A 121,896-nucleotide genomic window follows, 5' to 3' on the forward strand; every position below is an offset into this window, starting at 1 on the left:
CATGGGTTTGAGTGACATGTTTGAGACATCAGAGGCTTTTAGACCCCGTGGGTTTAAATTGGCATTTTTGTGACGATTTTAGGTCACGTGGGTGAGTTGCATGTGTGACTCACCTTTGACCCTGAACAAGATATATAAAACCAGGGGTTGGCTTTCTTTTTTTCGGAGCTCTGAGCTGCAGCAGTAGTTATGCGTGACTCTGAGTCAGCCATTGTCAAGTTCTCAGCTGAACTCAGATGTTGGTAACTATGAATTGTATTTGGTCTGTTTATAAATGTATGTTTGTAATTTGTTTGTATTTGCTCTGAAATTCAGGGTGTTGGCTTTTTCCCCTGAACTAAGTGAATGATATTTGTATGCTGGATTAAAGTAAGATTGTTAACCCCTTAATGTTGCTTTCCTTAGTAAAGCAGATCAAAAGAACCTGGACTTGCAACCACATGATGCCCAAATATCTGTATGATTCCAAATATTAGGTGAAAAATCATTCCATTTGTTGGTTTGGCATCATAAAGGCCAAACCACTGGCACTCTGCCTAAATTTTTACTTCCTTTGATATATGGCTGCTGTATAGATCCATTGCTTTCACCACTCTTAAAGCAACCCCTCTCCAATGTTACAGAAAACAGAAAAGATGAACAACTATAACTATATTAATAGCATTCCATAAATCTTAAGAAAGCTCTCCAACTGAGCCCTAATCTCCAACATAACCTGCTGTCATTAAAAGGCTTATATCTAGTCATTATGATAGTCCCCAAAATTTTAGGAACTTGGAGCAATGAGAATTTTTCCATCAATGAGTGAAGCCAAGCTCAAAGAGTTTCCCATGGCTTTCACTTTTCTCTCCTGGTAAAGAGCTATGCTAAGTTACAAGTTGATAATGGGTTCCTATTAATTATTGATTTTTCTAGATAATACTTGTTAAAGTAGAATTAACACTATTGTTTCTGAACAAATACTGTCCAAATACTGTCTTTAGTAGGCTTGTAATCAGCTTTACCCACTTCTCTTCTAATCTGATTGGAACAGATTTCCTATGAAATCTTTTTTATTATTTTGGCAATATTAAAAGGTCATATTTGTGTCTGCCTCAAACTTTAATCTAAGTTGCTGGAATCAATTTATTGTTATGTGTTCATAGATGACCAATCCAGGGGCTGAATTGCTATACTTTTAATTAAAATAGAAAAAGAAAAGGGAAAACCTCCCTTCATATATAATGGAATTCATGGAGTGATATTAGGTACTGTATTATGGAATACATTTTAGCCTATTTTCCTGAGCCATATATTATGAGTCTCTTCATCATAATGCGTTTTGACCCTCTGCATTTACTCCATCATAATTATCCTTTAATACTCTTATAAATGAACTTTTAGCTTATCTTCCATTAATTCTCAGAACAAGCAAAGCACTAATGTAACAAACAAAGCCATCTAAATAAAGTGTTTAACCCTTTTGTGGGTCCTTCCCTCCTTCTGAATAAGAGAAAGATACTGAGAATAAAGAAAGAAAGAAATTCAAACACAGGTAATTTTGGGAGGGAATGTATGTGACCCATAGAAATGTTCCTGACCACTTAAATCCAAACACCCAAAGTGGAGGTGTATAAGAATTTGTAAACATAAAGGAAGTGATCTTAGAATCCCATTGAATGGGGAATCTCTCCACTTTATTTGGATGACAATCTTGTGAAGCTAGAAAACATGGATGGGGTAACTGGCCAATGAAGGCCCAGTCCTGAGAGAATGCTTGCATTTATCCTTCCTGGTGGGTTAGACAGAGCATAGACAGATATTACCTGCCTGTTTCCAGTATAACTTGTGGAACTTTCATGATATGATTTTCAGCCCTTGGTAATTGAGGGGCTTTCATGGTGTGCAGACAGAAGTCCTCTTGATTATGGAGACAGAACATGATGGCTCAGGAAATACAGAAAAAGAAATGAATTCACATACCAAAGGAATGACCTGTGAATTTCTCAGTCTCTTTTACTTCTTAAGGAGAGTAAGACAAGAATTGCTATGTGCTTTCAGAAGGGGAAAGAACAGCTGCCCTGTCTCTCCAACTCCTCTAGAGTCCATGTAGCCATGAGCACATAGCACTCCTGTTTCTTTTTTGTTTATACTTTCCTGATTTTAGATAAATAAGTATTCTGAGAGGAGAGTTTTTAGGAAATCATGTGAGTTCAGGGGACCAGTCAGAACCCTCAGAAGTCCCACCAACAATGAGAATCAGTAGCATAATCCATTAGAGATAATAACTGTGGCCACCAGAGTGATATTGACCAACACCAAAGAAATCACCTGCATGCAGATGTAAAAAAGATAATCATCACCCAAGGACAGTGGCAGCTTTCTGGATCATGACCCCCTGAGATGAAGATAAGGGGATTCTAGAACAGTACTGATCCTCAGAGCTCAAGAGAATATTATGCCTAAGGGTGTAAGTCACAAGAACTCCACAAAGGGAAAAAGGATTTCTAGGACCAGAAGTTAAGAGGTACCATGTCAGTATGTGTATTCTCTATGTCTACTCCTCAATACCATTATACTTTAAGCTTGAGTTCTCTCTCCCTAAGCACTTAGTATGTGAAAAAAGGAGCATATACTTCTAGTTTTGCAAGAGAGATTGGTTTTTAACCATTGTTCTTGTTATATATACCTTCCCAGCTGTCTCCTTTTCAAAAGCTAATAGAATTCAAATGATTCTGATTAACAAAAGGAAATACACCAGTGGGGGCTCAGGCACCAAAGAAATCCCAGAAATGATCAGAGCTGCTGTCCAAACTCCAATGGAAAGTTATAGTCATCTGCATTTTAGGGACCAGGCCCATCTAAGTGAATGGGAATTGGGGAAGTAGCCATATAGTTCCAAATTGTTTTCCAAAACAGATGGGTTAATTCACAGCTCCACCAATAATGCCTTATTGTGCCTTTACTTCTAACCCCACTAACATTTATCATTTTTGTATTTTGTCATCTTTGCCCAATCCATTGAGTGTGAGTTAAAACCTCAAAGTTGTTTTAATTTTCATTTATCATATTAGTAGATCTGGTACATTCTTTCATATGGTTGCTGATAGTGTATGTTTCCTCTTTTGAAGACTGTACATTCATATTCTTTGATCACTTAGATATTGGCAAATGAATCTCTTTTTTTGTCTAAAACATCATTCTGGTTAATCGATCTTGTTCACATTCCCTCCTCTGTTCCTGAAGTTTCTGGGTCCTTCCAAGGAGAGCTGCCACCACCAGAAAGATGGTGATGACCACCAGGGAAAGGGACACCACAGCAAAGGTTTCACTGTTATTTTAAGGGTCATTTTGGTATGTCACCAAAGATATGTTTCAAAAATACAGATTTGGCTTTCATTCTTCTACTCAAAACACTTCTTTCTCCTCAAAAATCTTCATAGGCTTCCTGCCGTGCAACTCCATGATAAAATGCAAATTCCTCAGCATAGCTTTTAAAACCCTCGATGATCTATTTATCATCTACTTTTCAAGTCTTCTCCCTTCACATACTTTTCATGACGTCAGAATGGCCTGTTTCCTGTTTCCAATAGGCTGTCTTTCATCCCCCACTTCTATGGCTCTGCACTAGCTATGTTTTCCCCATGCCTGGAATGTAAGACCTACTCACTTTTGCCTCTTCCCATCCCCAGCTTCCTTCAAAGCCTAGCTCAGGTATCATCACTTTATCGAAGAGGCACTACCTGATTCCTCCTGTTGTTACTGCTCTCTTCCTCTTGAAATAATTTTGTGTTAATTTGTATTTACTTTGTGAATTCTTCTTTATATATGTCTGTCGCAACAGTAGAATGCAAGCTTTTTGAGTAAATCCTTGTATCTGAGCACCTAACTCAGTACATTGCACACAATAAGTGCTTAATAAATGTTTATTGCATTGAACTTAATTTTCCTTCCTAGTTCTTAGTAGGTATTTAATAAATGTTTCTTGATTGATTACTTGATTAATCATTCTCAGTTTACAGAAGAAGAAACTGAGGCACAGAGAAGTAAAACAACAGCATTAAACAGAGACAAAATTTGTACTCATCACCCTTGACTCCAAGGCAGCTAGGTGGCATAGAGCATGAGGCCAGGAAGACATGAGTTCAAATCTAGCCCCAGATGCTTACTAGTTGAAAGATCTTGGGCAAGTCATTTAACTTGCTTCTACCCCACTTTCCTCAACTATAAAATGAAGATAATAATGGCACCTAACTTCCCAGAGTTGTTGTGAGGATCTACTGAGATAATATTCATCAAGTGCGTAATGCAGTGCCTCACACATAGTAAGCACTTAATAAATGTGTTTTCCCTTCCTTCTTCTTTCCACTATACCACAATGACTCTTAATATAATGATTTGCAGATAGTAGGTGTTCAATAAATAATTTTTTAAGTTGAATTGGAATCAGAGTAGCTAAAAGCATTTTCCCAAACATATTTATAATGGTGAATTTTCCTTAAACAAATCACCTTCTAGTGTCTAAGTTGACATATCACATAGGTTCTGGAGCCCATAGAATCAATCCTAAACATTTATAGGGCACTGATTGTGTGCCTAGCACTTCACTAGGTACTGTAAGGAATATAGAGAAATACAAGACTTGATCTCGGCCTTTAGGACACTTACAATCTAAGTAATGGAACAAAACTAATACACAACACTCTTAAAGCACAATTAACTCCTAAACTCAAAGTGTAAATTTCAAATGCAATAAGAAACTTATGTAATAGAAACAAGAACTAAACAAGAAACATCTCACTCCAAGTAAGATTACTTAATCCAAATATTTAAATAAATGAAGTATTTCATAAGCACTTAGTACATATAGAGCACTCCGCCAAGCCCCGGGGAATACAAACAGAAAAGTAAAACAGTCCCAGCTCTCAAGGAGCTCACGTTCTAATAGGTAGACAACACATATAGGAAATTTACCTACGAGTCAAATGCCCCATGGTCCTTAGGGTGCAGCAGCAAAGCAGATAGTGATGCCTCTAATGTTACTTGTCATTCTTTAATGTCATATGATAAAATCATATCCGTTTCTGATATTGAATCATTTGCCAATGCCAAAGACTTCAGTGACAGGAACTTTCTTTTCTACGTCTTCAATAGATGTGTCTGTAACACTTACAGGAGAAGTTGCCAAACTGCATCTCCCAGGGTGATGGCTGAGGGCACCTTGCTGGAAATAATGCCTTTTCCAAGGCTTTTTCCAAGGCTAATATGAGTACAAGGCCAGAGTCCTGGGCTGTCTCCATTAGGGCCTGAGAGGGGAAGATGATCAAGGTAGTGGCTTGAGCTGCCAGCACATGCTGCCTCCTGTCTCTCTCTCTGAGTGCTTTGCCCACCCCATGAGTAACCATTGGTTGGTAGTTGGTTGGGGATGGCTGACCTCTTCTCCACAGGTGTTGCTTCTCCAAATAAGAGCTTTGAGAGCTGGTCTGGAAGCAGGACTAGTGGACTTGGGAGGGAAAAAATAGTTATAAAGGAAGGCAGGAAAACAGGATAGCAGTGTCATGGAAACCAAAGAAAGGGGGAGTACCAAAAATTGGAGGGTTAACAATGTCAACAACATGGAGACTGAGGAAAGAAAAATTGGATTTGGTAATTAGGATAGCATCTATGATTTTGGAAAGAGCAGTTTCATTAGTGTTGTGGGCCTGGAAGCCAGTTTATAGGAAATGGAAAAATGAATGAGGAGTGAGAAGGTAGATGAGGAAGTATAAAATACTCTTTCCAGAAGTTTGGCAGTGAAGGAGAGGAGAGAGAGGGCTAATGACCCTATTAACAAAAATAATCTATAAAATCTTAAGATAATGTTTTTAATGGTGTAAATGGTGCTCTATGAAATACTCATAATATTCAAGGTACATATAATGAAAAGTTTTCAAAACAGAGACCTAGCAACAGAAATCAAAATCATGCGGGAACAGGATAACATATATCATCTCTCTTTTTCTGAATCCTACTGGAGTTGTATCAGAGATACTTTCAGTAAGCTTACAGGGAATATGTTTACATCTTAATACTTTTGTTCAATAACAAAAATCAATACCTTTATTCACCTATGCAATAGTTCATAGAACACTGAATAAAAAAATTATAATCAGGAGAATGACTTGTCCCTAGACTGTTTCTGTCTGAAACCCATTGAGAAAAATGAGAATGAGATATTTCATTCACCTGCTAAAAGTCTGTAGAACATAGAATAAAAAGGAATAGTAGAATGATAGTAACTTGTCACAGGACCATTTCTATTCAAGCTCACTGAAAAAAAAGATGAGAAACAAGAGATAATAATAATAACTCATCAACATGCATTTATTAAGCACTTCCTACATGACAGGCACTATGTTAGCACTTTATTTATTATTGCTCAGTCATTTCAGGCATGTCCAACTCTTTGTGCCCCCATTTGGGGTTATCTTGGCAATGATGCTGAAGTGGTTTGCCATTTCCTTCTCCAGCTCATTTTACAGATAAGAAAACTGAGGCAAACAGGGTTAAGTGACTTGCCCAAGATCACACAGCTAGGAAGTGTCTGAGGCTGGATTTGATCTCAGGTCTTCCTGACTCCAGGCCTGGCACTCTATCTACTATGCTACCTAGCTGAATAGAAAAAGGAAGTTGGAAGGGGGCATGGGTTTTATGAAAGATGAAGAGTTTGATTTTAGCTATATTGGACTCAAGGAACTGCCAGGAAATCCAGGTAGAGATATCTATCGTTATTCTGAGGTGTCCATAAGTTTTACCAGAATGTCAGTGATTTCCATGACACATGCTTCTATCACAATCTGTCACACCTATGTCATGCATTTATCATGCTATGCCATGACTCTGTTGTGCCTGTGTCACATATCTGTCACACTTATGTCACAGCTATCACATGCATCTGTCATGCCTATGTCATGGACATATCTTGTCTCTGACATGATCTATCATGCTTATGCCGTGGCTAGATCATGTCTTGTCACATATCTGCCATACATCTGTCATGGCTATGTCATAGATCTGTCCCAACCACCAAGAACTCCTCTTTTCCTGTATATCAATAAACAGGGTTTTTCCTGTCTTATCAGGGTCACTGGCCTGACTGAGGGGGCCAATCTGACCCATTTTATTAACAGCTATATGCATTACTGTTAATAAACTGATTTTGCCCAGAGAAATGTGCCTCAGTTTCCCTGTTGTTGCATTTTATTCACCACGAGGTGACCGTACTCTGTTCTGGACAGAACATATCTGGAATTTGCATCCATTTCAGGAGCCATAGGCAATCTGGAAAACCTCCAAAGGGGAAGTGAGGTTGGTGAGGGACTTCAAGAACATGCCACATATAGATTAGCTAAAGGACCTGGGGTTGTTTAGCCCAGAGAAGAGAATATTCATGGTGGGCCATGATAACTCTTTAAATATTTGAAGGGCTGCCATGTAAATGAAGAATTAGGCTTGTGTTTAGCCTCTGAAGGCAAAACCCAAAAGCAGTGGGTAGCAGTTGCAGAAAAGCTGGTTAGACTCCATATGTGTTGCAAGGCTCTGCACTCAGTCTTCTGGACTCACTGGCTAGCTCTGCCTCTCATAGTTCTAGGCTACCCCTGAGGAGTTAGGGATATTTTTCTTCAATGCTATGGGCTTAAGATCCCCCTTCAGGGTGTTATTTGAAATGTTAACTGCCAATGATTAAGGCACAATTTCACTTAACCTATTCACATCATTTAGCTTTGACAAAGGGATATTTACTTCAAAGACAAAGATTTTAGAACAGAAATTATAAATTATTTCTCCCCCAACACCTGAGGATACACTCTCTACTATACTACTTTACTCCCTAAGGAGAATGGGCTGGAACTCAGAGCAGATTCTGCAAAGCATTCACCCCACCAAGTTTACCTTAGAATTCAACAGAGCCGATAGATGAATCTCTGTAACTATCCTTTGGATGCCTCTGATCTATTCTGAATCAAACAGATCACTTAGGACTTTGCTCCTTATCATCTCAGCAGGCCACAGAATCTAGCAAAGATTGGCTCCAGAACCTTTGAAGGTTCGCCATTCTGACCTTTCCAAACTCACAAGGTCATAGCTATCTCCAATACTCTTTCACTCCAAACAGAAAAGAACACTCTAAGAAAAAAAAGAACAGAGACTCATGTTCACAAGCCACATGTCATCCCCAGGAGAAGAGTGCATTAGCCTCTCCCCATCCAAAGGCTTGTAATATATCCTTCTCACCTGAATGGCAGCCAAGGGGGAACTGTAAGAGCAAGATGCTCTCTTTGGCTGGTTAGTGCCTTTTGAATGCAGCCCAGGTTTGGCTCAACAGCCAATCAACACTTTGTCTCTTGGCTCCACGGTTAGTAAACCAAACAAATTACAGAATGTCTGCTCATGCTCCTAATTTGGGAGCAACATCATATCTTTACATGTCATCATGCCTTTCTGGAAGCAGGCTTCCCCCAGCCTCCTCCATGGGAGCTGGCAGTGGGCAGAGCTCACTACCCATGTTCCAAGGATGGTGCACTATAAGCCAGGTCCCTATTACACTCAAATATTTGAAGGTCTGCCAAGTGCAAATGGATCTAGACTTGTGGCAGCACTAGGAACAATGGTAGTTGCCCCTATGTTAACACATTGGGGATACAAAGACAAAAGTGAAACAATCCCTGTCCTCAAGAAGCTCACATTGAAATGAGGGAGATTGCATGTACATATACAGGTATGGATAAAACATAGTAAATCAAATACAAATAACCTTGGAGGGTAAGGCAGTACCAGCTTGGGGGAGTGGAGAGGAGCAAAAGGGGGATGTGTATATCAGGATAGCAACTTGTCCGAGGATCATTTCTTTCTGAAGACTCTAGTAAAAGAGATGAGAAGACCTGATGATAATAATGTGCTTTCAGTATGCATGCAGAAAATGAGCTAGCATCTCAATATTTATATTCAATTACAAAAAACCCCAGTCATTTTGTCCACCTGTGTAATGGTCTGTAGAACATTAAAAGAATAATAGCAGGATAGCAACTTGTCCTAGAACTACTTCTTTTTTCTTATCCATCCCACACCCTTTCCACCTCACTTTCTCTTGTGATTACTCTGATCTTCCCCAGTATAATTAATGTAAGCCCCTTGAGGGCAGAGACTGGCTTCACTCTTGTATTTGTCTGAGCAGATGGGCTAAACCAGGGCAAGGTTAAAACAGGCCTCAAACTCGTCAGTGACTTAGGGGGATGTCTACTCAAGCATGTGAAGGCTCCCTCCCCACCCCCACCCCAACTGAGTGGGCAGATAAGAATAATTTGTTTCAGTGGCCATGAAGGCAGCTGAAGCAGGTTCTGTGAAGTACTTAGAGCTTGGTCAGGCATTGGAGATGCCAAGGTCATCTACTGCATCTTGGGCCACCATCGATCATCTTGACTTTTGTCTCACCACTGGATTTTGATGGTTAAGGGATGCCAAAGTTCACACAAGTAGTAAATAGGAAAGCCAAAATTAAATCCTAAGTCCTCAGATGGCAAATAGAGCTCTTTCCGTGGCACCACATGTACATGAGTAGGTCTTTTTTCTATAATGTGTAGATCATGTCTGTATTATCAACACCAAATAAGTAATCCAAGCAAAGAAAACCTCTGCTACCCAAACATAGAAGAAACACTGGAAGACTAAAAAATGGTAATAATATCCGCTGTTCTATGATTCCTCTTACCCAGCTTGACCCCAAGCCCTTGATACAGCACTGATGCAGAAAATAGATGTAAAATCCCTGTAAAATCCAACCCTCTAAAAATAATTTTAGCTAAATATGGTGAATAGAGGAGCTCATTTCTTCTAACACTGAGAGAAATCAGGCCAGAAACTCCCATCCCAGCTGCATTGACTGGAAAAGGAACAAAGCTTCTATGAAAAGAGCTAAGTAGCCCTTTTCTATCATGTGTTAGGGCTGATGTACGTAAGCAGGGAAGGAGAGAGGTCAGAATAAACTTGAAAAGGATGTGGTATCTGGAGCATGGTTGTAATGAAGAATGGGAACTGGGGGCAGCAGATAGAGACCAAAGTTGCCACCTGGGAGATAGGGGAGTAGTAATGATAAGGTATCATTATTAAGCTACAGGAAAGAGAATTGAGAGAGAGGATATAAGTCCATGGATGCCAGAGTGAGGGAGTCAGCCAGGACCCTAAAGGGAAGCAGGCAAGCATAGAAATATAAACACTACTCTTCAGTGAGGTCCAACTCCACTAAGACCATCTATTTAAGTCCTTGGCTGGGGAAAGGGGAAAGGAAGGGAGGAAAAGAAGGAACTGGAAATCTACCAAAACAGGAGTATATGACTACTGTTTTACTACAGGAGCCAGGCAACTACTGGTCCCTTCTCAATTCTTCACATATATTGCAGGAAAGCAAAGGGCCCCTAGATGTGAGTTAGAAAGGAGTCAAATTCAGATATTCCCAGAGTCCTAGCTTTGGGTGAGGCCTGAAACTTTATTGGGTTATTGCTAATGTTGTCAATTAATCAATAAGCATATATTAAGCACGCACTATATGGCAAGCAATTGTACCAGGGCCAGGGGTGGGGAACTAGCCACCTTGAGGCTACATGTGGTATTCTAGGCCCTCAAGTACAGCTCTTTGAATCCAGTTCTGTGAAGTTTGGATCCAAAGGGCTGCACTTGAGGACCTAGAGGGCCACATGTAGCCTCAAGGCCACAGGATCCCAACTCTTGTGGCACTAGGGATACAAATTCAAAAGAGAAATTGTCCTTTACCTCAAGGAGAACACGTTCTACTTGGAGCATACAACACATCCACATTTGAGTAACTATAAGACCTAGAAAACAACACACAATGTTGGGGAACAGGAACTAACAATGAGGTGAAAGAGAGCTTCTTGGGAGAGGTGGCATTTGAGTTGCCTCTTAAAGGGAGCTAAGGGTTCCAAAAGGCTGGGGTGAGGTAGTGGAACATTCAACAAATGAAGTACAGCCTATACAAATGCCCAGAAGTGAGAGTTGAAGCAGCATATACATTAGCACATACCTGTAATAAGAAGCAAGCCAATTTAGCTAAATCATAGTACGCTTGGGGAACAGGGGAAGGGGGAGAGATATCTAATTATCCCATAATGGTAAAGTGAATCCAAAAGGGTGTTAAGTGTCATATAGAGGAGTCTATATTTTACCCTAAAGTCTGTGGAAACCAGTAATGCATCTTGAGGAAACAAGAGAAAGACTTGCACTAAAATTTAGAAATATTCCCTTGGAAACTGTGTGAAGAATGAGGAGAAGTTATCAACTAGATGTAGGGAGGTCAATTAGAAAGCTACTGTGAGTGAGCTATTAGAAGCCCAGGTGAACGATGATGAGGGCTTAAAGCACTTTTCCATTCTCATTGAACCCTTATCTTCCAGTAATTTGCCATCAATCGACCAATCATTCAATAAACAATTAATGTTTAATCAATAAACATGACCAAATAATGATGCAAGGCAGAATTGATTCAATGATTTCACTTTTCTTTTACTGGTCTTGTTCAATGATACTATTGCTGGGCAAAATTGGCCTATATGTGCTCACATATTTCAGGGCATGAAAGAAATATTAATAATTTCCTAGTTGTATCTTTTTGTGTATTAACTTATAAATGTTTGTTGTGTTACATTGTAATTTGACCTTTTTCATTCTCTTGCATTTTTATGCCTCTTCTTTGTGATTATTGTGGGAAAATGTGGGTAATTCTGGGGGATGAGGACAAATCTTAACTAACAAGGGATGACAGAATCAGGATCCAAAAAGATCCAGCCAGATCCTGAGTTGAATCTAAAAAGATGAAATTGAGCAGAGATAAATGTAATACTTTATCTGTAAGTAGAAAAGTCAACTTCACAAGTAAAAGAAGGTAGAGACTGTAGGGAGTTAGTGCCGACCCCGGGGCTGCTCGGACCCTAGCGCTTGGCCTGTTTCCTGGGTAAAACCAGACAGGCTTAGTAGGAGTTGGAACAGTAGGTGCCCGAAGGAAAGACTTCTGTCCCTAGCAGCCCCCCCAACAGCACCCCACTTGCTCTGATAGCCATCCTTTCTCATGCAGGCAGAGTCCATCCACCAAGGACTCACAAGCCCAGTAGGAGGAACACAGCTGACCACTACCTAATGCTCTTGAACCAGTGCCTAACACAAACATGCTTTAATTAATGGGAACTTCTTTGATACTTTACAAGGGCATCCTGCCCCATGCCTCACATACCTCATACAGTTCTGATAATCAGTTTGTATCCTGCCCGAGCCTTCCCAGGCCTCTTTAGATACTGTAGAACAGCACTCCCCTCCTGTTCCCAGCCTTCCCTGTCACTGTAGAACAGCACCCCATTCTGTTCCCGTACTCCTATGGAAACCACCTTACCACAGCCCTAGTTTTCCCATACGCTTGTAGGCAACATAGTTTACAATAATCCAGATTCTTCCCACCAGATATCAATCTTCCCATGCTCTCATCCCCTTACCCCTTGAACACCTGCTTCTGCTTATGCAGTGCAAAACCCTATAAAACTGGATAATGTCTGCCAATAAATCGGAGTTATAACTATCGTTGCTCCCGCCTCATCATTGCGTACTGAGATAGGGCAACTTGCTGGTCAAGACCCTAGCAAGAGACAGCAATTCTGAAAAATACCTAGGAGTTTTAGTGGACAGCAAGTTCTATGTGCATCAGAAGTGTGATGTGGCAGCCAAATAAGCTAAGATGATTTGGGGCTGCATTAAGAAATATAGTCCGGGGGCAGCTAGGTGGTACAGTGAGTAGAGCACCAGCCCTGGAGTCAGGAGGACCTGAGTTCAAATCTGGCCTCAGACACTTGACACATGTACTAGCTGTGTGACCTTGGGCAAGTCACTTAACCCCAATTGCCCTGCCCAAAATAAAATCAAGAAAAAAAAGAAACATAGTCTGTAGGAATAGAGAAGTGATAGTCCCATGTTCCTCTTCTCGGGTCAAACCATATCCAGAGTATTTTGTTCAGTTCTAGGCACCACAGTTGCAGAAAGACATTGATAAGATAGAAAGGATCCAGAAAGCAACCAGGAAGTTGTAAAAGAAGACTCAGGGAGAGCATGATAGCAAGTACATGAAAAAATATAGAGCAGATGAAAAAAACCTGTAAGTGGGATTAGATTTGTTCTGTTTAAACTGAGTGTAGTGGTACACACCAACATTCTTTGCTACTAAATAGGGTGAGGCTGATAGTTTCATCCCTTGAGCTCGGGAGTTCTAAGTTGCAGTAGGGCTAAGGCTAAAGTAGTGTGAGCATTGTTTCATACCAGTATAGTGGGCCTCCAAGAGCAGTGGACCACAAGGCTGCCTACGGAGGGATAAACCAGCACAGTCAGAAAGAGGGGAAGTCAAAGCTTCCGTGCCAATTAGTAGTGGGATCAGACCCATGAGTGGCCACTGCACATCCAGCTTGGGTGAAATAGAGAGATCCCGTGTCAAGAAAAAAAAAGTCTTGTTCTCTTTGGCCCCAGAGGGAAAACCAGGAGCAATGAGTAGAAATTAACCATAAGCTAATTTAGACTCGATGGCAGCAAAAATTTTCTAACAATTAGAGCCATCCAAAAGTGGAATGGACTACCTGGAAAGGGGGTGAGTTCCTCCTCAGAGGTCTTCAAGCAGAGGCTGGATAACCACTTAGTGGGTGTGTTATGATGGAGAATTCTTTGTATGTCTGAGTTGGACTAGATAGCTCTCTCAAAGTTTTTGATTCTATGATTGTTGAACATCTCATTGAAGAATAGTGTCAGTGTCTCTCTACTTGCCTGCTTTTCCTTTGGATCCTGGCTGTCTCCCTTACCCTTTTAATCCATGGATCTACATCCTATTTGTTGAGTCTCTTTCTTGTAGTTCAACGTAATCATCACTATCCTCCCAGCTGCCAGCTTGGCTCAGGAACTCCCAGCCACTGGCACCGGCTGCCTCTATCTGCTACTACCAGTTCACATTCCTCATTACAACCGTGTCCCAGAAGTCTTATCTTTCCTCATGTTTATTCTTATGCAGAAGCCCCTCTTTCCTTTTCTCAGCATATCAAGTCTAACACACTTTGGGAAAGACCCACAGAGCTCTTTTCATAGAGAGTCTTCCTTGTTCGGTCAGAACAGCTGGGATGGGGTTGATGAGCTCCTTATTCACTACATTTAGCTCAAATTACTTTAAGTGATTTCTGATTTAACCTTTTAAAATAAAGGATTTACCTTTCAATAAGCTCCATTCTCCCCTGTTTCCAGAGCTTAGAGACTAGCCTCCTCCATTCTGCAAAGATTATTCCTAGCACAGTCCTACTTTTAGATGAGAAAATAAGATGGGATTGACATCAGTCAGATCCCTGCTTCTAACTGCATAGTGCCATAGTATCCAGACATAAAAGGTCATCTAGTCCAATCCCACCCCCATTTTACAGTTGAAAATACTGAGGTTTTAAAAAGTTAAATGACTAGTACAAGGTCAGACATGCAGTAAATGGAAAAGCCAGGATTCAAACTCAGGTCCTCGGGCTCCAAATCCAAGGTCCCTTCCATTACACCACATTGTTCATAGTGGCCACTTCCTTGCATATTTTACACAAACAGAAACAGCCCTCCTGAAAAGGTACAAGTTAAAGTGTTCCCCTACAACAAAGCAAACCAGCTAATCATCCACATCTACTTCTCAGAGTGCCCACAGTGATGTGGATATTGGCACTACATTTATGCTTTTGGCTTCAGTTTCAATGTGAGAACTCTTTCCTTCCTGCCTATACATGTGCTGGGGTTGATCACCCTGAAAAGAAATGTGGGTAGCAATTCAATGAAGATGAATTGTACTATTCTTGACTTAACCATTCTCTTCAACAACAAATGCTGATAAATTTTGGTGGGACCAGTACAAACTTTGGGTCCAGAGAGGATCATGGCAGCCTAATGATTCAAAAAGGGCCTAGAAGGCTGCACTAGCCCATGGGCTCTGTTTCATTTTTTACCAAAAGTGGGGCACCCAGGCTGCTGTCTCCACGAAGGATTCATGTAATTTCAAGAAAATGCCTGACCTGGAGGGGCTGCACCATCCATCTCCCCAGAGCTGTGTTGACCTGCTTACTCTAGGGCACCATGCCCAATAGGCAAATTTATCCCCCAGAAAAGAAAAAAGGAATTAGGTCCTTGAGACAAAAGGGCTTGTGGCTACATTGGAAACCCTTTTCCATCTACAAAATAACCCTGGGATTGACCTACAAAAACTCCACTGCCCACCGCCCTGTAGAGATGGGAGGTGGGGGCAGAACCTTGATTGTGCCAGATTAAATCTTCTTTTCCTTACCCAGAAACTCTCATTTTATAGGAAAAGACAGATGATAGACAGATAAGTGAACAGATAGATAGAGGTAATAAATAGGGGTAGAAAAGCAGATAAAGATAAAAAGTAAAGGCAAATTGACCATTGGGCAGATAGAGATCCATGAAGGAGGGTATGGAAATGTACATTAAGTAACTAGAGAAAGAAAGTGATTGACTGACAGAGACTGAAGGATACAAAGACAGATAAGATGTGCTTCCTGTGGCTTGAGAACAGTGGGTAGATATCTTGTTGTTATCATTCTCTTTTATAAGTATTAGTTATATCAGTGATTTGGTCTTTGACCCACTCATTGTTCAGGATGTCATACCTATTTGGGTCGCAGCTAAAGTAGTCCTCAGAGGAATCATTATATATTTAATATGTATTACCAAAAAAAGTAAATAAAAGTATAATATGTATTACCAAATAAAAGTAAATAAAAAATAATTAAATGGAAAGGATAGTCTATAATCTCAGGGTGTAGGGTATAGAATGAATAGCAGTAGGGAAGAGTGAAATTAGTTAGCAAAGGATCTATAATCATATAATTATTACGAGATTCATAATGATGGTGGTGGTGGTATGGGACAGATAGAAAAGATGCATTCCTTTCTAAAATATCTATATTCTTTGACTCAGGATCCCCTCTGCTAGGTATAGCAAGTACTATCCCAAAATGGTCAAAGACAAAATGAAAGGTCATACATACAACAAAATATTCAGAACAACAAAGAACTAGATATAAAATTGTGGCTAAAACAAATTGTGATACATAAACATAATGGCATATCAGTCTTGTGTAAGAAATGATCACTATGAAGAATTCAGAGAAGCATGAGAAGACATAAGGATTAATGCAAAGTGAAATAAGCAGTCCCAAGAAAACAATATACACAATGACTACAACAATGTAAATGGGAAAACTAACACAATGAAACTGAATGTTTTATAATTACAACGACCAAGAATTGGCCCAGAATTAAAAATGAAAAAATGTACTGCCCTCCCTTCTTGGCAGAGGTGAGGGACTACAGACTTTTTGAAAAATCTTTAATCTTTATTCTTTGTCACGAGGGATATCTGTCTAAATGGGAGGGATATGGTGATCTAATATATATTTTATACACACACATATGTATGTATGTATGTATTTTGTAAAGAAAGGTGGGAAGAAATGATCAGAAAATAAACCCCATTTGGTTAATGAAGTCCTTGGATGATATGGTCTGACAATGTTTCGGAGTTAAATCATCAGAGGGTACTACTAACTTTTGTCCTTGATCCTATTCAATAATAAAGACCAAGTACTATCAGGCACACATTCAATCTAGTATTTGCATACTCCATCTAACATCAGAGGAAACTCTAGGTTAACATCAAACTATGGCTATCATAGAGCTGGCTATCTCTGTCCATTAGATCTTTCCCTCTTGTGGTGTAGAGCACATCTCTTTAGTCTAAGGGTTTAATGTATGAGTGAATTTATCTGATTAGATTCTTGGCTCAGCCCCCACCCACCAGAAAAATTTTACCATCTTATCTTTTCTTCTGTTTTTCAATAAAGTCAATTGTATAAGCACTGCATAGCTATATGCAGTTACTCAGAACCATGGGGTGGGGGGGAAGGAATAAAACCAAATTCATAAAAACAACCACCATACAGGCTCCTCCCAAACCAAGTAGCCCAATTTTTTTTAACGTAGGCAAGCAAAAATACAAGAGCTCAAGGAACATAGTGCAAGTGTTCTGACTTTAACGTCTTGGTTTTCTGTAGGTAAACTACCCCTCAAAAAAAAAATCTCAGGAGATCAAAAAGCACAGTTTACATGATCAGATTCTGACCTCCCAACTGCCCCAGGTACAGAAAGGAAAGGGGTGGGAGGAAATATAGACAGTAAAGCAACAGAATTTTCAACTAGTCCCTAGTCTAGGGTGTTCCAATGCTCTTTATTGATCATTATTCCAACACTGGAAAGCTCAAAAGGTGAAAGTCTTCTCTGCTTCTCTTTTCATCAGTAAGAAGTAAAAGGATATTCATGGGTTGTGATAAGTTTTGGTCTCCCAGTCCTATCCAAGTGACCAGGGGGTCACACCAATGCTCTAATGCCACTGCTCTCATTTTCTCTTCTCTATCTTTTGTCCATCTTGAAAATTCCAGTTCCTCCTGTCTTCAAAGAACTTACATTTAGGGGATTTTTATATAAATATAGATATACAATACATGCATAAATATGCATATTTCATATATAATGTATTTCCATATGCATATATGGATGTATATATGTACATATGTATAGATATTTCTATCTAAACACTCACATGTGTGTGATATAACATATATACATGTGAATGTATATATACATGTGTATATATACACATATGTGTGTGTATGTATGTGTTTACATAGATGGAGTGACATGGAGTGACCTGAGCTTTAGGAAAATCATTTTGGTAGCTGTGTGGGGACTAATCAAGAGGTTGTTGCAATAACCCATTAGAGGGAAGAAAAGGACCTGAATTAGTTTGGTATCTGTGTGAGTGAGTGGTGATTAAGAGGAAAGATGCAAGAGATGTCATGATGATAGAAATTGTAAGATCTGACAACTTGTGGGATATGGGGGGGTGAGTGAGAATGAGGCATCAAGGTTGATAGTAATGTTGCAAACCTGGTTGAATGGAAGGATGGTGGTGCCTTTGATGCCTTTGACACTGTCTGTTTTGTCTCCTGACGTGATGACTGAAAGAGCTGAAGAACAGGTAGAATTGGTGTCGGCCCAAGTATAGGAAAGAAGTGACATAGAATGTGAACCAGACTGTAGCATGGACTTTTCAAGGACAAAGAACAGAAGTAGGGAAATTTGGACAAGAAGCAAATTTAGGAGGAAAGATGATGAGATGTCGTTTTAGGCATTCTTTGGGTCACCTTATTAATTGATTACTAATGACTGGGTCTGCCCCCAAGATGATTGGTGACTGAAAATCAGTAACATAGACTCTTCCTAGAAAAGTCTTCTTTTTCACCATAATATACAAAGGCTAACTGAAATGTCAGTGGTCTCCTGCGGGCTTCCAAATTTTGGTGCAGTGTAGAGTTGGGGAGTGATTTCTCATTCCTCCCTCCCCAGAAATAGAAAACAGTGACCTGAAAAGGAAGAACATGACAAACCATCTATGCCTACCCATGCTGTCTGAGAGAGGAATGCATAAGACCTCAAGTTCCTGGCTACTTTTTCCCTTCCTGTTTCCTTTTCTGAAGAGGTACGATGGAGTGGAAAGAACATTAACTTTGAAGTCAGAGGACTTGGGTTCAAATCCTACCTCTGATACTTGTGAGCTGGGGCAAGTCACAACCTCACAGAGCCTTGGTTTCCTCATCTGTAAAATGAGGGGGTTGGAATAAATGGCCTCTCAGGTCCTTTTTAGCTCTAGATAGATCCATAAACCTGTCATCCTGAGCACAGATCAAAGACTCGAGTTCCTAATAATGGATGATAATCCATTCCTTGGGGACTATTTCAAGGGTAATCCTGAGATCCTAAGAGATCAAGCATCCCTAATGTTAAGAACTGGCCTCTAAGAGAGAAAGTATTTCCTCAGCAGCATGCTCCCTGGAGAAGGAAGAAGAATAGTAACAGGATCACTCTGCAGCTGAAGCCATGCGATATCAGGGTAAAATATCTGTGCTTTGCCAACCCTAATATTGCCAAAATTGCTTAGGCAGTGAAGGTCCAAGGTGAATAGGGAGTGTTTGTCAGGTAGTTACCCAAAGTATCTTTACCTTCTGTGGGAAGTTTATTGGACTTTGTGGTTTGTTCATGGGGTCTTTTATTTGTTTATAAGCAACTTATTCATTTTTTGTGGTAGCAGAAATAATGGCTGTCCCATACCTAATGTCACTGTCATAAATTGAATGGCTGTGTACCAGTGAGGGACCCAGTAATCCACATTTTGGAAAACCTAGACATGAGCTACACCTTAGCTTTATTCAGATTTTCCCTAGAGTAAAACTCTGGAGTGGGAGCAAAGAACCAAAGAGAAGGAACTGACCCTTTGGGATCATCCTCCAGGACTAAACCCAGTCCATGGGAGACCAGAGCCCCTGAGAGAGAATATTCTGGGCTGTGGGTTATAGAATAGACTTTTCATCAGGGTCATCTGACCTCTATTACAGGTATGCCCTAAGACAGAGATAAAAACCTTCTCCAGTGATATCAAAATGTCATTTGGACTCAGTAAATGTAAAATTTTAATGTATACCAAGGAAAAAAAAGAATCTCAAGTCTTTGAGCCTAAAACTAGAGATCAAATAGAACTATGTCCACAGCTACGGTCTTCTTCAGGCAAGACACACTGAGCATAAATTTATCAAGGAAAAAAACTGTGGCGATATATTCAGAAGACTCATTGGTCTCCTGAAGTCAAAGCTTAATGGGAAAAATACATTTAAAACAATTAACACAGTTCATTAACACAGTTCTTTTCTTAATGCACACTTGAGGAACATTAAAATGGATGGCAATAAATTTAGAAGGTTTCCAAACAAAAACTGATATAATATTAATGAAAACATGGAGCCCATTCTCCTAAGTAATCCATAGAAATATTAACAAATGAGAAAGATGACTAATAGATGTGTACTTTTGGAGTAGATAACACTTCACAGAATAGTAAAAGCTGACAATAAATGCATACCATTGGACTTACCGAATATAAACAATAATGGAGCCTCTAATGGAACCCATGAAATGGCTAAGATCCAAAAGTGTAACTAAAAGGCCCTTCACGGGTAACATCTACATGAATCCAACCAGTAATATGTCAACAAAGAAGTGTTGAACAAATGGCATGGTCAGGTGAATTTGCTTACAGAAACAGAAGAGTTTACGATAGGAATAGAGGCAGCTTTGTGGTGCAACGGATAAAGTCTTGGAATCAGGAAGACCTGAGTTGAAATCAGGCATTTATTGTTATAAGATCAGGTTACTGCTACAAGAAATTACAGAAATGTCACCCTTCAGGACCCTGGACTTAGTGATCAATGCAGATTGTGCAAGAAAATAGCAGAAACTGGGTAACATATCACAGCAGGATGCAAAATTTTAGTACTTAGCAATCTCATAGAAAGACAATGAAATGCCCGGAATTAGACACCATAATCTTGTTATGCTTCATAAATGAACAGACAATAAATCCACAAACTATAAATAAATGCCTCCCCCCCCAAAAAAATACCCTGGAGAATTCAAAAAAAAAGCAATACTAGAACTAGAGCATGATCACAAAGTTACCCTCAATCAATCAATCAAGAAGTATTTATTAATTGATCACTAAGTGCCTGGCACTTGCTAAGCACTTAAGAGAAAAGCAAAAATGTCCTTGCCCTCAAGGCTCTCAAAATAAGGGAGATTTTGCAGAAGAAATCAAAGCCAGGTTGGAACAGAAAGAGTTACATATCATTCCTGCAGTCCTGTCTGCTCTTGGAGTTGTCTCAAACTGCTTTCAGATGAGCTTATGTCCCAACACTTTTATTCAATAACAGAAAGCAATCATTTTATCCTCCTCCATGACAGCCCACCCTCGCAAGCATTAAAGAACAGTAGCAGGATTGGGATTTGTCCCAGGACCACTTTTACCTGATTTCATCGAATATATAATGAAAAATAAGAATAAGAATAGTAATAATAGTTGACGGTTGTATAGCACTTTAAGGTTTTTCAAAACACTTTATATACATTATCTCTTCTGATCCTCACAATAATCCTATGAGCTAAGTAAGTACAGGAATTATTGGTCACATTTTACAGATGGGGAAAGCAAGAATCAGAGAAATGAAGGGATTTGCTCATGTTCACACAAGTGTTGGGAAACAGTGCACTGTCTATGTCAATCCTTTCATGTGGTAGGCAAGTAGAAAGGAACTATAAGACATATGACTTGCCTTGCACTTTGTCCTGAGAGACAAGCTTAACATGCAGGAAGTATTTGGAGAACAATGCCATCCAAGTATAATTAAATGCCAAATTCTATAATAAAGTCTATGAGTATTGTAGGAGCTTAATAGCTGCTTTAATACTATAATAATTTATAAAATTCCTCTTTGTAGACTTTTCATGTTTCCATAATGCTTAAGGGCCAAGGGAGCACCCTATCCATTGGAAGAGAAGACTTGGGCCAACATCTTAAAGGCTACATATAAGTTCTACAATGTGCAGGAAAAAAAGAATGTGGAAAGTCTGAGAAGCGACTGGTAAAAAGACAAGATTTTTCTCAGATAGTGGTATGATAGGGAAGGAGAGAGAATGGGAAAATGGCAGCTTCATGAAGACTTGCAAAGGCTGATGAGTGAGGATGGCAATATGTAGGGTAACTGAAAGACTGGAGCTGTATTGAGATGGGAGCAGTGCAGAGAGAGAGTATGCAAAAACGATAGAGCATTTTTGAACTCTAGCATCTCATTTGGATTCTATTAATAGATGGAACCCATGGACAGAGGTAACAGTTCCAAAAGTATGTGGAATTCTCTACTGCAGGGATTCTTATCCTAGGGTACAAAGACTCCTATGGGGTCCGTAGGTAGATTTCAGGGGTTCCATGAATTTAGAAGAGAAAAAATACATCTTCACTGTGATATAATTAATTTCCTTATTCTATTTATTTGAAATCATTATTTTGATAGGAGACCCATAGGCTTAACCAGACTGCCTAAGTGGTTTATGTTTCATAAGAATGAGAAATGATTATACAGCACAGCTTGCAGCATCAATCTTGTGACTATAAACTGACTATGTCTTTTCCCCTGATGTGATGCAGCTGAGGAGGGGTTGGAATGGGGACTTACCTGAGAGTCTTTCTTGGAGTCTGGGCATGTAGTCACCCAAATATGGTTGTTGGAAATACTTGCTGCTTAATTTCATTCCTTGTTACAACCTTGCTATCCAAGTTCATTTTTTTCTTCAAATTAGTGTGATATGATTTAGTCTTATAAAGGGGAAACAACAGATTAGGGCTTGTGACCTACAAATTTAAATAGATGGTGACCCAAAGAGTATTGGAATTTACACATAGGTTTCAGGGGCCTTGTTGGGGGTGTAAGAAGGGTCCCAGCTTACTAATTAATTTTTCAAATGGTCTGGATCTGTGATTTAATTGGTGCCAGGAATTCCCAATGTGGGAATTATTTTCTACAGATTCAAAATAGCTACTTATTTGTAACTTAGGGCCTTAGAGAGCTGCCAGTGGCACAGAGAAGTTGTGACTTGCCTATGGTCACATAGGAGTGTGTGTCAGAAACAGGACTTAAACCCAGGTTTTCATAATTCCAAGGCTGGCTTTTTATCCACTGTACCCTGCTTCTTCTCACAAATTAATTAAACATTTATTAGTTCAAGACACAATGTTGTCCTAATATTTTAAGTGTATATATTGCTTTGGGGGTATATATTGGGGGTATATATTGCTTTAAGTGTATATATTGCCCTGTATATGAGAAAATGCATATCATGCCACGTGTATTTACTTGGAAATTCTTTAACATTCATTGAAAAGATATTCTTCTCACAATGAGAAAATACTTAATTCTCATAAAGAAGGCTTTAACATCTATAAGTTCATCCCCAGTAACCTGGGCAGGATAGATTATACTTCTTAATGCCCAGCAAAGTATTAAAGAAGATTATGATAGGAGGTTTGCTATTAAAGGTGTACTACTCCTGTCTTAATTTCTCTAACACTTAAAATAGAAAAGAAACTGAAGCTTAAACAGTTTTATTTGTGTGGTTAACCAAGATATGCCCAAACTGGAGTTCTGTCCCAAGTCAAATTTTTAATTACTCATCAGTTACCTATTGGCTGCTCTGGTGGTCACTTGTTTTCCTTTTAATGTCATTTTTTCGCTTTGAAGCCCATCATATTCTTCCTTGTTAACTTGAAAGTGAAGGAAACAGCCCTTGTAAGCTCCCTGCAGGTTTACCTGGGAAAAACAGGTAGAGATAATAATTATCATAGCTTTAAGAATATTGCATTTTTATGATTTAAAAAATCTCCTTAAAAGCATTTCCACCTCATTTTTAAAGACTTCAATCTCCTCTTTCAGCTTACAGATAAGTAATTGTCTGATTACTGGAGCGATCAAAGCCACCTTGAGAACTTCACATTAGTTTCCCTGATAACATAATCTTTATTCCAGTGAATTGATGCCTTCAAGCATAGTCTTCCCTAATGCCAAAGTGTTAATGGTAGGGAATAAAATCCCAATCTGATATGACATACAGAGATTTTAGAGGAGGAAACACACAAAATGGCATAATGCAGGGATAGAATCATCTGACAGGAAGTGAGCTGCTGATCTGCTTATTACATATGCATTTATTATTGCATTTTCCTGCTGAAATAGCTGGAATTCCTTTCTCAGCATGTGTTCCACAACTGCGGCTAAACAGAATCCTTCATTATGCACAAAATTTAGTTACTAAGGATACTTCTGCATTTTCCAGTGATTACAGTGATGCCTTGGCCCCTAAAGAGGAAAATCAAACCACTTATATTTAAAATTATATCTATAAAGGAATCCCTCTCAGATAAACAACCTAGCTATTCAGACCAAAGGCCAAAATCTAAGCACCCAATTCTTAGCAATAGCTTCACATGAATATAGAAGCCAGCAAAAACAAAATTCAAGAAGGAGGCAACAATCAAAGGTGATGGCCTCAGATGTCTGTGCAGAAATGTGCTGTCTGGATGCAAGCAAGACAAATTTTAGGTCCTAATGCAAGGAGGCAAATTTGGTCACATAGGCACCACTGAGACTTGGTGGGAAGACTAGAACATGCCTCGCTTGGAAAGAACAGTTAAGATAAAAGGAAGGAAGGAGGGGAAACCCTTTATATTAGGAAGATACTTTCAAGTGAGAGGCAACCTACACATAGCAAATAGAGTCAGCCTCTCTGTGAGTTCAAGTCCCATGTCTGACACATACTGGCCACGTGGGCGGGTTACCTGACCTCATGTCTCTGACAATCCTCTTAAACTATAATTTGCAAAATGGCTGTTAATCTACAAGACTGCAATGGTAGAGTGAGTTCCTTCACTGGTGGGTATTCCTCACACAGATGAAAGACAACACAAAAAAAAATACTCAAACAAGGAAATTCAGGAACCAGAGAATGTGTAGAAAGAAGTAGGATGAAAATCAAGAAAGGCAGAAAGAGAAACAAGATGGTCTTCAGTGCATACCATAGACCTACCTTAGACAGAAAGAGGAAATCAACAAGAGATTCAGGAAACAGGTAATAACCCTGGAATAGAAGCATGATATTAGTAGCAATGAGACACTTCAATTATTCTGACTTCTACAGGAACTCTCATTCTACCCAAATCAAGCAGTTAATAATTTCTTAGTTTACGTTAATGATAATTTTGTTCTAATATAGGAGACTGGTGGGGTTTATGCTGACCATAATGCAGCACCAAAAAAGAAAAATCAATTTGGTGCTGGTAGACATGCATAAAAAAGCACAAAGGTGAGGTTAATAGTAATACCAGCTTCATATAATGCTTTTTTTGTTCTTGCCCCAGTTCCATTTCTATGCCAATCAAGGAGCTAAAGGAAACCTCATTGTACCATCTCACGGGTCTCTTGAGCTTTTGTTGAGTAGCCAAAATAGTGTTTGAGGTTACAAATTGACACAAATTGATTTTCTATGAGTTTAAATGAATTTTCTAACCTCAGAAGAATTAACTTAACTTTAAGGAACTTCTGCTGGCTTTTGATTCGTGTCTAGCTACACGTGGTAGTTCATAGGTCTCGGCCATGCATCAAAAGAATTTTAACCTTCCCTTGCAAGGGAGAGACTTACAAACCACTGTAAAAAGCACCAGATGGCCCAAGGAGATTGAATAGCTGAAGACCAGAAGATGGTAGCAGAGAACAGCTCAGAAACTTCAAAACTAGCAGAAATGCCCAAGGGAAAGCAGAAATGCAACCTTGGCCCAGAAGAGACAATATGGTGGAGATGGGAGATGTGGCACCTAGCAGAGAGAAGCACAATGACTTGGACAGAATGAGAGTTTCAATAAACGTCAAAGGAAATTAGCAACTCTGCACATTTGGAGGTTCTGGTTGCCACAGTCTGGAATGTGCCTTGGATAAACACATTGCTATGCATATACCCTCCATGTGTGCATCCTGACCTCAGTGTTCTTAACCTGTATAATATAAATTCACACTCCTTTGTGGTGAACTAACCTGTGAGAGAGTACCTCAATGTGTGCATGAGTTGAATCTTATCACTTAATGTTATGATTTTTTTAATAAATGTCTTTTGCTTTGAACTAATGTATGCTTTGTAAAAAAAAACAAAAAGCACTGCTGGGGGATCATGAGTTACAGCTTTGAGTAGATGGTAAGCCACAGAATTCTTTAAGCTTGGTATAGCTTTTCTGGGGCCACATGTATGAGGGAAGCCCCAGATGCTACATTTGGAGGAGGAGAATAATCTGAGATTTCTACTTTTGAATGCCCTAGAATGATGAGGACCTGTTGAAGATTTTTTTTATTCCTTGACTACAATTGGACAGCAAGGTTTTCAAATGTCACTTTTACAAGCCAAAGAAATTCTCAGAATCACAAAATTTTATAGTTAGAAGGGTCTTCAGTCCAACTATTATCCAGAAAGGAATCCTCACTATAACATGTTTGACAAGTGATCATCTGGCCTCTGCTTGAAGATCTCCAGTGAAAAACACCCACTACTTCCTCAGACAGCACATTCCACTTGTAGATAGCTCTTATTGTTAGCAAGTTTTTTAGTTTCTGTCATCAAGACTAAATTTGTCCTTTCGGAACTTCCACCCATTGGTTTTCTTGGTTCTGTGATCTGGGGCAAAGGAAAACAAATCTAATACCTCTTCTACAACAAATACTTGAAGGCAGTTGTCAGTCTGGTTTCTCCCTGAATCTTTTCTCCTGCAGGCTAAATATTCCCAGTCCCTTCAACAATCCCCATATGACACAGACATAAATCAAGGTTCCTCACCATTCTGGGGCCCTTCCTCTGGATTCTCTCCACTTTATCAATGTCCTTCCAAAACTATAACACCAAGAACTGAAAACAATAATCCAGATGTTATCCAGAGTATAATGGGACTACCATTTTCTTATTAAAGAAAGCTATACCTCAGAAGCTCAAGATATCATTGGTTTTTTTGGCTACCACATCATGATGTTAATAATAATAATATAGTGCTAAGTGCTTTACAATTATTTTCTCATTTGATCTTCACAACAATCCTGAGAGGTAGGTGCTATCCACATTTTACAGGTGATACTGAAACAAACAGAGGTTAGGTGACTTACCCAGGGTCACACATTTAGAAAGTGTCTGAGAACTCCCTAACTCCAGGCCTGACATTCCATCCATTGCATCACCTAGTTGCCTCAACATTTTAACTTATATTAAATTTGCAATCAAAACTCCCAGATCTTTTTCAGACAAATTGCTATCTGAAAAAATAAGCCCATCCCACCTTGTACTAGTCAAGATGATTTTTTGAACCCAAGTGTATACAGGTAGCCTATATTTATAGCATTCCTTTGATTTACCAGTTTAATAACCCCATAAAAATGCTCATCTGTTATGAGCTATTCTCCAGGATGCCACCTACTTTCGGCTTACTCTTCTCAACCCTCAATTTCACTGTCTGCTCAGGTATCCCAAATGGCAACTGACTACTTCTACCCTCAGAATTCTAGTGGTAACCCTAAGAGATTGTGTCTTCTAATACATGTGAATCCCTATCCTGCGTGCTCTTTTCAATATCAATTAACCAGTTATCTCGATTAGCTTTTACAAAAAAGATATTTATTGGAAAGGCATAACAAGGAAAGAAGAACAAAAATATGCCTCCCCCCAAATACATTCTCCCATGAGGAAAGTGGGCTCAAGCTTACAGTTGTTGGTACAAAACATTATCCCCAATTTGTGGCATACTCTCCCCCCTTCACACACATACACAAGGTCCCTGAAGAGAATAGGATCAATCTTGAAGCACAAACAAAAGGAAAATGAAGTAGAAATGGAATAAGCATCTGTAAAGTGCCTACCATGTGCCAGGCACCATGCTAAGCACTTTACAATTATTATCCCATTTGATCCTCACAATAACCCTATGAGGTAGGTACTATTATAACGCCCATTTTGAGTTAAGAAAACTGAGGCATACAGAGGTTTAAGTTACTTGCCCAAGCTAAGAAGTATTTGAGAATGGACTTTAACTCAGGTCTTCTGATTCCAGGCTGAGGACTCTATCCACTGTACCACCTAGCTGCCTCTAAAGAACTAGAGAACTCACATAGGGAACACATGGATACCTCAAGACTTCTGAATAGCACTGAGAATCCTTTTCTTCCCTTTAAAGTCCCAACCAAGTTCACTTCTGGTTGTGTCATTGCCAATGAATGAGTTTGCTCATCCATCAGCTGGGACATTTCCTTATGTCTTAACTGACAGGTCATTTGACTGCTTAGCTAAGTCCTCAGCAACTTCAGATACTGCTGCTATGGACTCCAATGCCTCTGCTTCTGACTCCATTTCCTGAGAGGACCCTGGTGGCTCTTCCAACTTTTTGAAGCTCACAAGGTCTTGATGTAGGCCATTGTTTCTTCATATGTTCACTCATCTAAGATCAGGAAAGAATAAATATGAAAGAAACAGACATCATGCATGCAGGGACACATGGTGACTGTGTAGAGACAAAAAGCAACTGAAGCCAGTGTCCCTTCCTTCACCCACTAGAAAGGTTCCAAGAAAGAGAGAGGAAAAAAAGGGCCAAGGAAAGATATATCACTCTTTTGTATATAAACTCAATGCTGGCTCCAGGATTAGTTTTTCCAGCTCCAAAGCCAACTGGAAAGCTTTTAGTCATCACATTAATGGCCATGTTTTCATCAGTTGTTCGTGGCCAGAAGTAGGCTCACCAAGCCTCCACATTTTGAATTGAAAACAGGAAAAAATACTGTTCATGTTCTAAGACTTGGATCTAATTGGCCACTACCCCATTATACCACACTGACTCTTAGTGAGCACCACTTCCTTTTCTAAACATTTCTTAATTCTTTTTTTAATAATCTATTCTAGAATTGTATAATGCACTATTGGAGCAATACATAGAATCCACCTCAGTGACTTCCAGTCTTTTAGAGAGTGATCACCAGTGATTGCCTTCTTTGAGATGGAAGACCTCAGAAACCATCTGAAAGAAGTGTTAGTCAACAGCATCATTTCAGAGTCCTGCAATCCACATGCCTTGCCTGTAGTGGTGGTCAGAAAGAAAACTGGAAAGATCCAGGTTGTTTAGATTACAGGACTTTGAACAAGAGAACTAAAATTGATCGTTACAGCATGTCAAAAGTTCAAGGAGCCGTGTATTGTCTGCTAGGCAGTCAGCGGTATTCAGCACTGTACCCATGAAGTTTGTATAATCAGATCTTCATATAAGATGAAAACAAGAGAAAGACAGTCTTCAGATTCCCAATAGGATAATAATTCGAGCATCTGACCCTTGGAATCTTGGAATGAATCTTGTAAACGCCTGGCACTTTGCAAAGGTTTATGGAGAAGGTGGTTGGAGACATGAACTCCCTGGAAGTGTTACCATACCTAGCTAAGGCATTCTCAGCCTTGGGTTCATAACCCTCAATGAAGTCCACAGATAGATTTCAATGGCTCTGTGAATTTGGTTTTTTTAAATATATTTTGAAAGCTATTTCAGAGTAATTGACTTCTTTTGTATTTCTTTGTATTCTTTTGTATTTTATTTTAAACATTTAAAAACATTATTCTAAGAAGAAATCCATAGGCTTCACCAGACTTCCAAAGGAGTCCACGATACACACAAAATGATTAAGAACTTTTTATCCAAACAATCTTTTAGGTTTTGGGGGAAAAAAACATTAAAAGAAGTTAAGAAAAAGTTAATGCAAGTGTTGAATGCCCTGGTGGTCTGAAGTTATCACTTAACAAGCACCATTTCTCTAGAGTTGCTGTCAAGTACAAGGGTCACAAAGTAGCAAGTATTGAGCCAAAGAAGACAGAAGCATTCATCAGCTGGCCATATCCAAAGAATCTTTAAGAGCTAGAGACTTTCCCCACGATTTAGTAATAATGATGGAAAATTTGTAACAAACTCTACTATTTTTGACTATATGTGTTTGTTACAAGGGTTTTTCTTTTCAATTAGGGGAGAAAGGAGGGAGGCAGAGGGAAGTTGGGGATAGGGATTGAAAAAAAAATAAGAAAAGAACAGAAAGAAGACCAGAAGGAATCACAGACAAGCAGGATAGTTTTGAAAGTTATATGATGAATTTATTGTATGATTTAAAAGTAAAATACAATCCACATAATAGAGCTTCACAGTTTCTTGTATAATCAGCTCCTGTTCTACAATGTATATGAATGAAGGAAAGAAAAGAAGTATTTATTAAGCATTTGCTATGTGCAAAGCTCTGTGCTTAGCACTGGGGATACAAATAGAAAAGTAAGACAATCTTTACTCTCAAAGAACTTTCGTTCTAATAGAGGAAACCACAAGTACAGAAAGTTTCAAGTTACATATAAAAGTCCTGAGGTTCTGAGAATGCCACAGCAAATCAGATGGTTCTTTAATTGTCATTATCTAATGTCATTATCCTCAAGGCTCTTGGGTTCAGAGTCCTGGGCTAGTCCCATCAAGGTCTGAGGGGAGATGGTGGTAAAGGTGGTCATAGTGGTTTGACTTGCCTAGCACGTGCCACCTTTTCTCTCCCTCAGTGTGCATTTGCTATTTTTGATCTTCTTGTTGGTGGTGGTTGGTCAAGCAGCTGGTGGTGGTGAGGAGAAAAGTGGGGCCCCTCTCCACAACGATTTCTGCCCCTAATGATGGGTGATAGATTCAGGGTCCTGGACTATCTCCGTTAGAGTCTAAAGGGAGATAATGAGGTCATGGTGGTGATGGTTTGACTTGCCTGGCACATGCTACCTCTTGTCATAAAGTCCTGAAAGGACAAGTGTTCTGCATACATATACCACATTACTCTGGTCATTTTAGTTTGTGCCTACTCTCCCGCATGAACACAATGTGTATAGAGAAATGCTCGTTTTATTTGGTATTTATTAGTTTCCAAATTGCACAGTGGTGAACTTTGGGCAACTATGGACAATATAAGATATTGTCTGTTTTGGGAGCAGGGGGAGTTTGAGGAGTGCCAAAAACCAAGCAGCATCCTCAAGTTTTTCTGAGAGTTCTGCTAACCAGGGCTGACACATCTGTCAATGAGAGGGTAATACAAATGGAATTCTCTGATGAGACCTCAAGAGTCAATCTGGCCAGGTGGCAAGGAGGGAAAAGGAGTTCTATCACCAAGGTGGAATTTGTTGAACTGTGAAAGTGCTAAAAAGTGTTCTTTCTACAGAAAATATATTTAATTGAAAAACTTAGAATTCCCAGACTTTTTGAAGTTGTGGTATCTTTTATTATTTATGGATTTTATAACCTCCTCCTTTTAAAAGCAAAACATAATTGCTTGCCTTCTCAATGGGTGAGGGAAGGCCTAGAGGGAGGAAGAGAATTTGGAGCTCAAAATGAATGCAATTAATTAATTAATTGAATAATGCATGAATAGATAGCTAGATAAATAAGTAACAGTGCTGCATAGCATAATAAAAAGAGTACTGGATTTAGAGTCAGAGATCATGAGTTGGAATTCCAGCTCTACTACAATATGATAACCTTAGATAAGTCATTTAACTTTGCTGCGTTCCTTTTTCTTCCTCAGTAAAACTGTTCAGGCATTTTACAGTCATGTCTGACTCTTCTTGACCCCATTTGGAGTTTTCTTGGCAAAGATACTGGAGTGATTTACCATTTCCTTCTCCAGCTCATTTTAAAGATGAGAAAACTGAGGCAAACAGGGTTAAATGACTTGCCCAGGATCATACAGCTAGTGTCTGAGGCTATTTGAACTCAAGAACAGGAGTCTTCCTGACTCCAAGCCTGATCCACTGCTACAACTAGCTGCTCCTCAATAAAATTAGAGGGTTAAATAAAGTAGATGAACTTTTAAATCCCTTCGAGCTTTGGTTCTATGGTTCTATGACCTCTAAGGTCCCTTCCAGATCTGATATTCTGTGATTCGTTAAATTCTTCAGTCGTCAAACACTCCTATGAGCACTGTTCACAGGCTCAGAATATCATAGAATCAGAACCAAAAGGGACCTTAGAGGTCATCAAGTCCAACCTCTACATTTTGGGAGATTCAAACCCAGGTCTTCCTGAGCTCTGAGTAATACACTTGAGTTCATTTTTATATTCTCCTTAGAGATGTCTATAGCAGAGCTTGGGAGGGGCAGGGTAGAGTGGGGAAAAGGGGAGGGATGTTGCTATCTCATGAGAAAAGGGGAACAGGACAAAGATGGAAGGAAAAATAAGACAGCAGTCAGTTAACCAGGTAATAACATTTTCTGATTGCCTCTAGTGGACAGAGACCAGGTACCGTGATGCCTACTTTAGGGTGGAGGAGGTAGTGGTCTACTCTACCCCAATTAAACAGGAAAGCCTGGCACATAATAAGAACTTAATAAAATGTTCATTGGCTGACAAAAGAAATGCTAAATACATAAAAGACTCACCGTGTACGTTGATAGGACAATTTAAAACAGGATTCAGTAACAACTTAAAAATACTATTACAGACATACATTTGGTATTTGAACAATGTGGCCAGCCCATTGGAATTGCACTCTCTACAGGGGAGTTGGAATGCCTGGCAGTTTAGTTCAAGAAAAAACCTGTGTCTGGTATCTTATCCTGCCAGGTGATCTTCAGAATCTTCCTAAGACAATTCCAGTGGAAGCAATTCAGCTTCCTGGCATGGCATTGGTATACTGTCCAGGTTTCACAGGCATACAAGAGTCAGGTCAGACAACAGACTGGAGACCTTCAGTTTTGTGAGGAGCCTAATTAACCTTTTCTCTCCCACATTTTCCTTTAGAGTCTCCCAAACACTAAACTAGCTCTGGCAATGTGTACTTCAACCGCATCATCTATGTGTCCATCCCTGGAAAGTATATTGCCAAGGTAAGTGAACTTATCCACAGCATTCAAAATTTCTCCATTTGCTGTAACTACTTGGTCGTTCCACATATGGGTAGTGTGGTAGACTATTTTACAGAGAATTCACATAAAGCAAGCACTCACATGGAAGTCAGAAGAAGCAATACAAGGATACTCTCAAGATCTCTTTGAAGAACTTTGGAACCAATTTTGTGACGTGGGAGACAATGGCAAAAGACCACCCAGCATACCATGCCCATACCAAAGAAGGTGCTGTGCTCTGTGAACAAAGCAGGATTGCAGTAGCCCAAAAGAAAAGTGAGATGTGCAAATTTAGAGACATCACCACTCCAAATGTTCATGTGGACTATTTGTGCCTGACCCGTAGTAGAGCATTCAAGCTTGAATTGGTCTATCAGCTGTAGTCAGACACACTGTAGGTTGACTCCTACACAGTGATGTCATTTTGGAACTCTTCAAGAATGAAGGACAACAACCAACCAACCATTACAAGCTATTAGGAGGATGATACTTAAATCTCATCAGAAGATAAAGCAGTTTGAATGAGTACTGAGTAGGCATCTTACATTTCACCTGGAATCCATACTATCTCCTTCAGAGTTCATGCCTTCTGAGAAGGCAGGCATTAGGCTTGGATTCTCTTCTTTTTGATAGTTATCTTCTCCAATGAAGAAGCTTCCCTTTATGTCAATCAAACCCATTCATGGAACTCAAGATCTCCAAACTTCTTAAATTCACAAGCTTACTTCCAAGCCTTGACATAACCATCTCAAGAATGATATTCAACCTCTTAAGTCAGGAAAGGAAAAATAAAATGGAAAAGGCATGGGGCAGAGCCAAGATGGCCGCATGAAGGCAGCGTCTTACCGGAGCTCTCTCACAAGGTCTGTCAGATTCCTATAAAAAAGTGAATTTGAGCAGATTTGAGAGAGTCAGAAACCGCAAGCAGTCTGCGTGGGGCAAATTTCCGAGCTGGGAGAGTCTGAAAAGCCGGAGGCACAAACCTGTAGGCTCGGAGAGGGCTTGGTGCGGAGCGGCTCCAGACCAAGGTGGAAGCAGCTGGCCGGGAAATCCACGTGGGAGACGGGCTGGGAGAAAGCTGGGCGCCCGAAACCAGCAGAGATCCCCAGACCTCCCAACACAGGACGGCAGTCTGTGGAAGCGAGGAGAGGCAGCGCAACACCATTGGCCGCGGAATACCGAATCCTGAGGCTTGCAGCCCAAACGTATTAAACGCAGCTTCTTGAACTTCCAGGACACACAATGTCCAGGTAAAGGGCTCTAATCCCTCCCCTCCCCACCCAGAGAATCCCTCGGGGGAAAAAAAATAGAGAAAGTTGGAACTGAGCAGAAAGTAGTGGGGCTTCAGTGGTCAAATAGTAGAAGTTCATCAGTCCCAGAGGGGCAGAGTCGGCAGGAGTCAACGCCAGGAGCCCAGACGTAACCTTGCTCCCCCAGGGGAAGTGCCAGACATCAGCTCAAACAACAAACAGCTGAGACCATTGCTGATAAGCAAGTGCTGGAGAGCACCCATAGGGAGTGAGAAGCCAGAGAGCCAGACCCCTCCCCCACACCTCAGGAAACTGAAGGCTAAAATTCTAGACTCACAACCCCCAGAATAAGAAAGCTGGGACAGAAAGCCCTGAGGCTCAAAGGTAGAAATTCGTTGTAAAGCCAGGAAAAGGCAATCCAACATGAAGAAGAACACAAAAAAACCAAGGACAATAGATTCCTTTTATGGAGACAGGCAGGATCAAAATACCAACATAGAAGAGGACAGCATTGACACTGTAGATACATCGGATACCTCAAAAGGTAATATGAACTGGTCTCCAGCCCAAAAAGCACTGCTGGAAGAACTAAAAGAGGATTTTAAAAACCAAATTAGGGAGCTAAAAGAAAATATGGAAAAATATTGGCGAAATGGCTACGGAGATTCAGAATCTAGAGAGAGAAAATGACACCCTGAGAGGGAAAATCAACCAATTGGAAAAGGCTCAAAAGCAAAATGAAAACACTAACTCATTAAAAATTAGACTTGAGCAAGTGGAAGCTAATGAATCTATGAGGCACCAAGAAGTAGTAAAACAAAAAGTAAAGAATGAAAAAATAGAAAAAAATGTGAAATATCTGATTGGCAAAACAACTGACCTGGAAAATAGATCCAGGAGAGACAATTTAAGAGTTATTGGTCTACCGGAAATCCACGATGAAAAAAGGAGCCTTGACAGTATCTTCGAAGAAATTATCAAAGACAACTGCCCAGAGGTCCTAGAACCAGAGGGCAAAATAGTCATTGAAAGAATTCACCGATTACCCCCTGAAAGAGATCCCAAACTGAAAACACCAAGAAATATTATAGCCAAATTTCAGAGCTATAAACTCAAGGAGAAAATACTGCAAGCAGCCAAAAAGAAGCAATTCAAATATTGTGGAACTACAGTCAGGATCACGCAGGATCTCTCAGCTTCCACATTAAAAGACAGGAGAAATTGGAATATGATATTCCAAAGGGCAAAGGAGCTTGGACTACAACTAAGGATCAATTACCCAGCAAAACTAAGCATAATTTTCCAGGCAAGGCGATGGTCATTCAATGAAATAAGGGAATTCCAGACCTTCCTGATGAAAAGGCCAGAACTCAATGGAAAATTTGATCTCCAAATGCAAAACTCAAGAGAGACATAAAAAGGTAACCAGGGGGAAAAACCCCACAAACCTTATTAACCAATAAGGGCAGGTTGTTTACATCTTTATGTGGGATTATATCATCTTATGTGTGTTTTATATATATATATATATATATATATATATATATATATATATATATATATATATATATATATACATATATAAGTCAGTCTTGAGAATGGTACAGCTATTATGTCAATTGAAAGGGATATACATAGGTTGTGAATGCCTGTATAAATTAACTGATGTAAAGTTATAAAATAAAAGTAAGAGATATAAAGGGAGGGCTATGAGAGAAGCAGTAAGGAGGTAGTAGAAAAAGGTAAATTTACACCAAATGAAGTGGCACAAAAACATATTATAGTAGAGGGAAAGAAGGGAGGGAGAAGAGCAGTATTTGAGCTTTATTGTCATCTGATTCTAGTTCAAGAAGGGAATAACATACCCTGATAAGTTTAGAAATCTAACTTGTCCTACGGGAAGTAGGAGGGGAAGGGGGGGAAAAGGGAGGGGGTGGTCAGAAGGGTGAGGAGAAGTAGCAAGTGGGAAACGGTAAGATAAGGGAGGGGAATAAAGAGGGAGGGTTAACTGAGGAAAGCAGCGGTCAAAAGCAAAACTTTGTTGAAGAGGAGAAGGGGAAAGGGAGAAATAAAAGCATAAACAGGGAGAATTAGGATGGAGAAAAAGACACAGATAGAAATCATAACCCTGAATGTGCAGGGGATGAACATTCTCACAAAACAGAAGCAGATAGCAGAATGGATTAAAAACCATAATCCTACAATATGCTGTTTACAAGAAACGCATTTGAAACAGGGGGATACACATAGGGTAAAGGTAAAAGGCTGGAGTAAAATATATTGTGCCTCAGCTAAAGTAAAAAAAGCAGGTGTAGCAATCCTAATCTCAGACAAAGCAAAAGTAAAGATAGATTTAATTAAAAGAGATAAGGAAGGACATTATATCCTGCTAAAAGGCACCTTAAACAATGAAGAAATATCATTGTTTAACATATATGCACCAAGTGGTAAGGCATACAAATTCTTAGAGGAGAGGTTAAGGGAGTTACAGGAAGAAATAGACAGCAAAACTATAATATTGGGAGACCTCAACCTCCCCCTTTCTGAACTTGACAAATCTAACCTCAAAATAAATAAGAAAAAAGTTAAGGAGGTAAACAGAATTTTAGAAAAGGCACATATGATAGACCTCTGGAGAAAACTGAATGGGGATAAAAAGGAATATACTTTCTTCTCAAAAGTACATGGCACATACTCAAAAGTTGACCATGTACTAGGGCATAAAAACCTCACAATCCAGTGCAGAAAAGCAGAAGTAGTCGAAGCATCCTTTTCAGATCATGATGCAATAAGAATCATTTTTAATAAAGAGCCATGGAAAAATAATCTAAAAACTAATTGGAAACTAAATAATTTAATTCTAAAGAATGAGTGGGCCAAAGAACAAATCAGAGAAACAATTAATAACTTCATTCAAGAGAATGACAATAATGAAACAACATACTAAAACTTATGGGATGCAGCTAAAGCAGTTCTTAGGGGAAGTCTTATATCCCTAAATGCCTACATGAATAAAATAGGGAAAAATGAGATCAATGATCTGGGCATACAGCTGAAAAAGCAAGAAAAAGAGCAAATTGAAAACCCCCAATTAAATACCAAATTAGAAATACTGAAAATCAAAGGAGAGATTAATAAAATTCAAACCAAGAAAACTATTGAATTAATAAATAAAACAAAGAGCTGGTTTTATGAAAAAAACCAATAAAATTGATAAACCTTTGGCCAATTTGATTAAAAAAAAAGAAAGAAGAAAATCAAATTGCCAATATCAAAAATGAAAAGGGTGAGGTCACCTCTAATGAAGAGGAAATCAAAACAATAATTAGGAATTATTTTGCCCAATTGTATGCCCATAAATTTGATAACCTTAGAGATATGGATGAATATCTACAAAAACATAAACTGCCCAGGCTAAAAGAAAAGGAAGTGAAATTTCTTAATAACCCCATATCAGAAAAAGAAATTGAGCATGCCATCAATGAACTCCCTAGGAAAAAATCTCCAGGGCCAGATGGTTTTACATGTGAATTCTATCAAACATTTAAAGAACAACTAATTCCAATACTTTGTAGACTATTTGGGAAAATAGGTGAAGAAGGAGTCCTACCAAATTCTTTTTATGACACAAATATGGTACTAATACCCAAACCAGGTAGAGTCAAAACAGAGAAAGAAAATTATACACCAATTTCTCTAATGAATATTGATGCAAAAATTTTAAATAAAATATTAGCAAAAAGATTGCAGCAACTCATCACGAGAATAATACACAAGACCAGGTAGGATTTATTCCAGGAATGCAAAGCTGGTTCAATATTAGGAAAACTATTAGCATAATTGACCATATCAACAAAAAAACTAGCAGAAACCATATGATCATCTCAATAGATGCAGAAAAAGCCTTTGACAAAGTACAACACCCATTCCTATTAAAAACACTAGAAAGCATAGGAATAAGTGGAACCTTCCTTAAAATTATAAATAGCATCTACCTAAAACCATCGACAAGCATTATTTGTAATGGGGATAAACTAGATGCATTCCCAATAAGATCAGGGGTGAAACAAGGGTGTCCATTGTCGCCCCTATTATTCAATTTGGTTCTAGAAACATTAGCTGTAGCAATAAGAGAGGAAAAAGAAATTGAAGGAATTAGAATAGGAAAAGAAGAAACTAAATTATCACTTTTTGCAGATGATATGATGATTTATTTAGAGAATCCTAGAGAATCAAGTAAAAAACTACTTGAAATAATAAACAACTTTAGCAAAGTTGCAGGACATAAAATAAATCCACATAAATCCTCAGCATTCCTACACATTACTGACAAAGCCCAACAGCAAGAGATAGAAAGAGAAATTCCATTCAGAGTTACTGTAGGCACTATAAAATATTTGGGAGTCTATTTGCCAAGACAAACCCAGGGCCTATATGAACATAACTATGACACACTTTTCACGCGAATAAAATCAGATCTAAATAAATGGAAAAATATCAGTTGCTCATGGGTAGGCCGAGCTAATATAATAAAAATGACATTTTACCTAAATTAATCTATCTATTCAGTGCCATACCAATCAAACTACCAAAAAATTATTTTACTGAGCTGGACAAAATAATAACAAAATTCATCTGGAAAAGCAAGAGGTCTAGAATATCTAGGGTATTAATGAAAAGACATACTAGAGAAGGTGGCTTAGCCATACCAGATATTAAACTGTACTACAGAGCAGCAGTCATCAAAACTGCCTGGTACTGGTTAAGAAACAGGGGTGTGGATCAGTGGAATAGGATAGCTACACAAGAAGGAGAAATCAACGAGTTTAGCAATCTACTCTTTGATAAACCCAAAGAGGCCAGCTTCTGGGCTAATAATTCACTATTTCACAAAAACTGTTGGGAAAATTGGAAAATGGTAGGGAAAAAACTGGGCATAGACCAATATCTTACACCATATACCAAAATAAAGTCAAAATGGGTTCATGATTTAGGAGTAAAAGCTGATACTATAAGTAATTTGGGAAAGCAAGGAATAGTTTACTTATCAGATTTGTGGAAAAGTAAAGAATTCATGACCCAACAAGAGATAGAGAGCATTACAAAATGCAAAATGGATAATTTTGATTATGTCAAATTGAAATGTTTTTGTACAAAAAAGCCAATACAACAAAGATTAGGAGGGAAGCAGAAAACTGGGAGAAAATCTTTGCAACTAGTATCTCTGATAAAGGCCTCATATCTAAAATATACAGGGAACTGAGCCAAATATATAGGAATACAAGCCATTCCCCAGTTGAGAAATGGTCAAAGGATATGAACAGGCAGTTTTCAGAGGAAGAAATTAAAGCTATCTATAGGCATATGAAAAAATGTTCTGGATCACTACTGATTAGAGAAATGCAAATCAAAACAACTCTTAGATACCACATCTCTCCTGTCAGATTGGCTAAAATAACAAAACAAGAAAATGATAAATGCTGGAAAGGATGTGGGGAAATTGGAACATTGTTGCATTGCTGGTGGAGTTGTGAGCTGATCCAGCCATTTTGGAGGGCAGTGTGGAACTATGCCCGAAGGGCTATAGAAATGTTCATACCCTTTGACTCAGCAATACCACTTCTAGGGTTGTATCCCAAACAAATCACACAAGAGGGAAAGGGACCCATATGTACAAAAATATTTATAGTGGCTCTCTTTGTGGTAGCCAAGAATTGGAAATCAAAGGGATGCCCATCAATTGGGGAATGGTTGAACAAGCTGTGGTATATGAAGGTGATGGAATACTATTGTACCATAAGAAATGGGGATGATGCAGACTTCGTAACAACCTGGAAAAACCTACACGACATAATGCTGAGTGAGCGGAGCAGAGCCAGGAGAATCTTGTACACAACCACAGATATATGGATTCCGTGAGGACCAACCCTGACATACTTCGCTCTTCGCAGCAACCTAAGGTGCAAGGACAACTCCAGGGGACTCACAATGGAGAATGCTATCTTCATCCAGAGAAAGAACTATGAAGTTTGAATACAGATTGAGGTGCACTACATGCTCGCTTTTTTTTTTTGCTTCTCTTTTGTTTTGGGGGGTTTTTTTGTTTTTTTCTTTTTTTTTTTTGGTTCTGTTTCTTCTTTCTCATGAGTCATTCCATTGGTCATAATTCTTCTCCACAACTTGACTAGTGTATAAATTAATTCAATGCGAAGTTATACATAGTAGCTATATGAGATTCCAGGCCATCTTGGGGAGGGAGGGGGGAGGGAGGGGAGAAAATCTGGAACTCAAAACTATGTAGAACCGTGTGTGGTAAACTAAAAATAAATAAATAAATTATTTTTTTAAAAAATGGAAAAGGCAGCAGAAGTCCAGGAACAACCTTACCTAGTACAGTCCACACTTCATGTAGAAGCAGCCTTGGGTAAGGGTGAAAGAATATCACCCATCCGCTCACCATCTCATAGGCCACCTAAAGACAGAGAACAATCCTCTGCACAGTGGAGATTTGAAGGAAGAGAGGATATCTCTCCTTCTAACCAAGATTGCACCCTTATCCTACTGTCACTTATGGGAGGCAGGAGAGAATAAGGAGACCGTTCAAGGTCTTCTACTTCATACCGAAACAAGTCCTTTCAGTGCAGAGCTACCACATGACTAGAAGCATCAAGGGAATTGTCATCTCCAAGGGGTCTAAGTGCTGAGTTACTCAATTAGCCAGCAAAAAACAGGCAGGAAATATCTGCATATGTTCTAACCAACTCACATTATGATGCCATAAGCGTTTTCATTGTTCTTGCAAAGAGTAGGAATGGGTTCAGTGAGCCAGTCACATTTCCTCACCCCTTTCATTCTTATTACCAGCAAAATGAATGAACAGACAAAATGCATTTATTAAGTGTTTACTTTGTGCCAAATACTGTGCCACATTGGGAATATGAATTTGTGAGTAAAATAACCGTTGTCCTCATGGAGCTTATATTCTAATGCAGCAATAACACATTAAGAGGAGTAGCGACCAAAGAAGGAAGTTATAGTCTGGGAAGTCACAGAGATGGTGAATCGTGCAATAAAACAGTCAACTGGCATGCTCTTTCCAGAAGCACCTAGGTTAGCTAGGTGGTGCAACAGATAGAATACCAGGCCTAAAATCAGGAAGAGTTTTCATGAGTTCAAATCTGGCATCAGACACTTAGTAGGCTGGGCAAGTCACCTAACCCTGTTTGCCTCCATTTCTTCATCTGTAAAATGAGCTAGAGAGGGAAATGGAAACCACTCCAGTATCTTTGCCAAGAAAACCCCAAATAGGGTCACAAAGAGTAGGACACAATTGAACAACAAAATTCCAGAAGCAATGATAGTTTTGATACGATTATAGGAGTGCAGAGAAGTCAATAACTAGGGTCAAGAGTTCAATTCTGGGCAGATGACAAAAAAGGTCACAGGAAAACTAACAAATTTACTCACCTCTCTACTTTATCCAATAGATTATAAGCTCCTTGAGGATAGGAACTGGTTTTTTGGGGCTTTTTTTGCCATTCTTTATATTCCCAGAGCTTAGCACAGCATTTGACATACAGTAGGTGCTTAATAAATGCTTGGTCTGCTCTTTGCAGCTCGCGCCGACCATGGGAATCTCCCGTGACAACTGGCACAAGCGCCGCAAGACCCGGGGCAAGCGCAAACCGTACCACAAGAAGCGCAAGTATGAGCTGGGACGGCCTCATCCACACTGTGAGAGTCCGAGGAGGCAACAAAAAGTACCGGCGCTGAGGCTGGACGTGGGCAACTTCTCCTGGGGCTCCGAGTGCTGTACCCGAAAAACAAGGATCATTGATGTGGTCTACAACACATCCAACAATGGTCAGGACCAAGACGCTGTTGAAGAATTGCATCGTGCTCATCGATAGTACCCCATACCGCCAGTGGTATGAGTCCCACTATGCGCTGCCGTTGGGTCAGAAGAAGGGAGCGAAACTGACTCCTAAGGAGGAAGAAATTTTAAATAAAAAGCGATAGAAGAAGATCCATAATAAGCACAAGGAGCGGAAGAAGAATGCCAAGATCAGCTCACTTCTGGAGGGACAGTTCCAGCAGGACAAGCTCCTTGCCTGCATCGCATGCAGTCCAGGCCAGGCTGTGTGGCGGGGCAGACAGCTACGTGCTCGAAGGCAAAGAACTTGAGTTCTACCTGAGAAAAATCAAAGTCCGAAAGGGCAAATAAACCCTAACCTGGACATTCTCTAATGGAATAAATCCCCAGATCATTAAAAAAAAATGCTTGGTCTATTGACTTTATTTTATTTCATTAGGATCATAAATTTAGAAGTTGAAAAGACCTTAGAAATCACTTATTTCAACCTCCTAATTTATAGTTGAGGAAAACTGTGGCCACAGAGAAGTGAAATAATTTACACAGCTAGTGAGCAGCAGGGCTAGTATTTCACATACCGATTCTTTGGATATAAATCCATTACTTTTTCCATAGGATTATGTTTCAATCTCAGTGAAAGTTTGTCCTAACAGTGTCTCTAGGAGACTTCAATAATGCTATAGTGCAGGCTACATGTCTAGCCAAGAATAGAATCTGATAACTCTCTGACCTACTGTCACTGTTACTTAAGGTTGAGGAAACAGGGGATTGGCAACCTTTTTTATTTAATATAACCAGAAACATATGTACTCTGCCCTGAAAGACAGAAGTAGTTACAATTCATGCAAAATCTGTTCAATGATGGATTATACCAGGCAAATTTTTCCCAAATGTTTTACAGTGAGTTCTTGGCAACTGGGATTTTGTTCTTTGTTTAGTTTTTTTTCTTACCATAAAGTAATTCTACCGATTGCTAGAAGTTATTAACTAATCAAATAAAGACAATATCACCCACTGGATTTCTCATTTCTTCAGGGACATGATTACTATTGATTTTCATAATGTTCCAACTGCAGAGGTAATAACTGTATTCCTCTGACCTGGCACTCCATCATCAGAGAGATATTCAAACACAACTCAACTTGACCTGTATCCAACCAGACAGCACTGAAAGCAAGCTATGAGTGCATCAAAACTGAGTTGCTCAACCCATCTAGAACCAAAAAGATTATGGACTATTTGCCCTGGAGAAGAGAAGGCTATAGCCTGATTTAATCAGTGTCTTCAAATTAAAGAGGACTGGAACAGAATGATTCATCAGCTGTTCTTAATCACCTCTGGGGAACAAATCAGAGGAAGCAGGTTTTAACTACATGAGAGGCTTTCATTAGATTTAAGTGAGAATGTCCTAAGCAACAGTTGTTAAACATGGAATGAATGACTAAGAAAGACTATGGAATTTCCTTCAGAAAGAGGATAAAACCTCATCAAGCTCAGATGATTTAAATGAAACTGACTGAAGGTGGAGAGAACAGACAGAATGACTTCTCAAGCTCTACCTCTTGACCTAAAATTGTGATCTTATGATTTCTTCAAAATTTACAAATTCAATTGCCCTATTTATTCATGTGACTTCCTTCTCTGATCTTCTCTGGCCCCATCTCCCCGGGTCCCACAGTCCTTTCAGAGCAATGTAGCTAATTCATGCATGGGACAATTTGCAAACTGCCAATTTGCAGATTAATTGCCCCCAAACAATATGCTGTACAGACAGGTTGTCCACACAGTGATCCCATATCTTTTTGTGCTAAGGATGACTGGTAATGGGCAGTTGAAATGCTTTCTGGGCAAACAATGGACTTGTTCAAGTGTGCGACTATTTAAGGGGAAGCAGTTACGCCCACCACGGGTGGCAAAGGTTTGGGCAGCCTGAGGCCAGCTGCTAGGTCCTGTCATGAGAATACAGAAGACATGTGGGTGAAACAAAAGCAGCCTGGCCCTATTACCCATTCCAGCCCAGAACAACGCAGAAATATCAACAGCATATGGGTCCTGAGGGACTTCTCTCATTTAACAAACATTACTTTCCCCTTCACAAGACAACAATATTTGGATATCTTAAATCAGCCGAGTAACTAAATTAAATTCCCAAGGCAGCCAGAACCAAGATGCTAATTGGCTTGGCTCATGATTCTCTTAATGGAACTCCCCCTCACTGAAACAGATTGGCTCTTTTTTTTTCAGGGGACTAATTATTAATTGAAGTAATGAATAGAAAAGGATTGGAAGGCCTGCGTACCCCTGCTTGGTAAATTTTAAACCCCCGCTATTCACAAACACAATGGAGAGGTGAAGCGTCTTTTGCCAGACAGGAAAGCAAAGGGACAAACCAGACAGGACCAATGTCAAAACAAACTGCATTTTTCTTTTTTTCTTTTAAAACATTTTTGAGTCCCTTTATAATGATTTGCAGCAGTCTTGCTCTCTCTTTTCTCTGCCAAGATAATGAAAGACCACATGATTTCCCAAAACCTCATACCATTAGATAAAGTGATGTGTTCAACAGGCCAAAAGAATAGTATGCTTAAAAACTAAAGCTTGGATTTGAAGTCTGATGAGCAAAAGTGTGTTTGCTTTTTTCCGGGAATAGGGGAGGAAATCTTAAGGTCACTTTCTTTTCTTCTGTAGCTTTGTGCTTAACACTTCTGATTCTGGGTGTTTGCAAGCATGTGCATATGTTTCAGGGCCCTAATTCCATCTCCCCTATAATGAGAATGGAACATCCTACTTGGGGGCTAGTACGCGTGGGTCAATAACCACTGCTTGGCATCAAAGATAAATCATTGTGCAGCAACTGCAACCTACTTAGTAAAGTCTGATGCCTTTAAATTTAGTGGAAAAGCAGAGTTTAATTGGAAAAGCAAATTAAAAGTGAACAGACAAGAAAAAAAAAGAGCAAATGACTTTTTCTCCATAAGTAAGCCAGAGACATTCCATCCAGGGATTTAAGAGAGATTGTGATCTCTATTTCTCTTGTTAAACATGGGGTTTCCTGAGTCCTCTAGCATGCTTAGGTTCACATCAGTAAGAGATGCCAGGACTATTAGTTAAGGAGAAAAAAAAGGGTTATCCACATCAAGTTGTTTGCAGGTCAAATGGGATTTAGGGCCTCATTGGGGAGGTTTTCAAACCCTTTTGCCCAAGTAGTATCTGCCTTTCGGGCCTGAAGCTGTACCTCAGTTGATGTCTACACAGATTTGTTTTTCTTTCATCTATCAGCACAAGGCATTTCAATAACAACAGTGCTTGACTGCACTCTTTATTACACAATACAGAGGACCTGAGACTCAAGAACAGGGGTCCTTTTAACCAGTAAGACTATGAGTTGATGTAAGAGAGTTTGTCCATTTAAAGTGACCCCCATAGCATTAGGTAATCTAGCAGCATTCCCACTGTGTGAGATAGGGAAACAAGAGGAAGTTGAATATCATGCACTGACTCCTAGTCAGCTTTAAGAGCTATATAGGCTGTTCTTGTAAGGAAAGCAATCCCCCAGCCAAGCTGCTCTTCTTTCTTACCCAACACAACAAGCCTGTCATCATTTGCTCTGTGAAACTTCTGCTAGCCGGTCTTAATTAAATGGTTAAATCAGGGATTAAAGCAGAACTTGTTCTGTAAAATCTGGATTCAGTCAAAAGGCCACTTAAGGATCTAGAAGACCACATGTGGCCTCGAGGCCACAGGTTCCCCACCCCTGGGTTAAATAGTGCAAGGCAGGTTTGTGGGACAAGGCAAAATCCAGTTAGAGAAGCTGTGTGGCTCATGATTACCAAGATCATCTCCTGCCACCTGCAGTCCCAGAGGGCCTATCTTGCCTGCAAACCTCCATTACACCTCCAGGCAGGCCTCTCTCCAGCCACTTACAGGGTCTTCCTTGACTTCAAGATTCTATCAAATTCCTGCAGGGGTATACTAGAGCCAGCTTGAACTGGGTCTTATGAGCCAAATGTTAAATTTAAATTTTTAGTGTGAGCATTCACACCTCAGAAATTGGCAAATGCTCCAGATCAGGACTTGGTTTATTATTCTATTTTGTGTTTAGACAAGGAAGTAAAGGAGAAAATGTTAATAATAAAGATTAAACTGAAAAATATGTGGTGCATGCCTTTTTTTTTTTTGAGAATCGGTTATTAAATATTTACTCACACCCCAGGCACCCTGTCCAGCCGTGTACTGCCCCACAAGGCTTGCTTTGCCCCTTTCTGAACACCCTCCACATCACCACCCCCCTTTCTTTCAGAGGCAGAGTTAGTTGACTCGCTGGGGGTCACATAGCTAGTAAGTATCTGAGGCTGCATTTGAACTCAGGTCCTCCTGACTCCAGGACCTGTGCTGTATCCACTGTGCCACCTAGCTGTCCCTCCACAACCCTTTTCCAGGCACACACTAATGCCTACCTAATGCACTGGGACAACTCCACCAGAGGACAAATAAGTGGACAATGATAACCTCCCTGAACTTATCCCTCAATGATGAATGTACTTCTACTTTGTCATACCCATACCATCCCAATAATTCCAGTCTGTGCCATTGTTCAAGCTGTTTCTCTTCCCTTATTCACATCCCCCTCAATTCAACCTCACCTCCTCAACCTTCCAAATTAAAGCTACCCAACCCTTCCACTGTGCTCTCTAGAATTCCTGCTTCATAAATAACAAACTAGATTTCATCTTAAACCTTCTTATTCATTCTCTCCAACTCATTGTACTCACTTTTGAGACCTGACTCCTTCCTGATGACACAGTTTGCCTGGTTACCCTTTCCAATACTGGGTATACTTTCACTGGTCATGGTGGGAGAGTTGGATTACTCTTTTGTTCCCCAATGTCATTTCCTGGTTCTATCACCACCATTCAGTAATCTTTCCTATTTTTGGTTCATTCAATCCCTATTTATCAACCAAACAAGATTCTGGTAGCTATTGTCTACTGAGCACCAGGACACTCTCCTTCCTTCCTCAATAAATTCAGTATTTGGTTCATCATCATTCACCCCTCTCCAACACCTCCTGTCATACTAGGGGACTTCAATGAACATGTCAATACTCCCTCTAATACCATAACCTCCCAATTCCTTGACTTACTCATTTCCAATTACCTATTCTCTACTCCACCACACTAGACACAGAGATGACCATATTCTTGATTTTACCACATACCACAAGTATGGCACATCCACGTTCATGAACTCTGAAATTCCTTTATCTGATCATAATCTATTGTCATTCCCACCTCTGCTTACAACTCCAAACCCTGTTTTTCAACCTCGCCATGATCATCAACCCTGCACTGGCTACACCCTCTTCTCTTTTCTGCCCCTTGGTCAACTGGTTCAGTTGTACAATGTCTTCTTTTCTCCAGTCCCTTACCTCTCTATCGTAACAAAGGTCTTGCCCTTCAAAACCGCAGCCTTGGATTCCTCCACCAACCACTCACTGCCTTCTTTCCTATTTACATGCTGCTGAACAAAGCTGCAGAACAAAACTGCATAAACAAGGTCCACTACAAGTTTATGCTACATAATCTTAACTGGGCCCTCGATGCAGTGGAGCAATCCATTTGTACCTCCTTAATCAACTTACTATCCTACTGATGAAAGCAGCTTTCTCAATCTTTTTCCACCCTCCTCACGCCTCCCATGCCTCCCCTTAGTCCTACCCTCTCAGTTGAGAATTTTGCTTCACTCATGCATTCAGTCACTTTTCAGTTGCATCCAACTCTTCATGACCCCATTTAGGGTTTTCTTGGCAGAGATACTGGAGTGGTTTACCATTTTCTTCTCCAACTCATTTGATAGATGAGGAAACTGAGGCAAACAGGGTTAAGTGACTTGCCCAGAGTCACACAGCTGGTAAGTGTCTGAGACCAGATTTGAACTCAGGAAGATGAGTCTTCTTCATTCCAGGCCTGGAACTCTATCCACTGCACCACCTAGCTACCCCACCTTGCTTCATATTTTACCAAAAATATTAAGGCCATTAACTGAGATATTCCTCTTCTTCCCTCCTCCTCATCTCACATCACTCAGATGACTTCTGCCACCATCTCCTCCTTCAATCCTGTTTCATATGAAGAGGTGGCCCTTTTCCTTGCCAAAGCAAGCCCCTCTACAAGCAAAAATTATCCCATTACAACCTCTCTTATTCCTATCCTCTCACATATTTTTAATTACGCCCTGTTTATTGACTGCTTACCTACTGCTTACAAATATGCCCATGTTTCCACCATCCTCAAAAAATCTTCACTTGATCCATCCATCCCTTCTATCATCTCTCCTCCCTTTTGTGACTAAACTCCTAAAGAAGGTCATCTATAATAGCTGTCTCCACTCTTTTCCTCTCTTTCTTCTTAACCCTTTACAGTCTGTCTTCTAACCTCATCATTCAACTGAAATAGCTCTCTCTCTAAGGTTTCTAATGATGTCTTAATTGCCAGATCTAATGGCCCTTTCTCAATCATTCTTCTTGACATCTCTACAGCCTTTGACACTTTCAATCACCCTTTTCTCCTTGACAATCTCTTTCCTCTAGGTGTCTGTCACTACTCTCTCCTGGTTCTGCTCCTACTTGTCTGAACATCCTTCTCAGTCCCTTTTGCTGTATCTTCATCCAGGTCATTCCTAGTAACAAGGGGGATCCCTCGAGGCTCCATCCTGGCCCTTTTTCTCTTCTCCCTCTACACAATTTCACTTGAAGATCTCATCAGCTCCCCAAGTATCGTCTCTATGCATATGATTTTCAAGTCTACTTGCCCAGCCCTAACCTCTCTGCTGACCTCAAGCATCACATCTCCAACTGCCTATTCTATATCTCATTTAAATTCAGCATGTTTAATAATGAACTTATTATCTAATAATCCAATAATAATAATCCAAACTCTCCGTTCTTCTTAACTTCTTCTCTATTACTTTCAAGGGCATCAATATCTTCCCAGTCACACAATGTAGGTGTCCTCATCATTTCTTCACTCCCTTTCACTTCCCATATCCAATCAGCTGTCAAGCCCTGTTATTTCTATCTTTATAACATCTCTTGACCACACTTGCCCCTTTTTCTCTTCTTACTTTGCCCCCACTCTGGTCCGAGCCCTCATCACCTCAGGCCTAGACTATTGAATAGCTTGCTGGTGAGTCTGCCTACCTCAGGTCTCTTCCCACCCAGTCCATCTTCCACTCACTTGTCAAATTGATCTTGCTAAAACTTGTCTGACCATATCAAACCCCCCCACACACACATATATTCAACAAATTCCAATGACTCCCTATTACCTCCAGGACCAAATATAAAATCTTCTTTTTGGCTTTTTAAAGCCCTGCACAACCTGGCCCCTTCCTACCTTTCTAGATTTTTTATACTTTACAATACCCTACCCCACCCTCCATACTCTTTTATCCATTGACACTGGCCTCTTTGCTGTTCCTTGAATAAGATACTCTGGGTATTTTCATTGGCTATTCCCCATACCTGGAATTCTCTCCCTCCTCAATTCTGCCTCCTGTCTCCCCTGGCTTCCTTATGTCCCACCTCTACAGTAAGCCTTTACACCTCTTATTTCTAGTTCCCTCCCTCTGTAGATCATTTGTTATTTATCTTTTATATAGCTCGTCGTACATAGTTGTTTGCATGCTGTCTCCTCTATTAGACTGTGAGCTCCTTGAGGGCAGGAACTGGTTTTTTTTTTAGCACAGTGCCTCCCACATACTAGGTGCTTAATAAATGCTTATTGACTGACTGCCCCATCACTTAATCACCACCTAATAAAAGGAATCAATATTTAATGCAACTTGTATTTCACTGAAAGAATAGTCCCACTTATTCTCATCCTGAGCCTCCATCTTTACATGTTGATGTCTTCTACTATTATTTCATAGATGAGGCAAGTTAGTTAGTAATTTACTAACTTCTAAATATCATGTTCTAAAAAGTATAATTTACAATAATGGAACAAAGCAGATGCAGGAGTTAAAAACAGGACTATTACTTGTACTCTTTGAAAAAGGCTTTTACCAACTTCATTAAATATGAATTCAAAAGTTTTCAAATAGATCCAAGATGACTTATTTACATGAAAGCCAGAGAAACAATTAGGAATTCTAGATACTGGGGTAAATTCATTTGCAGGGGAGGGGAGTGTTGAAATATGCAGAGGACATACAATCCAGCCAGGTAGAGCCATACTGGGAGAAGGTACAGCTCTCCTTCCCAGAGAGTCCATCCCCAGTCCACATAAAATAGACTCTCCATTAGAAGAGACAGTGCAGTGTTCTTGTCTGCGTTTTGCTCTCATCAATGAAATGTGCAGAAATTCTCAAAATAAAAAATTAGTTGATCCCTCAACATATTTGGATTCTCACTCATCTAAGAATAAATAGAAATTTATTGTAAAAGCAAAATTGTAGCCAGAGATACCCTCACTTAAATATAGATAAACTGTTCTTGTTCATGTTTCTAATTAGCACAACTTTATTTATCAAACACATACAATATAGGTCAAGTATGTAGGTCATGACAGATTTGTGGCAAGGATATTTGGCATCGAAGGCATCAATTCAACCAGACAAATAACCACATTTTACTTTGTCCCCAAAGCTCATAGATCATTTTATATCCGCTTTGTTCAAACTAGCCAGGAAAAGAAAGCATTCTTAAATGCTAGACCTTTTACTCCTTACTAAATTCCTTATGACAAATACGGCCAGCGTAAGGTTTCAATTAAAGAGAGCATCAAGAGAAAAAAATGTCATCGAGTGCTGTGCTTAGAAAATCAGTGAGTGTTATGGTCAGAAAATAGCCAGTAAAGTCAACAAGAAGTATCAATTAAGGACTTGCTACATGCCAGGCACTGTGCTAAGTGCTATGGATACAAATAAAAAAAACAGTCCCTAGCATCAAGGCACTTGCATTGTAATGAGAGAACAATAGCAGTCAGTCAATAAACATTTAGTAAACACCTGCTGGGTGCTAGCTACTGTGCTGAGCACTGGGGATACAAGGAAAGGTAAAAGATAATCCTTGCATTTGAGAAGCTCAAAACACGCAAATAGTTATGTACAAACAAGATATATACAGAATAAATTTGAAATAATAACAGAGGGAAAGGGACAACTAGGTGGCACTATGGTTAGAGCACTGGGTGTGGAATCAGGAAGATTTGAGTTCAAAGTCTAGTCTCGGACACTTCCTACCTGTGTACGCTAGCCAAGTCATTTAACCCCTAGTTGCCTCAGTTCCAAATGTGTAAAAAGGGAACACACTAGAGAAAGAAATGCCAAACCACTCTAGTATCTTTGCCAAAAAAAAAAATCATGGGCAAAAAAGTCCATGGGATGATGAAGAGTTGGACATGACTTCCTGTAGAAGGTGAGATTTTAGCTGGGGTATGAAGAAAGCCAAAGGCTAAAGATGAGAGAGAGCACATACATTGAACAAACTCCGACGACTCCCTACTACCTCCAGGACCAAATATAAAATCTTCTTTTTGGCTTTCAAAGCCCTTCACAACCTGGCCCCTTCCTACCTTTCCAGACTTCGCTAATGAAAATTTTAGGGGTCCCAAGGAGTGTTTTATGTGAGGAACAATAAATAAAAAGGAGTTGAAAAGATAGTGTGGAGCATGGTGTTGACTAGGAGCTTCATTAAAATGTAGATTCAAGAGAAACTCACCTGTGGGAGAAGGGGGTCAGAGGTCAAAGGGAAAAGGTAGCTGAATACCTAATTTCAGAGAGTTCACATTCAAGTTGAGGAGTCAACATGCAAACAAATATGTATATATGTACAGGGTAAATTGGAAGCAATTTCAGAGGAAAGTCTGAAGCAGTAGGGAGTGGATAGGAGTGGGAAGGCCTTCCTGTAGAAGACGGAGTTGGAGCTGAGTATAGAAGGAAGCTGGAAAATTTAGGAAGCAGAGATGCAGAAGAACAGCATTACAGGCATGGGGATCAGCCAGACATGGAGTCAGGAGTTGAAGAGTGTCCAGCAATGAATAGCTAGAAGGCCAGTATCACTGGATCATTGATTTTGCCTCCCTCTTCATCATAGCCCAGGTCTTAGTGTAAAATCTCAGAGATACTATTCTCTTGAAGCAGTGATACCATTCCCTTAAAGAATTTGTTGCACAAATTTGGCATCCTCTTGCTCTCAATCATGATTTTCACTTTTATACTCTGAAAACTAGCACAAATCTTCAATCTCCCTCTCAAACAGAAGGGTGTATGCACTTTCCCTTCCTTAAAATGATGGGGCTAGTCATCATTAGGTATTACCTTATTGTAGTATTAGAGTTTCATGGTCAGCTTAATATCATTTACTAATAAATTTGATATTATTAAATCCAAAATTCTACATTAGGATATTAAATTTGCGAATGACTAGGACCCTTTCTTAATCTGGTCACTATCCCACTCTCAAAGTCTATACTAATGTTCACAAAACCCATTTTGGGTCCTTCCTTTGTGTATCAGAATTTGAACTAGTATAACCCAGTGACCTTTGTTCACCATGCTGGTCTCATGGATTGGGTGGTCATGGTATTCAGGCTGACGTTGTGGGCAATGCTGCTGCCTGCCCATATCTTACCTAAGAGGGACTGGAAGCAGTGCTTGAGAGAGCTGATAGCCAGACCAAAAGCAAAGATGAAAGCTGTTGACTAGGACAGTTAGAATCAACATTAATATAGTAAGGTAGATCTTAGAGCAGTGTTGAATTCCAGAGTACCAAGAATTTGTGGCTTTTGAAAACCTCTTCAGCTCATGAGACAGAGGGAGGACAGCCTTCTCTCCATTGCCCTTTCCCACTTTCCTAATACAAACCTACTTGTAAAATCTTATAGAGAAGGATGTTGTAAGATTAAGAGCAGAGTTACTTTATACAAAGAGGAGCAAAGACAAAAAAAAAGATTTATAGAAACTTGGTAAGAGACCAAATTATTGCAAAACATCTGGAGGACATTTATAAGAATGAAGCTATAAGGAGAATAACAAACAGATGAAAAATGGGAAAGAGCTGCATTTCTATAATAAACTTTTTGCTCAATTAGTAACAGTGGAATCACCAAATTTGAATTCCAATGTCACAGTCACCAATGTGCTGCAAAAAAAAGTATATAAATGGCACTAAAGAAAACAAAGATTGGATAATTGACAGTTGGGCTAAACTAAGTATACATGGAAGAAATCTATATTGGAGACAACACAATTCTGAGGGTCTTGAGATTTAAATTCTCAAGATATGCGAAAGGAGGAAGGATAATAAATGTTTGAAAAACCTTGTCTGTTACAAATGAATGAATGAACGAAAAAATTTATTAAGTGCTTACTATGTGTGCTGGAGACACAAATATAAATCTCAAAGATAGCCCCTGCCCTCTAATGAAAGAGACAACACACAAACAGAAGTAATGGCTAAGGAAAAGCACTTTGGTTTGGAAAGATATAGGGATGATTAGTAAGGCCATGGAAAAGTAGATTAACAGACCCTATCCATGAACAATGTCATGAGTTTGATCATAGTTCATGGTTCCCGAACTGGAGGGAGGAAGAGACAGTAATAAACTACAAATTAGTAGAGTAAGAAAAGGTACAGGGTGGAACTTAAGGAGGTTAATGACAATATGGAGGAGATGGACAGAGAAACAGGAATGAAATGAAGCAAGACTTGGGCTTTTCCTAAAATAATCATCTTGGAGAGCCAATTACCAATTAGGAGAGTGGGCTCCCAGGAAAAATGTTAGCGAAAAAAAAATTTTAAGATATAAATACTCATCTATATGCCTAGTTTTCCATCTCTACAAAATCTTTACAAGTGTTATCTATATACACATTAAGGATATCATCATAATCTATACTACTTTGTAGATGAAAATTTTAATTTATATTTGTTAAGGTCAGAATTTTTTAAATTTTAATGATGTTCAATAAGGATGAATTCAACATCTTATACTTGGTTTCACAAAATCACCTTCACACATACAGGATGGGAGAGGAATGATTAGTAGTTTGTATAAAAAAGATCTGGGGAATTGAATAGAGTACAAGCTCAATATGTTAGCAATATGATATAGCAGCCATTAAAAAAAAGCTAATGCCACCTCAGGCTAAACTAAAAGAGGCATAGCTTCTAGGAATAAGGAAGCAATAGGTCTGCTGTATTCTGTCTCGGTCAGACCACATCCTGAGTATTGTCTTCAATTTTGGGTGCCATACTTTAGAAAAGACAAAACTTTAGAAAAGACAAAACAGTTCAGAGGACAACCAGGTATGGTGAAGGGCCTTATATCCATGCCATATGAAGATCAGTTAATAGAAATGTTTAGCCTAGAAAAGAGAAAATTTAGAAAAAAATGTAATAGCCACCTTAAAGTATTTGAAGGGCTAATATTTGAGCAGCTAGGTAGTACATTGGATAGAGTGCTGGACCTGGGGTTAGGAAAACCTGAATTCAAATCCAGTCTCAAATACTAGGTGTGTGACCCTGGGAAAGTCAGTGAACCTCTGTTTGCCCCAGTTTCCTATAAAATGGGGATAATGGAATGTACTTCACAAGGTTATTGTAGGAATCAAATAAAATAATATTTGTAAAATGTTTAGCTCAATGCCTGGCACATCATAGGTACTACAAAAACGTTAGCCAATGTTATTATTAGCTATCATGTGGAATAGAGAACAGGCTTCTTCTGTTTGGCCGAGGAGACAAGTAGTACTCACAAGTAGTGAGTAGAAGTCCCAGAGAGACACACCCTGGGGTTTGAAATCAAGAAAAACTTCCTAATAATTAGAGTTATCCAGCCTATTCCAAAAGTGTAATAGGCTGTCTCCGGTAGCAGAGTGTTCTCCTAATGAGAGGTCTTCATGCAGAAGCTGGATGACCAATTATGGCGTATATACATAGTGGGTATTCCTTTTCAGGTATGGACTGGACTCAGTGAAGTCCCTTCCAGTCTAAATTTCTGTGGACCTGTGATACATTAAAGAAATACCTGATAAGCAGCTGTCAGTCCATGATTCTTTACAAAGATGGGGGACCTTGAGTGGGCAGCACTACATAAAACATTGACATTTTTCAGTATGTTGGTTAGTTTTGCTGAACTTGTTTCCTCTTTTTAATTCTTTTTTACAAGGGATTGCTCTCTGAACACAGAGGAATACAGTGAGAAATGTAGGTGAATTAAAAACAAAAGATATCATTAAAATGTATTTTTAATGTTTTAAAAAGAAACATGGTATTTCAACATTTCCCACTCAACAAGAGTATATTAAGTCCCTACTGTGTGCCAGGCACTGCTAAGCTTTGGGTATACAAAGACAAAAAAAAAGTCTCTACTCTAAAAGAGCTCCCAGTCTAATGGGGAAGTAAGGTGTAAACAACTATGCACAAGCAACATATATACAGGATAAATTGAAAATAATCAACAGAGCAAAGGAAGTTGCTAAACAACTAACATTCAGGGGGATTAGGAGGTGCTTCTATAGAGGGTCAGATTTTAGCTGGAATCTGAAGGAAAGACATCCAGTAGAAAGAAGACCCGGAAGAAACAACAGAGATTTCCTTTGAACAAATTCATGGAGAAAGCAGCAGAGGATAGCAATGTTTCATTTATTACATTAACATTCCATGTTATTTTTAAAAATTGCTTAGTATGTTAGCACCATCTGAGCATTTTAAAAATTATCATTTTCCCAAGAACCGAGTTCAATGATGGGTTCTTCAAATGATATTTCAAAAGGACTTAAAACTCAGAAAAATGTCCATTGAATTACTAGTATTATATGTACAAATTAATGACTGCATGTGAGATTTGCACCTCAAAAAAAAATGTGAATTTGATTTTTCCCAGCCTTGAAAATGGTTTCAGGTTTTGGACTCAGTATGGAACTGGAACTCTATGTTCATGGTAGTAGACTGCCACCTAGTGGTTCAAAAAGTAAACTTGCAAAAGGAGACAACTTCCCAACACTTTTTTTCATATTTCTTTCCCTTAAACTTTTTGTAGCAATATGCACTCTTGATTATGCCTTTCTACTTGAAATTATTTCCGCGGCTTTTGTGACACTATTATCCTGGTAGTTCTCCTATTTCCCTAACAACTGTCTTTCTCTCTTCCTTAATGGTTATTCATACACGCAAGAATACCCTAAAGTCTGACCTTCTAAAATATTCACACTCATGGCATCAATATAACTTCTTCAGCTTTGATCTGTATTCCAGGCTTCGGCTCCATACCATCGCCTTCTCAATATCTTCGCTTGTTTTTATTTCAAGCTCAATCTATCTATAGCCAGTTATCTTCTGTTCCCAGAAACCACCACCCCATCAGTACTTTACATTTTTTGATAACCTGAGTACCATAGTTTTAGAGCCAAAAGGGCTATTAGTAATTATCTAGTGCAACCCCTATTTTTAACAGTCCAAGAAACTGTGGCCTGGAGCTGTGAAGTGATTTGTCCAAGGTCACATAGGTAATATTATGGCAGGGCCAGTATTTAAACTCAGATTCTCTCACTCCAAATTCGGCACTCTTCAGGAAAATTAATGGCCTCCCAAATCATGTGATCTTTGACTCCTCCTGATCCTTTTCAGTCAAACCTTGTTTATTCCCTTTTTAATAACATGTTTCACATTTGATCCTTCCTTGTGGATCAGTAACACTTTCCACTCTCATTACCACTACCTAATTTATTGTAAGGTTCCTCCTGAGGTGCCTAACTCATCTGACAGTCCTGGAAATTCTAACATTTAATGTTTCTTGAGAGGCAGGGAAGGAGTCAGAATAGGAAAGGAGGAGCAATCTGGGTCTATATTTTCATTGGTATAGGGAACTCAAGATAAGGAAGCTCTCTCTAATATTTCTTATAAACTTTCTTGAACCACGTTGTAGTTATTTGAGAACTTATCTTTTTCCCTACTGGATATCAAGGTCCTTCATAACAAGAACCCTACTTTATTTATCTTTGTACTTTTTAACCTGATTCAGGATCAAACAGAGGCCTATCATTTAGGTTAAGAATCCGAAGTATCTCTGTAGCTTAGATATCTGAATTGAACCAATAACTATGCTGCCACATTTACTTAAAAACAGATCAAATTGGCTGTTTCTTGGGCAAAAATATAAACACAAGAACATATGCTACTCTTACCCTAAAGTCACTCCCAGGCTTCAGAATCTCTGGACTCCGGAATTCATAAGGACATAACAGTTACTAGAATAGTCTACAACCAATAAAGGCAAGATGTAGTTTTATAGGGCACATAATTTAAAGATTGTAAAACATCACTGTAATAAATAGATCACTCTGTCCTCCAGCAGTCAAGCTGGCTGGGTCCTCTGAACTACTATACAAAAGAAAGGCAAACAGCTATCCACATTCCCCCTGCCTCCTAGAAATTTAAATAGAAACTGGGTGGTTTGGCATGAGAGGGTGATCTAACCCCTTGATGAGTTTGTGATGTATGGAGAAGTTATCAAGCAAATGAAGTAGAATAGACTAAGAGAGGGAAAAGAAACAAGAGCAGGGGGAAAAGAAGAATGTCTGAGTGTGGATCCTTGGAGTCCATTCCAGGTTGAGAGAAATAGCATATGAGTATGGTTCTTAGAGCTGATTTCATTTTGGGTGAATTAAGAATGAGATCCAGATTCATGCAAGATCAAGTGACCTTTGCCTGTGTTTCTGATCACAAAGTTTGCAGTCCCTAGGTCCTTGCCAATACCATGCCCAAAGGGCAACATCAGCATCCTAGGGACTACAATGAAGAAAACTTAGCTGGTGTAAATTGGCACAATACTAAGTCCAAAGGTACCTCTGCTGGGGTAGGGGCAAGGGGAGGTGGGAAAGAAGAAGAAGGCATTGGATGCAGAGTCTGAATAAGTTGCTAAAATAAATGTTTATAAATAAATTCATTATTTATGTGCAAGGTTCTATGCCAGGTATAAGGCAAATGAAAACAAAAAGGATCCTGTTCTCCAGGAGGTTATAGTCAACTAAAGAGATATGACAGGTATATAAGCGTAAGGTTGTAGGGCAAAGTACTTTTCAGACCCTGAGTGGACCTTTTTCAGTTTGGGTTTTTAGCCTTTTAGTGGTCAAACTCACAAATGAAAAGGTCAGAAAACTTGGATGAGGTTGGCAAAGACAATGAACTTGATCTTTCTTGATCATGGATGCTCCAGTGCATTTTTTCCAACCATTCATTTATGTCAAGAGACAGAGAACTTAAATAAAAATCAGGCAATTGATCCTGGCAGAGAGGCCGAAAGTGAGATAGCTTAGTTCTTAGACTTGGCTTCCTGCCACTTAAAAGACAGCAGGCCCCAGAGCTAGGACTTAAAAGGAACAGAACTAGGGACACTTTCCAGTTGTCGTAGGGCAAAGGTTCTGTTTTTATTTTCTGGAAGAGCTTGGCAGCACCCTTGCCAAGGATTCCAGCTTAGCCAGAAGATGGTGTCAGCAGAGCCTAGTAGAGCAGTCCAAACAAATTCCACAGAGTAACCAGCCTAGTGAAGACTCTCCCCCGGTGAGAAGCAAGGCAAGAGGCGGGGCATCAGGAGAGGGTACCAGGGACCTGGTAGCATTGAAGGTATGAGTTACTTATCCACATACATTCCCTATATGTGGACCTCTCCTGCAGGATCTCTGTACTTGTTCACTGTACGTGCTGATAGCATGCGAGTTTTCAGGAGAATGTACCCTAAGATTATGGGAGGGGTGTTCTATTGTAAACCTTCTTCTTATCTTACTATTCTAGGTAAGTGCTTTTGTGTTGAAATGAGTGTGTCCCTTGGCTGACTATTAAAAAGTAAATACATAGTTTGAGGAATTGCAGAACCACAGAGGACCGGAAACCTGGAGAAGCCTCCTCCGGAGACCCTTGTCTGTGAATTCATGTTGGGGAGATGCCCCTGGGAAACTACATAAGTAAATAAAAAATATCTACCAAGTAATTTCAAGAGGAAGAGATCAGGAAAGGCCTAGTGTGAGAGCTAGAAACTAGGGGATTCTACAAGGGGAAGAGATAAGGAAAGAGGAGAGGAAGGGGAGAAGAAAGACAAAGGAGAGATGGAGAAGAGAGGAGAGAGCACAGAAGATTGAGCCAAGACAGTGAAGTAACAAGAAGTACATGCAGCCAGGCTCTAAGTCACAACAACACCTCTAAACAGATGTAGAAAATGCACCAAACTGAGTATTGATGAGGATATAACCAAGTAAAAACACACAGTTTTTCAGACAAAGAGAGAGGTCAACAGGCAGTAGAGACACATGGAGCATTCTAGCTGTGGGCTGGGGGAGGGGCGGGCAGTGACTTAATCCTTGATAACCCCAAGAAAGCAGTAGCAGGAACCTAGAGATCACAAGATGAGACATCCCTTCAAGAAATTCACAAAGCTTGGCCCCACCCTCAAGTTGGAAGTCAGGAAATAGACTGGAATAATGAGAGAGAAAAAAAAAGAATCCCACCATAAAAAGTTTTTATAGTTATGGGGACACTCAGGACAAAAACCCAGAAGGGAATAATTCTACAACATCTATAAGTAAAGCCTCAAAGAAAAACATAGCTTAGGGACTAGATTCAATTAGAGTTTTTAGAAGAGAAGAAACTAGAGGGGTTTTTTAAGTTTAAAATATTTCTATAAATGAAATGAGAGCTCCAAAAGAAAAATTAGGCAAAAAATGAGAGCTATGGAAGAAAGAGCTGGAACGGGAATTAGCAGCTTACCATAAACGGTACAAAACTTGTCCAAACAACAAATTCCCTAAAAATTAGAATTAGAAAGCCAAATAGACGCCAATGATTCCATGAGACAACAGGAAATATTAAATCAAAGTCAAAAGACTGAAAAAATGTGAGGTATCTTATAGAACTGACCTGGACAATACATTAAGGGGAGATAATTTAAGAATCTTTGGATTACCTAAAATCCATATGACCAAAAAAAGAGCATAGACTTCATATTTCAAGAATGCATAAAAGAAAACTGCTCAGATCTCTTAGAATCATAGGGCAAGGTAGAAATAGAAAGAATTCACCAGTCACCTCCTGAAAGAAACCTCAAAATAAAAACCCCCAGGAACATTATAGCCAAAATCCAGGGTTTCCAGTCAATGGTAAAATACCGCAAGCAGCCAAAAGGAATTCAAATACTAAGGAACTATAATCAGGATCACATGAGACTCAGCCACCACAATAAAATAGAAAACTTGGAATATTGTATTCCAAAAAGCAAAGGTTATAGACTTTCAACCAAAATTAATTTAGCCAGCAAAACTAACAATGATTCAATAGGAGAGGAAATGGAGCTTTAATAAAATAAGAACTTCTAAGCATTCCTGATGGAAAAAAAACAGAGCTGTGTAGAGACCCCAAAGTGCAAACACAAGAGTCAAGAGAAACATTAAAAAATGTAAACAATCATAAGGGAGTAAACAAGGAGAAAGTATTTACTTTCTAATGTTGGCAGATGAGTTTTCCCTCAAAACCTTACCATCAGGGGTCATAGAGGGAATCTAATAGAGGGCCAGGGGGTGGTTCTGTTATATATTGATGACCATAAAAGAATGAAAAGGGAGGAAAAGAAAAATACAATGGGGAGAGAGGAAGAATGGAGAAATTTCTCTCACACAATTGGGGTATACAAGTAGATGTTTATACAAACAAGGAGGGAATGGAAAAAAGAGCCTTCCTCAAGTCTGAAATAAAAAGGATCAGGTAATGCTTAACCCTCATTTCCATCCGAACTGGTCAAAGGAGCAAAGAAAATACATACACAGAATTGAAAAGGGGGGGAGGGAGGAGAGAGGAGATTAATAGGGAAGGAGAGAATAGTCCTAAGCAAAACAAGTATGTAGCTCTTTTTCTTGAAGCAAAGAGGAGTAGCCGTCTTTCAGGGAATAGCTGAACAACTTATGATACTTAACTGTGCTGGAATGCTATCATGCTGTAAGAAATGAAGGGAACAACAGAGTCAGAGGAAGTAGGTGGTTCTCACTGGCCTCACTCTCAGTAGCCAAAAATGTTGCAGATGAAGGTGACATAATAGACTAAGCCCTGCAGTGATCTGGCTCAGAGGTGCTCCCAGGCCTGGTACTCCTGCTGTAGCTGATCAAGGAGACCCTGAGGAATGATGCTGTGGCTGGCTTGTTTGCACTCTGTCTGTGATTCAGAGAAGATGAGGTAAGCACAGGGGTCGATGGACATGGGGGCTTCTTCTATGATTTCTACAGGTGAAATCCTACCTTCTCTGTTCCCTCCTCTGCTGTTAGGAAGATCCACCTGCCCCTACCCTGACAGTTGGGCTGGAAGCCGCATGGTTTCAGGGCAAGAAGGTTTCCCTAAGGGGTCTTTTGAAGTTTCTTTCCTGTCCTCCCTTAGCTAGACTAGAAGCATCTGCCTGTTTCTGACAGCCTTTGAGGGGTATTTCCTTAGTACAAACTGTCCCAGGTCCCCTCCCACACCCTAAGGCTTGAATGGTGGTATAACATATAAGTCCAGTTTCCTTGCTGAAGATACAGTCTTTCAGCAATTTGGGCCACAATCATACTGGCCACTTTCTCCAAATCCACAGCACCAGTCCTAGGGATGATGAAAGTAAAATAAAGGTACTTCATACATATATACATACATACATATATGTGCTTTTATTCACATTCATACATATATACATGTGCTCTTCATATCCTTACAGTTCCCCTTCCCACCTTTGCCTGAGAACCCTGGCATGAAACAGCTGCTAGACAGTGCAGTGCAGACAGACAATGCTATATTTGGAGTTCTAATTCTGCCTCAGAAACTTGGACTAGTCATTTAACTTCTCTGTGCCTCAGTTTCCTCATCTATAACATGAGAAAAATAAATAGCACCTACTTCACAGGGTTATTGTGAGGATCAAATGAGGTAACATGTTCAGCACTTTGCAAACCTTAAAGTGCTATGAATGCTAGTTATTGTAGACACATTACCACCTCTTTGGTAGATGAGGCACTAGACATTTTCTCATATTTAAGGTCTGTGTTAGGGAACAAATATGGAGAGGGTACCTGGAGAGAATTGAGTTCATTATAGCAAAAGCCGAAAGTAAAATTGTAAATGCTTTAAGAGCAGGGACTCTCCTCTGTTTTACCTACCAGGGTTCTGGATCATTTAATAATTCAGTAAAAACATTAACTCTGGGGGGGAAAAAAGAAATGAAGGTTTCTGATGGTTTCAGAAAAACCTGGAAAGATGAATATGAACTGATTCAGAGGAAGAACTAGGAGAATAATTTATATAACAATACTGTAAAGACAAACAAATTGGAAAAACTTAGGAACTCAGATCAACACAATGACCATATATGTATTAGCTAGACACAATTCCAGAGGACTCATAATGAAAAATATACCTCCAGATAGAGAAGTAATGGACTCAAAATGCAGATCAAGATATATTTCCTGGACAAGGTCAATGTGGGAATTTGGTTTGCTTGACTATATGTGTGTGTAACAAGGGTTATGTTTCTCTTCCTTTCTCAATTGGAGTGGAGGCTAGGAAGAAATAAAGACAAATTTTTATTTATTGAAAAATTAATTTAAAAAACAACAACAGCAAGAGGAGAGGAAATGTCCTAAAAATGACAGGAAGAGATGAGATCAAGGTCACAAATCGAGAAGTTGATCTTGGCAAAGACAACACCTACCTCTTCCTCAAAAACTGAAACAAAAGAGACTTAGAAACAATGCATAAAGGGCTTTGAAGTATGAAGTAGGGGAGAAGAAGCTGATGGCAGGTGGTCTCTTTTTTTCAGTAAATTAGGAGGTGAGGTGTTCTGCTGAAAAGGGGAGAGAGAATGATGTAGTAGATTTGAAGAAAGGAGATAAAGTTTGGAATAGCTGCTGCATGGAATGTGACAGATCATCAATCAAGGAAAAATAAAAGGATTGCCATTCAGCAGTGAGGGCCCAGTTGTGATTATATATCATAAATTTGTAATATACCTAGTCAACACAATCATATAACTTCTCTAGTAGTATTCAACAGCATGAAATAGAGACAGAAAGGGAGAACTGTGTGGGTAACTCAGAGTTCAGGTTTAGCAAAGTATAAGCAGCAGACAAAAAGCCAAAGGATATGAGTGTAGAAAATAGTGTACAGTTAAATTTGGCATCCACAGAATTAAGCTTGTGAAGGGAAGAAAATGAGATCTAGCAAGGGTGCTAGATTCAGAGAATAGGAAGGGGAACAAGAACTAGAGGTCAAGGTAAGCATGAAATTTAGAACTTGGGTGGTAGTGAGAGAGATGGAAATGTAGCAAACTTATCAGAGAGAGAATTATGAGTGATTCTTATCTATGATAAGATTTAAAATGTGATCATCTATAAAAGTGGTTGAAATGGAATGACGATTCAGGTCAATCAACCAGTGATCATTTATTAAGTGACTAAAATGTGCCGGACGCAGTGCTAGAAATTGAGAATACAAAGACAGAAATGAATCACTCTCTCGCCTTCAGGAATCTCATCATCTAGCAGGTGGAGTCAACATGAACAGATAGAGGAAGATATGCTTCTGATTATCTTCAAGCTACCATTCTTTTGCATTCCTGCCTTCACCTCTGACCTGGAATTCAGGCTCCCACAAATGGGGCTTCTGACTGGTTAACATTCATCTAGAACCACCACACCATTTACTGGCTATCTTTATGCCATACTACTGTACATGTACCCTTCTTTCCTACCCCATGGTTCCTGGAAAGAAAGTGTAACTCATTTGCCTCATGACTACCATTATGATCCCTGTGACTTACCTCTCCAAAATACTCCTCCCTGACCACTACTTTCCTATATATGTTGTCTTTCCTTATTAGAATGTAAGCTCCTTGAGGGGAGTATGTTACATTCTAGTATTATTCTGGCCACCACTTCACACACACATACACATACATATATAAATATAAGTATATTCATATATATATACACACACATATACACACTATATATGTATACAGACTATATTTGTATGTCACATACATATATGTATATATATACACATATGTACACATGTGTTTTATATATAAAATATATGTGTAAAAAAGAGAATGTAAGATCCTTGAGGGGAGGGAGTTATGTTGTAATATTTGCAGCCCAACACTTAACACAACATCTAGCATATTATAAGTGCTTCATAAATTATTTTTCATTCTCTTATTCATACAAAATAGGGTAAAAGGGTAGGGGGGACTAGTAGCAAGCAAATAAAAAAGGCTTCATGTAGAAAGTAGAGTTTGAGCTAAGTATTGAAGGAATTGGGGGTCCTAAAAGGAAGTAGTGAGAAGGGAGTGCATTCTATACATGTTATATTGAGCAACAGCACAGAGACAGGAGACAGATTGTCATGTGTGATGAACAGAGAGAAATTGAGTCTAGATATAAAATAGTGTTCATAAAGGCAAGGGCAGTGTAACAAGGCTGGGAAGATAAGCTGGGGTCAGAATGTGAAGCACTTTAAATGCCAAATCAATCTGTCAACGGGTAATTAAATTATAATTTATTCTAGAAGTAATAGAAAACCACTAGAATTTGTTGTGTAGAGGGATGACGTGGTCAGACCTGAATTTTAGGAAAATCCTCTAGCAATTGTGTAGACGGTTTGGAATAGAGAGCAGGGGGACCAATCAGGAAGCTATTGCAATAATCCAGGAGAGGTAATGAGAGCCTGAACTAGGGTTGCAGATTTATGAGTAGAGAGAAGGAGTTGGGTGTGAGAGAGATTGTAGAGGTAGAAATGACAAGATTTGGCAACTGATTGGATACTTGGTTCTGAAGAAGAGTGAATAGTTGGATACAAGGTCAAGGTTGTGAACCTGGGTGACTGGAGGTATTGTGGTACCTTTGACAGTAACTGGGAAAGTTGGAAGAGACTGGTTTGGGAAAAAGACAATTAATTATGTTTTGGGTGTGTTGAGCTTTTGATACTCTAGAATATCCAGGTTATCCCACTGCCATTAGGTAGTTAGTGATATGGTACTGGAACTCAGGAAAGAGACTGGGATTGGATATGTAGATCTATAATTAATCTACACAGAGACAAAGAACATTAGACCTATGTGGATTGATGAGGTCACTGAGGGAGTGTAGAGAAAGAAAAGAAGGGGGTCAAGGATAGAACCTTGCTGTATACTCACAGATACAGGGTATGATAAGCACTTCTTTTGCAAAGAAGACTGGTCAGGTAAAAAGAAAACTGAGAAAGTAATCATGAAAACCTATAGAGGAGAAAGTATACAGGAAAAAAAGGTAGTAACAGTGTCAACTGATGCAGAGAGGTCAAGAAAAATAAGCAAGAAAAGGCCATCAGAATGCCTGAATATAGATTGAGGCACACTTTTTTTTTTTACTTTATTTTCCTGAGGTTTTTTTTCCTCTGTTTTCTTTCACAACTTGACCATTATGGATATGTTCTGCATGACTATACATGTAAACCTATATTAAGTTGCTTGCCTTCTCAAGGTGGGAGGAGGAAGGAAGAGAGAGAATTTGGAACTCAAAGTTTTAACAATGGATGTTAAAAATTGTTTTTACATGTAATTGGGGGAAAATAAGATACTCAGTAAATAAAAAATAAAGTAAAAACAATTTTAAAAAAAGGTCATCAGATCTGGCAATTAAGAGATCACTGGTAGCTTTGGAGAGAACAATTTCATTTGAATGATGAGTTCTAAAGCTAGATTGCAAAGGGTTGAGAAGTGAGAGGAGAGAAAGTAGAGGCAATGAGGATCAAAAGATTATCCTGTGAGTTTGGTTGAGATTATGTGGAAATGAACTGGTAAACTAACAAGTGGGGATTTGGAATTGAGGAAAGACAGAAGAGTGATGACCTGGAAGAGTACTGAGAGATGAAAGGATCAGAGGTCAAGTTGAGGACAAAGAAAAGGTTTAGAAGACGTAAGGTATAGGGAGAGATGTAATGATAGTAGGTGATGATCAGATAAAGAAATTTCCAAAATCTTGATCTGGAAGTGGAAAAAAATGTGGGGAATGGTAAGATCAAGGATGTGATCATCCCTATGTATAGCTAAGGAATAGGTTGTAGGGGTTAAGTGGATTGAGAAACTGGGAAGTTAGAAGGTTTGAATATAAGGTACAGAGTATAAAAGTGTAAGGTACAGAGGAAACCTATGAGTAAGTTATTGAACTACTTGAAAAAAGGACCATGACCTATGGTAGAAAACAGCCACAAGGGTTGTGGATTGGCTGAACAATTTTAATAAGTGAACCTCAAAGTAAGAAGTGATGCTGAGTGATGACGGCAGAGGGAAAGTATGGAAATGACAATGGGGGACAACTGAGAAGTATTCTGATTTCCCCTCTAGAATTAGTGTGTCAGGCTATATGAGAGAAGGTAGCAAGGATATATCAGGAGGAAGGCAGCTCTCTGTGTCTGCCAAAAGAGAGTAGGAGCACTAGAGGAAGAGGTCTACAATAAATTGTTTTGTTAGTTATGTAATTTTGTTAATTTTCCATAGGGGACAGTGGAAGGAATGGACAGAGTTGGAACAAGACATTAGAAGAATAGGGTTGAGTTGTACAAAGAGCATAGAATGGGCAGTGGGGACTGGAGAGGAAGATAGTTTACCCCAAAGTCATGGGAGATGAAGTGGGAGACCAACCTGGTTAAGGTGACATCATGGTGCATACTGAATGTGTATTTTTATCCTTAAGTGTATCAGCTTTCTTCTCTGCTGAACATTTTAATAAGGTATTATTTGAACATAAAAACCTATACTGCATGCAGTTTAAAAGTAAAATCATAGATTTAGAGCTAAAAGGAATCTTAGAGATCATAAAGTCCACTCCTCTCATTTCATAGATGTAGGAAACGAAGTAGGCAGAGTTTAAGGGAATCACCTTAGGTCACACAGGTAACAGGAAGAAGATGCAAAATTTAAACCGAGGTTCCCTAAATCCAGGGCCACAACCCTTTCTACTACACCATAGAATGTCCTCTTCATATCTTAAAATAAATTAATCTATAGGCCTGGTCCATACCTTCATTACTTCTATGATTCAAGTATATCAAAAGATCTATGGTTTCATCAGAGTTTTTCCAGAGAATTAGAGATTCTTTCCATCATGGTCTTATCCTGCCTCAGTATAGGATGGTATGAGTTTCTGTGGCCAGAAAATATAAAAGATGCCCCATAATGGCTAAACTTCTGGCAATTAGCCATTTTAAACTGAGCTTAGCTGGTCCTTGGATGACGGTCAGTTGTTGGGCTGCTATTTGAAGCCTTGCCATCTTGGCAAGACCTGATAGAGATTTTGTTCTCCTAGCATAGCCTTCAAGAACTCAGGGCCACTTCCAAGTCATGATGACTTGAATGTGTTAGAGAACAATTTTAAGGAAGCTTCATCATTTCCTAACTGAATTACGGCAATAACCTTGGAATTAGTTTTCCTGATTCTAGTTTCTTTCTGCATCTAATTCATTCTATGCTTCACCTTGTCACCATATTAAAAATCATAAATCACTTCTTTCTTCATGCTGTTTCCTTGTTCAAAAACCTTCAGTGTTTCCCTCATTGTCCATTGAATCAAATAAAAACTCTAGAGTTTACCATTCAAAGTCCTCTACAATTTATGCATTGCCTATCCAAATACCTTCTAATCCCAATAGAAACCCTGCATTCCTGTTCTTTGGGAGAATCATGCTAATTTCTATGTCCTGAAATTTTGCTTTTCCCCCTGCCTGAAATTCCATCTCCTTCCTTTGTGTACATACAAATCCTACTCCTCCTTTCAGTCAGTCAACCAACAGGCCTTTATTAAGTGTTTAATATGTGTCAGGCACTGTGCTAACAGGTAGTGATACAAATAAAAGCAAAAATATAGTTGCTGCCCTCTCCCTCAATTTAATGAAGGAGATAATATACAAAAAAAAATTTATGTACAAGATATATGATGGCACCAACTTGTATGGGTAGAGGGAGATTCCTTTCCTGGTTTTTTCCTATACTAGCAAAATAATAGATTCACTTGCTATACTTGTAGCTATGTTCAGGTTATACAGGACACAGCCTGGTGAAGTAGATGGAACATTTCACTCTTAGGAAAGACAACAGCCTACATTATGAGCATAGATAGCAGTTAGGTGGCCATGGTTAAAAAAAAATACAAACATTGCATAGTAAATGTGATGGGGTGCTTGTGCTTGGGGTGCTTGTGCTTGGACCCTAATTCTGCAAAATTCTATCTGTTTATCTTATTTGTTAAAAGTAATCTTTGGAAATAAACTTAATCTACATGTGCTCACCAGGCAACTTTCCACAAACTTCTTCATTATTTTGATTCTTTGGAGATTTTGGTATTCCAAGAGTTGTAATACAGCTTCACTGGGAGAATATGTGCATTGAAGAGATGGATTTTTGTGCTGAGGAACAGGTTGGGAGCATTAAAAACCTTATGCTTTCCCAAATTCAGTCCAGAACATTGCAAAGCATTGTATGCCAAATGCCAAATGCCAAAATGCCAAAATGAGCATCATAAGGCCCAGAATGGGGAGATCAGTTTGGGCCGGATAAATCAAGCAAATGCTCATTGGAGGAAGTGATAGTTGAGTCACCTCCAGGTTCAAGTATAAAACCCTCTGTTCAGTTTTTAAAACGTTTCACCACGTGGCCCCTTCTCACCTTTGCAGTCTTTCTACAATTAATCCCTTCCATACTCTACCATCCATACTGGCCTCCTAGCTGTTCCTCACAGAGGACACACCATTTCCCTTTTCACCGGCTGTCTTCCAGTCTTCGTCTCACACTCTCTCTCTCTCTCTCTCTCTCTCTCTCTTTCAATGCCTTTATCAACAAGTATTTAGGGCAGCCAGTGAAAAGGGCACAGTCAAGAGGCAGTGTCCCGTGTAAGGAATAATAAATAACAAGTAAAGTCAGCCTAACTGGGTCGTACAGTTCTCACTGAGAGGAGAAAACTTTTAAATCTGGAAAGGTAGGAAGTTGTGAAGGAGAACTCGGGAGATTAGGATTGCGTGCAAAGATCTGAAAATCTTCTGCAGGGATAAAAATCGGCCCCTTAGGGCTGAGATCGCCAAGCAGGGCGGTGCTGAGGAAAAACAAAAGAGGTCCCAGGAGGTGCTTTGACCTCTAACGTCCCTTCCAGCTCTACATTTTTCAATAGATAAATGAACTGGACTTGGAGTCAGAGGGCCTGGGTGGGAATAACCCATGTGACCTTAGGCAAGTCACAACTCCCCTTGGCCTCGGTTTCCTTATTTGTACGCGGAGGAGGTGGGGGTGACTAGGGTTCCGAGGTCGGCTCCCCCTTTATAACTACACTACGACTCTCGGAAAAGACGCAGAGTGAGCAGCAGGTTGGCTAGCATACACGACTCTGGGGACCCCGCAGACCGGCGGGGGGGGGGGGGGGGGAGAGACGCTACGAGCCACGCGCCTGCGCTCTTGGGCCGCGGCTTTGTGGTTTCCCTCGCACGCTCCGCCTCCCACGGCGCCTGACGCCGAGTCCGCTGGGGGCGGGGCTCGGAGCGGGAGCCAGAGCTGGACCGAGGCTGGTGAGCTGCGGCTCCACGCTGAGCGCTGTGAGTCGGGGCCTCGGAGCAGCACGAGTTGGGGGAGGAGCGAGTTGCCCTCGCCGTTGGATGGGGGTATCCCCGGGAGCGCGGCCGGCGGGCGGAGGGTGAGTGAGGGAGGGAGGACGGAGCGGAGGCCCCTCAGTTGAACCCGTGCCGCGCGGCCCCGGGTAGTCCTGGGAAACCTTTGTGGCGCCCCCTTGGGGCCATCGGCCGCAGGAGGCCGACCCTCCAGTGGCGCGGTCCCTGGGTCTTCCACTTGGAGCTGTCTGGAGGTGCGACCCAATGAATGCATCCCATGCCTTTAAAGCCAGCCCAGCCCCTCCAAGCCTGGCAGTAGTAATAATAGCTTACATGTATTTAGTGTATGTTTGCAAACCGCTTTAGTGATTTGACTTTGTCCTCACAATCCTGGGAGGAAAATGCTCTTATTAACTCCATTTTAGAGATGGGGAAACCGAGGTGGGGAGAGAGAACACTGCTGGTAAGCTTCTGAGGCAGGTTTTGAACTCGGGTCTTCCTGACTCCGAGGCCAGCGTCCCGTCCACTTGGCACCCCCCCACCTCCACACTCCAAAGTTCAAGCTCCTTTACAAGGACTGTTTTTCGTTTTGTCTGTGTATCTCCCAAGAACCTGTGGCATGTAGCAGGTGCTCTTTAAAATATTTGGTTTGGAGCCGGTGTGAAACTCAATTTGTTTCCGTTTCAGCAAGCATTTTTTAAAATCCAGCCATGTGCAAGGTATTAGACTAAGCCCAGGGGATACAAAAGCAAATGAAAAACAGCCCCTGCCCTCAAGAGACTTGCTTTCCACTGGGTAGTGTCTGACCGCTTGGCTCCAGCATTTCAGGAAAATGGCTGTATGCTTCCCCCACGCCTCTTGTACACAAACCACCCCAGAGCCCTACCCTGATGAGGCTGCATGGGACAAGAGGTTGTTGCTCCACATAGGCCCAGGGCTTTATGGGTTGTTTGTACTGATTAATTTCTGTAGCTACCTGCTGCAGAAGTACTGTGCTCGTAGAAGAATTCACTGCTGGAGAGTTCTGCTATGCAAATGAAACGTTTTGAGTGAATTCTTCAAATTGTGGATTTGCCCTTCTTTTGGGGCTCCCTGTTGCATATAGAATATAAATTCCTCAACATTATATTTGAGGCCCTCTACGTTCTGGCTGTAGCCTGCTTTTCTGCTTTAAATCTTCTTTTGCACACTGTGTTCCTGCCAGACTGGACTTCTCAGTTCCCAGATTGTAACCTGCCCTTTACCTCCTCTCTGCATTCTTGGAATCCATCCTCCTATTCCTGGGACACCTACTTCCATGTCACTGCCTATCAAAATCCACTTCAAAACCCATCTCAAATGCCACCTTCATAAAGGCTTTACTCCCATCCCGAAGCTGAAAGATCTCTCTGGTCCTTTCCTTTTTACTTACCGCATTTCACCCTGCATGATACTTGTGTCCCCTTTCCCACTTCCCCCATTCCATTGTAGCTTTTTGAGGCCAAAGAACATGCTGATTTTTACCATTTTATTTCCAGGTTCTTGCACATATAAGGCATTTAATAAATATTTCATTAATTGAATTTGTTCAGAGAGCGACTTCCTTGTTAATAATAGATAATATTATATGCTCCCAGTATAGCAAATTATGAAAAAGAAAAAAACTGTGGCCTGATCCCTTAACATTCAAATAATGACAAATCAAGAAATATTTCCCTTTCCACATTCCCCAAAAGGAATAATTTGAGAAGGACTCAGTGTCTTTTCCTCTCCACATTATGCTTTCATGGAAGACTGGGTAGAAGTGAACAAGCAGTGCCGTAGGTTGAGAAATCCTAAGAGTGTTCCACATTGAACCTACCAAGAATTTGAAATAGCAGGTAGGGCCAAAGAATCGTATTTTAGTCAAGTAAGATTTTCCTGTAATTGTTAGTCTTCTATAATACCAGAATGGACGTTTTGAGGAAAGGGGAGGAAAAGCCACAATGAAGGGAGTTAAAGAATTACTAGTGATTTTTGGCATATGTTTTTAATACACTTCAAACATGTTTACTAAGTTTTCAGTGTACATTATAGTCATTTTTCTTCATAACTCTTTCATTTTCTTTAACAGAAATCCTTATATACTTAGTTAACAGATAGGCTGTTTCTTATTTCTACTTATAGAGTAGGGTTGGGTAGTGGAAGGTTTATTCTCAAGCCAAATAATGTTTAATGTTTCAGGAAATTTATTAGGAACCTAATTCCTAGAAAGTTGGCCGGAGAACAATATCCATCACTCTTTAAGACTGGGTTCAAAATTCACTTACTTTAGTGAATTCTGATTAACCTCATTTCACCTTTTATGAAAGGCACAAACAAAAAAAAGTTCTCAAGAGGCTAAATGACCACTCGTTAGGTATGGTATATATATATGGTATAGTGGAGATTCCTTTTCAGGTATGAGTTGGATTAGATGGTCACTATGGTTCATTATGAAGCATGCAGTTAAGACAACTCTAACCTGACCTATTTAGAGAAGTTACTGATATCAGAAATTCAAAATGGATAAAGGAAAGGACATCAATACAGATTACCATGGTTTTGAAGACAAGTTTAACCAATGTAAACAGACTGTTACAATGGGAAGAAGATCCTAAAAGTGACTTTCATTATCAAACACCTTATTTCTTCCAGCAGAAAAAGAACAATATTGGTTTAGAACAGAAACACATTTGTAAAATATTAAGAGGATGTTGGAAAATAATGAGTAGTATTGCTTTGGAGTGATAACAATGACAGCTAGCATTCATATAGCACTTTAAGGTTTACAAAGAGATTGATAAATAGTATCTCATTTTATCCTTGAAACAGGTATTATTATACCCATTTTACAATTGAGGAAACTGAGGGAAACAGAGATTAAACGACTTGTCTAACATCACATACCTAGTAAGTATATGAGGTTGGATTTGAACTCTGTACTTCCTGACTAGGGGTCTAGTGTTATATCTTAACTTATTGTGCCATCTAACTGCATCTAAGTAACCATACACATCACAATAGCTGGACTTAACTGAATTTATACAGAAAAGACCACATGAAATAGGCCTTTAGCTGGGCTTTATAAACACTTACAAAAGTAGCAAACATGTCTTCTGGTTGCCATGATTGGTTTGGGAGAGTCTGATTAGTGATTTTATACTGGAACACATCTCTCCTATTCCCCATCAAGTTTTCTCTTGTCCAAGCTGAACATTCCTATCTTCTTCATCCAGTCCTCATATGACATGGACTTTACCACCCTAAATGCCCTCCTTTGGATACTTTCCAGCTTATCAATGTCCTTCTTAAACTGTGGCAGCCTTAACAGTAGTCTAGGTGGCATTTTACTGGGGCCAACAATCACTGCCTTATTCTCAGAAGCTTTTCCTCTCATGCTGCCCAAGACTTTTTTTTTTTGGGTACCAAGTCACATGAGTGACCATTCAAACCACCAGATCTTTTTACAGACAAATTGCTATCTAACCATGCCTTCCCAGCTTGTTATTTGTGAGGTTGGCTTGTTGAACCCGAAAGGTAAGACTTTACATTTGTGCCTATTATATTTCATCCTATTAAGTTCAGTCCAATATTCTATCTGGCTTATCAAGATATTTCTGAATCCTGTCATGCACCTTGCCTCCTCATTTCTAGTCAACTGCAAGCTTGATAAGCATTCTGTCTGTGCTTTTATCTAAGTCATTTATTCATGATGCATAGTTGTGAAGATCCTGTGTGGTCCATAAGTCTCTGGCCCATCTCATTCCTTACTCCTGAGCCATCTTTTTGAACATATCTTTCACAACCAGAGTAAGCTGTATGAAACACCCTTTTCATCATGTTACTCCTCCATTCAAAAATTATCAGACATACATTATTGCCCACAGGATAAAGTCCAGACTTACTAGGTTGCATTCAAGGTACTCTAGAGACTGGCCCACCTTGACTGCCTATTACTATTTCTCTACAGGAACCCTTAGTTTCTGCTAAAATAGTCTCCTTTCCTACCCTTGAATATACTTGGAGATTTCTTGCCTCTCTGAATTTTGTACCTGGAGTTCCCTTACCTCTCCTTTCTACCTGCCTATCCTTTCTCACCAAACTCACATTTTACCTCTAGATCCATCTTATCTACTTACCATCCTTTCAGGGATGAATACTTCTCTGAAATTGAAAGTAATTACTCCCTTTTCTGAGTTGTATACCACTTTCTGGCCACACTACCTATATGGCACTTAGCATATACTGCCTGTAGTGGTAATTATCTTTAGCATATATTATAGCCCCATGTAGTTTATAAGCTCCTAAAAGGTTAAGGACTTTGTCACATATTTCTTTATATTGCCAAAGTATCTTGCATGTAGGTACTCAAATATTTATTGATTAAAATAGTCATTTGTTTAGAGTTAGTAATGATTTTTGATTAGGCAAATAACAATAAAGAATGCTAGACTAACTTTATTATGTAAAATATCTTGTAGAATCATTTTATAAAATTAGTGTGTTATGTTTTAGTGGTGTGTTGTTTCAGCTTAGCAGAGTCTTGTTTAGTCATCATTAGCATCAGATGTTCACTGAATAGAATCGCTAAAGAGTTGTGAGAAACCTCAACCTCCATGTAGTCCAACCTGTACTTGAACTAGAAGGTGCCCCTGCTTCCCTAACAATGGGTCATCTAGCCTTTGCTTGAAGGCCTAAAGGTAAAGAGCCTCTACCTACTGAGGTATCTCTCTCCACTTGGACTAGTTTTAATTGTTAGAAAACTTTATTTTTCATAAAGCCTAAATTTGCCCTTTCGCAGTTTCCACTCCTTACTCTTTGTTATATACGGATAAAAGACAGGACAAGACAAAATAAAGATAAGTTTCGGGTGCTGCCTTCTTCAGGCTTAATATCCCCATTCCTTCAAATAATAATAGTATTCCTCTCCTGGCATAAACAGAAGGTCCTTTACCATCCTAGTTGGCTTCCTCTGTACATGTTCCATCTTATCAATGTATTTCCTAAAATCTGCCCAGAACTGAACATAATATTCTAGATTTGATCCGACCAGAGCAGAGTATAGCAAGATCTTCGCTTCCTATTCCTATTCCTAGTACTCTGCCTTTCCTAATGCAACCAAAAAATGGATTCACCTTCTTAGCTGCCATAATACGTTGATTAATAGCATGGTGTCCATTAATAAACCACCCCCCTCCAAGAACTTTCATACAAACTGCTCTCTACCTTTGTTCATCTTGTACTTGTGAAGCTGATTTTATGAGCCCAAGTATAAAGCTTTACATTTGTCACTATCAAATTTTTTCTTTGCATTCTGGCTATTTAATCCATTATGTTAGCTCTCCCTCCCAGCATTGCATCATCTGCAAATTTGATGTGCATGCCATCTCTGCCCTTATTCAAGTCAGTGATAAAAATGTTGAACAGCATAGGGCCAAGTACACATCCACCAGGAGTGTTCCACTGGGCATCTTCTTCCAGGGTAGTAGCCCATAAGAAGCACTAAGGATACAAAGAACTATAAGATATAATCTCTGCCCTCAATTCATTGTATATTAGTAAGAACCAATGTGCTAGGCACTGGAGATATAAAGAAAACAAAAAAAAATAGTCTGTGCTCTTGAGTAGATTATATTTTATTTTATGTGCATTTTTTTTACTCTAAAGTCTCAAGATTGAAGGTCATCTAGGCCAGTCCCCTACCAGATAGAATAATCTCTACAATATTGTTTTCAAGTAGACAACAGAGAAAAGATCTGCCCAATTCTTATTTTGTTTCTGCTATTTCTGCCAAGAAGAATGATCTTTTACTGGAAAATACAAAACAAAAACAGCTCCTCGGGAGCTGACCCCCAAGATAAGTAAGCAAATAGTAAGAAAGTATTTAGTTGTACTTGATGACTTCATCTAATCTGGCCCAAGTGAACTACATTTGCTGATTCTGAAAATGGGTGAATGCAGTATCTGAGCCATTGGTGATAGTGTAAAGATCATGGAGAACAGCAGAGGTGCTGTGGAACTGGAGAAAGGTAAATGTCTTGATTTTAAAAAGAAGTAAAGAGAATGGAACCTGCTGCCTATAGTCCAGTAAATTTGACTTTATTTACTGGCAGAATTTTAGTACAGATTTTCAAAGCCTTGTGATGATTTAAAGTAGGAATGATTGTAGAGCAGGCAAACTAATCTATGTCTTTTCCTTACAGATTTTACTAAACTTACCCAGGAGGATGCCATAGATAGTTTAGTGGAGCATTTAATAAAGTATTTCATGCTATTCTTGTGGAGAGGATGAGGAAATGTGGACTATGTGATAGTAAAATTAGATAATTTGGAACTAATTCTATGATAAATCTCAGAGTAGTTTTGAATGGTTCTTTTGAACCTTGGCCCAGAGGTCCCCATTGGAGCACCTCAGGGATCTATGCTTAGCTCTGTGATATTTAACATTTATCAGTGATTTGGATAATGGCATAAGTAGCATGTTCATAAAATTTGCAAGTGACCCAAAGCTAGTGAGCATATAACATGTTGATCATGTAGCAGTCACTTTTCAAAAAGATCTTGATAAAGTAGGCCATTGGGTTGAACGTGATAGAATGACATTTGATAAAGGAAAATATGAAGTCTTACATTTAGTTTCAAGAAATCACCTTCACGAATACAGCACAGGGAAGGCATGATTGAATTTCTTTTTGTCTGGTAGAGATCTGGGGGTTTTATGGAGTGTAAGTTCATTAGCAATCAGCAATGTGATAAACCCAAAAAATCAATGCAATCTGGAGCTACATTAAGAGAGGAATCAATTCCAGGAATAAAGAAGTGATTATCCTCCTATACTCTGCCATGGTCAGACCACATCTGAAGGATTGTGTTCCGTTCTGGTGGGTCTTCAGAGGAGGGAGGGCAACCAAAATGGTACAAAGCCTTATGCCACATGAAAGAAAACTGAATGAAGCAACCTAAATTTAGCCTGGAAATTAGAATACTGGTTTGGGTGATGGGAAGGGGGCTTGAGGTTATAGTCTTCAAGTATTTGATAGGCTGTTGTATGGAAATGGAGGTAGACTTGTTCTGCCCCGAGAGGAGAGAACTAGGAGCATTTGGTAGAATTAGCTAAAAGGGACACTTAGGCCTGATAGAAGAGAAAACTACTCAACAGTGAAAGCTATCTAAAAGTGCAGTGGGCTCCCTCTGGGAGGTAGTGGGTTCCCCGTCACAGGACATCTCCAGCCAAAGGTTATGTGAACACTTGGATGACATAGTAGCAAGTCTCTGTTGGATATAGGCTGGACTAGAGGCACCTTTTAACTCCGAAATGTTGTGATTCTGTGGTCTCTTTTGTATTTGAACCCTCCCAGTGGTAGTGATCTGTCAAACTTACGATTCATTCATTCAGCAGATATTTAGTAAGTTCCACCACTCTACCAGCTAACCTATTTAAATTTTGGAAATCTTTAATGGTTATAAAGTGCTTCCTATAACTGCCTAGATACCATGCTTCTGAAGCTGCAGTTACTAGTTTTATTATCTCCTGTTCTTACAGGCCCTTCAACCTATTTCAGGTCTAAGTAATTTGTAATCATTTTGTAATAGCATTAGAATAATAACTAAATAATTGGACATTGCTTTAATCAGTCATTAAACTCCCATAACCAAAATAAGTGAATTTACAGAAGTTATTCTGTCTTTGAGAAGGTGCTATAAATTTAATAAATCATTTATTTCATCTGGAATGCTCTTAAGTAACATTATTTTTAGCCCCAACTAGAATTTAATGGAGTTTTCAAGGAATTAAAATGGTCTCTTCCGTCCTCAAAAAAATCCTTCACTTGATCCATCCCTCTTTGCTAGCTATTATCCCATATATCTCCTCCCTTTTGTGGTTAAATTCCTTGAGAATTGTCTCTAATTGGTGCCTCCACTTTGTTTCTTCTCACTCTCTTAATTCCCCACAGTCTAGCTTCTGACCCTGTCATCCCACTGAAATTATTCTCTACAAACTTGTCAGTGACCTCTTAATTGCCAAACCTAATGGCCTCTCAATATTCATCCTTCTTGACTTATGTTAAGATAGCCTTTGACATTGTCAGTAATGCTCTTTTTCTGTCAGTACACTCAACTATCTACGTTTTTGTGACACTACCCTGTCCTGGTTCTCTTCTTACCTGTATGCTCTGCTTCTTTTCAGTCTCCTGTACTAGATCTTCATCCAAGTCACCCCTGCTAACCATGAGTATTCCCAACACTGTCCTGGGCCCTCTCCTTTTCTCCCTTTATACTGTTTTACTTGATGATCCCATTAGTTTTCATGGATTAAAGTTATCATCTCTTGTGCTAATGATTTGCAGACCTACTTATATAACCCAAACTTCTCTCCTAACCTCAGGCCTTGTATCTTCCACTACCTGTTGGACGTGTCAGACTGGATATCCTGTAGACGTGTTAAACTCAACATGTCCTAAACTCAACTTTTGCCTTTTGCCCCAAGATCTCCATTCTTCCTAATTTTCCTGTTACCGTGGAGGGTACCATCTTCCCAGTAACCCAGGCTCATAGACCAGGTGTTATGCTCAACTCCTCACTCTGACTCTCTCATATCCGATCTGTTTCCAAGTTCTGTCCATTCTACCTTTGCAACGTTATACACCCCCTTCTTTCCTCTGACTGCAACCGTCCTGGTCCAGGCCCTCATCACCTCATGCCAGACTATAGCAGTGGCCTGCTGCTAGTCGATCTCCCTGTGTCAAGCTTCTCTCCATTCCAGACCATCTTCCACTGTCATACTGATTTTCTGAAAGTGCACATCTGACCATGTTACTCCTCTGTTCGGTAAACTCCAGTGGTTTTCTGTCACCTCCAGGATCAAATATAAAATCTGCTGTTTGGCATTCATAGCCCTTCATAACCTGGCCCCTTCTCCCTCTCCAGTCTTCTTATACCTTGCTGACTGGCTGTATACTCTGTGATATAAAATGCATTGGGAGGAGGGAAGACGTCACTTTACAGACTATACTGAGCTCATTGCTGTTCCTTCAACAAGATATTCTGTCTCCTCACTCTGCTTTTTCACTGACTATCCCCCATACGTAGAATTCTCTCCCTCTTCATCTCTGTCTCCTTCCTGGCTTCTTTTAAGTCTCAGCTAAAATCGCATCCAAGAACTGGAAATTGAGGGGTGCCCATCAATTGGGGAATAGCTGAACAAGTCGTGGTATATGAATGTAATGGAATACTGTTGTGCTATAAGAAATGATGAGCAGGCAGACTTCAGAAAAACTTGGGAAGACTTATATGAACTGATGCTGAGTGAAGTGAGCAGAATCAGGAGAATATTGTACATAGTAACAGCACAGTGTGCAGTAACTGACCTTGATAGACAGCTTTCTTGGCAATGCAAGGACCTAAAACAATTCCAAAAGACTCATGATGGAAAATGCCATCCACATCCAGAAAAAGAACTATGGAGTCTGAATGCAGATCAAAGCAGATTATTTTCTTTCTTTGTTTTGCTTTTTTCTTTCTCATGGTTCCTCCATTCTAATTCTTCTGTACCACATGACTAATCTGAAAATGTATTTAATAGGAATGTATATGTAGAGCCTCTATCAGATTGCATGTCGTCTTGGGGAGGGGGGAGGAAAAGGAGGAAGAGAATATTTAAAACCTGTGAAAGTGAATGTTTAAAACTAAAAATAAATAAACTTATAAAAAAATGAGTGCCTTCTGTTGATTATCTCCTGTTTGTCCCGTATATGTGCTGTTTATGCATTGTTCTTTGCATGTTGTCTCCATCCTTTAGATTGTGATCTCCTTAAGTGCAGGGATTGCTTTTTGCCTTTCTTTGTATCCCCAACACTTAACAAAATACCTGGCACATAATGGGCACTTAATAAATGCTTAGTGACTGCCCTAAGTAAACAGCAAGGGAGCCATATGGGAATCAAAAAGCAGTACATTGTTTTATATTATAATAAGCTTTTTGCCAAAAGGTAACAAGATCAAAAGGAAAGAAATAAAAAGGAAAAAACATATATTAAATATTTATGTACCACTTACTATGTAGAGTGTGTGAAAAACATAGCAAACAGAAACTTACTATCCATAACATATAAAGAACCAGCACAAAAATGTAAGGGAAGTATTAAGATTTTACTCATGTGCTCTGAGGAAAATCCAGACAGTACATTTTCAAGTGTGTGTGTGTGTGTGTGTGTGTGTATACGTGTACACACACACACACACACACATATATATATATACACACACACACACACATATATATATATATATATATATATATACACACATATATATGTATATATATCATCTCTAGTAACTAAAGAAATACAAAACAAAATAGCTTTAAGGTACCCTTGTAGGGACATTCAGCCAGAAAAAAAAAATAATTGTGAAACCTAGCATTGGAAAGGATACAGGGAAATAGATATACAGACAAATTGCTAGTGGCACTATAATTTGGTTTATTCTGTGGGAAAACAATCTGATGATGCTGTTAATAAAGAGTATAAAATAATTCACATCCTTTGTATTTTGGGGGAATATGCTCCAAGGATATAATTCAAAAAGAAGGGACCATTCAAATATTTTTATTCTAACTAATTAGAATTTAAAAGACTGCAAACAGCCCAAAGGCCCCAGGGTGGCAACTAGCAAATAAGCAAACTACAGCATATAAACATGATGGAATATTGTGTTGCTATGGAAAATAACAAGTATGTGAAACCAAGTCATCACTACATGAAAAGATGTATATGAAATAAGTGAAAAAAGAACATAAAATAATTTGTACACAGTAATCATAATTTTGTAAAAAGTAGTATATTAACAAAGATTAATAGAAACATTAGAATAATATCACTATAGTGATACTCAAAATTATACACATAAAAGAGAGAAAAAAAATCATGTCAGTGACCGTTATCGCAGATCAGTTTTGACGAAGATTTTTGCTTATTATTAAGATTCAGCAATGAAGTTTTAAAACTTAGACCATTTCAGAGGTCAGTTGGCTTCACAGTAACTTCAAAATGTTTCAAGTTTTGTTACTGGTTCAAGGAAAAGAAAACATTGAAACAGTTTCTGGTTGAGATTTGATTCCTTGGCTACATGAAGCTTACACATAAAATGTTTATTTTAATAAAATACATGTATTCTAAAATATGTCTCTTGCTTTTCCCTTCCTACAGTTGTAACACAGAATTCTGATATCCAAAGAAATGAGAAAAACGTTGAGAAATGGTCATGGAAACATGAAGATATCAAAAATTGCTTATCCGTTGGGACTGTTTGTATGTCTCTTCATATATGTTGCATATGTAAAATGGCGGTGGGCCTTTGCTACCCAAAGAATATTCAGCATAACAGAGACTGCTGTGGGGATGAGAAAAAATCAACAGGACCATGAGAAACTGGGGACAGCTAATCGTGCAGTGTTCTATGGAATTATGTTTGATGCTGGAAGCACTGGAACCCGAATACACATCTTTCAGTTTGCTCAGACTGCAAAAGGTATGACCAAGATGATGAAAACACAGGCCTTATTTTCTTCATTTCCATGTATTTGATTTTTGTGTTTTTCATTAGTCATATCACCATCCTCTATTGGCTAATAACATGTTTGTTCCATGTGGAGCTATGATTTCTTCCATCAAGGGAACTCCTAGTGAAGAAACCCTCTCTACCTATACATATCAGTGGCCTTCTGCAACTTCTAGTCTTAGAGAGATATGCCTAGGTCACTGGAGGTTAAGTGATTTGCCCAAGGCCTCACAGCCTTGTGTGGGACAGATGTGGGATTCAAACCTGGATCTCACTGACATGGAGACTGGCCCTCTATCCATTCCACTGTGGTCCGTCTCTGAGGGCATGTTGTTGGAGTGACAGATTTCCCAAAATAAGACCATGAGGACCCTCCTGGCATATGGTTTCTGTTCCCCAGAGCACAAAGCTACACCAGAAGACAGGTTGAGGATCTTTTAGGGATCAGAGAGAGGAGAAGAAAATCATTTAACCTCCCTGGGTATATATGCTCACTTGTAAAATGAGGCAGTCTGCTCAGATTGCCTCTGAATTCCCAGGCCAAAAAATTATGGTTCTGTGTACTGTAACATTTTTATGAAACATACAAGAATTAGATGGAGATTTAGGGATAGCCTTTGGTTTGTTTTTTTCCTAGAGGATAATCCTACTCTAGACTTTCCCAGAGCTCTTTTTGAGAAGAGTGGGAGCACCAAATGTATGTTGTGTTATGTTTTAGTGGTATTATTTTATCCATAACCACTTGAATTCTTCTGGTGGGATGCTCTAAGCACAATACAGAAGACACTGGTTAGTTTTTCATCAAGTATTTTTGTTAAGGAGCAGCTATGTAAGACTTCTGTCTTCAGAGAATCATAGGACACTGCCTTTTCCCTTGGGAATTTACATTCTGGCTGTAGCTTTTCCAATAAAATGAAGTGAAATCTTTTACCATTTAGTCAAGAGCTCTTGATTCTTTGTGTAACTTGAAAATTTTGAAGGAAATGGAAAGAAATGGAATAACAAGGAAGATGTGATTAGGATAGTGAATTGCACTATTAGTAATCTTTTAAGCATTCTTGTTGAGGCTCAGGAAGTATATTTGAATGGATAATTTCATTTTCTCCACTTGCCCAACTATATTTTCTTAAATGGAAAAAATTTTCTATCCTTAAGCAAGATGATGGACTGCAGTTGGCTCATATGTAACTTGAGTTTGGACTGGATGATCTCTAAAATTCTCTTAGAGTCTTTTTGAAATTGCATCTATAGATTTCCTAACTCCTTAAGGAGTAGGTAGCATAAAAGAATATTGCCTCTTTGACAACCAAAAAGTTCCAGAGAGAAAGTGAAGCCAAACTATGAATGAACCTGGGAATCTGAAAATTATAGGACTGAGTAGTGAACAAAACAGCCTCACTCCCACATGTACTGCATGGCTGTAAACATTGATTCTGAATGCTGTCATTGAATCCAGAGCCTTTTTTGCCTGCTTCACTTTGCCTTGAATCTTAGACTCTGACCTTGGCTACCAGTTATGGCACCCACCTGCCCCCTCACCCAATTTATGTAGTTCCTGACTTTGTCCGTTAATTATACCATGGCATAGCCAATAACAGGTCAGAGAAGGCCTGGAAAAGAGAAGAGGCTAGGATGGGGGAGGTTGGCTAATGAAGAAGATAGCACCAAAAGTCAAGTAGACCAGAGATCTTGTTCAGAGATTCCAGCCAAGACAGAGGGGAACAGTCAGGCACTAAAGATTCAAGCAGGTGAGATGTCTGTGGTCTTAGGGGAATCACACGCAGTAGATGTACAGTACAAGGTTAGAAGCTCTTTCCAGAGTCTGGACAATAGGATTTCAGAACGATCATCTAGTGGATTTGCAGTCTGAGTTATAGGGCTAAGTCTTGGTAGCCAGACTCGAGCTTGGTACTGAATCAGTAGCCTTCTAAGGTGGGGGTTGCTTACATGCTTCCTACCCATCCAAAGCCAAAACTGGTTTCAGCATGTTAAAAGAGTCCACAGGAGATAGGGAGGCACTCTTGGATAAGATAGGGAGCCAGATAGTTCCTGATACATTTGTTAATGAAGCTGCTTTCCATTATCAGAATGCCCACTGTTTAACACTGCTGCCACCACCTCTTCCAGTCTCAGCTGCTGTATTTGCTATTTGCCGTTCTCGTTTATTCTTTTTTTTTGTGGTTGTTTTCTGCCTCCTTTTGCTGTAGTTTTCTCTCAATTAATTACATAATTATTAGCATATTTATGTGCCTTTTAAAATTTTTCTTGGCAGATGAACTCATTTACAAATTTGTAGCATTTAATATTTATTAAACTTCTTCTGTAATGTAGCATTTTTAGTCCATCTTTGGACTGGCTTATGAATTATTAAGGACAAGGTTTATTTTTAAATTCAGGTTTAGATAGCAATGGATATAAAATTGATTTGGGTTTGAAGGTGGGAAATTATATGTAGTAGCTTAAAAAAAGAAGTTTGATCCAGTGATCCCACTATTGTATATATACTCCAATGAGGTCAAAGACAGAAACAAAGATTCATTTTAAACCTGTATATTAATAGCAGCACTATTTGTTGTAGCAAACACCTGGAAAGAAAGTGCTTGTCCATCATTTGGTCAATGGCTGAAAGGATTATGAATATAAATATAATGTAATATTATTGCAAAGTAAGAAAGGATGAATGAGATGTTTGGAGAAGCATTGGGAAGACTTATATGAAAGAGTGAAATCAATAGAACCAAAAAATAATATATACAGTGACAACAATGTAAATTAAAAGATAACTAAAAGTAAGTCAAACATTGAGTAAATTAAAAAAAAAATAATAGTCCTAGAGAATAAATAATAAAACATATCTACAAGAGGAGACTGTTATGTACATTTTTAAACATATTTCCTGTTTCAGGTGTTTTTGCTTAATTGTTTTTCTTTGTTACAAAGAGGGGGCTAGTATTTCCTGAACTCACTGATGTAAAATTTAAAAAGGCATTAGTAAAAAAAAAATTAAGCACTACAGAGCGATAGTCACATAAGTGTGTTACAAAAAAAAAAAACCACTTGGTTTCCACATAAAATTATCACATTTAGTCTATTTAGAATTAGCTATAAAAGCCAGGGTTAAAGGGAAGTAAGAAAATTTTAATGCAAGATTTTGTGTGTGCATGTGTGTGTGTGTGTGTGTGCGCACGCATGTGTGTGTGCATGTGCACACGCAAATGTTCATGGCATGGGAAGAGGCAGTCAGATCTTTGAAAAAAATACTTTTTTCCTCCAGAGTTTTTCTGGTTTCATTGATCTACCTCCAAGCATTTGTACTCTAGTTGTGATCTTTTGAATACCTATTTTCAGTCATTTTTATCAGTGATAAAAGTGGAACATGCTCAAGTGGAACATGCTTAGGCAATACAAGCTAACCTTCAAAATAAAAAGGCAATAAGAAAGTTAAATATAATGCAACAGAATCCTAAAATGCATCTGCCAAAGAAAGATTATGTTTGGTTATTCTAGTCAGTTTTAGATTATCTGTAGCATGGTCCCTCTCCATTAGGTGGATCATCAAATGGTAACTTTGTTGAAAGTAAAAGTACATTGGGGCAGAAATATTCTAAGATCCCAAAGAAGGACTAAACACCATTATATCACATTTCAGATCTCCCTAGTTGAGTGGGATTGGAAAGGTCAAACGTAAAAACAGTGAAACGAACAATATTTTCCCCACATATGAAGTTTTGTAAGGTACAAAACAGTTTGGGGTTGGTTCTTTGATTTTTTTTTTAACATCTGCTATTAAAAACTCTATCATCAATACTAACAGATGCCTTGACAAAATTTCATAGTGGTACCGGTCGCAAAAAAAGATCTAATTTAAATAAACTTCATATAAGTGATTTTTCCTTTTAATTTTTTTTCTTCCTAGAAACTCCTACTTTGACCCATGAAACATTCAAAGCCCTGAAGCCAGGACTTTCTGCTTATGCTGATGATGTTGATAAGGTAACTTTAACTTTCATTAAGGCACTGTATCTAAGTGAAATTTTTCTTTACACTAATTTTCAAACCACTTTCTAGTTATAGAAATGGAATAACTTCTTTTTCTTACGGGAGCAGGAGAGAAGAGGGTTTGTAATCTCAGCTAGTAATAACTATTTTATAGAGACTCCCTTTTAGAAATAACACCCATGGGGCTTTATAAATTAGCAGTATTTTGTAAAAAGTATGTAGTAAAAATTTCTCTCCCTCCCCCAACCAAGAGTTGATATTTGAAGGATGAGTACAAAATTACTGAAAGCTACTGCTATATTCTGTTGAAAATAATAGCCTATTTCTGACCTACATTGAGATTTATATTCCATTGGGGCTATAATGAACTAAAGTAATAGTATTATACAATTAGGTGGTAGAGTGAAAAGAACACTGGGCCTGGAGTCAGGAAGACCTGGGTTCAAATCCAGTCTCAGATATATAACAGCTGTTTGACCCTGGATAAGTCATTTAATCTGTTTGCCTCTGTTTCCTCATCTGTAAAATAGGGATAATAATAGCACCTACCTCTCAGGGTTGTTGTGAAGATCAAATGAAATAATAACTATAAGGCCCTTAGCACAATGCCTGGCACATAGTAAGTACATATAAACATTAGTTATCATAATTATCATTATTATTATTATTATTATAAAATTCACCGCAAGTTCCTTTTAAGCTATTTAATAAAAGAATCCAGAGCTGATGAGGAAACTGAGTCTACCAAAGATATGAAGTGATTTGTTCAAGGTTACATAGTAAATTAGAAGCAGAGTTAGAATGAGGACCCCAGTTTCATAACTCTGAGTCCAGTGCTATTTCTGTTGTATGACAAGGTCTTTGCTAAGTCATCTCAAACCATAAAATAATGGATTGCTTCTGGGATACTTACATTGTCGTCCCAAAGGTAGTAGCATGGCTTGTCTAGAGTTTGCAAACATAGACTTGGAACTGGCAGGGAGTTAAAGGTCATTCAGTCTACCGCCTTACCTCTCATTTTACAGTTGAAAAGCAGATCTAGGCTACCAGCCAAGGTTACTCAGGCATGGACCATAAATAAGATGATATCACTAGTACATATAACAAATAAGTGTCTAAGTTGTTGTTTCAACAATTTGGCTAGCAACTGTTGTGGGGGTGAAAAACCAACACAAGCCCAACAACGAGAATGCTGCAAGCCCAAGTTCTTTTGATCTGCTTTACTAAGGAAAGCAATGTTAAGGGGTTAACAATCTTACTTTAATCCAGCATACAAATACCATTCACTTAGTTCAGGGGGAAAAGCCAGCACCCTGAACTTCAGAACAAATACAGACAAATTGCAAACATCAACAGACAGACCTTGTCTGATTCAAATCTCAATGCATAGTTACCAGAGTTTAACAAAGTCCGAACATCTAAATTTACAAGCTGGAGTTCTTAACTACAGCTGCCCAGAGTTAACACATCACCAAGAGTGAGAGCCCTAAGCAAATAGCTCTTCTCTCTTTTTATGCACTCTTTAGCTGTCATCAAATGTCATCTGAGCGACCAGAACTTAGGCTATTACTATTGGCTCTGGTTTTAGCAACTTGGAACCCTGAGGGCTTCACGCCCACATAGGCTTAGCACCTAATAGATAGGGGTTTGGGCCTGGGGCTTAGCACCTAATAAGACTCAAAGACACACAACTTAATTGATATTACAGTTGTATAGCTATATTATTGCTGGTTGGTTGATAGAGAATAGAATTCAATTCGATTTTATTCGGAAATAGTTTAGGGAAATGGTGGGTGATGTGTGGCTAACAGAGCAAGTTATGTGCTGGTTAGGCACTGGTAACATTGAAAAGATTTCTCTGTCCCATAGATTTATAAATCAGTAGTGATATTTATGTGATAGAGCTCAGTCATATACTACTACCATTTTCCTTTAACATTTCCCAGCCTAAGGAAGTTGGATTCTATTCTATTTCTATCAATCAGTAAACGTTTATTAAGCTCCTTCTATGTGTTGAGCATTAGTAGGCACTCAAGATATAAAAGCAAAATAATTTCTGCCTTCAGAAAGCTTGCATTCTAATTATGTAGATTTATACAAATCTATACAAGGGGATATTGTGAGAGTCAGCACTGGCAACTGGGGTGACCAGGAAAGGCCTTATGCAGAAAGTGGCATGTGAGTTGTCTTAAAGAAAACTACGTTTTTCTAGCTTGAGAATGTCAGTATCGTATTTTGCCTTTTAAATCTCAGAGCACTGAGGGAATACAAGAATTACTGGATGTTGCTAAAGAAGAAATTCCTTTTGATCTATGGAAGGTCACACCTTTGGTTCTTAAGGCAACAGCTGGTTTGCGTCTCTTACCAGGTGAAAAGGCTCAAAAGCTGCTACAGAAGGTAATCATGTCCACTTTCCCTTTTGAGATATGATAGAATATTTTTGTTGGTATTTTATTAGAAACTTAATATTGTACATCAGTACAACCAAATTAACTTGCTTAGTAACTTTTTTACACTTTAATTTCAGCTCATAAATTAAAGAACTTTTTTCTCACCATTAACACCCCCTCTGAATTTCCATCAAAATTCTTTGTCCATATTAGCGTTCACTTTTCTTTTTACATTATTGTGGTTGATGTGTATTCTATTCTTCTGGTTTTGCTTTTTTTCACTTTGTATTATTCCATAAGGTCAGATTTCTTTGTATTCCTCATACTTGTCAGTATTAATGGCATTGTAATATTCCATAATATTAATATACCACAATTTATTTAAGTATTTTCCAATTCCTGGATTCCCAGTTTCTTTCAATTACATAGAATCATGGACTTAGAGATTATAATGTTGCTGTGAAACTCTTTGAACAAATCAGAAGAAAAGAAAAGGTAATAAGTTGTGCAACTATAGTTAAAAGTGACTTTGTAACTGAACATAAAAGACAAAATAGACAATTTTGATTAATCAAAAAGCTTTTGCACAAATAATGCAGATAGGATCAAGAGAAATTATTGGGCGGGAAGGTGTTAGAGAATATTTGCAGGGGCAGTTAGGTGACGCAGTGAGAAGAGCACCGGCCCTGGAGTCAGGAGGACCTGAGTTCGAATGTAGCCTCAGACACTTGACACACTTACTAGCTGTGTGACCTTGGGCAAGTCACTTAATCCCAATTGCCCTGCCTTCCCCCCTCCAAAAAAAAAAAAACAGAAAGAAAGAAAAAGAGAATATTTGTATCAAATACCACTAAGTTTGTCCTAAGAAAATAGAGCAAATTGACAAAAATATCCACTCTTCCACAGATAAGTGATCAAAGGATATGAACAGTTTTCAAAGGGAGAAATGCAGTGTCTGAAAACTACTCCAAACCATTAATATTAGATACAAACCAAAGAAAGTCTGAGGCTTCACCTTACACTCTGAAAACTAACCAGGGTGACCAAACACAGAAACAGTGTTGGAGGGATTGTGGAAGGAGAGGCAGTGTTGATTAATACTCTCTTGTGGAAACTGTGTATTGGTTCAACTATTTTAGGAAACAATTAAAAATTGGCAAGAAAAGTTGTTAAATTGTTCATATCCCTTGACCCATTAATCCACCACTGGGTTATACCCCAAAGAGGTCAAGAACAGAAAATTCAGTAAATGAACAACAAGCATTTATTAAATGCTTTCCATGCATCAGGTACAGTGCTAAATACTGGGATTATAAAGACAAAAATGAAATAATCCTTGCTTTCAAGGCATATACATTGTATAAAGAAAGGAATTTCAGAGTATGAATCAGGAAGGGGGAAAAAGTAAGTGTCCACCAGTTGGGGAATGGCTGAAAAAAATCAGTATATGAATTCTTAAATTATTTTTGTCGTTAAAAGAGAGGGTTTAGTGCCATCTGTGAGTAGGGAAGGAAGAAAGGAAAGGATGTGGCATATCTAGAAATTACTGTGATATAAAAACAAGAGGCATCAAGAAAACTTTTTAATTAAAAAAAAAACTTCAGACAGCTTGGGGGAAAGGGGAAGAAAAGGAAATAGTGGGGGAAATTATACTTCTTAAGGAGTAATAGAAACACTGAATCAAAGGGTTTGGTGATTGTTTTCAACAATAAGCTAGCTGCTCTTGGATATTTATTTAGTCAGCCTTGTTTTCAGGTAAGAGTTTATATGTATCTACTTTAAAATAGATCTGATTTTTAAGTGCTGCCATGTAGATTTTAATATCATTCCTCAGTAATCTCTTTCAAGACTTAGTAGTCTCAGTTCTTAAACTAACGTATCTTTTATGCTTCAGTTTAAGCCAAGTTTGGTTACCATGAATATGGGATGAACAATTTGTCATCATGGTGTAACAATACAGTGTCTTCATAAATCAGATTTAAAGGGCCATTCAGCTATCCATTTTCCAAGCTAAATAATCCTCCCCATTCCTTTTACTTTTTATCTACTTGCTCAATGATAGATTTCAGTTCTCATTTTTAATGGCACCCCTTTCCTCCACCCGCCCCCCCCAAAAAAGAATGTAACGTAAATCCTAAAAATCTTACTTTGATCCATGAAACATGACAGGATAGCACTGGCTGTGGCCCAGTAGAATTAGGTGATTGTAGTGAGGTATGTGTGCCCTCTAATAGGTTTCCTAAATACTTGTCTAATTAAGTAGTTATTTGTTGATCATCTAGCTGTGTAAGGATATTACTGCTGTATATTTCCATTGAGTTTTAGAGTTATTTCAGATTCATTTTCCTATGTAGCAGGTGGTTGGAGTTTAGAAAACATGACTCAGAGTTTTGGAATATGCATTTGGGAAGTTAAAATCCCGTAAGTGAAACTAACACCAATACCTGACTGAAACATGAGTTTTTTTTAAATAACTGTAGGTTTTTCGTCAAACACCAGTCTTCCAACAGTTAACCCAAACCTGTGGCAAATCTCCCACTATATTCTAGCAGTTAAAAAAAAAAGATGTTTACTTTGTCTCTCCTTCTGAAGTTCCACTTCCTTTGGCTTAGTTTACTTTTTATGTGTAATATACATAATATGCGGATATACGTGTGTGTGTGTGTGTGTGTGTGTGTGTGTGTGTTTGTTATACATACGCATACATCTACATATACATATGTATACACAGGCAGAGATTGAAAGTCCTTTTGTTTCTCTCACTTTTACATCTTATTTCACTTGGTTCTCATACGTATCTGACTTGTTCTTTCTCAGTCTCCTTTGCTGGAACTTCACCCAAATCGTGCCCACTCAACTTGGGTGTTGCCCAAGGCTCCCTCCCTCTTGTACTCTCTATACTATTTCACACGGTAATCTCATCAGCTCACAATTCTATTAAATAAAAGAATAGATGAGCACCATGATGATTTCTGGGTTTGTTTTGCATAGTGGAGCTCAGAGAATAAGACTAAAGTTCCCTCTTATTCTAAATCTTTAGCTATGAGATGTCCTAATCTATTATTTCAAGAATCAAAGCTGGGTTGGGGCAAATTTTGGATACTCGAGTTGTCTATGGAACATCCATTGAGATGTCCAGTAGACAGCTGGGGATGCAAAACTGGTCAGTAAAGAGATTATGGGTGATAACTGGATTTGCTATTACAAATGAACCAGGTATAAGTATGTTTGTATAGATACTTCCTTTCTTCCTTTTCATAATATTTTAGGCTAATGTCCTTACAATGGAATTCCTGGGTCAAAGGGTATGATCAGTTTTTTAAAACATTTCATATATACTGTTATTAAGCCAGTCTTGAAAACAAGTCCCCATGACACAGGGACCTTGCTTTCAAGGCAGACTTTTTAGCTACTATAAATTGTTTTGGAATGTTCAACACAGCATTCCTACCACTAAGGAGCTGTAGGTAAGGGCAAGGAATTTCTGTTAAATTCTCAAAATCCATAGTGTTAGAGATCTAGAGCTAGAGGCTCCTCCCCAGGGTTGCCATCTCCTGCAGCTTTAGGAAGAAATTATGCACAATGTTTTGGTGCTCTTAGAAGTATGACTTCTATCTTGAACTGGCCCAAAGAGAACATGAAGGTCAAATTTCATAATGTATATAAAACAATTTATAACTCTAAATTTCTAAATAAGTATCAACTGTTATTAATAATAACACCTCCTGCCCCAACCCTCCTGTTCTTTAATTTTTTTTAATTTTTCGTGTAACAAGTATTTTAATTAATTGGTCCTTCACACTACCCCCTATTGAGCAACTTTTTAAACCCAAAGTGCATATCCCTCAATACATCTCTCTACAACAAAACAAATTCCTTTGTTTGCCTGTGTCTGAAAATATATGCCTCTATGCACTTTAAGTTCATCACCTCTGTCAGGAGATGAGCAGTATGCTTCATCATCATTGTTTTAGTCCCATGATTTCTCATTGTGTCAATCAGAGTTCTAAAGTCTTTCAAAGGTGTTTTTCTCTATGATGTTGTCGTTGTATAAATCATTCTCCTCATTCTCATTTCTCTTTCTATCTGTTCATAAAGGCCTTTCTAGTTTCCTCTGAAATTATCCCTTTCATCATTTCTTATGGAACAAAAATATTCCAGTGTATTCATATACCACAGTTTGTCTAGCTATTCCCCAAAAAGAAAATACCATACTCCTTATTTTTGAATTATTGATTATCATGGAAAGAGCTGCTGTCAATATTTTTGTACATATAGATCCTTTCCTCTTTTATTTCTTTGTAGGTATAGGTTAATAGTGGCAGAACTATGTCACAACATATGTAATTTGGTAAACTTCTGAGCATAATTCCAAATTCCTTTCCAGAGTGACTGAACCTATTCATAGCTTCATAAGTAGCATACTAGTGCACTGTGTTTTCTTGCTGCCCTTCCAACATTTATTATTTCTTTTTTTGTCAACTTTGACAAAAAGGTATAGAACCTCAAAGTTGCTTTAATTTGCATTTCCCTAATTACTATCATCTTCGTATGATTGTTGATAGCTTAGATTTCTTCCTTTGAAAAGTGTTTTTTCATATCTTTTGATTATTTATCTGTTGGGGAATGACTATTAGTCTAATCCGTTTGAATCAGTTCTTTCCATGTCTTAAAAGCGAGACCCTCGTAAGAGAAACTTGTTGCAAAGATTTGTTCCCCAATTACCTTTGTCCTTTCTAATTTTTATTAGATTAGCCAATGCAAAAACTTTAATTTTGTAGAATCAAAATTGACCACTTTATCTCATGTAATACTCCATCACTTGTTTAGTCATGAACTTCCCTTCTCCATAGATCTGAAAGGTAATTTCTTCCTTGCACCTCTAATTTGTTTATGACATGACCTTTTATATCTAGGGCATATATCCATTTGAAACTTTCCTTGGTGTGTGATGTGAGGTATTGGTCTAAACCTAATTTTTGCCAGACTATGTTTCCAGTTTTCTCAGCAGATTTTGTCAAATAGTGAGTCCTCTCAATGACTATGGTCTTTGGGTTTGTAAAACACTATGCTACTATGTTTCTGTTATGTTGTGTGCCTAATCTGTTCTCCTGATCAAACTCTCTTTTTTAATCAGTTTTTATGATTACTGCTTTGTAGTACAGTTTGGCATCTGGTACTGATAGACCTTATAAACCAACCCAACCTTCTAGAGTTCCTCTGAATAAGGACTAGATTATATAGCAAGTTCACCCAGGATGACTTTGGAGTAAACCTTTCAGATGTAGCTCTAGAACCCAGCTTTGATTCTTTTTTGTTGTTGTTTGTTTTTGGAGGGGGGAATGCAGGGCAATTGGGGTTAAGTGACTTGCCCAAGGTCACACAGCTAGTAGGTTTGTCAGGTGTCTGAGGGCAGATTTGAACTCAGGTCCTCCTGACTCCAGGGTCAGTGCTCTATTCACTGTGCCACCTAACTGCCCCATCCCAGCTTTGATTCTTGAAATAATAGATTAGGACATCTCACAGCTAAAGATTTAGAATAAGAGGGAACTTTAGTCTTATTCTCTGAGCTCCACTGTGCAAAACAAACCCAGAAATCATCATGGTGCTCATCTATTTTTTTATTTAATAGAATTGTGACATAAAATAATTATAAATAATGAAATTGATTTTCTTTCTGAAAACTTAGGTAAGAGAGGTTTTCCAGGCATCTCCTTTCCTTGTGGGAGATGACTGTGTTTCCATAATGAATGGAACTGATGAAGGTAAGATCAGAAATGACACCTCAATGTCTACTTGTTTAATGTTTAAAAATGTAATACTAGTGCGTATTAGATTTTTTTACTTTGTAAAATGTCAAATGGATTAAAGAATTTTGTCGAATAAAAGTTAATATCTCATGTTTTGATCCTCAAAATATTTTTGTATTGCATCAATACCCATAAAGCCTTTTGAAAAGCAACACTATTTTTGGTGTCACTATCTGTCCTTAGATGGCAATTCTTAAACTAGATACCTATTCACTTTGGCATCTCTCATATTTGGACTTTCCATGTGGAAAGGAAAATCCACACTGTAATGTCACTGATGTAGGTTTTCTTTCTTTTATTATACTAAATAATGAGAATTCCATCAAAATAGTTGCTTCTCAAGAGAAATGAACAGTATTAATTTTCAAATTTTCCATCCTTCTATCTCTAAAAAGAGATTTAATAGTTTAAGAAATGGAGGAAGGAAAACCTGCTTAATAAATAGTCTTCTCTTTTATTACAGAAGGGTACCTTTCTCTGACTCTCCTCTCTTGAGTGGGAACAGGGATACTGGAGTAGGGAAGGGAAATGTATGGAATATCAGGAGGAAAAGAGCTAAATGTTTGAAAAGATCAATAATAGACATTTTATTTTTAATATGCTTTCTTCAAGTGCATATTACTAGAGGAAGAGAGAATGTTTGAAATATACTATATATTTGCTAACTTTTGAGCATTGGTATGTGCAATCAGTATTATAGCTAATTTTCCAGTTTAATTATAGCCTGTTCCAGTTTTGCTTGGAGATTACATATGTGTATGTATTTTGTGTGTGTGTATGCATATATATATACACACACATATACATATATGTACAGCGCAGTTATATATCATATGTATACATATGTATGTCTTTGTTTTTATAAAAAGATAGATAGACAGATAGATATATCCATTTACTGATTACTACAAAGAGCTGTAAGTAAACTGGGTGAAATGGCTTTATTAAATTCATGGCTTCCAGACCAAAAAAAGAATTAGGGGGCCTAATCAGCATAGTTCTTAGCATTTAATATTTTTTCCATTTATTCATTCAGTATTATATATTTAAAATGTCTATGTCTTATGAATGACTGTTTTATCCAAACTTAAATATTTGTGAAATTCTTTCTTATAGGAGTTTCAGCATGGATCACAGTGAACTTTTTAACAGGTATGCTTTAATGTAATAGTCCAGTAAAGCTGTGACCTAACGAGTGTTATTTCAAAGATGCCTCTGGTTCACTTCCAAATTTGGATATTCAACTAGCCTTCTTAAAAGCAAGGCTTGTTTTGGGGGACTTTTAATTTTTTTTTATTTCTTTTGTAATTTCCCATAGTTCCAGTGCAATATTTGCACAGGCTATGTTAATGAATAGAATTTAAAAGTCTACATGCCTCAACAAGTCAAAATTGCCCTGGACTTAAGCATTGTGCATTTTTATTTCACTTCTAACCATTTAACCCACTTTAATGCTGAAGAGAATTAATGTTTTGACTTTTCAAGCCCATGCCATGGCAGAACTATTTGCCTGACCTTTTATCCTATACAGTCATTTTCATCCAAAAGCATCAAGTACCTGTGGACACATTGTTCATTCACCCCACTTTTGTATTAGGGGTTAACAAAAATATAATACTAGATCCAAGATAATGTGAAATCTTCCTTTAGGCCATGTTTCTGAGCAGTAGTTCATAAAGCTAATTATGCAGTGCTTTCCCAATATTAAGGGTACTATAAATGCTTACTAATTACCTTCTCACCTTACATTTAATTAGTGCTCTGAAAAGCATTTGCGCATGTATTATCTGCTTGGAAATCTGTATGGTGTAATGGAAGGAGTGTTGGATTAGAGGACAGAAAACCTGTCTGCTCAGCGTGGCAAGCCATATAACCTCTTGGACACTGAACAAAATGACTTCTAAAAGCCTCTCCAAATCTAAATACATGATCCTATGGTCTCATTTGATTCTCACAACAAACATAGGTAGATAAGGGCCATGAAGAAACTAAAATATTAAAGGCATGATGCATTAAGGTTCCCCCCTGTCAGGGAGCTAAAAGACAATTTTACTTATATTGCTCAAAATATCCAAGAAGATATAATTTGACTTTTGCCCCTCTACTAAGGCATTTAAACTGTATTGGCTAAAAGAACCACCTTATAATGTAGGATTATCATAGAGCCTTATCTTGCCAGTGACAAAGATTGGAGCTCCTTTCTCTGATTTAATAATTGTGCATAAGAGAATTTGTTTAGTAGGTAGATTTTTCTTTTTGAAGAATGATTTTCCAGGGAGTGAACCAGTATTAATCACCTTCCCATTAGGTGGGTCGATCCCAGTATCTTCCTTGGTGCTAGTTTTTGTAGCTATAATTATTTTAGCTAAGGTTATAGATGACCAAGCCATTATTTCCTTCAAAACATGTAAGACCTTTATATCAAAACTCTATGCAGCATTTTAATTTCTCTACTTAAGAGTTTGGGGTTTTTATCCTTTTATTTACATTGTTTTGTGATACCTATTTAATAGCTATCATGAGGCAGCACTGTTTTGATCCTATTTTGTGTACTTTAGGCAATTTAAACACTCCAGGAAAGAACAGTGTAGGCATGCTGGATTTAGGAGGTGGATCAACACAAATCACATTTCTTCCAAAAATTGAGGTAATCTGATCCTACTATCTGTTTTCTGCAATGAAGCACTGACCCAAGATAAGCTTCATTAGCTTTTCAGCATTGGTATATATAGTCACTATTGTAGCAATCTTTATTTTTTAGTTTTAGTTGCCTTGTTTGATGCCGGGTTGATATGGGATTTATCACAATACCCTGAGAATCAGATTAAAGTCTCTTTCTACATTTCTTAAAGCCACCATGGAGTTGGGCACTACTGGTAATATGGATTCAAGAAAAACCCCTGGCTAGGATTTGCCCAGGAAAAAATGTACACTTAGCAAAGTTATGTGAAGGCATCCATATAGTTCTATTAATATCTTACTGAAACTAATGGCTTTGTTTTCCACTTCCTAAGTAGAAACCAGAGATTGTAGTAAGGGAATTTGTTCTTTTGCTCCATTTGGCAGGCAGTTTAATGGGGTGATAAATAAGGTAATAACTTAGTATCTTTAGGCCAGAGTTAAAAGCACTTTGCAGACGTCGCCATCTGCCTCCCCAAAATTTTTCTGTGACATGAGGAAGAGCCAGGTGATATTGTTTAAAGATAGCTTTAGGCCTTTTCAAAATAAATATTCTTTAAAAACTTAACATATTTTAAATAAAGACGTAAACTGTTTTTAAAATGCTATGCCTCTCCTGCTCACTTCAAATCAGAGGAATCATTTGAATTTATCGAAATTATCATTGGGTTCAATGAATTCCTCATTGTCTTGATTAGGTCTCATATTGGGAAGCAGACTGAATTATCCTTAAGGGAAAAAAATTATTGGATCTTAGCCTTAAACATCTTATTATGATCTTTGCTAAAATGAAGTTCTTTGTGGTTTAATTTGGCAAGCTGGTTTATATTAAGTAGTTCTGTAAATGTTTGTGATCCTTCCAATGCCCTGGGAGGAAGAAGGTTTCTTCTGGAAATGACAGCATTGGTCTATCACAGTAACCCTTCTGTTGCTCTTCAGGTCACCCTCCAGACATCCCCAGCTGAGTATATAACGTCATTCCAGATGTTCAATAGTACCTACAAGCTATATTCATACAGGTTTGTTTTAAGAAATAGAGCTGTTGACAGTTTAGTCACAAAGAAACGATAAGAGGCATGGTATGTCCCCTTTTTGATTCCCAAGTGATTCAGTGAAACAGCTGCACTGTTGACAATTCAAGATTTAAAAATCATTATAGATCCTCAACAATGCAAGGTTCTAAGACAGCTCCAAAAGACTCATGATGGAAAAGGCTATCCACATCCAGAGAAAGAATTATGGAGTCTGAATGCAGATTGAAGCAAACTATTTGCTCTCTTTTTATTTTGTTTTATTTTATTTTATTTTATTTTATTTTGGGTTTTGTTACATCTTTCTCGTGGTTCATTTCATTGGCTATAATTCTTCTTTACAATTTGATTATTGGGAAAAGAAGTTTAATGCGAAGGTATATGTAGAACCTATATCAGATTACATGCCATCTTTGAGGGGGAGGGGAGAGGAGATGGAGGAGAAGAAAATTTGGAACTCAAAAACTTGTGGAACTGAGTGTTGTAAAATAAATTAATAAAAATAAAATTTTAAAAATCATTATAGAACCCCCTTACCTCTTAACCAACCTAAGTGCATTTTTTAGCCTTTTTTCATTGCCATCAAAGAAGATACTAGGTCATTTTCATTTACTTTAGAATAAAACTGAAGCATCTTAGCTGTTTTTTTTTCCCATTAATGTCTATCCTTACTGAAAGAAATCTGGACTGTATCTAAGGAAAATGGGGGGAGAAGCTTAAAAATATGCAATAAAATTTCCAGACTTCCTCTTGCTATACATCAGCTTCAGTAGATTATCATAATAAAACTTGAACCACACAGAGAGAAGTTTCTAAAAGAGGACTAAAAGCAGCCTGTGTAGCTCCTTCCCAAACAGCTTGCTTCGGACCAAGGCCAGGTAGATGCACTGCAAAATGATTGTGTATATTCCCTGAGGTACAGGCCCTTCTTTCACCAAGGATTTTATTTTCAACAGCTACTTGGGACTTGGTTTGATGTCAGCAAGGCTTGCAATCTTAGGAGGAGTAGAGGGAAAACCTGGTAAGTAGGAAGAAATTTTAGGACCTGTTTCTGAAACTTCTACTTTTTATGTTTGTCAGACATAAGCAGTCCTTGAAAAATCTCTGCAACCCACTCATCCTTCCCCTCCTGTGGGGATGCTTACAGTAGGGATATGTATACTGGTGCCCCTGTGCACAACAATCACTATCCTGTGTCCTGGACCTTTCATAAGAAAGCAAATGCATTGTGGCTCTTGGTCTCTCACTCTCAGCTTGTCAGAAGCAGGTTTTTTGGTATAGAGTCACAAATAGATCCCAGAAATACAATTTCTTATTGGCTTCAGAAATCCAGCTGCATATCATTTATGGCAAGATGAACTTGAGTGTCAACGAGACTATTTCTAATTTCAGATATTTGAAATATTGCATTACCCCTGTATATAGCTTTACGAGAGTAAGTACTACAAATGAATGGCTTTTGACCTTTGCAAATTGCTGTGCCACAGATAGGAATTTTTTTCTTTACTTGTGCATGCTTTGATTTCTAGCATTGTGGGAACTCTCCTTTTGAGACTTTTGTTCTATGAAAACTCATAAAATAAACCAAAGTTAGACTTTCCTTTTAAGGGGAGGTTTTTGACATTGTATAACATGGGATGTGCTACATGGAAATCCATCTGAGATCCTGAGTTACTCAATATTTTTTTTTAGCTATAAAATTGAATACCATTAACAAAAGCTTACTAGAGTTTATAGTTTCATCCAGTGATTCGAGTTTTCAAAAGACTTATTTTTAGTTTGCTATCATAGATTACTTTATTCCCATAAACCCTTTCTTATGGTAAATCAGAGGATGGCGCTCAGTTTCAGCTCTGACGTTTCTAGCTTCCCATTCCTTAGTTGCTGAAAATCAGTCATACTTCCATCGTTGTAGGACACTGAAAACTTAAATGATGGTTTTCATATAGGTATCCTTTTATGAAATAGACTTTTAGATTTATACTAACCAAAATTAATTCCAGTTTTGAGCATTGATAGATCATCATCTCCTCTTTGTCACATACCAGTTTCAAAAGCCTGGAAAATTTGTCTGCTAATCATAATTTCATTTCTCCTGTGCATATCTTGCTTGTATCCCTTTCTAAATTTATCCTGAAGCAATCTCCAGTTATAATAGTGCTCATAATCACAAGGTACTCTATGAGGCTCAAACTATGTGGACCTATTTTTTCATTGGTCACCAGCCTCTCATGTGACCATAAAGGACTGAACAGTAGGTTAATTCGAGCTCAGGCCCTCATTGGTTGTGGAGTCATGTCATGATTGTGGTTCCTAGCTCTGCTGTCCTTGAAAATGACTGATGGTCTAATTCATCTTCTTCCTCCAAGGATACTAGTGCCCAGTCTCTGTATTGCCCTTAACAATCATAGGTCAGGAGGCTGTGATGAAAAACAATTCAATGTTAAGGATTTGGATTCTAGGTAGAAACTTCTGTTTTGTTAAAAAGGCCAGAGTATGTTTTATTTGTACAAAATCTAATTGTTGAGGGGTCGAGGGGCGGGGGAGAGTTGTTTTTCAAATCTGAATGTCTTCCCCCATCTCTAGTCACTAATTCATCACTAGTTTATTCTGAAATAATCTGGAACTTTTTCTAATGTTTCGCTCAAAATTTTGTAGACAAAATTCAAGTTTTTCCTTTGAGCAAACTAAAATGCCCCACTCAGTCTTTGAAAAGGGGCCTTGCAAGTGGAAGCTTAGTGTCTCGATCTTAGGTATGGCTTCCTCTTTATTTGCCAACTCAGAAGCGTTTTGGAATTCCAGACCAACAGCACAGTGGAATTCCTCTGTGCAGGGATCCACATGCCTTTGCTGGTTCTATGTCTTCTCATTGTAACATGATATTTATGATTTTGGTTTCAGACAAGGAGTTGGTTAGCCCCTGCTTTCCTTCCACTTTTAATGGAGAATGGGAGCATGCTGAAATAACCTACAAAATTTCAGGGCACAAAACAGGTATGGCTATTCCTTTTGCTTATTCTTTTCACTTTGAGGATATTGACAGATTAAAGAACAGCCTTCTGAGAAGTTTAGTACCTTGTGTTGTTTTTTTTTTTTTATTTTCTTCAGGTACCTTTTAGAAAAAGGGAGTGTTACCAAGCCTATATCATGCAATAAGAAAGAACAGTCTCAAGAGTTCTAGCAATTTTTTTCCCCAGGGTTTAGCCCAAACAGGGGTCATTTTCCTAGGCTTATTCCCCTACTTGTTGGTTCACTGTTTTATCAGTGCAGGGTCTTCCATGGAGCCAAGAATTCCTTCAAGCCCTAAATTCTACATGAAGGTCATGAAGGCTGGCTCTTAAAAGTCATCATAATCACTGGGAGCATTTATTAAGTGCCTAGGTACACATTAGGCTGTGGTGAGAACTGTACCATAAACATCACGTAAAATAGTCACCCTGTCCTCACAGCCTAAGAATGCACCTAACGTGCAGGGTCCTGGAAAGAACACAAAGAGAAGGAAGTTGGATGAGAAATAGAGGCCTAGCTGTGAAATTTAATTAGATGAACTCGCTGTATGTAAGAGTCACAGTTTCCCATGCCTTTCTCTTTCTGGCCTTTGTATATGGAAATGTTCATGTTAGTCATTTTCTCATTCATAATAAAACAATTTTTAAAGCATCCAAAAAAGAAAGAAGAAAAACTTAATTAGATGTCGAGTTCTAAGCCAAAAATAAGTTGGAAACCACTGCACTAGGCAACAGTGCTAAATCTAAGCATATAATTTGGTATTCCATAAGTCTCTTTCTACATCCCCTGCCAGCCTCTGTGTGCCTTTTTTCCAGAAAGGGTATCTTTTCCTAATAAGCTCTTGCAATCCCAAGGACCTGGCAAAATAACTTTTCTTCCACTCACTCAATCACCCACCCACCCTTGGGATTTGGAGCTGAACAAATGTATCTGTGCTGTTGGCAAAGAAACATAACCTTTTTGCCAAGTTTGTGAATAGGAAAGGGGGTGGAATCTTGGCATTTTCACTTTGGCAACTGTTGCCACAGAAATAATTTCCCACTCATCTCTCTCTCTCCATGCTGCTTAGCAAGGAAAAAAATGAAAGTACTGCAGATAGCCCTATCAGTGGGTTTCTTCAAATTATAGTGAATCTGCTACTCAACCTTGGGCAGTCCCCTATTTTAGGAACAGACTTACAAAAAATTATTTATAAGTCAGTAGTTTAGAAATTGGAACATGTTTTCCTATAGAAACATTGTTAGAAACCCTTACATTCCCAGACCACTTCACAACAAAACCATTTAATTTATGAATTACCTGTGTCTGAAGTATGTTAAGTCTAGTGTTAGAGAATCTAACCATTTATATACATGTTGCACCCTTATACAAAGCTTATCTATTAAGTACCTGTGATTTGCAAAGCGCTGGGGAAAATTATTACAATAATTAAGAAGAGATAATTAAGGCATGGTCTTTGACCTCATAGAGTTTACAGTCTAGAGCAGGGGTGAGGAACCTGCGGCCCCAAGGCCGTGTGTGTCCCTCTAGGTCCTCAAGTGCAGCCCTTTGACTGAATCCAAACTTCACAAAACAAATCCCCTTGATAAAAGGATTTGTTCTGTAAAACTTGGACTCAGTCAAAAGACTGTACCCAAAGACCTTGAAGATATAATATATATACAAATATGCAATACAAATATAAATCTAGCAGAGAATAACCTATAAATACATGAGGCAGATAAAATGTGCTTTTGCAAGTTAGAGGAAAGAGAGATCTTTTCTGATTAGGGAAACCGGAGAAGGCTTCCTGGAGGATCTTGAGCTGGATCTTAAAACGTAGATTTTTAAACCTTCCCTCCCCCCAAAAAAAGATAAATACCTGTGTCTGATAATGAAATTATATAGTGCACTATCACATACACTATCTTGTTTTATGACTCATTAGTGCACATACATATATATATATATATATATATATATATATATATATATATATATATATATATGTTATATTGATATTTGTTGATATCTTACTCCTCTACAATACTGTCTCTTTGAAGGCAGAGGCTGGGTCTTCTATAAACTTTATATTGGCTATCACCTAGAAGCATACTGTCCACTCATTAGACATTTAAACAATGGGAACAGCTCTCCATCCATAGCAGCCTTGGCAGGGTCAGGAACTCATAGTCCTTCTTAACTTCCTCCGTGGCTCCCCACACCCCCCAACCTCCATGTAGGCATTGAGAACAGGAACTTTCCTACTTCCAGGCCACTGTTAATAACTCCTGTGGCATAGGATAGGGACTTCATGGAGAGTCAGGTGAAGGACTTTAGGGTCGGGGGTGATAGATTGGAGACGAGGAGCTTGGGCAGACTTTGAAGAGTAGGACAGTGATGGAGATTAGGAGAGATGATCTAGCCTGGATTAGTTTGAAGAGTTTGGATGTTTGGGGGGTCCAGAGTTTCAGCGTGAATAACCATGGAGGGCCTAATACTTCCTGTCAGTATGAAACCCCATGGACACTTCTCTATCCCATTATTCCTTATATCTCCTGTCTACTACCTGGGCCACTAAAGCAAGGCATCTTGGAATGTTAGACTTGGAGTCGTGAAGTCTTGGGTTCAAATCTTGCCTCTGATATTTACTGTCCACGTGACCTTTGACAAATCATTTTGTCTTAGCCTTAGGTTCCTCATCTATAAAATGAGAATAAGGTACCTGCAGTACCTACCTCTGAGGATTGTTACAAGGTTCAAATGAAATATGCACACTTTAAAGGGCTGTATAAATGTCTGTTGTCTGTCTTTTAACCAGGGTTCCTCTCCTCCCCTGGCCCTGTCTGAAAAAGAACACAGACTCTTATCTTCTCCTCTGTCAGATAGCCCTTTTAAGGCTTTTTTTTAAGGGTTTTGCTTACTAATAACAGTGGAGAACAGATGAAGATAAAAAGTTTTCCCTCCTATTTTCCTATACTTGGAGTGGGAGGGAGGATTAACCTCTACTAATCCTGCCACCCCAAACCTTATTCTGGACTGACTGGCCCTGAGGATGTGTAATTATGGAGCAGAGAATGAGAAAGAATGTCCTATTCCAGATAATTCCTAAAGCAGTCAGAAGGAAAGGGAGGGAAAGCCAATCATTGACTATAGGAAAGGAAGGGAAATTTCTGTGACCAGCAGGCTTCTTGGATTATTCATACATAAGAGATGTATATGAATGGGACGTATATGATTTGAGAATTACCCATAGCCTCCCTGTTTCTACAAAGGTACCTTTTTGGCTTTTAATTTCAGTTAATTTTTGTATATCTTACTTAACCGTACCAGACCAATGAAGAGGCCTTGTAAATCTAATTCTAAGTCTTAATGTGTTAACATTGTACAAATCATCTACCCCTACTATGCTTTTGATTTCTGTGTAAAATGGAGACACCACTACTTGCCCCTCCCTCCCTATCTCCTATGACTATTGTGAGGATAAATTAGCTAATGTATGAACTCAGAATTCTTCAGAAGAATTGTGCAAAATCAATCCAAGTAATTATATCATTGTGGTGGTTCTTGCTGGCCTTCTATTGCTCTGGAAACGTTATTCTTGTTTTGCCAATGCCCTACACCCCTTTCAGAGCCATAGAATTTTACTGTTTCAGTCAATTCACAAGAATCTACTCGGTTCCCACCCTGTGACAGACATTATGCCAAGGATATAAAGACGAAAGTGAAGTGGTCCCCATCTTCGACAAGCTTACTTATATTTCTTCCTTATCTTTGCCACAAAACGATTCTGGAGCTTCTTGATCAGATGAATGACATGGTCAGAGAGAAGCTTTGGGGAAAATCACTCAGACAGTTCTATGGAGCATAGACCTAAAGCAGGAAGCCATTTGGAAAGCTGTTTCATTAGTCCAAGTGAGAGATGAAGAGATGGTGGTCATGCAGGGGCTGGATGTACGGGATTTGGAGGAGACAAAAATGATAAGATTTGATATCTAATTGATTGGATATGTGGGCTGTGTGACAGTGAGTAGGCAAGGATGACACCAAGGTTACAAAGTCATGCCCTCAATGGTGATAAGGAATTTTTAAGAGATTGGCGGGGGGGGGGGGGGAAGATTAGAAGAAATTGAGAAAGCAATTTGATATGAATAATAGAGTCGAAAGCTGTATTTCAAAGTGGTTAAAAGAAAATAAGAGGAGAAGTGGAGGCAATGAGTATAGGTGGCTTTTTCTAGGAAATTGGCTGAGAAAGGTAGAATGTGGGAGGGTAACTTGATGTGTTTTCTAGTGATGTTTTCTTTAAAGATGAGGAGACTTGATTCAAGGAAGCAATAATAGGGAGAAATTGAAGTGGGGGTTGGCTGCAGGGGTAGTCTGCTGAAGGAGATGGTAAGGGTGGAATTAAGTGCACGTGTAGAGGGGACACATTTCGGTTTAGGCCTTAGTGGTAAGAAAGTCCACCTCATTATCAGAGGCAAGAGTAAAGGATTATAATGTTAAGTGATTGTGGGATGTGGAGAAGAGGAGAGTACAGAGCTCACACTAATGCTTTTCTCAGAACAAGAGATGATAGTCATTCATATACTTTCACCCATTTATAGATGGTAGTGTAAGAGATAATATAGTGTCGTGAAGAGTGCAGTAGAGAGAAACCTGGATTCGCATCACGTCTATGATACTTACAATGGCAGTGTAACCACTGGCAAATCACTTAATATCTCTGAGTTTCAATTTCCTTATCTGCAGTATGTCTATGATAATACCTATAGTATTCACTTCACAGGATTGTTATGAAGATCGAAGTATGGAAAGCTCTTTGCAAACCTTAAAGCTCCAAAAAGATGTCAGCAATTATTATCATCTCATTGGCCATGCATTCTAGAATTTTTTTTCTATTTGGGGCTAGGGTAGTGAAAATTCACTCAGCCTCATAAACTATTAACTTATTCTCCCCATCAGCTTTTAATAGTTTAGTAATTTCCAGATCTGATTAAGAAAACAAAAAGCTTATGAGTTTTCTTTGGCATATCTGGCATCTTGTTTCACGTTTAATTGAACTACTTCACAAATTAAATATGCAGAAGATCATTAGGCCCTCACATATATGTGTTCTTAGTGATTTTCAGAAATCAAAACCAATTGTATGTTTCCTTTGATTTTAGGGGTTCACCTGTATGAATTGTGCTCTAAAAGAGTATCAGAAATCCTCCATAATAAGGTGCATAAAACTGAAGAAGTCAAGAACTTGGATTTTTATGCTTTCTCTTATTATTATGATCTTGCGGCAAATGTTGGTCTCATAGGTAAGGATAATGTTAATTCTCCTTTTCACACCCAGTTTAGTGGTACCAGAGTTAGGATGATCTCCAAATACTAGATCTCTTTTGTTACCTCTGGAAAGATTTTTTTTCCCCTTCACTCTTAATCATGTCAAAGGAATCTGGGAGATAAGATTACGTAAATATGCCTGAAACTGTCTTAGCAATCACTGACAGTCCCATTGAGAGTTTAGCTTTTGGGAGGAGGGTTGGGAGGGAGACGATAGACCAGACCTGTTATTTCATTTCTGTAGAGAATTCCCAATGAATAAACCCCTACCAATGTGGGTCAGCACCTTGTCCACAACTTACAGCCCTAGAGAGTTGCCAAGGACACTGAGCCATTAAGAAATTTGCCCAGAGTCAAACAGCTGCAATGTGTCAGAGGAAGAATTAGAATCCAGGTCTGAGGCAGATTCTCTCTCCCATTGTGGTGTCATAATTCTGAAGTAAGAAGCTACTAACTTAGCTTTTAGAAATTAATGAGTTCATTGATACCACTAAAACCATCACTTCTTTTTTATATTAAAAGATACCTTGTACTTATATGAAACTTTTCTTTAAGACAGGTGACCTTCATACCAATAAATTGAATCCAAATCTAGCAAGTTTCCATGGAACATAGCTGAAGTAGCATCTTAACTCTGCCTTAGGGACAGACACCTTGGACAGAGCATCACTGTCCCCACTTTACTTTAATTGGAATTTGGAAGTAGCATGCATCATTTTTCTGAGGAAAGAATTTGCAAACCTTAAAGCACTATGCAAACTAAGTTATTTTTATATCACCACTGCCATCTATTTGATTATATTTCAAGCCTTTCCTTCTCTAAGAAAGACTTGCAGTGGAAGGGACTCAGTTTTACCAGCTTCTTCTGAATAGGTCAGAATGGTGTAGATATAACCTAATTCATCTTTATATATCCTAATGAGATAAGCCAAGGTTAAGAGTTTTGATCTTGTGAGGAAGATCTCAGTCCACTTTATTAGGGGACCATGGACGTTTTAATAAAGTGCCATTGGCTTGGGAGGAAAAAAGGAGTTTTGATCTCCATTTTGTAGAAAATAAAACTGTTAGGCAGAGAAATAAGTAGCGTATATAAAGTTAGATGAATTGAAAAAATAAGTGGGGAACCTGGTCATTTCCTTTTAAACTAAAACCCAAATTGAAGTATACCACCTAGAGTTGGGGGCAAATAAGGATTTGAATCATTACATGAAATTACCATCTGTCTCAGAATCTTCAAATAGTTCTGCCTACACAGTACTCAAATGGAACTGTGATCTTAATGTGAGTATTCCTTCAGTAGTATAGAATAAAGCACCTATACCTGCCCTTCCTCTGTGATTCTTGTTTATATCTTCCCATAAGCTTTCCATAGGAGGTCCATCCAATGTTCTGGGAGCCTTTCTTTCTATCTTTTTGATATTACCATGATACCAAAGGAACACATGGGCTAACCACCAGCTCTCCCATGCTCTCGCCACATAACCAACCCAACTTCTTTTTCACCCAGACACTTCTTTGATCACATCCTTTGGATCACTTCTTTAGCATAATTCTTTGTTTATAATGTGTTGCAGCTTGCTCATACCCTTTATGTACCTCTACATTGCCCTTTAAACAGTCCTTCAGTTCTTTTAGAGTCTAAAATATTCTGCGACTTGTAACCACACACACACACACACACACACACACGTATTAAAGAAGTGGGCCTTTGTTTCCAAAAGCAGCTTAGACTAATTAAAGAATCTCTGTAGCATCCCAAAAGTCATCGCAACCGACTCTCTTCCTGTTCAGATCTGTGCCCAACTCATTATCCATTTATACTGTCTGCGGTGCATATACTGATGAATAAGCTCTGTAGGTTGTCTATTCAACTGCATATTAGTAGTCTGGACAGTATTCTTCATCCACTTTGTATATTTTCTGTGAGATAGGACATATTCCTTTGGATGACTGGTTCTCATTTAGCTTCTGCAGTATACCAGAGCTTGATACAATCTACAGACTTTCATCTGCTAAGAGGAGAAGCTGGAGGACCTTGTTATCTATAAGGAATCCTTCTCTAAAGTGGAATGGGTGTTGGATTTACATGACTGTTACATATACCCTCAGCAAGTCTGCATCTGGCTGTCTTCTACTTCACTTGTTATTAACTATCATCAAAGTTAACTCTGTTACTTCTTTCCGTGAATCTTGTATAATTTTGATGTGTTCTTGTGGGTTTCCTTGTTGGAGATTTTAAGACTTAAAACAATCTTAAAAATTTAAGATTCAGATTTTTAATCCTGGATTATTCTTTTATTTTTTTGTATAGGTGAGAAAGGAGACTTATTAGTTAGTAGTAGTTATTAATATTCTCTTGGCCATCTTTTTTTATAACTGAGTCTGAGTTTTTGGTTGGGGTTTCTTCCCCCCACACTTTTGGGATCTTTTCTTCCTTCAGATACCTTGAAAACCAATCTCTATCCCCTCAGGATTGTGTCACCTCCAGCACAGATGTTCTTTGTGCATTCCTAGTCTAGACCATCCTCTCCCCTCTTTCTCTGGAGCCTTTTCCACTTTCTTTATAAGCATGCCCAGTGCTGTTATCTTAGAGTTCAAATGTGGTTGGTTCCACTGTTTGTAATGATGAAGAGAGTTTGTTGTAAAAATATTTACCATTTCTCATCTATTTGTTGTGTTCCTTCCAGTTTCTTCTTGAAATGACCCCAGGGTGACATTTACCAAACCTTCTTTAAACTAATTTTCCTCTCTACTCCACCTCACTCTTGAATGAGGCAATGATGCCAACCAGCCTCCTCTAAACAACTTCTTAAAACAAGTCTATATTCCAGATCAGTGTTGTTCATGCTTTCTACTTCCCAAGTGAGTCATGTGTTTGTAAACTTGAGGCTTTTAAGCATTTTTGGCCTCATTATCACAGCTGATTAAATATCTGTATGAAAAAGCTACAAGCAGTGTTAACATCACTTTTTCCATCCATTTCCTATTTCCTGGTATCAGTAGTTTGTTTAAATAAGGTATGTCAGAGGTTTAATTGCATGTTATATCTTTTTCATTTTTTTTCTTCCAGCTTTGTATTGATTTGGATTTTTGCTCTAACATGTCAATGATCTGACCGTACACAAGCTGCTGATTCAGGAATAACTCCCACATCAGTCATGCATTGTCCTCTTTTAAAATACAGTCAGTTTGATTTTTTGTGATGTTATTTAGTGCTTTACATATCCAATGCCTTAGGAATTTTTCTCAAAAAAAAAAAAAGGATTAATGATATAGAGACATGTGAGAGTTTTGTATCCTTGGCCTCTCTAATTCCTTATTCCTGAGTTAAGTTTGTCAACGTATTTGACTCTCATTTATTCCTACTTTTGAATTGAAGTCATCAGATATCTATATATATCTATATCTCTATATATCTATATATCTGTGCGTGTATATATATATTGATTTAACTTGGAGGGTCTTAAAGAGAGTTCTTTATAGAATGTTTCTGCCTCTCTATAATCTGCAACAGATGTTATGATGGGAGCAGCTAGGTGGCACAGTGAGTAGAGCACTGGCCCTGGAGTCAGGAGGACCTGAGTTCTAATCCGACACCAGACACTTGACACACACTTACGAGCTGGGTGACCTTGGGCAAGTCACTTAACCTCAATTGCCTTGCCTTCCCCCTTCCAAAAAAAAATGAAAACAAAAAACAGATGTTATGATGTAAAATGCAGTTATTTCCATGGTGGTCATTATCAGGGGTAGTGAAACACAGGTTGACAAAATGTTCCATGATGTGATGTTTCAACCAATTTCTTTATTCACCTCACCAAGAATACCCTATGAGCTATTCTTCTATTTAGCTTCATCTTCTTCCTGAAGATTCTTTTGATGGTAGGGTGATCTGTGTTTCTTAGGGTGCTGGACTTGAAGTCATCAAGATCTGGGTTCAGTTCCTGCATCCAGCTGTGTAACCGTTTGTCAAGCTATCCAACCTCTTAGAGCCTTGAGTTCTTCATTTGTAAAATGGGGATAAAGATGTTTTTGTGCCTAGCTCACAAAGTTATTGTAAGAGTTTCCAATGGAGTAATATAAGTAAAATCTTTTACGTACTTTAAATACTGTATGTATCATTCAGCATTCAGTGCCCTTTGCCAGTTTTTAACCATATTGGTTAAAGTATTGAATGGTCAGTGATGGTAGAAAAAGAAAGACATCTAGTCCATATTTCTATGATTACACAATGTTTTTGTCAGTGTGGGTAGACAGATGGCTTGGGAGTTGAGGAAGAGAGAATATGTTCCCTTGTTCATATCCCAACAAATTCATAGGTGTCACAAACTAAAAAAGTTATGCAGCTCCAGCCTAGACTACAGTTGGTGTAGTATAGCCATAAAGGGACACATACTCTTTGCCCATTAATCTGTTCATTTTTCATGTCCTGGGAAACATATACGAAAACAACAACAGCAAACTATTCAAATTATTTGAGTTCATTCCTTCAGGGTACCAGAATATAATGAAACTTCCCCTCCCCCTGGAAAAGTATAGCAGAATTTACCAATCCAAATTAGTGTTCTCACCTTGGAAAGCTGCACAGTTAATTTCAATGATGTAACCATTGTTTAGAATAATTCTAGAATTAGAAAGAGCCCTGGATTTGGAGTCTCAATATCTGGGGTCGGATACCGGCTGTGCAAAGAACCACCCATATAGCCTTGAGCATGGACCTTCTTCTCTCTGAGCCTATAAAATAAGAGAGTTGGATTAGAATTAGGAATTTTAACCTTTTTAATCATGAACCCCTGTTTGGTAAGGCCTCTGAACCCCTTCTCAGAATGATGTTTTCAAATGTATAAAGTAAAATACAAAGAATTGCAAAGGAAACCAATTTTAGTGAAATAAAGATAATAATTTTTTTCCCCTCCAAGTTCATGTACCCGCTGAAATCAATCTATAAACCTGTTGGAGCATCTGTTAAGAGCCTGTGGACTAAACAGTCTCTAAGGTCTCTTCCAGTTCTGTGTCCTTTCATCTTGTTTTAAAATTGATTTCACCCTGGGCAAGGAGTTACTTAAGTTCTTGGTGCCCCAAGCAACTTTGTACCACAGTAATTTGTAGAGAAGGCACTGATCTGCAGAAAATTCTTCACCAGTAAATCCCTACCAAAAAATCACAGGTGTGGTAAAATATGTGTGTGCGCATGTATACACATACATGTGTATATTGTACATATGCTTATTAGCAAACACAAATACATGTGTATATGTATGTGTGTACATATAGATACAAAGAGAGTCACATCTCTATTTTTAACCAAAAATGGTATTAGTTTGACTACCAAATTTAGCTTTGAATATCCTCTGGATCATTTCTAAAAGTCACCTATTTACCACCACTGAGGATATTCAGAAAACTGCCAAAAGCTCCAAAGCCATTTCCCAAAGAGGAGCTTCAAAAATATTTTAAACAATGTCACCTTTGGATTGTGTGTGGAGCCTCTAAAGGTGACTCGTTTGAAGGTGATAAGAGTCATTTGAAGGCATAAACCCAAACATAATTGTTTAAAAAATCAGACAAATGACCTCAGAATAAGACCTTGTAGTGTTCTTGGGAACCTCCCAAAGGGAAATGAATCAAGCTTTTAATGCCTGCTCTCATTCTGCAGAAATACCATGAAAGAGATCTTACTGTTCCAAGGAAGAGTTTTAAGAGAACAGCCAACTGTGTTTACTAGGTTTGTTTTTTAGACTCAGAAAAATTATTCCAGGAGGCTACCACCACATCTGTTCCGCAGCTAAGGAACAAGCTTCTTGAACTTCAGAATTTTTTTTGAACCTAGATTTAGAATTGTATTGATCCCTAGAGCAAGGAAGTATCTGCTCGGCTCTCCAAGGCCTTTTCATTGTGTTTCCCCTTCTTTCCCCTTGATGACCCTGTAGAGACTGCACACCTTTCATAAAGCTCTATCCCATTAAGAAAAGATTGTGACCAGTAAATAAGTACAGCAGCAATTTTTGCAGATTCAGTTTCCAGCACCCCTCTATCCTAAAAAGCTTGATTAGGCAAGGATAATTACAGTAATGGTTTATGGAACTTTACAGCATTACAGGGCACGGTTTTCCCCCATTTCATCTTTAGCATTGTTGTATAATCCGCAGCGTGGGTTTAGAGTCAAGAAGACCTGATTTCAAAACCTGCCTGGGACAGGAGCTGGGTGACCGTCAGCAAGTTGCATAGCCTCTCAGATGACTAACTCCAAAGGGATTTACTTGCTAAATCGTAGATCATGTCCTGCATTGGTAGAAGGAATTTCCATATAGAGCATCCCCTAGCTCAGGGGTGGGAAACCTGCAGCCTCAAGGCCACATGCCCTCTAGGTCCTCAAGTGTACCCCTTTGACTGAATCCAAACTTCACAGAACAAAATAAAAGGATTTGTTCTGTAAAACTTGGACTCAGTTAAAAGGCTGCACCCAAGGACCTAAAAGGCTCCGTGTGGCCTCAAGGCCACAGGTTCACCACCCCTGCTAGCTGATAAAAATCACAGATTCCTGTGTGTGATGACCTAGACCAGAATCTTTGTAAAAATTAACATTTTTCTTTTCTTACAGATAAGGAGAAAGGAGGCAGTCTCACAGTCGAAGACTTTGAAATTGCAGCAAAATATGGCAAGTAAAGTTAGACCTTTTGCATGTGGGAAAGTAGGCCCCAAAGGACAGCTTCCATGTCAATATAGAAGGCAGCCACATAGCTAGGATTAATATTCTGGATTCTCCTTTCTCAATTCTGTCCACTAGGCCATACCATCTTTCTAATAATTATTCTTTACAGTGTCAGATATAAAGTGTTGGTTATAAATTTTGTTTATCACAATTTGCTCCAGTGATATTTTCTAATTATTATTTTGTGTGGGCTGCAGTAAATTCAGTATAAAAGCTGTTGTCTGTCCTTACAAGAACACAAGTGGTAGCCAGTTGATAAGAGACTGCCATCTCATGCATCCTAATGCCACAGAATTTAGTTGTACATGGGTCAGAAATGTTACTTTACCTGGTTGGTAGGTTCCAAATGCTTACTTCTGCAGCAGCTGCAGTTTTGAAATTATCCATGTATATGCTCCAAAATTCATTCCATTTTAATTCGACAAATATTAACTGCCTACTTTATGTCTGACATGCACACTATAGTCTGGTGATACTAAGGCAAAAAAGGAAGCAGCCCTTACCTCAAGAAGCTTACATTCTCTTTCACTGAAGAATGTGAAATGTTATTTTTCTTAAGATTTTATTCACTTAAAGGAATATACCTTTCACATGGTAGACTTTCAGAAATATATGTTGAACTGAATGTTCTTTGGCTCTCAAGAAAAGCCAGAGCAATCATCTTCAATTATATAAAATAACTAATTTGTACTTGTCCACGGTTTAGTGCCAATAGTGAGTAATGTCACTAGAGCAGGGGTAGAAAACCCCAGTCCTTGGCTGGATTTCAGATCACCTCCAGGACACAAACATAGAATCTTGGAGTTTGTAGGAATCTTATCTGTATTCAAATTCAGCTCACTCCATGAAGAATATAGGACTCTTCTAGGTAACATACCTGACATACAGGTTAGTAAGCTAACTGTAACACAGAATTTAAACTGTAATTTAAATATTCTTTTAATTGTGTTTTAAACTGTAATTTAAATTTAATTTTATGTTACCATTCTTAATTTTAAAATCAGATGTTTAATTACTGTCTTCTTTCTCCCCCCAAAAAAACTTGTAATTATTTAAATTAAGTAGATTTTTATTTCTGTGTCATATACCGTTGATTCTTTTTTTTCTGTTTATCAATAACTCTTCATAGAAAGAAATCACCAAGAGATTTTTTTTTGTAGCTAATCTCAGAAATGTCACAGAGAATTATTCTGAGCTATTCTGTGTTGCTGTTTTAAGGTAAGTAGATGGTATTCACAGTGACTTTTTGAAATCATGTGTAGAGTCACAGTAAAGAGAAGAGATAAGGGAAAGATGTGGCTTTCTTCTCCATATTTATCATATCAAGAAAAATAAGCTAATTCCTCTTCTCAAGTTAACCATTTGAAAACTAGCAGTGAAATGGAGGGTGATTTCCCTTTTTTATTCCCCCTAGTTTGTAGAACCATGGAAGTTAACCCACAGGAGAATCCTTTTATTTGTATGGACCTTACCTATATTAGTTTGCTACTTCAAGAATTCGGGTTTCCGAAAACCAAAGTACTTAAGGTAAGAGTTTGCTACTTTTGTACTTCTGACAACCTCAAAAATAGCATCATAATCCTTTACAGCAGAATTTTAAGAGCTGTAATCCTACCATAGAAATCTCCAGTATAATTTCCTTTTAGAAATTATTATGGTAATTTGAAAGGGATATTAACATAAATTTCACTAAAAAACAATGGCTACAAGAACTTAAAAGAACTTTTAAGCGTTATAGAAATATTAAATTCTGACCATACAAAGAATTAAAAACTTCAAGGAGTTCCTACTAAAGGGAGTACTTTCAAGATGATCTGCTCACATCATGTGCATGGTTAAGTATATTTTACATAATTTCTTTTGTAAAAGAGGAAATAAAATTTAATAAAGTTAGACTTTTTTGATGAATACACTTTCTTAATTAAATCTTACTTGATGGATAAACTTTTCAAATGGACTAGTTGTGGTTTGTTAAAAGAAAACAAGTAAGAGTAAGCTACATAGTGAAGTGATGAAATTGTACTTTAGAGTTATTCCATTTCCAACATCTGACTTATTATTATCCCATGTCAGTTAGGATGTATTGATTGGTAGAATCAGATGTGACTGTCCTGTATATATCCTATTTTAGCATAGATTCCAGTGAACAATTTAGATCTGGAAGAGACTTCAAAAGCCCAACCCCCTCATCTTACAAATGAGGAAACTGAAGCTAAGAAAAATTAAATGATTTGCGCAGGATCATGCCAGCTAGCAAGTGTCAAAAGTGGGATTTGAACCTGGGTCTTCATGACACCAAATCCAGCACTCTGTGCACTATACTACATTTTTTAACATAACCTTATACTCTTACTTTAATATAACCATTCTCTTTTAAACATGACCTTCATCCACACTCTTTAACGCAATCTTTTTCTCTTTTTTTTCTTTAAGCTGGCTCGGAAAATTGATGACATCGAAACCAGCTGGGCTCTGGGAGCCACTTTTCACTACATTGATTCACTCAACAGAAAACAGAACAAAGTCTCATAGTGCCTGAGACCCTCATATGGGCCTTATTTTGGAGAACATTGCCAAGCCTTTTTGAACAGAGCCCTTGAGCACCTTAATGAGGGGTCAGTAATGTTATTCTGAAAGTTTTTCCACTAGAGTTGCTACTGTCTCCATGAGAACCTGACGCCTTTGTGGAATTTATGTGACTCCATCTTCTATTGAACAGCATTTGGGAACAGTTTGGTGAACAGCCAAGTAAACATTTCCCAATTTTGTTAATTAAATCTTAATTTATTATGATTTTATTTTTAACAAAGACTTCACTATTTATGTTTTGGACAGTTTCTACTGGTGCATTGTGTTGCCTTTTCAATGCTAACCCTTGAGACACCTACATTGACGTTAATGTGTGGACAATAGACTGCTTTGTTTTATTCAGTCCAGAATGTATTTTTAGTCCAATTTTGAAGGTGTGTGATTTGTTGTGTCCATACAACCCATACTTGATGGCAAGGCAGACTTCTACAGGAACATGAGTGACCTAGGCACTTTTCATGTACTTCAAGGATTATTTCATCTCTCACAAGTTTTATGTGGACAGAAGAGTGATGTGAGCTAAGTTTAGGCCAGTTTTCTTCAGTCAGTAGATGACAGCCAGAAAGTTGTGAAAAGGAGAACATACTGACAGATCCCCATGTTTTTAAGCATATCCAGTACTGTGAAGCCCCTCTCACATGGCAGGTGGGTTATTTCTATCCCATGCTTCTGTTCCTACCTGCTCACTTCCATAGACAGTGACCTTAACTTCTCCATCCATTCCTAAGAGAAGAAGTTGGTGAAGAGATAACATTCAGCTTAGTGGGTTTTGTCCTCCCTTTGAGTTGACCGAGTGAAAATTAAGCCCCAGTAGGATAGACTAATCCCAAGGGTGGTCTACAGTGAACCTTTGAATTGAAAATGTTTATGCCTTTATGTATTTCAAATTCAGTTTTTACAGAGACCTGCCCTGCTAAATGTTTACAAGGTTTGGTTTTGGATTTAATAATTTCTTCACCAAAAGAGTTGTCACTGTTAATTGCAAACATCCTATCTCCAGAGAAGCGTAGAAAGTGGTAGAACTGCATCTTCATCTTATGTACCACTGGCTATAAGAAATTAAATGATAAGCGTAATTATGAGTATTAATGAATATAAATACATTTACTTTTGTTTTTTTCAAAATTCTTCACTTGAAAGATCACTGGGCATTGTCTTCCTCGTCCAAATGAATGTATTGCTGCATTGAGCCAGGTTTGCAGCCAAGCTGGGTTGGTAACTGGAATAGTGTCAGTGCTATAGGGAGATCAAGGGAAATGTTTTGGAGCATCAGACACGGACTTTGTGAAAATTTTTCTATTCCATCTGAAGCTGGACTCAAGTTCCCAGAATTTCTTCTCCACTCTTCTTGAAGTTACAGACAGACTGTAGGATATTTATTAATGTGCAGTACTAGTATTACTAGTATTAGGTACTATTATTACTAGTATTAGGTACTAACTCACCTCAGTGATCTCCAGGCATCTGACTGTAAACTACCTCCATGGAGCGGTCTCTGTATATTGGTTACCTACAGTTTATGGTGGAGGAGACACTCTTCTTGTTCGGCCAAAATGCCGTTTACGTACTCATCTGTCATTTCCTAAAAACCATCTGTGCCCGTAAGTACCTGAAACAGCTAAGTGTTGTATGTGTTTCCCAAAATAAAAAAAGTTTACAACTGTCACCTTTAACTCTTTGTGTGCTTGATGAATGAGTATATAAAACGGATCTCTCTCCAAATAGACTTTAAAAGGTACAGTCATTAAATGTCAAGTCTAATTAATCTTCTGTTGTCATCAGTAAAAACAACTCTTAGGAGTTAGAAATAGCTGGGTGGCCCAGTGGAGAGAGTGCTGGACTTAGAGTCAGGAAGACAGGGGATTCAGATGTGGCTTCAGACGCTTATTAGCTCTGGGACCCTGGGCAAGTCACTTAACCTCGGTCAACCTCAGTTTTCTTAGCTGTGAAATGAGGGTAGTAATAGCAGCACTTGCCTCTCAGGGTGGTTGTAAGGATCAAATGAGATGGTATTTGTAAAGCACTTGGCACAGTGCCTGGCACATACTAGGCACTCTATAAATGCTTATTTCCTTCTTCATGAATGAGCTATGCCCGTGGCGCAGGAGACATAGGGAGGGGAGTTCCAGTGAGTGGCAACAGTCCAAAAAAGGGAAGGACTCTATGCTGATAGCCAGTAGAGCTTGGGAGCTCTGGTCTTGACTCTAGCTAATTAGCTGTTTAATGTCAGCAAGTCTTTTAGTTGTTATTCCGCGTTTACAGATGAGAACACTGAGTCCAGTCAACTCTAATTATCTCCTAGATTTTCTATAAAGATAAAAGCATATGCTAGATGCTTATTAATAAGCATTTGTCAAATAAAATGATACCTGTTAAAAGCACCTGGGACAAGTAAAAACTGCCGTATAAACTACACAAATCTGAAAACATAAGAACGGGGCACCTAGGTAAAGATAAAAGGAAAGAAAATGGAAATTATATTGTTAGTAGAGTATGCTGGCCAAATTTTCATGTGATTGCTGCTTTTCTGATGCATATTTCAAAACTGGCAGAGAGCCAAAATATATTGGTATGAGGCTTTAAGTATTAGGCCTCTGGTAGAAATTTCATTTGGCTTAAAGGGTGAGCATTTGATAAATCTGACCTTAATTTGCCTGGCTGACTACAGGTGAAGAGAAATGCAACTTTAGACTTCATTCTTTTCACTAGAGAAATGATTGGTGAAATGAAAGCTAGGTTGACCCTCAGTATAGCCTTGGAGTGTAGGTTTTGAAACTATTGTCATCCCCATTTGGGCAGCTAGGTGGCGCACTGGATAGAGCACCAGGCCTGGAATCAGAAAGACTCATCTTCACAAGTTCAAAACTGGCCTCAGACACTTACTAGCTGTGTGACCCTGGGCAATTCACTTAACCCTGTTTGCCTCAGTTTCCTCCTCTGTAAAATGACCTGGGGAAGGAAATGGCAAACCACTACCGTGTCTTTGCCAAGAAAACCTCCAAATGGGGTCATGGAGAGTTGGACATGACCGAAAAACAACTAAACAACACAAAAATCATCCCCCTTTCACATCCCCCTTTAACTGCTTACAGAGATTTAGTTATATGTGAGATCAGTCATCTAGAAAAGGGAAAAAAAGGAACCTCACACAAGCATAGCTCTTCAAGTCCAGCCTTCTTTGCACTGTACCACGTTATTTTAAAAATTTCCATCATCTTAAAGTTCTTAATAGCAAGGGAAGAACAGTTTATACTCAGCTATGTGACCTAGTTATTAGAAAAACATCTGAAAGTTGAGAGAAAAGTTAGGATGCATATTAAAAATTAACTTGACAACACAACAGTAACAAATGATCCAATGAAGGGACAAAGAAAAGAGGCACCTAAATAAATGTGGTTGCGCAGACAGCTCTCTGATCTCAGATTTTTAATGGGTACAAAGAAAATTAATACCTCATCTTAGTATGGAAGTAACAGGTTCTCAAACGCTGTGGTAGCAGTGCATAAGCTCTGCCAAGTACTACCAAGATCAAAAGTCTTCAATGACAATCTTGGTCAAAGTCTATTATCCAAGGACTAGCTTAACCAAGTGTGGAGAGGCTCATCACAACAGGGTTAGCCAATAGATAATGAATTCTTTGGCCACAGAAACCCATAAAAATGGAATACAGCCTTGTGACCTTGCAGCCACCTGGCACTTCGAGACAAAAAGTAGAACAACCTTTGCCCTTTGGGGAGCTTACTTTCCAATGAGGAAGACCGCATGTACAAATATAGGTATATTCAAAAAACAAAGCAGATACAAAGTAAACCTACATGGGAAGGCACTAAATGTTGGGGAGACTAGGAAAGGCTTCAAGCAGAAGATGATGATTGAGCTAAGCCTTGAAGGAGCTAGAGATTTCGGGAGAGATGGAAGAGTATATTCTCATCATGGAACACTGCAATGTCACAGAGAGGAGATGAGTTGTCTCATTAAGGAATGTTAAGGGCAGTGTTGGTGGGGAATAGAACATGAGAAGGGAGTTATATGTAATAAGTATGGAAAGGTAAGATGGAACCAGATTGAGAAGAGCCCTAAATGCCATAGAGAAGAGTTCACATTGGTAGAGGCAAAAGCTTAGCACTGTGTCTGGCATATAGTGGTTATTTAATAAATGTTTATTGATTGATTGCCTAAGGCAGGGCTGTCCAACCTTAGGTTTTTGTTGAAACAATAGACAATATATTTTGATTTGCCATTTTAGTGGGAGCTCCGAGGTAGCATTTATGTAAATTTCTTTGCTTGTAGCGGGGCCGCATAAATCACACTGGGGGCACATTTTAGACAGCCCAGGCCTAAGCTGTTCACCAGCATTGGGGAGGAAGTCTTACGCAAAATCCAAGTGGAAGGGAATATCCCATAGATAAGAAAATTTTCCAGATGTTCTTATTTACAAATGATAATATGCTGCAGGTCTCCTCAGTAAGATTCACCTTCATTCAGAAGAAATCGGCCTTGGAACACACACCGGAAGAACCAAATGGTTAAGAAATATCTATTGTCCAAGTTATGACATACAATTGGATGAACAAACTGAATTAGTCCTTCGATATTTCTGTTTTGAACAGATATTATAAGTGGAAAATGAACTAGGCCCAGAATTAAATATGAAAATTTGGGACTGGATTGAACATGGGAAACTGTGTGGTATTTCTAATCCTTAACTTGTTCTGGATATCAAAGCCCATCTATTTGATAACAGTATTCTCCTTATGATGCTATATGACTGTGAATCATTAAATGTTTTGGCCTCAAAAGAAATCAGAATTTTAAGGACCACAAAGCATAATGGAAAGATGTATTATGGATATAAGTAGACTTTAGTATATGGCTAAGTACATCACTGGGGATATAGAAGACCAAAAAAGAAGGTGGTCCAGAAATGTAGCAAGAATAAATAAAAACTGATGGATGGACTGAGTGTTACCCTGGTAACAGAAACAGAAGCTTTCAATACTTTGAGTAGCTTCTCTGGGAGGTTTATGGAAAGCCACAGACAAGAATTGCATAGGATGAGAAAGTCTGAATGTACCTGTGGAGAGAGTACCCTCCACATCAATAAAGTCATGGATTTGTCAAAGTAAGTACTGAAGATGGAAGCATAGCTACATAAGGACAAATATAATGGAATTGACATGGAATTTCAAGACTAGTTTGAGGAAGACTAAAGTCCAGAAAGTTGAGATTTCTAAAAAAAAAAAACCCTGAGATAATGAAAAAGGGTTTTAAAAGATATGCTTAGAGTAAGGAGAATAGACAGATAGTGTGCTGATTAGCAATAATAACCAAAAAAGAAAAGGAAAAAAAAGCAGAACTTCTTAATCTCTGTTTCACTTTTGTCTCTTTATTAAAGAAAATTATATTGAAACCCCAAAAGAATAGAACAAACATGGTTAAGAGATAACTGTGTCCTGGGCGGAGCAGTTAATAAGAAAGAACCTAGTTGTTTGGGGGTTTTTGGTAAATATTTTTTTTATTTTAAACAAATACAAAATAAGAAAAAGAAACTTACTAAAATAATACAAAATAAGAAAATAAAAAAAAGCATTGCCAAGTGAACAGCAGAACATGAGAGGCTTCAAAATGTACAGCAATAAATTTCCATTTCAAGGAAGCCTATATAATAAATACTATGCATTATGTTGAGAGCCAAACATCTTTTCTTTGCCTCCTTGTAAGTTTTCTTTTGTTCTCTGCTGTGCACTTTTACTTTGGTTTTTTTTCCTCCTTTCCCCCCCTCTCCTCCCACCCCCGCAAAGGCTGTAATTAAGCATGGCTATATATACGTGTATGTGTATAATGTGCATACATGTATATACATACACATAATACATATGCAGATATGTATACACAAAAATATATTATCTATACACATTCATACATATACCTGTACATACATACACTTACACATAGATATACTTAGATATCTGTAATCATACTCATATATAGGCATATACATTCACATGCATTTTATGTAAGACCATCCTCTACTTACTTGTCCTCTGTTTCTTTAAGAATAGATAACCTCTTCCTTCATAAGTCCAAGTCTTTCCATATTTTTCCAAATCCACCAACTCGTCATTTTCTACACCACAGCAATATTCCAACCTTATACTCTCTAGTTGTTTTAAATAGTCCAAAACAACGATGAATATGGCTGACACATAGTATAGTTTCCCTGTTTTTCTCTTTTGATTAAATCTATTTTAGCCTTAACTTGGTCCAAGATCATGATTACCACCGCTGCTCCTTTTTCTCTGACAAATTCTACTCCTGATCTTTATTTTATGTTTGTGCATATCTCTTACTTCCTACCCCTCCTGACTCCTATACTTTACTTCTACCCACTACCTTGCCTTCCTGTTACTTAACCTAGCCCCCCTCCAAGGATCCTTCTCTTATCCTCCCGTTAATCTAAACACCCTTCTATAACCCCCCTTTAACCTATTCCCTCACACTGTCCTCTAAAGATCCTTCCCCCTTATCCGCTCCCCCTCCCTATCCCCGTAGGGTTTTAATTTCTGAGTTTAGAAGACTTTTATACTCTTCTAGATATATATGTATTGTTCCCTCTTGAACCCATTCCCAGTGAAAGTAGGTTTCCACATTGTAAGAAAGGGGAGGAGGAGTTTTGTTTCCACAAAACTAAAGGTGTGCTTCCCCGCCCTCCCCCACCCCTGCTTTAGCAGAGACCAGGCCTCAAGGTCGGTCAGGTGAGAGGTCAGAGGCTTGTATTCATGTGCATACTTTTTGAGAAGGCAGTCTGGGGGATTAGAGAGGCCAAACCCACTTGAACCTGTTCAAGCTTATCTAGGGTCTGGTCTTGGTCAAGAATCCAGGCCTACTGATTTGCATCATTTGCATATGTTAAAGAGGGAAAGTAGGGGAAGTAAAAGAATATAGTTTAATCCTAAACTAAGACAAGGAAAATCTAATTAACTTCACTTTTGCTTCTGTATCCTTATTATCCTATTTATATAAACTGTATAACCTAGGAAAACTATGTAAAAAAACAAAGATTGTAAACTAACCATGACTCTAGCAGGAGTGGAGGGAATAGTTAACCCCTGCTCCTGCAGCTGTCTCAGCGTGAGTGTTCCTGTGAGCACTACACCTCTCTCAGGGAGCATAATAAAATGCCTTCCTCTGCCCACTCTGGTCCTGAGTTCTTTGGGTGTGAATGGGCAAATCACATGGATTTTCCTAGGGTCAGGTGAAGGGAAGCAACAGGCAGCGGAAGCTTGCCAGGCTTACTCCTGGATCTTGTCTTGGGGTGTCCTGTGATCCCCACTGTGGTGTTAAGAGGGCTACCACTCTGGATTCCCTTGGGGAACCCTGTGGTCTGCACAGCCTTCTTAAGGGGACATCACTTAGGACTTCCGGCCCGGTCTCGGGAGCCTTGTGATCTTACCGCCATCCTAAGGGGCCATCGCTTGGGTCTTCCTTAGGGTCTCACCCCTAGGAGGCCCTGTGATCCCCACAGATTAAGCGGGGAGGAGGGGCT

At 38.6% G+C, this 121,896-nt stretch overlaps 1 protein-coding gene and 1 pseudogene across 2 annotated transcripts; both read left to right on the forward strand.

Annotated features, from left to right (window-relative positions):
• The first annotated feature begins 41,380 nt into the window (after positions 1 to 41,380).
• On the forward strand, positions 41,381 to 41,976 carry LOC118844380 (annotated as a pseudogene).
• A 27,180-nt stretch (positions 41,977 to 69,156) lies between these two features.
• ENTPD6 (ectonucleoside triphosphate diphosphohydrolase 6) lies at positions 69,157 to 116,023 on the forward strand. Of its 2 annotated transcripts, none has more exons than XM_036751841.1 (14): positions 69,157 to 69,250; positions 80,470 to 80,791; positions 84,738 to 84,814; positions 87,074 to 87,217; positions 92,900 to 92,975; positions 94,137 to 94,172; positions 95,579 to 95,667; positions 96,639 to 96,718; positions 97,687 to 97,751; positions 99,632 to 99,724; positions 104,884 to 105,024; positions 111,651 to 111,707; positions 113,176 to 113,288; positions 114,195 to 116,023. In XM_036751841.1, exons 2-14 carry the CDS (start codon positions 80,500 to 80,502, stop codon positions 114,291 to 114,293), a joined length of 1,362 nt encoding a protein of 453 aa, XP_036607736.1. In that variant the 5' UTR covers positions 69,157 to 69,250; positions 80,470 to 80,499; the 3' UTR covers positions 114,294 to 116,023. The 2 variants fall into 2 exon arrangements, with proteins under 2 accessions (XP_036607736.1, XP_036607738.1); XM_036751843.1 differs by having other exon boundaries at positions 69,181 to 69,348.
• Positions 116,024 to 121,896: the final 5,873 nt, after the last annotated feature.

The sequence above is a fragment of the Trichosurus vulpecula genome, chromosome 3, assembly GCF_011100635.1.
Source record: "Trichosurus vulpecula isolate mTriVul1 chromosome 3, mTriVul1.pri, whole genome shotgun sequence".
Taxonomy (NCBI): Eukaryota; Metazoa; Chordata; class Mammalia; order Diprotodontia; family Phalangeridae; genus Trichosurus; species Trichosurus vulpecula.

Coding starts and splice junctions, on each gene's coding strand:
- ENTPD6 (XM_036751841.1), top strand. CDS start 80,500: ATGAGAAAAACGTTGAGAAATGGTCATGGAAACATGAAGATATCAAAA. Junction 84,815..87,073: donor ATGCTGATGATGTTGATAAG/GTAACTTTAACT, acceptor TTTAAATCTCAG/AGCACTGAGGGAATACAAGA. Junction 105,025..111,650: donor GGCAAATGTTGGTCTCATAG/GTAAGGATAATG, acceptor CTTTTCTTACAG/ATAAGGAGAAAGGAGGCAGT.